Here is a 144,179-nt window from a genome sequence, read left to right as displayed (position 1 = left end):
CATTTATTTTTCAAAACATGAATACTAATAGCATATTTGTTCCGTTTATGAAAGCTTGTTTTATGCAGATGCAGCTTCTGTGGTGGTCTTTGACACCTAGACACTAAATGTGTTAGAGGAAGTGGAAGGTATTCTTGCAGTTTTGTCTCTCATTCTGAGTAGGTTATTTTAAGTAGGACATATAAAAGAGCATGTTTCAGACTATAATCTTATAAGACTGGAATGCTGTGAGTTGAAGAATCTTGAAAGGATCAAACTTTGTGAGGGCAGAAATGCTTGAATACTTCACCACTTGTTAATTATTAATTAATTATGGTTTCTGAATTGTATATATTATACTTTATATTAACCCTTCCTACGCCGTAGACAGATATATTGGAGTGGTATTCTTGACCAAAACGCCAAATACCAAGTTAATGGATTTATAACGTGTGGCGTGCAAAGGGTTAAAATTAAAGTTATTTTAAATTTATTACAAAAACTATTTTGGTAGCTTTAATTTCAATATAAGGTACCATTTAAATGTGTTTTGTATTTTCTCTCCATAAATACATTATTTATGTTTGTAAATTATGCTAAAGTGGTGATAAATTTTTTTTAGGTAGTGAAAGTAGCCTATTATCATAATACAGAGTGATCAAAAAAATTGTACCAATATGTTTCTTAGCAAATGGAAATATTTGGATTGATTGTAAAATTATCATCAATTTGGATATTCGGTAAAGGTGATATTCTGATATGATGATACTTGTATGTATGTATAGCAATTTTTCTTTATATTTAGGTAAACGTTTTTGAGACTTAAAAAAAAACATTTTTACTGCTTGAGATTTAGGTACTTTGACTGTCTTTAAAAGAAAAATAATGTATTACTTTATATAATATAAAAAATTTAATGTTTTTTTTTATGTAAATTTCAGAAGTAAGCTTGTGAATTGTATTGAAAACAGTGCATGTTTTAGAATTTTGTTTAAATGGTCTCAGGGTCATACATTAAAAATATTATGCATGAAAACCAGTTTTATATTGTTTTTATACTGCAAATGGGTGAATAAATTGACAGAACCTGGTACACTAGTTTGTGGTGGCAAAATGCCAGATAACGTTCACATGCATTTTGTGACTTGTGCGTAATAACGTAGTATCACACTGATAGTGTTATCTTGCCAGTGGGACGAACCTCATATTGTGACTTGTGTCATCTGTTAGTTAACATTACATTGTTTTAACTTATTAAGCTTTTTTCTCTTTAACCTTATTCCAGTCATTTCTTATACCTTCTGCAGGAAACTTTAGGGCAAGAAAAATTATAAATATTAAACCATTTACTGCATAAATGCTAGTCATAAGAGTTTTCTGAGATGTTGGAGCAATTTAAATATATTGTGTTTATACCCAACTCTATTCTGTTTCTTTGATGTTATTACTGTTAATTTGCAAATACTCAAATTTGTAATGTTACAAAGTTAGGATTCAATGTTACAAATATATGTAAATCGTACCTTTCAAATGTGCCATGTTGCAAAACTCTGTGACCAAAAAAGGTATAAAGTTTGTGATTATTTTGACACAGTTCTGATGTAAAAGTGTTCCCATTCATAAAATATTTGAACCTCCATTATTTGTAAAATCAAACTGAAGTTCAATTTTAGGCTTGAATTAAGCTAAAAGTGGTTTATAAATCCTTGCAATTCAAAATGTTACAATTTTTAATAAAGCTACAAAGAGGGTATTCATTACAACTTTTTCTGTCTCTCTTAAAATTAATTATGGATTTAAATTACTTGTGATACAAAACTTCAGTCTAAACTTTGTTAAAATTGATTTGAAATTGTTTCAGGAATACTTGTAAGTCAAACAAGTAAGTGCAGTGCAGTGATATTAACAATTATTTTGCTCCATTTGTAAATTCAAAATTTCACCAGACAATAGCCTTTGTTTCTTTGAAATTAGCGGTTATGGAAAAAAGAAACGTAGTTTTATAATTCTGTTATTTGTATATATATTTTTTATTTTAATTTATTTCTAAAACTAGAGGTAATGGAATAAAACTCCTCAGGTTTTAAAGGTGAGGAATCATTTTCAAACAAAAGGGAGGTCCAGAAACCTTCCCCCTGGAAAATTTGAAAATGTAAGGTTCCAAAATAGTGTTATTCTTTTGCGCACTTCTTAGGTATAGCGGAAGAATTTCTTATTTTTGTCAAACAGGGGTACTGGAATGTGTTGATTCTCATTCAACCTCAAATCGTGGACAGTATTTATATTACAAGTGTTGTTTAAAAAAAATAAAGCAGAGTCGAACATGCTTCAGGACTAATCCCATGATCATTGAATTTAAAAATTAATGTTTTTCAAGGCTGTTTTTTCTTATTAAAAATCATTTGTAGTATACCTTTAACATGGCATATGGTGAGTTTACAATCATTTATTACAATTATATAAATCAAATTGCTGCTATTAATTGTTTTACAAATCAATGCAGCTACTTAAAACTTCAAAAGATTGAGAACAAGTAAATTACACTGACTATTTTCTACTGTTACTTATTAAATTAGTATAATTAACTATATACTTCCCTCCAGTTAATTGCTATGGTATTTTATTAGCCTAGTGTGTAGTTTATTGAATACACATATAACTTCCTTGCTTACAGTTTTTATATTACTAGTCGCTATTATCATTTATCGATTTTAAAGCAAATGATTTATTGTAGTTCCTTAAAAGGTGATATGTTTTGAGTAGTGGGAAATTAACTGGATAAATATATTTGTACTGTGTAGTGCCAGTCATGCCTCTTGTAAAGTAAAACTTTACTTTAAAATGTGACTGAATTTAACCCTCTCCCGCATGCAGGACTTCAATCGACTTGTACGCCAGCGTGAAACACACCACTCAAATCGATTGTTTTGCCATTAGGGTACTCTTGCTATTTCGTATACTTTTCTGTAATAACGATTTTGTTGTAAATTTTGGTTAGTTGAGTCTAAAACTTGGCCGGTTTGAAAGCGTGTGTGCTTCGCGACTGTGAAATTGATTTTAAAATTGGTGTGGTGATGATTCTATTGATGTGATATTGTCGACTATTTCATTCTGAGTGATGTTGGTAGTGATGGTAGTGGCGGAGAGTCTGGCGTAAATGACCTTGAGACTTCTGCCTAACGAACTGCTCTGGCTCGGCACCACCATACACTGGCCACCCCAACCGTCTGCCTTCTCCCTGTTATTTATTTTTATTTGAATATTTACATTATTAAGGTTGAACAATAAAACAATATCGAAAAACTGCGGGATTCGTGGACGCCGCGAAATAATACACTTGGGTAGTACGTGAACGCCTGGAATTATTATTATGAGCGAGAGAGGGTTAAAAGAGTCTGCGTGATATAGTGCCAAACTTTTTAATAGATTTTTAAGATTATTCTTCTACAAAGATTTTGTAATGTATGTGTTCTTAAACACTATTGAATAAGTGGTTGATTAACTTGCTTGAAATAGTTCACAAAACCGTTTGAGATTGACTGACAAATATTGAGTGTTATATGGTTTCATATAAGATTCTGCATATAAAATAATATCCCTAGAATATGTTTCAAATTCATATTTTTTGCTCAGTGTATTAGAAATTAATATCTGACAACTTACTCTTTGGGACTTTTAAGTGTCTGTATGAAATTAGGTATTTTGTTATTTTTTATAAATGTAACTGTGATACAAATATAATATGAATACATCAAACATTTTTAGGATGGATTTCAATAACATTCAAGCGAAATTGCATATATTTAATTTATAAATCTTTTGGCAAGTACTATACCACAGATTTTATTAAGCTAAATTATTTGACTAAACAAAGCAGATTCATGCTTAATCGTGGATATTAGTTGTAAAATTATATTTTTATAAATTACCATGAAGATTTAGACTATATAAATATTATTTGTTTGGGAAATTATAATGTGATGTGTTGATTATAAAATATATATTTGTAATATTTTGTGTGTAATTATTATATGACCATAATCTACTTAATACTTTAAGCTTTTAACCATAGAACTTAATTTAATTGTAGTATATTATGTCATTGAAATTATTTAAAGATAATTTCTGGAGAATTTGTACACATACAATTATGCATTATTATCGTTTTAACAACATCCGGAAGATGGTCACATTATCAAATGAGGAGCAAAGAGGGAGAAAGAGAGTGGCAATACAAAATCCCTTCTGCCCACCTCCATTTCTGGTTTAATAATAGACAATTATATGTCTGTCTTCTTTATATGTGACATTGTTTCTTTCTGTCAGTATTTTCTTCTCCTTTTTACACTTGTACCTAAATCCTCCACATCTATTTATCTTCTCTGTCGCCTGTAGCCATGAAGGGTATTGGTTCTTATTTTTTCTCTGGTCTCTGTTTTCTAGTTTAAAATTCAATAGAACACTCTATACTCTGTAGTCAATCCATTAATTTGATCTTTTCATGGCTCTTGCATGTTACGCTGGTCATCCCTTCAGTCCAGCATGAGACAGATCTGCTTGACCTCCTTTTTTACAGTTGCACAGGGTATGTACTCTCTTAAATTCTTATTCTTGCTCTCATCGTACTCATATTCTTTCACAAGATGTTAACAGCTGGGGTTTGCTTTATTGCAATACTTTGCAAAATACCAGAATCTTTTCACTTGTAGCATCTTGCCAGATTCACGTAAATCTTGACTCTACAACTTTTCCATTTGATGTGCAACAAATCTTCACTAAGCATCTTAGCCTGATCAGAAAGTCTACTACTACATTTAATTTTCTTCCTCTAGCATTTCATCCTCTTTTTTTCAATCTCTTTTATCCTCGCCAATTTTATCCTCCCTGTTAAATTCCTTCTATGCAATTCAAGTTTCCTCATCCATGAGTCCTACAGTTCAGTGCTTACATCATAGGTCGTTATGGAAAGTTTCTTCCTATGGTGCAGTGATTTGCAACAGCATTTCTATCCCTTCTTCAATTTCTGCCTCAAGTATAACTTCATTCCTCATGCCATTGATCCTCGGTATTTCTAGTTCCAATTCTGCTATTTGGAATATTCCAGGTCTTTCTTGAAATACACATTTTTTTTTCTTCTCATCTCATCATAACTTCGTCCAGTACCTATCTTTATGTAACTTTTGATACTCTACTAAACCTTCCGTCTATAACACTTTCTCTAGGTACTACACTTTTCTGATTTTTGCCTAATTTTGGCCCTCACAGTCACTTTTAGTACTACTTCCACTAAATCGTTTTATTCCTCTGCCCTGGTTTTGTGCCAGAATCTTTTCTCTCTTGTCCTGACTATTTCTTTCCTGATTGGGACATAAGCCTCTCTAGGGATCCCATCTTGGGATTCTAAATCTTTTGCTACCCATTTTGAACGTCCCCCAGGGAGTACTTTCCTAGTGTCTTTCCCTCTTTTAAATCCACAATATTCGTCTCCACCTGCTGACCTTTTAACTCTCTCGTCTTGCTTTCACCCTTCTTTCCACTTGGTCTGAAGAATCCCCTAAACATCTCATAAAGGCAGAAATATGATGTGAGAATCATGAGTTTAATTCACCTGCTTCCTTTCTCTGCCATAAGCCAAAATTCTTTTAGGTTTTATTATAACTTTGTCCAAAGGTATTCTCTCTTTTACTTCAATATTCCTCTTGAAGCCTTATTAACTCTTGCCATTACCTTAATTTAGTTATTGTCCTCAGCGTTACAAATTCAGAAATTTTAAATAACCATATTTTTAATGGCAAACTATCTACACTCTTTCTTTTTGCAAAGACCTGAAAACTCCAAATGGTTAATCTTTGGTCTCCATTCATGGTACCCTTCAGCCGATAACTCAAGACACCTTGTTCTGGTCTATAATTAGAGGTAAAATCGTCTTGATTACCTGCAGACCCACTTAGCACAGTTGCAGAAATGGGAATATGACCATGATTCTTCAACCAGGTTCCTACGATTTTAACTACTGCTTTCATTATAGTACAGCTTATTAACAGTGATCTCTTCTGGAGTCAATCAGTCACTGAGCATCATTTAGTATCAGCCATCAAGTTGGGTTCTTAATCTGCATGCAGTGTCCCCAACTAAGACAATCCAAAGCATCTTGACCTGAGTACAGGAAGTCTCAAACATCTGTGGCAAAGGGGCTGGACTTGTATTGAGTGCCTTTTCCATTGATGAACCGTATAGATCCCACCTGCCTCTGAGAGTTTAAACAATGACTTGGCAAACATTAAATTATAGCGGATTGCTAATTGAGTGTAAATTTAAGCCCATGAAATCTGGCTCCTTGCGTGGTGATCAGCTTATAAAATGAAGTTATCTTTGTTTCTTTATTTTTGAAGAATTTTTGTTAAATAACAAACAGATCTGATAGGAGAGAGTTGTCTTATCAGTGAACTAAAACCATTATAGTTTCTTGTGGAAGAAAAGATGGTTTATCACAATTCAAATGAGGAACTTAGGTTGAAAATTCTTTTGCAGGTCAAAAGTCACTTTATAGCAACATTAGAATTTCCAGCTAACCACCTGTGTTAGCTTCACAGATTCATCAAACCAATCGCTCAATGAAACAGAAAATTCATTAATACTGTAGAGATCCTGTATGTCGCAAGGACTAACAATATATGTTCCAAAAGAAATTGATATCATATATCATCAGAAAATGGATAAAAATAAGAATTATTTTATGGAACAAGGCCAGAAAATTTTACCGTTCAAAGAAAGTTGGCTAGCAGCAACATTGGTAACAAATAAAACGCTTGGCGAGGATGTGCATTCAGATGAAGATGTGCGATGTAGTTTTAACAAATAACTATTCATTATTTTCAATTATGACAATCAAAATGAGTATCGTAATAAGAAAGAATTTCGTTAGTAACGTGGTAAAAAATATCACTAAATAAATCTGTCAAAAGATCAAATGCTACAAAAAAAAAAATTAAAATCCATACCATATATAATTATTTAACCAAAAATGTGTTTTCAAAAATTTAAATGCCTGGTTCCAGAATTACATAAATACCTGATGCTTAACCTAATATTTTATAGATACAATCAAATTTAAAAAAATCTGGATTATAATTAAAGAACAGTAGTCTCCTTCAAAAGGTGACTGGCATCTCTACAAGCTTTTTCTTAGCTGACAAGTGAAGGAAATTACGAGAAGAAAATAGTAGTGTATCAAACACCCATCACCCTTCGACAAGTTATGGCAAATAAAAGAAACACAATAACGAGTTCAAGGTAGATTTGAATTTAAGAAACTTGGAAGTCGTTGCAAATGAAAATAGTCCTGGTTTAGTCGGAAGGAGTAGGTAAATTTTATGACAGCTGAAATATTATTAATTTATTCTCATGACATTTGTTTGTACTCAATATCTCAAAAACCCTTCAAGGTAAAAACATGTTTTTAAAAAAAGTTTAGAAAATATATGAATTCCAGAACAGTTTGTTTTTTTCTCTAGCTTCAAATATTATATTTGTAACAACGATGGCAAACGTCTGAAAATCTATCCTCTTTTAAAAACCTTTCTCGACAATAACAACCTTTAAACAAGGAACTTTAGATTTATCGCGGACTTTGAGCGTAAAACCCACTCACGTTTTAACACTTTTACCGTATCACCGGTCTGTGAGACCGGAGGGGAATTTCTGAAATTGGCACTACTGGTGTTCGGTTGCCTCCTCCACGCTCAGTAGCTGTCAACTGGTCTCTCCTGAGCCGTTTTTGATTGGTTTTAGTTTGTCTAGGGCGTTTGACCTTGAATCAGTCTAGTTATTTTGTGAGCGCTACGGTCTACTGTACCGGACGATACGGTTACTGTAACTATTCTACCGGTCTGTCATACCGGGTGATACGGTTAAAGTCTGAATAGTTATTACGTGTTTGTATATATAGTTTATATGTTTTATTATAACTTGTTATTATCATGAGTGAGTCGGAAATTTTAAGAGTGAACGATGGAAGATTTAAAGAGCGACTTTTACAACTCCTACATAACGTTGAAGGGGATGATAGTGACGATAAACCTGTTGACGATTCGGATGAAGATCCAAACTATGTAGTGTCTGATAACGAACTAAATCAAAGTGAAAGTGATGATAGTTTTTGCTGTTGATGAAACCCAACTGGAAGTTGAAGATGATCCACTATAGTGTAGAAAATTATTTGGTTCATGAATCTGATGATGACTTTTTTGGGGAAAGATGGTAGCGTATGGTGCAGAACCACCCAAGCAGCGCAGAACTGCTGCACCATTACCCGGGCCTACTGCAAGAGTAAGAGCCTTAGGTAACAATCCACTCATTACAAGATTTGAACTCATAAAACGTCTGACCTTAAAACTTATAAAGCCTCACATGACAAGACGCCTAAAAATTCAAAATTTGCCAAGAGACATTAGACGCGTCATCACGGAGTACGTTGGAGAAACAGAAGCTGCAAATCCTAATGAATGTGTTCCTAGTGACAAACTGGAAAAACGGAAGACATGTTCCAAGTGCCCAGCTGCTAAGGAAAGAAAAAGCAATTACAAATGTATCAAATGCGGACAACCCATCTGTTTTGGAGTGCAGCAGAAAGTTGTGCATTTCATGTGTTTAGAATATTTAAAATCTGTGGATACTTTTTTTGTATGTACTTATGCCTTTTTTAAGTTTTAATTGCTTTGGTAAAATTGTATGTGTATTTCTGATACTTGTAAATACAGATTTATACTATACCAGTATTCTAGAATATAATTTACCATCCTAAATTCCCCAAATTATTAAATTTTATAATTCTTTTGTAATTATAAAAATTTAAAAAATATAAATTGTAGTTTTGTTATCAACAGGGAATAATTGTAAATATATTTTGTGTTTAAATCTGAACTAAAAAACAAGAATAGCCCAAAAACAGCAAAAAACCTCCCTCAGGTCTGTGAGACCGGATGATACTGTAAGTGATTGTAATTTCATGATACGGTAAAAGTGTTAAATGTTAGGTGTGTCTTATTTAACGGTACCATTTGTGTCATCAGTCAGTCCAACAGTATGGTGTTGTAGGATTAAACATAACTTTTACGACAACCGGGACGGACATCACGTCTCCTGTTGTACAAACCGCGTCACCCTCGGTGCAGTCGTGTTTCGCCGGCCTTTTTTTTGCCTCGCGGACTCCGTCCTCACCGCCGCGTGACATGATATAAAACTTTCTCGCTGACAACTTTCCTGACCAACTTGAAAACATCCTCGCAGTTTGAAATTTCATTGATAGCTTGTAGTAAGCTATCTAAACTTTTGACCAATTCCTTTTTTCTCTTTGAAAAAACAAATATAGGTACTATATATTTTTAAAATCTTCTGAGTATAACAGACGCTGCCGAACTTGAGGACATAAAAAATACAAATTAATACCGAATGAAGTGTGTGAAATTAACTAAATAAATATTATTATTTTATACACATTCATAACTGCTCACAAAGCAAGATATTAAAATTAATTCATATAGATCTGTATTGAAAATTAACTGCCATCGTATGAATCAATAGTTTAATGAGTAAACTGATGACCAAGGCACGTTTCATCACGTGGTCTGTCTTACAAAACAAATTGGTGCTAGGCAGTACGCCATAATGTGATATTGATGAAATGCGTCATATCCAAATTGAGGTTATGTTGTTCTTTCTCCACACAATTTTCTTCTAAAAACAACTTCCAATAAAGGAATTTTTCGTTATGCTTTACATCGTGGATAGCATACGCTTGCTTTACTTGGCAGTTATCAAAACCAACGTCTTGCTTCACGAATCCCTTGATGTTGACAAGGTCAATTTTGAGCGACCTGGCAAATATTCCTGTGAAAAGCACGTCCTCCAGTTTGAAAAAAGCTGAGTTCAAGGCGTGGTTATACAATTCACTGATGACATCGGATGTCATCAGGTAGGCTGGACCACACACAAACTGTGGAAACTCGGCTAGTGGAAAGTCACCTAGGGAGAGGTAGTACTTGCTGGAAGTATCTCGTACTGGGGTCAAGTTGTTTGATAGACTGCCCATTATAGACCTGTGGATGTCTAAATCTTTAGCAATCAGATTTAATAATAACGGCACATTTATGAACATGTCGTCGTCAGTTTTTAGTAAAAACTTCACTCGCGAACAGTATCTATTTGCCCACTCCAAAATCGACAAGGTCTTCAGTGACAAATGGTTGTAAATGTCTATAAAGTTACCTTGGATGATATCTCCGTACGTGTATTCTTCTTCTAGAATCTTCCTTGAGGTGTAGAAAGAATTAGTTTGTCCTACAAAAAATGCTATGGCGACGTTCATTTGTTTCCCGAGTTGGCCCCACGTGCGGCGGATGTCTAAGCGGTCCCCGAAGTGATAAGGAGCGGATGTAACCACTATCAGCAGACTCAAGTTTGCTCCTTGGTCCTTACAAATGTGAGAGGCATTCAATTTGTGTCCTGGCGTGTATTTACTTCTCATTGTCCTTAACCCTCTTTTTCTTAAACCAACTTCTAATCCAACTTTCGTTGTAGCGGGTGTTTTTCGAAGTCCAAAAAGGAATTCATAAACATATTCAGCTTCGTCTTCCTGGTACTCTTCAGTATGGCTCGGATTTCCAATGTTCAATGGATTTAAGAAATACATGATACACGTGCACCAGATAATACATACTATAATTATAGAGTAACATACTACATTCCGGTTAACCCTCATACCGAATACAAAGGAATGATCAAACGTCATCTGATAAATAAAGCAACGAACATTGTTTACAGAACGGGACGGCCACGGGTTGTTTTTAATAAAAATCACGTGTTTCATTAAAAATTATAAAGAGCAAAGAAGATAAAATTGAAGCTGATTTCATCCACAATGTTTTAGCAAGGCAGCGATCTAAGTGTGAATATAGATGATCAAATCAAATCAAATCATATTTTATTGCATTTTTACAATTTTACATTGCAGTGCAAATGTCAGTAAATAATTTTGTAAGTGGTTTTCACACATGCCAAAGTTAAAGCATTCACACATGCACCCAAACCTACACTTCCACACATTCACTCAAGCACACTCTCACTGACTCCAGATCCTATGCCTCTCATAAATTCCAGCGGCTCATGATAACTTTTATGTAAAACAATGTACGTTATACATTTTCATATCGCATACTCGTCACACCCGAAATGACGAAGGTGAAGCAATAAATAATTTAGTAACACCTTAAAAAACTGCATTAAGTCCAGAGGCTGACAAATTACATCTATTTGTTTTGTTATAGCAAGATAAAACAATTTGACGCTTATCATGAGAAGGAGTTTTATTTGGGTACCCACAAGGCTCTGATTGGCAAACTATGACAAGTAATTTTGAATAGGTAGATCACCTAACGTCTGGTCAATCGCGACAAGGAGTTTTAATTGGACAGACATTTTTAGCTAGTTTCAGTATTATATTCGGATTACAGTAAGAATAGTTTGTTTGAAATGCTCTTAAGCAGTGACTGGTGGCAAAGCACAACGTTCTATTACGTTTATACAGACTGCCTAGATTCTAACTCGCGATTCTTAACCTACGTTCTGCTAGGTACAAATCTCTGACTGATGAATGATATCAACAATTTTTGTTCTTCTCTTTTCTTTAGATTCTGAGCTGTGAATCACGACATGGAAGTTTATTTAGGCAGATTTGCTAGCAGACCAATCTTGACACTTGTTTTGTAAGAGTAGCACTCCAATGTTCGGACAGATAAATCACGTTAGATTGGGCAGATCACGTACTTGTCTGATTGTGCAATCATAAGGAGTTTTGTACGGCCAGGCCATCTAGTCTCTGAATGGTCAATCATGAAAAGGAGTTAGTTAGGTGTCCCCCAGCCCCTGACTTATTCGCCAGCACAACAAAGACTTTTGTAACGGTAGGCGTTATGGCGTCTGATTTGCGAATCAAGGCAAGGAGGTTTTTGATAGCAACAGTTGATAGCTAGTTCCGATTGATTGAGTTTAAGTTTTGAACTGGTAATACTCATGTTACAGATTTATAGTAACAAAAATATCTGTGTCCTATTAAGTAAATAAAACTACTGAAGTCCTATTCCTAATTACAATCAACATGTAAATGGAAATGTACTACCGGTACCTTATTACGATAAAGTTAAGAACTTGGGAATGACAGTAAATTGTACTCTTAGCTGGACTGATGAAGTGACCGAGACTTGTAAGAAGGTTTCTGCATCAATACATTCACTGAAAAAAACTGCAGAGGTTTTTGCCGCTTCACATAAAACTGTTGTTGGTTAAAGTACTCATGCTGCCTCATTTTTTCTTACTGTAACAGTGTGATGAACGACATGACTGTGACTTTGGGTGAAAAACTCCAGAGAACCCAAAATTATTGTATGATAATTTTGATCATCTGATCTCAGCAGAGATGAGCATATAATAATTATATTAATTCAAAGATCTTGAAGTTGAATGACCTCAGATCAATAAAAATCTTAACATTGGTCCATTCAATTTTAAATTCTGGCTTTTCAAATTATTTCTTAAACTATTTCCAATTTGCCGTTGCACATAACTGCTGTATATGACAAGTCTTTTTTAGTAACGGCATGTCGTCTGTGGAATTCCCTTCCTCGTAGTATAACATCCTTGGAGAGTCGTCCTCGGTTTGTGGTGTCGCTGAGGGAGCACTATCCGGGGCAGATGGTTGGGGCGGGGTCGGCATAGGTCTCTTCGACGTGGTTACACTGCCATGCGTAGAGTGTTTAAGGGTACTGTGTTTCTAATATTCATTATGTACAAATAAGTGTTATTATTTTGTATGAGTATGTGTTTATAAACCTTTTTATCATTATACATTTTTTGAGTTTATATTCTTCAATAAAGTTGTACTTTTTGTCGTTAATATTAAAGATGTTTACAGTAAAATATTTAGTTTCATCATTAATTTAAAATAAGAATAATTTGTCTAGCTTCTATATGAGGTTAAATGTAAGAAAGGGCCATGAGGCCTCATTCCTCACTCCTACGGGAGACATTCAACAATTGTATGGTAGGTATACGTATCCTATGAAATATCATTGTGCTTTTTGCAGATGCATACCGTATTATCAAATTATTGAAAGTTAAAAAAAAAGAAACAATCCTATAGTACATGTGATGTGAACGTTCCCTGGAAACGGACCCTATTTGCTGCGGCTAAGAGTGGCAGCTAGCAATCCAAGTGAATTATTTTATTTAATTACAAGCGTTTACAACGTTCCGAGTTCTCAAAGGGTTGGCATTGACTCGGATATTTCCTGGTTCTGGAGGCTTTACTTTAGCTCCAGCCGTTGGTCACGGCCTTGCTCCAGTAATTGCCAAGAAGTCAACCGGAGCGCGTTCGCCATCTTCCGGACTAGACGTGAAAGGTGACGCGACGTCTTTCCCTACCTACTACATTCGCTTTCTGCACAGTTCGCAAAGCTGATAGAGTCAACGTATGGTGCAAAGTTTCTTTCTTTGCACAGTTGAAATTACATTTTGTCGTTTTTACTCGTACAAGGTATAAGTGAACTCTGAAAGACCTGAACTGATTCGTTGTTTGAGTCATTTGGTTTGAATAGTTCCGTTCTTATACAAAAATATTTTTAGCTGATAAACATTAACTGCAAATATAGTTTGTGTAACTTTCAATAATTTAATGGGCTATGACTAGAAGGTGTTTAATCAAAATCGCAAGGGTTAAAAATCTAAAAGGAGTGTAAAGTTGAATTGAGAACACAAAAAATACAAGCTGTCCCGTAACTCTCTGGACAAAGGTATATCACATTATTGCTCAGGTCAAGGACAAACATATTTCACCATATGAACATGGGTCTCCGATGCTGGGTTTCCCATCTGTCTGTCTGTATGCGTTTTTTATAAAGAAATTAATATCTTAAAAACTAATAAATTAAATTATACCAAATTTGGCACAAACGTTTATAATAACAAAGCCAGTTACTGAAATATGTACCACGAAATTATCTTCAGTATTTTCAAAATGGCGCCATTAAAACTTTTTAATTTTGAATATCTTAAGAACCTGCAAGTTTTCTCAAGAATTAAAAGATAACAGTTTCTAGAGGAGTTTTATCACAAACCTAATGACATAATCTAATAACAAAATTATTTAAATAAAATAATAAATAGCTGATTTAGAGCAGATTTACTGTGACAAGACATGGCCCAGACTTGAGAGCTGCTGTGTATTTAGTTTTTGCAATGTTGGCTATTCACTGAGAACCTCAATTCAGAAAGCTCGCAAAATTTATCTTTTGAAAATTTAAAGTTACTCAATCCCCTTCTACCTGCCTTTGAAAAGGGGGACTTTTAATCCTTTAAGTATTAAAGTATTTTAATAAGTATAGTGAAGATTTTATATCGAATCTCAATACATTTGGAATATATCCAGGCGTATCAGTACTTAATTTACACTCTGTATAACTGAAAAGCGTTGAAAAACGAAACGTATTAATGTTTACAATTGTATCGGCCGAGCTTTAGCGAATCTTATCACTTAGGGGGTTGGGGGGGGGTTTAATTTCTGTTTGCCAATCCACACAATAACTCGAAAACGAACTGACCTTTAGGCTTGAAATTGTGTCTTGACGCTTCATGTTTATTTAAGCTGTGTATTAATAGCTGAGTTGGATTATGGTCCCTCCATATAATTTGGCTGAGCGTTAGTGTATTTTACATTGGTCTTATGAGTAACCATTATAGCAACGAGAAAATGGCAGAACAAATAAGTTTGTATACAAACTCAGTATATTAATCAGAGATTTTAAAGATTTGACATGTTAAAACATGTAGCCTAACTATCGTAACACAAACAACATAATTGTACGGCGATTTTGTGTGTAGACACATTATATTTTAAACACTGATATGAAACTCAATGTGGCAAGATATCTCGAGAAAGATTTCATCGTGATTTTATGAAACTTCATTTCTACATAGAAAGGAATGAACTGATGATGCATGTCCAACCATGTAATTTGGCTGAGTGTCGTTGAAGTTTATCACCGAGAGGTCGTGTAAACATTTATTTTCCGTATGATTGTCTGTCGTTAAATCTGCCAATAACGATATTGCCTGTAGACTTTAAATTTTGCATTGAACCTTAGCGAGACCTCTTGCGCGACACCTACTCGCAGCTTTATTGTATCACGTAATGATCGGCAAAGCTCAATCCACTCTCCCTTTGCCAATGGCGTTGTAGCGGGTACAACGGTTATCGCAAGATAACCAGATCAAGCAACGTCGAGCGTGGCTGCTGCTTGGATGGATGACCGCTGAGCGATCCTGTCCTTGCAGCAGCCCGTCTGCCCGGCCATTGGTGGTGGTTCGGGAGTCACCTTTAAGCCGTTGGTCCCCAGGTTAAGTGTTACAGAGGGTTTCTTAAGGGCAGTCTGACATGAAAAAAAATTTTTTTTTGGGGAATTTTGGTTTTTTATTTATTAATATTCTTTTAGAATTTTCTCTTTAAATGGTATATAATATACCTTATTACTATAATATTAACCTTATATAAAAAATATATATATAAAGGCTTGCAACTGTTGTTTGGCGTTGAGCACCACTCCTTATAGTAAACAACAATCTATAAAATAGATATTAATTGGTTTTGTTATGTTGGTACTGTTTTTGCTTTTAGTCTGGTTTTAGCTGATATCACACACTGTCAGCAATATGACAGATGTCATCTGTTGTTATTATTTTATGTTGGGAGGTTATTGTGAAGTTTTGAAATACTGTGTTTTGTGATTTGCAAGTTTCCCTGTTGTTTTTTATTTGTAAAGGAGTTTATTGTAATTGAATGTAGATTAAAATGGGTAATAAGAAGAGAGTAGGGAACTAAGAAACTATGTTACAAGAAGAAGACTGTTGTTTCGTAGCAAGAAAACAGTAGTAACTTCAGGTAATGAAGAGGATAGGCCTAGAACACCCAAAGTTGTTTCCACATCCAATGAGAAATTGAGCCCTAACCTAGCCTGCTATGATTAATTCAACTGATACCTTACAGTATGACATAGTAAACATTGTACAGCTAGAATCAGTTTTGAAAGATGTTGCAGTGTGTAGGGTTTGTCATGGCAACCTATCATTTAGTCGAAAACCATTAGCAGGGCTCGCAGTACAATTTCCGTCTCCTGTAGCTGTGGCATGACAAAAGCTTTTGACAACTGTCCCAAAGCAACAGATATTAGGCCTAGGCCTATTGAGGCACCAAGCAAAAGTTCACAATGCTACTATGACTTGAACCTAAGGTTAGTATACGGCTTGCGTGTAATAGGAAAGGGCTATACTGCTGCCCAAACTCTTTGCGGCATGATGAATTTACCGCTCCGCCCAGCAAGTTCAATCAACATGAAACAGTTTTTTTGTCCAGCCATGTAGAAAGTGTGTGTGAAAAACTCTATGAAGAGAGCAGTGACAGAAGCAGTTATTGAAAATGGAAATTCTAATGACTTATGTGTTGCGGTTGACGGAAGCTGGCAAAAGCGAGGCCACACCTCGCTAAAATGGCGTTGTCACAATTACTTCAGCAGATACGGGTAAAGTAATAGATATTTATTCAATGTCAAAATACTGTAACTGCCCTCAGAGAACAAGCAACCAACACTTAGAAATATGCAAGGCAAATTATGTAAGGTAGCAGTGGAGGTATGGAAGCTGAAGGTGCGACTGCAATGTTCAAAAGATCCGAGACTAAATACGGTGTTCGCTATGTGGAGTACCTTGGAGATGGTGACTCCAATGGCTATGCAGCTGTTGTGGCAGAAGCACCATATGGCCCAGATGTGTCCCATTCAGAAGTTGGAATGTGTAGGACACGTCCAGAAGAGGATGGGGACAAGAATAAGGGACTTTATCATGAAAAATAAAGGCTTGAAGCTTTCTGACGGAAAATCTCTTTCTGGGAAAGGTAGGCTAACAGGGGAAGGCGATCCAACAAATCCAAATATACTATGGACTAGCCATCCGTAGGAATACACACAGCGTGGAAGCCATGAGGCGAGCAGTTTGGGGCGTTGTACTGTCATGTTCAGTCTACTTACATATTTTATGCCCAGACACCGAAGACACATGGTGTAAGTATAACAAAAGCCGCCAAAGAAAAAACTAAATATGACCACAGCCAGCATTTTCACCTCTCACCTGTTCTAATGAAAGCAATCAAACCTATTTTTAAATCTTTGTGCAGCCTAGAACTACTCAGAAAATGTCTCAAAGGAAAATCTCAAAATCCTAATGAGTCTATGAATAATGTCATTTGGGCTCGGCTCCCTAAACGCACCTTTGTTACACTAGGTGCTCTTAGGCTAGGTGTCTATGAGGCAGTCCTATCATTCAATGATGGGTACAGCTCCAAAGTGAAAGTTTTAGAGCACATTGGGCTAGAGAACCAGGACTGAATATGCGGTTAGCTTTTAAAACGTCTCGACACCCAGCGGATTCGCAAAGCAGATAAAGCGGCTACCGACATTGAAAAAAAAATCAGGCAATCAAGGACTTTAGCCAAAAGGAAGCTGGAGGATCTGTATCAAGAAGCAGAGGATCCAGACAACCCTTCCTACAGTGCAGGCCATCATTAAACCAAGGTATGAGTTCCAAAATATGCTACCTTCTTGCTTTTTCTTGATTTGCCGAAACTTGTTATTTTTTTTAACTTTGGGGCCCTATAACTCAAAAACTACTAGGCCTACCCCAGTCAAATTTTTATACAGTATTCTACTTACTATTGCCTAGTTCCCTCATGGGAATTTATAAATATCTCTCTTGTCAATGAGGCACAGTAAACATTTTTACTTATAAAAAAGTTAGTTAAAAACAATAAATTATAAAAAAATTATAACTTTTTAATTTTTTTTTCAAATTTAAAAACTCATGATAAGAACCTAGATTATAAGCTATTTAATAAGTAAAATAAAAATCAGGACTCTATCTATAACCATTACAGAGATATAGGTTCCCAAGTTAACATTATGTTCTTATGGAGGTCGGACTGCCCTTAAACTCTAACTTCGCCTGGTAAAATAAGACATCTCTACTTTACACCTGGTCTATTATTGTAACTCTGGCTTTGTTTCACGGGGGAGAGCTTAGCTGGATTTCACCTGTACTATAATATGTCTTTGATCGCTGAGAATACATTTCTGGGGTCGTTATATTCCCCTCACCCCTTCCCTCTTAGTTACGCCACTGAGATCTTTTTATCATGTACCTTGATGGGGAGGGGTAGGTCTTCACACAGTGTGTGCACACTGCACAGTCCTAAGTAGTGGGTACAGTTGGAGGAATTTAGCTGTGCTCGTAGGGCCCAGATACTACCCTTTCAACAAACAAACGCTATCTGTGTGGTGGGTTGCGTTTACGTGCTAGCCGCTGAGATGAAGGCGCAACAATCTCTTTAACGACTTTAAACTCACGATTTTGATTTACAGAAATACGTTATTTTCAAAAACACGTTAGACAGCACTATAACAACTGAAAAACAAGGATAAGTCCTATTATTCCTATTATTTTGTTTTCTCTTATTATTTAATTCCACCACAATCAGCACTTTTACAAAACAGACTGATTTTAGCGAGTGTGATGAGTTATTCGGGCCAATACGATTCCTGAAAGGAGGGTTTTACCCATAAGTCACAGGAAATGTTTTCGGGACGCAGCGCATAATGCTACCCCGCTACCCCTCCCGCCTATCACCACACACTCAAGGACACGCGCACAGCTAAAGTCCTCGAACTGTACCCATGGGGATATTCACGCTACTCACTCACAGCTGGTAACACCGCATATCGTCTAATGCGAGAATAAATGTAAGCTATCGATTCAATGGAAAAGATATAGTTTAAAAATTGTGGTTTAATTTAATTGTGGTTTCTGTACTCAGATGGAGATGTGTTAGTAATCCACACATCAGCTGATACGAATCGCATCGATTAGTTTACAATGGAAATATCTCCTCAGGCCATTTGACCAATTCAAATTTTTCGTTTCTCAGAGAAGTTGGAATATCAACTCTCTCAACAGAATTTTATTCCTTAATCAATGGATAACATCAACTATTGTTTTTGGAATGTTTTATACCACTAAGAATCTGTCCAGGAAAAGATTTTCCGACATAACTCTTGTTAGTATCTCGACATGGGATATTTGCGTGGCCGACTTTTCACCTTCAAAATCGGGTGAATTAAAGACTCTTTAATGTGTGTCTATGTGTGTTTTTTTACAAGCCGATTCTCTTTCAAGCCTTATTCTGCCCTTCCTCAGTGGCTAGACCTGTGCAAGGAAAACACTCTAAAGGAGAGAGTCGACAAATTACAAGGTTGATTGATGGTACAGATAAAAAGTGCAAGGGTAACATACAGGATTCGAACCTGCGCTATCTCTTCTAACTCAGACTCAAATTCCGACGTCTTAGACCGCTCGGCCATCAGCACTTCCATGCTGGTCTCCGACATTTGACAAAATAAGTATTAGTAGCGTTAGTAGGGAACAGTGCTGTGTTCTTTAGTTTTTCTAAATCTTAGCAAAAATCCCCAAGATACGAACAGCATATCGTAAGATATGGTCACTAGTGGAACTATGTGCCAAAGATAAGAATGGGTGATTGATTATTAGAATCAGGATTAGAAGTATTTTATTTTACGTAATAAAAACGTCACATACTAAAATAAGAACAATAAAATAAGGTCACTAAAGTTCAATTTATTGATTTACATATTGGTACTATCTGATAGGAATTCTTGTACAGATTATGAATATGAATATCTCTAGCAAATTGGTTTTAACTTTCTTTTAGAAAATGTTTTGAGCTGGAAAAGGTTTTTTTAGGTGCCGAGGCAGCACTTTATAGAGCCTTAAGGCTGAGAGCTGCAAGCCATTTTCAAAAAGTGTTAATCTATGGATCGGGCAGACCATTTTATCCTTGTAGCGGGTATTGAACTGATATTAAAGTTATATTCTGCAAAAATATGGGGGTTATTTTAAAAGAGAGTTAAAACTTCAAGGAAGTAGATACATGAAAGAGTGAGGATATTCATTTGCTGGAAAAGGGCTTACGATGTGCACGATCACCAGATCCTGACACAATATGAACTTGGAGTCTAAATACTCTTAAAATGCACTCCACGCCCCAGAATCCAATGGCATACAAGCATAGTAAATTTGAAGGATAGTTTCTTTACCAACTACAAGCATTAATACTTGAAAAGCGAAAATGCATCGGGTATCAATATGCTTAAACCAGTTGGATTTATTATCCAATACTGACTTAAGATCAATAAGAGGTGCAGACCTTGATGGGATGAAACCATTTATGCTGAAAAATGTATTCGTTACAGATTCGGCTATTTAATTTACCTGGAAAATATTCCTTAGCTTTTCAGAAGCAGCATATTGTTGTAAGCAATTTCTTCACCTTGGCTGTGTCAAATACAGATTCTTAGTTGAAAAACTGTAACTCAAAACAAAACGAAGAATTCAGCAAACTGGATGAATAACATTTCGCTTAATCTAAAGGACATTAAAACAACTTTTAAAATTGCGAAGTACTGTGGGTAAGACCCTCATAGTTTACAGTATAACTTTAACAACCGAGGCCAAGGGTATAGTCTATTCTCCTTCCTATTACTGTGGTATTTTAATTGGAGCCATATGTTGACCATTTATGTAAGAAGCTATGCACGGGGATCTTTTTATAATTTGAATACTCTTAGTGCAAATAAGCACTTCATATGTAACTAAAACAGCCTTGTAAAGGCAACCTTTGCTTCTGACGTTTGCCATCAGGTGGTACAAAAAATAAGTAACTCTACGTTTAGAGATAGGAATTTGATCTGAGATATAAATAATGTGACACACATAAGTACAATATAGAAACACGTCATTGCCAAGCGTTGTAACACACAAAAATGAAGAATCACTAAAATAGTCCTGAGTGTCAACTCGATCAACTCGATGCTCAATATCTCTGTCATACATTTAATAAAACAAAGACTAAATTTAATAATTGAACTGGAGAATACGGGCAACAATAGGTATGTACGCGATAACCAACCATTGACTCACCTCTACTAAGTCTGACAATCCTACTAACCTAAGTAATCCACCTGAGGAAGAGATTTGATCGCAGATCTCGAAACGTTCTGTTTCCAATTTTTTACATCACAAGCATATGTTTGAGAATTGTTTCCTACCTCCTCAATCCTTCCACAATCGTCAAAAAAGAATGTAATTGCTTCTCCTTCCTTGAACGTCTTTTAAGTTACGGAATTGTTCCCTGGGAATTGTGTTCCACAAAGATTTCTCTTTTTGGAAAAAGAACTTACAGGTATTGAATTCCGAGAGAGATCGTTGAACTTACAATTCCTAGAGAAAACGAGAATACTTATTCACCTAGATTACACTATATTTTGTAGTCTAGGTGTATTTGATGTAGAAACAGTTTAAGGAGTTCATTTTGAGCTTCTAAATCGTCGACTTCTTTTGGGTCTCTTCAGATGATAATGACTCCAGATTCCAGGAGTCAAGTCTGTGGCAGTGTCAGATGCCAGACGCTACACTAAAACGGGTGAACTAAGCTAAACTCAACATTCACATAGTAGCAAGTTATATCCAAGAGGAAACTGTCAATGCAGTTCCACGATTTAAACAAGGCAATCTAAATAATTACCATTACAGTACATCACAGTTTTCCCTAACACTATTTTAGTTAGAAGGCAACAAACAAAAGTTGGAGCAAATTGCCAGAGAAGCTAAAAAAGTGCCGCTGTACATTTTAAGAAGAGACTCACTGGCTGATTGCTTGAAGAACACTTGAAGAACAAAACCTGAACGGAACGCAACTGGTTTCTACTGAAAACTGTACATGTTGCAATTTTTTTTCAGGACGAATATATTTAATCATGACGCAACTACTAACCTCTATGAATAAGCAAAAAATTGTCTACTGTCGTTAATTTCGAATTAATGTTATCTGGGTAATTCTCTACAGTTACTGTATTAAGTTCTTTAATTTTTAAATATATTACAAGGTTAACGTTTTTAATACCACTTCAGACGATTACAGGTGACTGAATCTATTACTTAGTACTGAACATTAGGTATTGACCAATGTATATATCTGCTCCTAACGAGGTAACGCTTGTAGCAAAAAAACCATAATTAACAACCTGATATTCAGACGTAGTTTTATTTAAATGCCTTGACGAAGCAATAACGCGATAAAACCTTGAATGAATTAATTGCAAATCACTTACTTGTAATTGTGGTATTTGCGATTAAATCAAATACATTAATGATTTATGATAAATGAATACGTGGAAAAGTTGACAGAGAAGTGTCCTTGTAGAGTATCCCACTCCTTCTTTTCCTTCATCGCCCCCTCCCTGCCTAGGAAGGACTGTTAATTAGATTTAAGCAAAACTTATTCCAATAGGACGGTGGTAAAGACGAATGTTGCAGATTATCGCACACGACCTAATAGGTTGGTAAGAAAATATAGCTGTAACTTAATCTTTTTTAAATAAATACTCATAGTTAACAATATTATCTAAATTATCTTCTATCTTTTCAGGAGACGGTTCTTCGTGGCGAGCCCCTGAACTGACCTTAAGGACACCTTTGACTACCATACCACATCAAAAGGATCGAAAAACTTACCAAAGTGACTCAGAAAATGGAAAGTGTTTTCTGACTTTTCCGGTAAACCATTTTCTCCAAATTACACCACAATGCTATGTAACGATACCTTTTTTGTTCTCTTAGGACAAGAAGCTGAGAAATTGCCCATGGTCCTAAAAGGACCTTTGCGCTGTTTCCGGAGTGGCAGGATATTTTGGATGGGTAAAGTTTGGATAGGTGCTGCCTCCTGTTGAGATCCACGAGGGGTTTTGAGCATTAATCTTAGTAATGTCTTCTGGAAGAAGGGGAAGCCAGCTCTGTACCAGCATCTGCAGCCAAAGCAGGCAAGGAGTGGCACGCCCTCATGTCTATGTTAACAACATCCTTTAATACTTAGGGAGCCCCACCAACTTCAACAGTCATCTCCCGCAGTAGACTAGACCTATCGATCTAACCTTGCACTCCAATATCTTGACATTTGCCGTTAGTGATGTGCCGCTACTGGACATCCATATTTAAGTGACACATCGGTTTTGCTGTACCCAGTGTGGGTTCAACTGGAAGGTTTAAACCAGCCAGAAGTAACTTCCTGTGGTGTAAAGATGCTTCAATGGATTAAATGAGAATAACACTTGATGTTTAAACATGGTTTATTTATGGTTACTGGTCCAATAAAAAAACTTTCCAAACTGTCCATTGCTAATGAGCATTGAAAGGGCATAATTTCAAAATAATTATACTGTAGCCCTTTTAAACTGATGATATTTAGAACAAACAAATCTTAATTTATTTGAAACTTGCGGTTGAATCTGAAACTTTTGGCCTCTTCTATTTTAGGCTCCATGTCGTCCACCCTAGTACAAATCGGTTTCTGTGAACATTGAAAAAGCCATCCCGTAATCTCAAACAAGGTAATACAATACCATTATCTATATATATAAATGCGAATGTTTGTTTGTATGTTCCGTTATAACTCTGGAACCAATGCACGAAACATCGTGAAATTTTGTACAATGATTCTACACGTTCCTGGAAGTAACATAGGCATACATACTAGAGTAAATTTGGTCCAATTTAAATAGTTTATTTAATTAATTTTTTAATTATAAATCGTTGTTGATGTTAGAGTGTTTTATACTGGATCCGACAGACTGCGCTACGACACATAATGCAAAGCGAACTGATACTTAACAGCTGTTAATACTTTCAGCTGAAGTTCATCAAAGAGGCAGAAACATTTGTTTACATTTAAAATTTAGAAAATTGGGGGGGGGGGGGGGTGGGGGGGGGGGGGGGTGGGGGGGGGGGGGGGTGGGGGGGGGGGGGGGTGGGGGGGGGGGGGGGTGGGGGGGGGGGGGGGTGGGTTTTTAGAAGAAAATTGTGTGGGAAGAAAGAACCAAACATAACCTCAATGTGGATATTGACGCATTTCTTCATCCAATATCCACATTATGGCGTACTCGCCTAGCACCAATTTGTTTTGTGAAGAACAGACCACGTGAATGAAAACGTGCCTTGGTCCATTCAGATTTACTCATTAAACTATTGATTCATGACGATGGCAGTTAATTTTTCAATACAAGATTCTATATGAATTAATTTTAATAATCTTGCTTTGTGAGCAGTTATGAATGTGTATAAAATAATAATAAAGTTTATATTTAGTTTATGATTTCACACACTTCATTCGGTATTAATTTGTATTTTTGATGTTCCTTCTCAAGTTTCGGCAGCGTCTTATATACCTCCGAAGATTTTAAAAAATATATAGTAACCTATATTTTTTTTTTTTTCAAAGAGAAAAAAAGGAATTGGGTTCAAAAGTTTAGATAGCTTAACTACAAGCTATCAAATTGAAATTTCAAACTGCGAGGCATTGTTTTTCAAGTTGGTCCAGGAAAAGTTGTCCAGCGAGAAAGTTTTATATCATGAATTAAACAAAAAGTTATGTTTAAATCCTACAACACCAATAACTGTATGGATCTGACTGATGACAAACAAATGGTACCGTTAAATAAGACACACTCCTAACATTTAAACGTGAGTGGGTTTTACGCTCAAAGTCCGCGATAAATCTAAAGTTCCTTGTTTAAAGGTTGTTATTGTCGAGAAAGGTTTTTAAAAGAGGATAGATTTTCAGACGTTTGCCATCGTTGTTACAAATATAATATTTGAAGCTAGAGAAAAAACAAACTGTTCTGGAATTCATATATTTTCTAAACTTTTTTTAAAAACATGTTTTTACCTTGAAGGGTTTTTGAGATATTGAGTACAAACAAATGTCATGAGAATAAATTAATAATATTTCAGCTGTCATAAAATTTACCTACTCCTTCCGACTAAACCAGGACTATTTTCATTTGCAACGACTTCCAAGTTTCTTAAATTCAAATCTACCTTGAACTCGTTATTGTGTTTCTTTTATTTGCCATAACTTGTCGAAGGGTGATGGGTGTTTGATACACTACTATTTTCTTCTCGTAATTTCCTTCACTTGTCAGCTAAGAAAAAGCTTGTAGAGATGCCAGTCACCTTTTGAAGGAGACTACTGTTCTTTAATTATAATCCAGATTTTTTTAAATTTGATTGTATCTATAAAATATTAGGTTAAGCATCAGGTATTTATGTAATTCTGGAACCAGGCATTTAAATTTTTGAAAACACATTTTTGGTTAAATAATTATATATGGTATGGATTTTAATTTTTTTTTTTGTAGCATTTGATCTTTTGACAGATTTATTTAGTGATATTTTTTACCACGTTACTAACGAAATTCTTTCTTATTACGATACTCATTTTGATTGTCATAATTGAAAATAATGAATAGTTATTTGTTAAAACTACATCGCACATCTTCATCTGAATGCACATCCTCGCCAAGCGTTTTATTTGTTACCAATGTTGCTGCTAGCCAACTTTCTTTGAACGGTAAAATTTTCTGGCCTTGTTCCATAAAATAATTCTTATTTTTATCCATTTTCTGATGATATATGATATCAATTTCTTTTGGAACATATATTGTTAGTCCTTGCGACATACAGGATCTCTACAGTATTAATGAATTTTCTGTTTCATTGAGCGATTGGTTTGATGAATCTGTGAAGCTAACACAGGTGGTTAGCTGGAAATTCTAATGTTGCTATAAAGTGACTTTTGACCTGCAAAAGAATTTTCAACCTAAGTTCCTCATTTGAATTGTGATAAACCATCTTTTCTTCCACAAGAAACTATAATGGTTTTAGTTCACTGATAAGACAACTCTCTCCTATCAGATCTGTTTGTTATTTAACAAAAATTCTTCAAAAATAAAGAAACAAAGATAACTTCATTTTATAAGCTGATCACCACGCAAGGAGCCAGATTTCATGGGCTTAAATTTACACTCAATTAGCAATCCGCTATAATTTAATGTTTGCCAAGTCATTGTTTAAACTCTCAGAGGCAGGTGGGATCTATACGGTTCATCAATGGAAAAGGCACTCAATACAAGTCCAGCCCCTTTGCCACAGATGTTTGAGACTTCCTGTACTCAGGTCAAGATGCTTTGGATTGTCTTAGTTGGGGACACTGCATGCAGATTAAGAACCCAACTTGATGGCTGATACTAAATGATGCTCAGTGACTGATTGACTCCAGAAGAGATCACTGTTAATAAGCTGTACTATAATGAAAGCAGTAGTTAAAATCGTAGGAACCTGGTTGAAGAATCATGGTCATATTCCCATTTCTGCAACTGTGCTAAGTGGGTCTGCAGGTAATCAAGACGATTTTACCTCTAATTATAGACCAGAACAAGGTGTCTTGAGTTATCGGCTGAAGGGTACCATGAATGGAGACCAAAGATTAACCATTTGGAGTTTTCAGGTCTTTGCAAAAAGAAAGAGTGTAGATAGTTTGCCATTAAAAATATGGTTATTTAAAATTTCTGAATTTGTAACGCTGAGGACAATAACTAAATTAAGGTAATGGCAAGAGTTAATAAGGCTTCAAGAGGAATATTGAAGTAAAAGAGAGAATACCTTTGGACAAAGTTATAATAAAACCTAAAAGAATTTTGGCTTATGGCAGAGAAAGGAAGCAGGTGAATTAAACTCATGATTCTCACATCATATTTCTGCCTTTATGAGATGTTTAGGGGATTCTTCAGACCAAGTGGAAAGAAGGGTGAAAGCAAGACGAGAGAGTTAAAAGGTCAGCAGGTGGAGACGAATATTGTGGATTTAAAAGAGGGAAAGACACTAGGAAAGTACTCCCTGGGGGACGTTCAAAATGGGTAGCAAAAGATTTAGAATCCCAAGATGGGATCCCTAGAGAGGCTTATGTCCCAATCAGGAAAGAAATAGTCAGGACAAGAGAGAAAAGATTCTGGCACAAAACCAGGGCAGAGGAATAAAACGATTTAGTGGAAGTAGTACTAAAAGTGACTGTGAGGGCCAAAATTAGGCAAAAATCAGAAAAGTGTAGTACCTAGAGAAAGTGTTATAGACGGAAGGTTTAGTAGAGTATCAAAAGTTACATAAAGATAGGTACTGGACGAAGTTATGATGAGATGAGAAGAAAAAAAAATGTGTATTTCAAGAAAGACCTGGAATATTCCAAATAGCAGAATTGGAACTAGAAATACCGAGGATCAATGGCATGAGGAATGAAGTTATACTTGAGGCAGAAATTGAAGAAGGGATAGAAATGCTGTTGCAAATCACTGCACCATAGGAAGAAACTTTCCATAACGACCTATGATGTAAGCACTGAACTGTAGGACTCATGGATGAGGAAACTTGAATTGCATAGAAGGAATTTAACAGGGAGGATAAAATTGGCGAGGATAAAAGAGATTGAAAAAAAGAGGATGAAATGCTAGAGGAAGAAAATTAAATGTAGTAGTAGACTTTCTGATCAGGCTAAGATGCTTAGTGAAGATTTGTTGCACATCAAATGGAAAAGTTGTAGAGTCAAGATTTACGTGAATCTGGCAAGATGCTACAAGTGAAAAGATTCTGGTATTTTGCAAAGTATTGCAATAAAGCAAACCCCAGCTGTTAACATCTTGTGAAAGAATATGAGTACGATGAGAGCAAGAATAAGAATTTAAGAGAGTACATACCCTGTGCAACTGTAAAAAAGGAGGTCAAGCAGATCTGTCTCATGCTGGACTGAAGGGATGACCAGCGTAACATGCAAGAGCCATGAAAAGATCAAATTAATGGATTGACTACAGAGTATAGAGTGTTCTATTGAATTTTAAACTAGAAAACAGAGACCAGAGAAAAAATAAGAACCAATACCCTTCATGGCTACAGGCGACAGAGAAGATAAATAGATGTGGAGGATTTAGGTACAAGTGTAAAAAGGAGAAGAAAATACTGACAGAAAGAAACAATGTCACATATAAAGAAGACAGACATATAATTGTCTATTATTAAACCAGAAATGGAGGTGGGCAGAAGGGATTTTGTATTGCCACTCTCTTTCTCCCTCTTTGCTCCTCATTTGATAATGTGACCATCTTCCGGATGTTGTTAAAACGATAATAATGCATAATTGTATGTGTACAAATTCTCCAGAAATTATCTTTAAATAATTTCAATGACATAATATACTACAATTAAATTAAGTTCTATGGTTAAAAGCTTAAAGTATTAAGTAGATTATGGTCATATAATAATTACACACAAAATATTACAAATATATATTTTATAATCAACACATCACATTATAATTTCCCAAACAAATAATATTTATATAGTCTAAATCTTCATGGTAATTTATAAAAATATAATTTACAACTAATATCCACGATTAAGCATGAATCTGCTTTGTTTAGTCAAATAATTTAGCTTAATAAAATCTGTGGTATAGTACTTGCCAAAAGATTTATAAATTAAATATATGCAATTTCGCTTGAATGTTATTGAAATCCATCCTAAAAATGTTTGATGTATTCATATTATATTTGTATCACAGTTACATTTATAAAAAATAACAAAATACCTAATTTCATACAGACACTTAAAAGTCCCAAAGAGTAAGTTGTCAGATATTAATTTCTAATACACTGAGCAAAAAATATGAATTTGAAACATATTCTAGGGATATTATTTTATATGCAGAATCTTATATGAAACCATATAACACTCAATATTTGTCAGTCAATCTCAAACGGTTTGTGAACTATTTCAAGCAAGTTAATCAACCACTTATTCAATAGTGTTTAAGAACACATACATTACAAAATCTTTGTAGAAGAATAATCTTAAAAATCTATTAAAAAGTTTGGCACTATATCACGCAGACTCTTTTAACCCTCTCTCGCTCATAATAATAATTCCAGGCGTTCACGTACTACCCAAGTGTATTATTTCGCGGCGTCCACGAATCCCGCAGTTTTCGATATTGTTTATTGTTCAACCTTAATAATGTAAATATTCAAATAAAAATAAATAACAGGGAGAAGGCAGACGGTTGGGGTGGCCAGTGTATGGTGGTGCCGAGCCAGAGCAGTTCGTTAGGCAGAAGTCTCAAGGTCATTTACGCCAGACTCTCCGCCACTACCATCACTACCAACATCACTCAGAATGAAATAGTCGACAATATCACATCAATAGAATCATCACCACACCAATTTTAAAATCAATTTCACAGTCGCGAAGCACACACGCTTTCAACCGGCCAAGTTTTAGACTCAACTAACCAAAATTTACAACAAAATCGTTATTACAGAAAAGTATACGAAATAGCAAGAGTACCCTAATGGCAAAACAATCGATTTGAGTGGTGTGTTTCACGCTGGCGTACAAGTCGATTGAAGTCCTGCATGCGGGAGAGGGTTAAATTCAGTCACATTTTAAAGTAAAGTTTTACTTTACAAGAGGCATGACTGGCACTACACAGTACAAATATATTTATCCAGTTAATTTCCCACTACTCAAAACATATCACCTTTTAAGGAACTACAATAAATCATTTGCTTTAAAATCGATAAATGATAATAGCGACTAGTAATATAAAACTGTAAGCAAGGAAGTTATATGTGTATTCAATAAACTACACACTAGGCTAATAAAATACCATAGCAATTAACTGGAGGGAAGTATATAGTTAATTATACTAATTTAATAAGTAACAGTAGAAAATAGTCAGTGTAATTTACTTGTTCTCAATCTTTTGAAGTTTTAAGTAGCTGCATTGATTTGTAAAACAATTAATAGCAGCAATTTGATTTATATAATTGTAATAAATGATTGTAAACTCACCATATGCCATGTTAAAGGTATACTACAAATGATTTTTAATAAGAAAAAACAGCCTTGAAAAACATTAATTTTTAAATTCAATGATCATGGGATTAGTCCTGAAGCATGTTCGACTCTGCTTTATTTTTTTTAAACAACACTTGTAATATAAATACTGTCCACGATTTGAGGTTGAATGAGAATCAACACATTCCAGTACCCCTGTTTGACAAAAATAAGAAATCTTCCGCTATACCTAAGAAGTGCGCAAAAGAATAACACTATTTTGGAACCTTACATTTTCAAATTTTCCAGGGGGAAGGTTTCTGGACCTCCCTTTTGTTTGAAAATGATTCCTCACCTTTAAAACCTGAGGAGTTTTATTCCATTACCTCTAGTTTTAGAAATAAATTAAAATAAAAAATATATATACAAATAACAGAATTATAAAACTACGTTTCTTTTTTCCATAACCGCTAATTTCAAAGAAACAAAGGCTATTGTCTGGTGAAATTTTGAATTTACAAATGGAGCAAAATAATTGTTAATATCACTGCACTGCACTTACTTGTTTGACTTACAAGTATTCCTGAAACAATTTCAAATCAATTTTAACAAAGTTTAGACTGAAGTTTTGTATCACAAGTAATTTAAATCCATAATTAATTTTAAGAGAGACAGAAAAAGTTGTAATGAATACCCTCTTTGTAGCTTTATTAAAAATTGTAACATTTTGAATTGCAAGGATTTATAAACCACTTTTAGCTTAATTCAAGCCTAAAATTGAACTTCAGTTTGATTTTACAAATAATGGAGGTTCAAATATTTTATGAATGGGAACACTTTTACATCAGAACTGTGTCAAAATAATCACAAACTTTATACCTTTTTTGGTCACAGAGTTTTGCAACATGGCACATTTGAAAGGTACGATTTACATATATTTGTAACATTGAATCCTAACTTTGTAACATTACAAATTTGAGTATTTGCAAATTAACAGTAATAACATCAAAGAAACAGAATAGAGTTGGGTATAAACACAATATATTTAAATTGCTCCAACATCTCAGAAAACTCTTATGACTAGCATTTATGCAGTAAATGGTTTAATATTTATAATTTTTCTTGCCCTAAAGTTTCCTGCAGAAGGTATAAGAAATGACTGGAATAAGGTTAAAGAGAAAAAAGCTTAATAAGTTAAAACAATGTAATGTTAACTAACAGATGACACAAGTCACAATATGAGGTTCGTCCCACTGGCAAGATAACACTATCAGTGTGATACTACGTTATTACGCACAAGTCACAAAATGCATGTGAACGTTATCTGGCATTTTGCCACCACAAACTAGTGTACCAGGTTCTGTCAATTTATTCACCCCATTTGCAGTATAAAAACAATATAAAACTGGTTTTCATGCATAATATTTTTAATGTATGACCCTGAGACCATTTAAACAAAATTCTAAAACATGCACTGTTTTCAATACAATTCACAAGCTTACTTCTGAAATTTACATAAAAAAACATTAAATTTTTTATATTATATAAAGTAATACATTATTTTTCTTTTAAAGACAGTCAAAGTACCTAAATCTCAAGCAGTAAAAATGTTTTTTTTTAAGTCTCAAAAACGTTTACCTAAATATAAAGAAAATTGCTATACATACATACATACAAGTATCATCATATCAGAATATCACCTTTACCGAATATCCAAATTGATGATAATTTTACAATCAATCCAAATATTTCCATTTGCTAAGAAACATATTGGTACAATTTTTTTGATCACTCTGTATGATAATAGGCTACTTTCACTACCTAAAAAAATTTATCACCACTTTAGCATAATTTACAAACATAAATAATGTATTTATGGAGAGAAAATACAAAACACATTTAAATGGTACCTTATATTGAAATTAAAGCTACCAAAATAGTTTTTGTAATAAATTTAAAATTATAAAATAACTTTAATTTTAACCCTTTGCACGCCACACGTTATAAATCCATTAACTTGGTATTTGGCGTTTTGGTCAAGAATACCACTCCAATATATCTGTCTACGGCGTAGGAAGGGTTAATATAAAGTATAGTATAATATATACAATTCAGAAACCATAATTAATTAATAATTAAACAAGTGGTGAAGTATTCAAGCATTTCTGCCCTCACAAAGTTTGATCCTTTCAAGATTCTTCAACTCACAGCATTCCAGTCTTATAAGATTATAGTCTGAAACATGCTCTTTTATATGTCCTACTTAAAATAACCTACTCAGAATGAGAGACAAAACTGCAAGAATACCTTCCACTTCCTCTAACACATTTAGTGTCTAGGTGTCAAAGACCACCACAGAAGCTGCATCTGCATAAAACAAGCTTTCATAAACGGAACAAATATGCTATTAGTATTCATGTTTTGAAAAATAAATGAAAAAAATACTGTAACATTTCATACTGTAACTTGGAAATGTATTGCAGTATCTAGGTAATGATGAAAAAGTAAATTTCATCCTTTAGTACTAATACTTCGTCCAGAATTTGTAAAATCTAATTAGTAAATTACATTGCTACTTTGTTTACTAATTAAATAGTTCCCTGCAAATTCTTCTTACACAATAGATGATTACAAGCTTTAAATAGAGGCATAACCAACTCTACTATTTTATATGGTGCTAGTAAACGTGCATACAGCACCAAAATATAAAATAAAATTGGACTTTTACACAATACATCAAAAACATACAAAAAAATGCTGCGGTGAAACTGTATTTCTGTAATATTTATCATTGCTGCCACTAAAACACTGCGTTGAAAGTTAAATTGAAACCAAGTGGTTTACTTTAGGTCGTTTCCCAATAAAAATATAAAAACAGATCTTTGTAAAATCTCCAGCTTATTATTAAAAACCCTAAAAAATATAGTCAGAAACCATTAAGTAAATGTTGCATGAGCATGCACTGAATAGCCTAGGAATGATTTTTCTCCAAATGGAATCATTTGTATAAAAGAAGTTAAGGCACAAGATACACAGACTAAAGACTACAGATCCTATGGGAAGCCCCTGAGAGGTGTAATCGGCCGTGTCTCAGTTTAACCGAAGTACGCTCCGCAGTTGGTGCAGCGCTTGTCCTTGAGAGCAAGACAACACAGAATGCCAATTGGGAAGAAAAAAATAGCACAGCATATTCCGAGACAGGTGAAGTCATCTTCCAACACACCGACCTGCACACATAACAAAAACGTACAAAATCAGTACAAATGGCCAACAAAGAATTACGACATAATATGTAATAATAACACCATTAATTTTCACATAACATAGCTATCATGGGAAGGGTTAAATCAAAGTGAATGTTGTGTTTAGCTCCAGATCACCTTCGTCTTATTGCAGAGTCTGAAATATGACACTGTCACACACTTGACTTCTGGAATCGGGGAGTCAGGTTCATCTGAAGAGATTAAAAAAAATTCAGCATCAATTCTGACCTGTTGAGACAATGAGAATACCTGTTCACCTAGATTGCACCATATTACAAATACAAAAACCACAATTTCTGATCCAGCTTAAATTTTGGTTACAAGATTCTAATGCTGTGTTTGCGTCCATTTTTCTTACCTATGTCTACGTCTAGTTTTATATATACAGGGTGATTCATGAAGTTCTCCCTCCACTTCTACAGCACATTGTACTAGTAAAAATAATGAAAAAATGTTATATAAACATAGGTCCGAAAACGCTTCGTTAGCGAGTTACAGCTAGCGAGAGATTTCGCCTGAATTCCTGGGTAAAGAGTAAAATAAAGCCATACTGAACTTTTGGAAAGGTTAATTAAGTAAGAAATATCGTGGATTCTTATGTATTTTTACCTGATAAAGCTAATAAAATAGGTTTCAGAACTGTACCTGTAGTAGTTTTTGAGGGATTCAGGGTTAAATGCAAAAAATTGGGGCACGAAACAATGTTTTTTTTAAGTTTGATATACAATAACTTTGTTAAATTGGTAATAAATACATAAAATCAACAAACATTAATTGTAGAGAATTTAATTCTGAGAAAATTGATATAATCAAAGTCTAAAATAAAACAGAAATAAGTACCAAAAAATCGATTTTATTCAGTATAATACATTACTAGCTGTAAAGAAATACCGTACGGTATTTAGTTTAAAATAAAACAACAAAACAAAATGTTTGTTCCTTAATGATGAGATAAATTGAGAAAACAAGATTAACTGTTAAATAAATTTCTTTGTAAATAAAAATATCATGTTTTATTACGTTGTATTTTTTTTTAAATAAAAATTTACATCAAATGTTCGAAAATAAATGAAGCAAACATTTTCCCATTATTGTTTACTAATCATCGAAATGCAGTTTTTTGTTTTATTAATTTCTAAGTTGGTAACGCACGAATAACAGCTGATCAACAATGGTATTCTGTACTGTTACGTTAGAACTGTGTATTAGTGGTGTTTTGCAAGCTACAGCAAGAGATCGGGTTCTGTGAATCGTGTTATTAAATGCAATTTTTCTGTGAGTTATAATTCGATTGTTTATTCAGCGAAAAAATGCCTTACTTATTTACATCAGAGGAATACGCTGATATGGTTTTTATTTTGGGTTACTGTAATGGTAATGCTAGAGCTGCTGTAGAAGAATATGAACTACGTTACCCTAATAGGAGGATGCCAGATACCAAAACAATTTCAGGAACTTTTCGTACTCTTCGGGAAACAGGATCACTACCAAGTACTAGAACCAATTATGAACGAGCTGTCCAACTTGATGATGATATTGTTATTAATGCTGTTCATCGCAGTCCAGGTGTAAGTACACGACGTATTTCTAGGCGGATAGGAGTTTCGCAGTCAACGGTGTGGAGGTCACTTAATCAAAACAAATTTTATCCGTTTCATAAACAAAAGGTTCAACATCTACAGCTAGGGGATGGTCCGCTTCGCTTGGAGTTTTGCAACTTTTTGAATATTAATAATCAACTCTACAAGCGTATTTTGTTTACGGATGAGGCACAATTCACTCGGGATGGTGTCAATAACTTGCGCAATGAACACTCATGGGCAGAAGAAAATCCACATGAGGTAGTGGAACAGAACTTTCAACACCGATTTAGCGTCAATGTCTGGTGTGGCCTTTTGCACAATCGGCTGATTGGACCTTTCATATTACCTGGACGCCTAAATGCTGAGTTCTATTTGCATTTCCTTCAAGAAGAGTTGCCGCAGCTGTTAGAGAATGTTCCTTTACATCTCAGACAAAATTTGTACTTCCAGCATGACGGAGCACCTCCCCACTTTTCATGTGCCGTTTCTGCTTACTTAAATCATCAATTTCCTGGACACTAGATTGGTCGTGGAGGGCCTCACCCTTGGCCACCAAGATCACCAGATCTATCTCCATTGGATTATTGCATCTGGGGATGGATGAAAGACATTGTATACAAGACAAAAGTGAATTCTCGTGATGAATTAATTGCCCGTATTATGGATTCGGCTGTGCAGATACAGGGAAGTCCTGAAAAATTAAGAAACGCAACAAAAGCAATACACAAACGTGCTGCAAAATGTATTGATAATGATGGCCTCATTTTCGAACATCTATTATAAAAAGGTGCGTACGGTTGGCCCAACCTGATTAATTTTGCTTAAAACTAGTAATGTATTATACTGAATAAAATCGATTTTTTGGTACTTATTTCTGTTTTATTTTAGACTTTGATTATATCTTTTTGTAATTATAATCCTTGAAGGCAAACAAAATGCTAGGATTCATTTTTCGAATGTCTAGAGGGACGTTCGGTGACGAGACACTTCTGCTCTTGTATAAGGCTTTAGTTCGGCCTAATCTGGAATATTGTACTCTTGTTTGGTCCCCTCATTACGCATCTCATATTCACAAACTACAGAGTATTCAAAACAAATTTTGCAGACTTCAAGGAGTCCGGAGAGGTGCAGCCTATCAGGAGGTCTCTGTCCCCGCACTTGAGCAGGAATTTCTTCTGCCTACGCTGGAGTGCAGAAGGAGAATGTTTGATATTATTTTCCTGCACAAGCTTATCAATGGGGCGATCGATTCACCAGAGCTTCTGAGTAGGATATCCCTCTTGGTGCCTGCTGGAACCAGATCCAGGAATATGTTTTCAACCTGCCACCACTCAAACAATTACAGCTATCACGGTCCTATTGCTCGACTTCATAGGCGTGGAAACAGCATTCCTTCCGATGGTGATATGTTTTATGACAGCATCGCACACCTTAAAAAGAGACTGCAACAGTAATGAGTAATAGAGTTTTTTTCCCCTTAATATCAGTTGGAGATGATGTTTGTGATTTTTCACTATTGTAACATTATTTCACAAATCTTAATACTTATTTATTATTCCACTGCATAATCACTACTTTCTGTAATTTAATTAGTTGTTATTTATTTTGTTGATGTTATATTTAAGTTGCATGAAAATGTTGTGAAATTATTGTTCGAAATTATTGGCGGATGCCGTTGAAATAATAATAAATAAATAAATATCAATTTTCTCAGAATTAAATTCTCTACAATTAATGTTTGTTGATTTTATATATTTATTACCAATTTAACAAAGTTATTGTACATCAAACTTAAAAAAACATTGTTTCGTGCCCCAATTTTTTGCATTTAACCCTGAATCCCTCAAAAAATACTACAGGTACAGTTCTGAAACCTATTTTATTAGCTTTATCAGGTAAAAATACATAAGAATCCACGACATTTCTTACTTAATTAACCTTTCCAAAAGTTCAGTATGGCTTTATTTTACTCTTTACCCAGGAATTCAGGCGAAATCTTTCGCTAGCTGTAACTCGCTAACGAAGCGTTTTCGGACCTATGTTTATATAACATATTTTCATTATTTTTACTAGTACAATGTGCTGTAGAAGTGGGGGGAGAACTTCATGAATCACCCTGTATATATATATTTCTTTTAGACAGTTTTCCTCTCATATTGCTGTTTATTGAACAAAACTAGATTCATAAAGACTGATTACCTTTATTCTAGTAATAATATATAAATATTAATCAAGTTGTAAATATATGATTTTACTGTTGTTGTACTGTTTTACAGAAAAAGGGTCTAGAGAAGACAACAATCAACAGCCTTCCATTAAACATGACAGTATGTGCAATATAATTAACTTTAAATCTAAACTATTCAGGGAGCAGGCTAGGGTTTTAATCATCATAGCTAACTGAATGTCACAGCATTTAATTCGGTTATTGAAAGCAACGGATGTTTCAGCAGCAGAATTTCAACAGAAGATGAAGTGTATGCCCCATATAGGTGCTATGAGGGACAGCAAAGCGTGCAAATGAATAGGAGCTTTCAAGGACAGGCGGAAATATATCCATGACCAGCCTGAGCATCAGTATCACATAAGATTTGGTAAATGTCGTGGACAACAAGATTCTTGAAGATCAACATCATAATTTCAACTTCTTTGGGTCGTAAGAGGGATTCTAAGCATATTTAAAGGGAAAATTTTCAAAGGGGGTGAGAAGTGGTTTCTCAGATGACCCCTGAGGTAGTGCCAGTCAATGGAATTAAAATGCACGATATCAAAAATCAAAATCAGGGTCATGCAGATCTAATCTTAACACACAATTTTAAGTTGATAACAACTTAGTTTTTGAGTTACTTGTATCACAGTGCTTTTTCATCAATACAACAATAGCATTAAATCTTGGTGTTTTATTGAAAGCTTAATTATTGACATATCAACATGATTTAATTTCCCTACAACCACAAGGAAGTTATAACTGATGAAAATTTAAAAATCTACGTGACTGATGACTTTGTTTTTATTCTAAACCCTAAGCCATCCTATATATATATATATATATATATATATATATATATATATATATATATATATATATATATATATATACAAATAAATCAATGCTTAAGCTATCAAAGCTGATAATCAGTCCTTTCATGAATAACAACAAAATATCTTAGGCATTAAAAGTGTTGTTATCTTTTACAGTATTACATCTTGACCTTCTACATGATTTAGACGAAACAAAATAGAATCTCTGAACTCACCCGACAAGCTGGACACCCTCCGACAATGATTATATCATTGGGCTGAGTGATGACAACTGTCGTGGCTCCATAGTTGGGAGGTGCAGGATATTGGGGTTGCTGCATTTGGGGTGGCACTGAAACAATAATAATAATAATCTTTATTGCGTCAACAATTACAAGATTGCATGCATGCATCAGGTACATTCATAATTACATACATTTGCATTAATTCTAATTGCAGTTATAGCTATTCAGTTGTATAACAGAACTGGGGTTTTTATTATATTCTTGTTTTCAATAATTTTCATCCCAGCAATTCAACATGAACTATTCAACGGAGTAAAACGCCTTTGACACCAGGAGGTGTATTAATCGAGATTTGAATCGTTTAGAATCACTGAGATGTTTAATTCCTTCAGGCAGCTTGTTTATCAGTTTCACACCAACTTGGGACGGCAAGTGTTCAAATGCTGTTGTTCTATGTTGTATAACACAAAAGTTGTCCCTGCCTCTTGTCTCGTATTGGTGGACGTCACTGCCTTGGACCAACTCGTATTTGAGTTGACAGTATAGAACAACGTCAAGAATATAGAGACAGGGTAAAGTTAACAATCCAAGCTCTCTAATGGCATCTTTGCATGACTCTCTGAAATTCAATTTGTAAAGAACTCCAACAGCTTTATTTTGAGCTCTACATACTCTTTCGAATTTGTATTTAGAGGAGCTGCCCCACAGTCTCAAGCCATAAGACAAATATGGATGTATCAGGCCAAAGTAAGCCATTTTTAATACATCATAGAACAGAATTTTGCAAGGTTATACAAAACATAAATGCTAGACGCAACCTTGGAGCAGATGCTGTCAATGTGAAAGTCCTATGTCAGCCCTCGGTCAAGATACATTCCAAGGAACTTAACGGATTCGACCTCTTTCAAAAGAACATCGTCCACCATTACCGCGGGACGATTGTTCTTGTCGATACCAAAGACAATAATTTATTGATTTTGAGCAGTTCGTTTTCAAATTGAGTCTTGAGAAATATTCAATGCATGAATTTAAATCGATAAATGATTTCATTTCAAGATCATTCTTAGATTTCGATTTACCATATTTACTAATAAGGTAAATTTTGGATCTGAAATATTGAAACAGAATAAAAAGCATTTATGTTTAACATTTTTCCCTGCAGAATCTATCATAAACATTTTTTTAATACTAAACGTAATTAAAGGTTTACACAAGAGATTTTTTTTATTAAACACATAATAAAAGCAGTAAAACAATTGAGTATCTATCAACCAAAATAGAATTAAGAACACCTATAATAAAGGACACTCAGTAAGTTTTGAGATATTGGCAGACAGTACATACTGCAATATTCTTATCTGATTGTCAATGTGCCTGACAGCAACTTGGGTTTATCAGTGTATTTATGTTGTCTGTTTGAAAAAATCGATTTTTTCCAGTCATGGGATCATAGAGAGAGCCCTTTCGGGTAATAATTTTCTGCGTTTCTAAAGTCAGTTTGTCTCAAGAGAAGTGCATCAAACGTCTCCAAATTGCCTTTGGTTTAGAAGCAACATACCATGCTACTGTTTTAGGAGATATTAGAAATTTCTAAGGGGTTATAATTCACTTTAAGGCAACAAACTTACAGGAAGACTGTATTCCGGTATCAGTCCAGAAAACATTGATAAGGTGTGCAATGATTCAAGATGACAGACACTGCACTAATTTAATGATTGGAGCTACTCTAGGGATTACATCCGCAGCAGTGTGAATAACATTACAGCACCTTTTAAAAGCCAGAAAAACTTTTCTCTGTGGGAATCTCACAATTTGAAAAACGAGCAAAGAGCTGAGTGCGTGAGGATCATGATCATCAGGGATTATTTCCAAAGTTGTCACTGGTAATAGGACATACATAACATTTTATAACATTTCCACTTGAGGAAAGAGAAGCATTTAGGTGTTTGAGGACACGCATCCCTCACAATGGTAAAAAACCAACGTGAATAAAATAATATACAATGTTTTCATCAAGAGTAAAAAAGGCTGGTAAAGGTTATTAAGCTGGACAGACAAAAGACACTGTGGAAACATCTACAGCAAGATGGTACAGTGAATAATGATTGCCAAAAGTTCTTTAGGACTTAAACATTATAAGTTTAATTTGGCTCCATGACGATGCCTCTTCTCAGAATGCTACAAAACAGAGTTTTTGGCAGAAAATGCAACAAAACAATGGAGCACCTCCCTTATTCACCTGATCTTGCTAAGTACGATTTTCAGTTATTCTTCAATCTGGACTACCAAAACATTCGTGTGGTCGTCACTTTTCTTTGGATGCCGAAATTGATGAGATTCATACATTTTTTTACTCAATTCCAAAACTTGAATGGCTGACTGCTTTCAACAAATGGAAAATCCAACTTCAAATGTGCATTAACGTTGAATTGGAATACTTTGATCATGCCTAACGTTTGATAAGTGTAGTACAAAAACTCTTCATATATCTCAAAACTTTCAGAGTCACCCTTAATATGAGGTGTATTCAAAATGTATCCGAAGTTTAAATGTAAATGAAGTTTTATGACCACTGATAAGGTTCATAGCACAATGGAACTCAAGAATAAAGAATCTTTTAATGTTATCCTACACACGATGTGTACTGAAAAAAATCAGGCTTCAACAGCATTCAAGTTAAAGCAAGTTTTCTTTTCATATTTGTATATTATACACAATTTAAAATTGATAATTCAAATATATATTTTAAATAGACTACACAAAACTGAAATCTAAACTTGTATATAGTTAAAAGACAGAGTCCTATTGAAATGCAGTCACTAACATCATATACGAGGGGATTTCTTCCACTGAATAGAATGATGTCTGTTTCAGCCTTTTTACCATACAATTTTATAAATTACTTAAGGTAGTGGTATTGGCGTCAGGTGGTGGTCTATTAAAAAGTGTTAAGCCTATGAATGTGTAACTGATCTGGGTTTTACTTAGCTTAAGATATATGAGGTTCTTTCCATTATAGCAATTAAGGTATACTTTGATCAAAGTTAAGCTTTGCAAGATAAAAATACATTTATGAACAAATACTGTACACCAAGGTTAACAAAAAAGTCTACAAAATCCTCTATTACTAATACATATAACCCATAGTGACTTTTTTGAATCTCAAAAACTAGACTTCCACAAACAGTACCCACAAAAAGGTACCATAGATAATCTGAACATAAAGCACAAAGTAGGCTTTATAACTAGATTTTTTTATATAAAATTTGAAACTTTATGAAAATTGGCTTCTACTTTGCAGATTTGCATCCACCGTACTTGTTCAACCTCACAAGTTCAATTTCTTACTGTTCATACTGCTGAAAACATTGATAAAGGAAAACATATTTGCAGATTTTGAGTTTGTCAACAATCATTGAAAGATATTTCACAAAATAATTTTCAAAAGTATCTGTATGAACAGTAAGGTAAGAGTGCTGTGACAGGATGACAGTATTTTGAAAGAACATATGTTTCAATAGTGTTTTCCTTTGCTTGATAAATATTTTGAACTATTCTGGGAAGTTTTACATAATTGTAAATTTGTCCTACAAAAATTAAAGTATACTATCATATGAAACCAAAATTTATTTTTGTATTGCTAAAAAGTAATTTATTTTACAATTCTTTTGTGAAAAGGGTAAAAGTTCTAGAACGTTATCTGAAGTCAGAAAAGTTGGACGGTTTGGGTGATGATCTGAAGTCAGGAAATACTTATCGGCAATGCCCCTTGCCATCAGTGCGAGCTTCAGTTGCGCTTTCGGCACTAACCCGTACTTCTGGTGAAGAAAGAAAAACATCCCTCAAGATAGTACCTAACTTCAAGCTCAAATCACATGAGCACTAGCACATATAGATTTAATCTCAGTTTACTTGCAACTTAGTAACGTCATTTCAGTAACAGCATGATGCTAATACTGAAATTGGATCATATGGTAACATGTTAACACAGTAACAGGTTACATGAACGTGATACCTCAACCCGTTATTTTGTAATAGGTTATTGTAATATGGGGACAATAGTTCCCATCTCTAGTGGCCATTACCATACACATGATTTAACTTTGTTTCAATTAATTTGTAACAATAATGTCAAACTGAATTACATTATAGACTTTTAAAATTGTAGTAAAGTTAAGCTATATTTTTATAAGTAAAAGAAATATATGAATTTTAGATTATAGAAAATAATACAACTTTATTTAAACTAAGTTTGAGCATCAGAGTACTTATAATTACTGTACAGAGTAAACACGTCTGACACCATTTAAATCGATTTAACCAATATTTGATTCATTCGAGGGCTCTTATCATACAGCTTTACAGTTTGGCAGCCTTACAGTTATTTAACTTAGCCTGACAAATAATCATTGCCAGCTCTTTTTAATACCTCTAACAAGAATATTGTTCGAAGTTAATACAAATTAAGGATGCAGTATGATAGAGGCCACCACCACAATAGAATCATATTTATGATTATCTAAACTATAGAAACAAAAATGTTGAAACGAATTACGTTATGTCAAAACTATCTATGTTATGTGTATCTGTAAAATGTAAAAAACAAAACAGTTTAACATTTAGTTACTTTTTACTATTTTTAAGGATATAATATGATTCTATTGTAGTGGTGGCCTCTTATTTACTGCAGCCCAAATTAAAATCATTTGTAAGGTATTCGAGAAAAAGCCACAACTACAATGGCGATGCACCCTGGTTCGATTGGGGTGGTGGCCGCTTACTATACTGCATCCACTTGTACTACACGCAGTGGTCATAGTAATGCTTCTTGTGCAATACTACAGCAGACAATAGAAGGGTAAGGTACAATAAGCGGACCCAGTTTTTTATATCGATATTGACAAACGATTTTACTCAATTATAACTTTTGATATAACTGACCAATACTGATTTTTGAACAATAACTTAACTTGTATCGACTATTAACACTTTTTCATATAATAAATGAATGTTCTTTTATAGATATTAACAAGACAGTCGAAAGCTCGTGGAGGACTGTGAAACGAAGTTTAAAAAGTGGCATATCAGCCGACCCACTTGTGGATTATCTCTGAGAATATTTGTGAAGAAGAGAAGTACGGTTTTCTAGAGAAGATGCTTCAACAACTTCTCGAAAACGGTTAATTGCTACACAGGAGAAAACATATAAATAATTATGCATATTTTGTATTTCCTGTTATAAATGTTTTTTTTATATATTGTTATCATTATTTCATTATTATTTATGAAATTTTTCCTATTTCCAGTTCAAATAATTTGTTGGATTGTTAGAGCTCATTTATTATCTATAAGTTTATCACTATGTGGTTGTATTAATTATTTTAATGTAAAATATGCTTGTGATTATGGCTATAGGTATGTTGAAATGATTTACAAATGCATATTCCACAAATGAATATTAAGTATGGTAATTGAACTAGGCCTAATCGATATAAAAAACCGGGTCCGCTTATCATACTCTACTCCAATACAATAAAACACGAACAATATAGTGATGTGTAATATATTACATCAGTAGCACACTTTTATGCAAGCCCAATGAATGTAATATTTTCAAAAACTGTGAAATGGTTAAACAGGGTTAATAGCACCAGAAATCTTCCACTTCAACTTGTCATGACTGACAAGTTTAGCTCTGGGATAAATGTTTTGTACACATATTTTTGAATTATAACTATTTCATAAGCCTATGTATTTTTATTTAATTAAGCTGAATCGGTAGTTTTATGAGTTATCCTTCATGTACCAATATTTGGAAGCTACTGATATTGTAATTATAAATTACGTAACAAATACTTAAGATACCGTATTTGCTTACCATTAACTTACTTGGATTATTTGGATTGAATGCATAATTTGGTGGATAACTTGGTGTATAAGGAGGTGGCGGTTGTGTGTGGACCTCTTTAGGCATAGACATTTTTGTTGACTGAAAGAGCCTAAATTTATTTGACTACTTCTAAACTTCAATAAAGAGATAACAGTTCACATAAATGAATCACTCTGGAATCAAAAACACCGCAGATGACAACTTGCCACTTTATTATTTCTTACATTGTTTTTCTAATAATGTTGTTGGACTTTGATGAAAAACCTCATCAAAGTCCAATATGTATATATATATATATATATATATATATATATATATATATATATATATATATATATATATATATATATATATAAGAAATACATAACTGTTTACCTGCATCTATTCATTTGTATTACTGTTAATACACTTTTTTGTAACAAGATCGTGAAAGTCAGTGACATTTTAAGTGCCCACAAGCTTTAGTTTTAATTCCAACAAATTTATTTGAAAAATGTATTCATCTTATAAAAACTCTATAAGACCTTTCTTTTTTTATCCAAAGGTCAGTTAAATGCTTGCTTGTCTAATGACCTCTACCCTTGATTAAAATCAAATCCAGTGTACTTACTTGATACTTGATACTTGATACTTGGTGATATCCCACTAGAAGCACTTCTGTGCCGTGGTCGTCATATTGAATGGGCCTCTTCACGATTCTAAGTATTCTTCTACAGAGTAGTATGGCCGTTCCAGCAGAAATTCTTTGAATCTAATCTTGAATTTTTCATAATTTTCAATTTTCTTGATTTCAGTTGGCACTTTGTTGTAAATTTTTCCACTCATGAACCTAGGGCTCTCCTTTCCTAAGCTGGATTTAACTTGATGAACATATATATTCTCTTTTTGTCTGGTAGCATACTTATGGATTTCTAAATTTTTCCGGAATATTTCAGGCTTTCTTCGAACTATAAGTGCAGATTCAAGAATTAATTGTGCCAGTACTGTAAGAACTTTTAATTCAGTAAACAAAGGGTTGCAGTGGGTCAGATATGGCACCTTACATATTGTTCTTATAATTCTCTTTTGAAGGAGGAATACCCGTTGGGATGATGGACTGTTTCCCCAGAATAAGATGCCATAGTTCACAGTGCTGTGGAAACATCCAAAGTAAACCTTCATTAGAATATCTTTTTCAACTAAGGGCTGGAGACGACGGACCATGAAGCATACAGCTGACAATTTAGTTGACATTTGCTCAATGTGGTGTTGCCATCTCAAGTCATCGGCAATAGTTATGCCCAGATATTTTATACTTCTGTCTATGCATATACTTGATCCTTCTAAACGAATTAAGGGGTCGCAGTCTAATTTTTTCGGTTGTGAAATGTTAATGCCTTGGTTTTTCCTCTGTTTAGTAACAGTTTGTTCTGCTTGCACCATTTACTTACTTCATTTAATCCATCCTGTGCTTTGTTTTGAAGAAGCCCCATGTCTCTATCATGTATCAAGTGACTGACGTCGTCTGCAAACATCCAGATTTCACCGGTGGCGACAGATTCTGGCAAGTCATTCACATAAAGGAGGAACAACACAGGGCCCAAATTTGAGCCCTGTGGCACCCCTGTGTTAATAGCAGGTGAGACAGCAGAGCGGAAGTGTCTCGTGAGTCCATCTTGACTTGAATGTCTAATATTTACAACCCGTCTTCTATCTTTCAGATATGAGATGATCCAATGTAGTGGTGCATAATTCCTTAATTCCTAATGTTACTAGCTTTTTAAACAGTGTAGGGTGTGACAGCAGGTCAAAGGCCTTGGTCATGTCATAAAATATGCACAGTTGTTCCCCAACCACATCTAGGTTGTCGTACAAGTTCACTACCAGGTCAAGGATTGCATCGATAGTAGATCTATTCTTCCTAAATCCATATTGGTTAGGGCTAAGCAAATTTCTACTGTTCAAGAATGGAATTAATCGTTTTAGGAAGACCAATTCGAAAATTTTTGAGATGGCACTTTGAACTGCAACTGGCCTATAGTTTTTTACTAGGTCTTTCTCACTATTTTTATGGATCGGTACAATTTTAGATGTTTTAATTCCCTTCGGAAATATACCTTCATCGAATGATTTGTTGATAATTTCAGTGAGAGGCTTTGCAATCGTGTCTTTACACGTTTTTAGTAAATTACATGGGATATCATCTACACCCGCACTGTTTTTAGAGCTAATCTTATTAATTATAAATCAAATCAAATATTTATTTGTTGTAAACATGTTCACATGTATAACAAAGTCAACTTAAAAGGTTACTTAACCTAACTTAAAGAGTTAACAACTTCGTAAAATTCTGTTACATCGTATAAGCAGGTTGCAACTAGAAAGTTCTTTAGTTTTTGTCTAAATCTAGTGAGTGGCAGCTCTTTAATACCTTCCGGCAAAACATTAAACATTTTTATGCCTTGGTATAGAAAACTCTTCTGAGTTGCAGAGTATCTGCATCGTTCACTTATAAGTTTATTTTTGTTTCTAGTTGCATAGTTATGGACCTCAGACATTGCAGGCAAAAGTGCCAAGTTCCTCTTAACAAACAAGAGTGTGCTAAATATATACATAGAAGGCAATGAAAGGACACCTAACCTAATGAAGAGCTCTTTACAGTGGGCCTGCCAGTGTGCATCACAAATCAGACGGATTGCTTTTTTTGCAGCACAAAAAGCTTCTGTACATATCCATGGTTTGCCCAGATTGAAGTTCCATAAGAGAGGTAGCTATGTATGTGGCCATAGTAAACACAGAGCAGAACACCAACAGAGACACTGCCTTTAAGTGCTCTGATCATGAAAATGCCTTTTGAAATTTTGTTCGCAAGACTGTCAATTTGCTGATGCCATTTAAGATTGCTCTGGACTGTGAACCCCAAGAATTTTGAGTGGGTTACTTCCCCCCGATTGCTAAGGCTGAAAGCAAGGTCCTGAGTTTTCCCGTCATTAAGGCTTAACTTATTTGCATTACACCAGTCATGAATGGTTTTAGTTTTGGCGTCGATTATGTAACCCACATTTTCTGCACTGTTACCCTGGACACACACTGCCAAATCGTCAGCAAATAGAAATGATTTTACTGAATGAGCATTTAGGTTGTACGGCAGGTCATTAACATAGAGTATGAAAAGCAAGGGTCCCAAAATGGACCCTTGTGGGACACCTTGTTTTACACTTAACTGTTTTGAGTAAGAGCCATTTAGGAATACGGATTGCCATCGATTGTTCAAATAAGATCTTAAGAACTGCACTACACTGTTGTCAATAGAATAAAAATACATATTATCCAGTAAAATATGATGCGACACTGTGTCAAAGGCCTTGGACATATCAAATGATCTGAAAAGAACGTTCAGGTTGTTCTCCAGTCCTTCAAAACAATTCAAGATCAAATCCTGAGTAGCTTCAACAGTGCTATGGTTAGGTCTAAAGCCGTACACAGAGAGATATATCCAAAACTTCTAGTTCATTAGTATGCTGGAGGTGAAAATCCTCCGCAGATGGACGGTAATCCACATCATCATGGAAAGATTCACAATATCTATCCTCAGTTAATTTTCTTATTTCCGAGATAAAATAGTCGTTAAAAATATTCGCCACCTTACTTGGGTTAGTAATGGGTTCGTCATTAACCTTAAGTGTAATATTACAGCTATTTACAATATCGTCACATGTTAAACTTTTTACAACATTCCAAGATTCCTTATTTATATTTTTGGCATTTTCGATTTTAGATTTAAAAAACTGTTTCTTAGCGTTGGTAAGCAAAGTACTATGCCGGCTCTTAGCGTTGTGATACTCACGCTTGGAATTTTCAGTCGCCTCATGACGCGTTCGCCAGTACATTTCTTTAAGGTTCTCTTGCGATTCAATAACCTCTTGGGTTATCCATTTAACATGTGAGTTGTCCTTACAGCTAAAAATTGCCTTAGGAAAACATACCTCAAACATATATATATATATATATATATATATATATATATATATATATATATATATATATATATATATATATATATAAAAGTGGAGTAGAAGTCATCAAATGCATCGTCAACACTTAAGTTTATATTATTACTATATACAGGCCAGCATTGCTTGGACATCAAATATTCAAATGTAGTTAGGTTAGGTTTTGTTACTTTCCTCTTCTCGATTTTCTTAATTATACTAGCAGAACTTAGATTTAGGCTAAAAACTATAATACTGTGGTCAGAAAGAAGTGGTGGCAGCACATCTACAGAATAAGAGCGACTTTTCAAATCTGTGATAAAGTAATCGAGTTGACTTTGTCTGTTCGAAACCTGATCAATTCTCGTAAGACTTTTGAAGGTAACATGAAGGTTACTCGATTGTAAGATATCAGCAAGATACTCTTTTTCTAGGTTATCCTCTAGATTATCGACATTTAGGTCACCACAGACCACAATTGGAAAATCACAGTAATCATTCTTAACCGTGTTGAACGTGTCTTCTAGGAGTTCCATGAACTGTACGTAATTAGCCTTGTAGGGTGGCCTATAAATAGATTACAATAAGACCAATAGATAGGACATCGGGTGCTCGCAGGTGAAGCCACTGCGGAGCGGCTAATACTCAACAATATGGCGGCGCGGGCGTGAGTCACCGTATTGAGGAGCGTCGCCTTGCACCCCCGCTCTTCACTTCGCCCATAATCGAGCTTACTGTAGCCACCTGCTATAAAAAGAATATGTACAGGCCAATGATTGTAAACTTATGTACTTTCCAGTTGACAAGATCACCTAGAAAGACTGTTCGGGTACATTCGTTCTCGTGGAGGCTTCAACAACAACCCATCATGCAGAGAGTTCACTGGTGCCTTTAAAAGAATTCTACTTCATAAAGAGCTACATGAGACGGAAACAGGAAACACATTGATTCTGAACAAAACATTGAGTTTGGTTAAATGTAAAAATAGGGGGGGGTTTAGTGGCAACCGTCAGAGGCTGTAGAAAAGCTCTGTTTAATTGCCGAGTATGTTGTTAAGTTTAATTTGAACAAAGGAGACATCACTTCAATCAAAAATTTAACTGAAAAAAATGAAGTCATCAGTAATGAAGAAAATGTATAGGAATGGATTTGTTTCCAGGGGACCATTTCCTTGACAATGGCCCCGAACAAAGCCATTTTGTACTTCTTATAAAGGCAATAGGTAAGAAATATTTTAAGTTGAGACTACACCATTTTTCAAAGAAAACTCAATGAATCAATACACAAAACCAAACTTAGAAATTATCTCTTGAAAACAGTTACTTTCATGGGGGCAATAGTTGGTTCATTGAATTTTAAAGTGTTCAAGTTTTTCAATTGTATTGCAATTTTTTGTCTTTTGTTTTGTTTGTCAATCATGGTTGAAATGGTCACCTAAAAACAAATCTATTTCTATATTTTCTTTCTTTTTAGCGCAATTTCAATTGAAAAAGGTCAATAAACTAACATTTATAATATATGACTTAAAAGTTCCTCCTCTTTCTCACTGAGTATTACAGATTAGTTTACAATTAACTGAGTTGTAAAGTTTGAAACTATATTTTTATTGTACGTTTAAGTAATTTTCCATACTTTTATTATAATTAATCTATAAATCTTACTTATTGCCTTACTAATTGTACAATAAATGTTTACAGACTTAACAAAATATTTTATTAAACTCTTATACACTTTGTTATAATATGTAAACATAAACTTTAGATATTGTTGTTTTGGGATATTTTGAGCTGAAGGATTATTAAGGTTTAAAGTCATGGTTTCCCTCATCTAATAATTTACCCGCATATACAAACTTTGCTCATATTATAGTAATATATGCCAAAAATAAATAGGAAATAAACTCTTAGTTATACTTGTTTAGAGTATTGACTCAGATTGAATTCCTTCATTAAATTACATAACTTAATGATTTTATTTAGTGATTTTATTTGAAGTAATTACTGTAAACAAGTACAAATAAAGCGTGTTCTACTCACTTTTTATAATATGCTATAATGTACGATACGAGGAAACAGATGGCCCGGCACGGACTGCACGGAGCGTTGAGCTCTAAGCGGTCGCGGCACTCGTAAACTAACGTCTCACAAACAATAACTTTTCTGGCCAAACCATAAGAGCTAATTAAAAAAGAAAAATATGTTCCGAAAACTTGAACTATTCAACAACATTTTCCACCGTTTTTAATCTTGCCTGACCAAAAAACGGCAAAAGTAGCAGCCGACTAACTTTTTTATGTCAAGTTTTTAAAATGTAAAACATAATTCTCGACTTTATTTAATTATTTAAATTGCAAAACTAAATTTTTTTGAACATTTGAATGATACCACAGGCATCCATAGCTTATTGACTTCACTCATACAAAGTTTCAAAGTATTTTCTTTATTCTAAGTAGGGTAGATCACGAGTTGATTTAAAAACGGGAGAACTGAATTTTTACACTAATCGGAGCGTAGTTTTGAGTTTCTATCCCACGACAACATGGCGGACCTGGCTTCACCTGCCCCAATGTTGGCAAGATAGGCATAGCCCATCTATTTGGTCTTATTGTAATCTATGGGCCTATATACATTTATTAAAACAAATTTAAAATTGTCACATGTTACGATAATTCCGCAACACTCAAATATATCCTCAACTGACAACGTATTAAGTTTATTTATGAGACTGGTCTTGAATGCGTACGTTTCTAGTTACGCATTTATGGGTGATCAGAACTTGGACTCTCACCATTGATGCTTGTGGCTATACTTCTTTTATCAAAAATATCTAAAACAAAAATTGGAGGTGGTCTGTATTTTATTGTGTATTATTTTTATGCTATTGGTGGACCAATTTCAATGCAGGGTTTCTAACGTGAAAGTTACGGTACTTATAAATATGAGTCCATTAAATAGGCTTTTAGAACTGTTGTCCACAGATTTTTGTTATCTCCTTCATAAACACTCCTTGCATAGTGTCAATATCACAAACCTGGTTACTTAAAAGGGGAAGTTCTGATAGCTAGAGAACGTCTGAAGGGCCTGTATATTTACTGTGTTGTTTTCATTCCGAACAACGTAGGATATTGAATAAGGTCAACAAGAAAAACTACCAGTTTCTAATTTTATCTCTTAAAAAATCTTAGGCCGAAAGCTGTCTGATTGAAAGTAAGAATGTTGCGGAAACCGTTTGGAAGATTGTGTCTGGAAAACAGATATCTATCAAATCTTACATTCAGTTGCTCCGAGATAATGGAGTTGTGGTTGCTGATCCACGTGAAATCGCTGAAATGTTCAATAGTTTTTTCATAAGTGCCCCCACTGGACAGATCTAGGAGTGGAACATATCGTTGCACTGACAGCTCTTCTAAAATATAAAAAAGTATATCAAGTTTCTTCATAGCGCCAACAACTTCTCTTGAAATGTATAAAAAAATTTCATCTTTGAAAACCAGTTCATCACCTGGCGTTTTTTTAAATGTCCACTTCAGTAATTAGACGGGTTGCTTTACTCCTAAGCGCTCGTTTAACTAAATTGTACATTAACTCAGTTCTTTAGGGAAAGTTTCCGATGGATATGAAGCTCTATAAAGAGCCACAAAGAACCTTCAAATTGAAAAAGAGGGCTTTTCGTCTAGTGTTTGGCCTTTGGAAGCAGGAAGAGCTTTTGGCAGGTGTTTTTGACGTGACAACGTCTTAAATTAGGTTGCGGCTCGGAGTCACTCATGAAAAAGTGTAACGCCCGGTAACGTTACGATGCCCGTCCAGTGGGTCCGCCGCCGCACGGGATAAAGCAGATAACTGTGGGTCCGCCGCACGGGATAAAGCAGATAACTATGTTTATTCGTGAAAATGTGGAGTGCTTAGATTCGTCATTTACAACAACTACAGCAATAAAGGTAAATAATTGTACACTGATATTTCATTATCGTAAACTATGATTGATTGATTAATTGTTAGATTGACACAAAAGTTGAGAAACTGAGTTTATAGGTTATGTCATACTATTGACAAATGTTGATAGTGTTAAGTAAATTATTAGTTTAAATCACTCTGCAATCAATCGTAATTCAGTCGATTGGGAAGAAACAGCGCGTATTGCTAGTCAAACATTTAAAATAACAAATTATAACCTCTAACCTGTCATAACACCAAACGACCAAACAAACGAACTAAACCGACCAATCACCACGCGCGGAGTTAGAATTTAACTGTGTTTAGCAAGAATTTCAAATTCCAATTTTAGTAAATGTTTTATTCAACTTTACCATTTACAATAACAAATTTTAATTAATTTCAAATTATGTACAATGTTTTAGTAAACAAAATATATTTCTATAGTTAAAATTTGTGCAATTCTTATTTTCATTGAATTCCTTGTTCCTATTGTGCAATTTAATAATATTCATATCAATAAATATTCTACCAGGAAAAAGACGTTGTCACGTAAAATCTTCGCCCGTAAAACCGACTTTACAGGCAACCATAATTTTTTCAGAGAACGTATCCTAAATTTGATCATTTCCTCTGTTTTATCTACTCTGTATCAGTTTACACTTTTTAACACATTAAAAGTTGTCCTATCTATCTATATATATATATATATATATATATATATATATATATATATATATATATATATATATATATATATATATTCTATCAGAAATCAAAACAGTTTGTTTGTACTCCATCATAATTTTATTTTATTTTATTTCCAACGGATCAACCATTACAAAAAAGCGAGCATAATAATTTATAATTATAGTAATAAGTTAGCAACAATGGCTAACACAAAACTAAAAAACTAAATCCAGGCAAGAAGGTACTTATGGGTATGGCCCCCTAAAGGCACCATCAAAAACCAAACACAAGCACAGGTGTGCGTGCGCGTCCGCGTTTGTGCGCGTGTGTGTTTTGAAATTCATAGTTGAGTGGTCAAGCACTGAGAGGCACATAGAGCTCTCTTGAAGGAAGCCAAGGAAGCGCAGAAAAAGTCCATGTGTTCTGGTAGCAAGCATCCAAGTCTCTGCATCCTAATCACAGGACTGTTGGCTGCATAGGAAGTTGTCATCGAAGTTCTTGCAAAAAGGACTATAGATCTTGTGCCAGTGGGTATTTGGAAATTTATTTTCTGTAGTAGGTCTGGGCAATCGATGATTCCGTTAACCAGCTTGGACAAGAAGAGAACGTCTTGGATGGAGCGTCTTGTTTCAAGTGAAGGTAAGTTAAGATAAGGCGAAATCTCTTGTACTGGGACATCCAGATACCTAAATCCAAGGCGCACTCCCGCAAGTCTCAGGAACCTTCTCTGCACCCTCTTAATGCTATCTCTCAAGTACAACTGGTGAGGGGACCACACCACGCAACAATATTCAAGGTGTGGTCTTATCAAGCAGCAATATAGCGTCCTCAAGACGCGCAGGACGGAGAAAGGCTTATAAACTCTGAAGAGAAGCAGAGCCGCATCATGGTTGGTAGAAATCTTCATGAATAATTTTATATCGTCGGCAAAGAGCAGGTGGTTGCATTTGAGGGCATTAACGACATCATTAATGTATAGGTTGAACATGATGGGGCCTAGGTGAGAACCCTGTGGGACGCCAGATGAAGCTGGAAAGCTGTGGGACAAGGTATTCTTGTATCTAACCTGAAGCATGCGCCCACGCAAGTAACTGTCAAACCAGTTGAGAAGAGGTCCTGTGAAGCCATAAGCCTCAAGTTTGCGGATCAAGATGGAGTGGCATACCATGTCGAAAGCCTTTGAGAAGTCCAGCTCTATTGAGTCCACCTGCTGTCTTTGTGCAAAAGCCTGTATGATGTAGGTTTGAAACTGTACAAGGTTAGTGGTTGTTGATTTGTTAGACAGGAACCCGTGTTGACTTGGATGTAGCATATTTATGACTTGGAAAATAATCTTATTCAGGACAAGTCACTCAAATACCTTTGCCAAGATTGGTAATATTGTTATGGGTCTATAATTTCTTATGTCACTGGAAGGGCCATTTTTGTGAATGGGCACTATATGACCTATTTTGAAGATCTCAGGGAAAACTCCGCCGGATAGAGATTTATTGTATAAATTGGTGAGAGGTTGAGCAAGCAGTTCTGCGCAGTGTTTAATTATGGATGGAGGAATTGAGTCTGAACCTGGGCCCTTGGTGACGTCGAGACTGTTTAGCACCTTCAATACATGCTCGGTATTAAAGTGGCAGGAGGATATCACGTCTTGGGAAAGTGTATTTGAGCATTCCATTTGTGATGTGTTATCATCAGGAGAATACACTGACGCAAAAAAGTCAGCAAACATATTTGCTATGACGTTATTGGATTGAGACGAGTTGCCATCAAGGTGCATGGTAGTCGCAGTGCAGGTGGTATTTACTTTCTTCAGATAACTCCAGAAAGCCTTTGGGTTTTCATTGATTGAGCTCTGCACCTTGTTGATGTATTGGTCAAAACAGGTTGCTGATAGGGTCTTGCATTGTGCTCTAACTATGGCGAACCGAGTATAACTAGACTGAGATAAAGAAGTTTTATACTGTTTATGTAGGACTTTCTTTTGAATGATAAGATGAATGAGCTCCTTGGAGAACCATGCTGGAAAGACTGATCCACCGGACTTTGTGATAGGAGAGTTTCTCAATACACTCTCCGATATGGTGTCAACAAACGCCTTGAAAGCTACATTTATGTCTTCATGGCAGGTGACGATTTCCCAGTCCAAGTCCTGTAGCTCTTGCAGGACCTTCACATTGTCACAGCATCTCACATTAGTGTGGTAAGTGACATTTGGACGAGAATACGTTGGCAGTGACGTTTTTAAAGACAGTGAAGACGTTTATAATAACAACATGTTCCGAAAATCAGAAAAATATCTAGGACCTACAGTTTGTAATAGATTGCCAGATTATTTATAAAAAAAAACAGCCATTCTCTTAAATCTTTTAATTTTTTTTTAACTTTCTTGTAAAATCTGTTTGAATTTATTCTCAATTTTTGGCCCCACCTACCCATACCAGTAAAACATATCTAGACTACTGACATTTTAATCTTGCTTAGTTTGAATTAGTCAGTCATATTTATTATTACACTGATAATATAGAACTAATTTTTCGATTACGTTTATCAATTAGTTATTGCTAATTGTATATATATATATATATATATATATATATATATATATATATATATATATATATATAGGAGTACTGACTATTCTTGATACATATAAATGTCCATGAGAAATAAATCATTTTGATTTTATTTGTAGTCTTGGTCAGAGTAATAACGAAATTTATGGCCTCATTTGTATTAGATTATTGTTTTGAACTAAAAGTATGAAGAATGTAATACTTTGTAAAGCCAAGAAGAAGTATGTAACATAGCCAAAAATGATAATAACTTATATTATTTACAAAGGTTTTTCTGTATTTTATATACGGAAACTATAATAAATATACGTAAAATATGGTATATTAGGAAGCAAAATAAACACAACTTTCTTCTTTCATTAACAATAATATTCCCTGCAAAAGATAAATGTTTATGATTCGCGTTTTACTTTTTTTTATTCATCCACTATCTAGCGCCTGCGACAGAACAGCTGTACTAAATAAATAGATTAACCCACAACAATTCAATTGACGAATATTGAGTCAGCTGACGGCAGAAGATAGATGACACTAGGTGTTATAACAAAAAATGTAATTTAATAATTACATTACCAATGCTGGCTTTGCTTGTGCTTTGTGTATCACTTCGTCATGATAGTTCTGGATTGTTGTCGAAATGGTACTCGTTGACAGATATTAATTTTAGGTTTGTTTTTTAAAAAAACAATTAAAATATATGTATAGAAAGTTAAGTTTTGCATATTTACTTATAGTCAAATTATAAGTACATGTTAGTGAGCCACATTACCTTACTGTTTAGAACCTGTTTATGTTTTTATATTCTGAGACAAGTGTTCCCTAAATACAATTTACTTAATAAAGGTGCAGGCAAAGGAACTTCAATATCAATCTGATTTTGTCTATGCCTAAATTTTAAATACTAGGTCAGTTTAGCTTAAGCCAATTTGTGCTAGAGCCAACTGTTCAATACACAATGTGGTGGCATAAATACTATCTTTGTATCAGGGTACTTGTTATTATCTGGAGGCTACTATTTTTGGAAAAGTTTTTCTCACCTGGGATGTAAAAGAACTAAATTACTAGAGAGAACAGATTTTTCTCGACTTACTGTGAACATTACATGTCATTAGGATCAGTTTTTGTTTTCTGCCTCCTAAAAGGAAGCGATGTTGGCCAAAAGAAGGGCTGCAATTTAGTAAGCGGCCACTACCATAATTGAATCATGGTACCATATTATCAATTATAAATACCTAAACTATCAAATACAAAAACCTCATAATTATAGTTATTTACAATTGATTATTGCTAACTCTTTTTAATGTATTGAATAACAATATATTTCCAAATTGTTAAATCATTTGCATGGTATTTGGGTAATGGCCATAAGTACAATGACATACATTGCCTACATGTGTTATTTGTGTCACAGGCTCTCACGCATGTATATCCTTAAAAATAGTTTAAAGCAACTAACTTGTTTGATACATTTTATATGTACAAATAGCCTATGTAGCTTTTTACTTATCATTACATTATTAGTCTTTTTTATATATATATTAAAACAGCTGAACTATACTAAAATCTACTATTTGTTATTAGTCTGTATAAGCAGGTTTAGATTGGGTTATCATAAATATGTTATTAGTACTACATCTATAATAACATCTATAATACAGTATAAATATGTATTATAGATTTAATCAAAAGTTTAGAGATCTCTTATCCCAACAGGAGGTCATCTTATCTTCATTATTGTCAGTTGTTTTCTTATTATCACAGTGGAGGGTAGCTCAACATTGTTAAAATAGGAAGTAACCAAATCCAGAGCATGTATAATACTTTTTAGATCCAAATTAGGACTATTTGTTCATTTATACTAGCAAAATGTTTAATGAATAGATTTACCTTAAATGAGGCTTTCTTGACCACACAATACACCACAAGTTCAGTCCTTTTTAACCTGCCTATATTATCAATTTTCCTTAGTTCATGGTTTACAATCTTCCGTGATGTTTGAGAAATATTTTTATAATTTATATTTGACAATATTGTTTAATAATTTGGCTTTTTGCATCTGTTTCTTAATGTAATTTTACTTATTTTTCCAAGGTGAGAAAAAATCTCTGATTTGTTACCATTAATTATTTCTGGTGTTAGTTAGGTAAAATTTTTACCAGGAGCATTAAAGGACTTTAGATCCTAACTGAAGTAGGAAAATTTTTAACCCGAAGAATTTGAGGTCCACTAGGAATTTTGTTACTAATGTTGAGTAAACTGATTACAGTTCCATATCTCAACAAAAAGGATGTTACTGATTAGTTAATTTTATCACCTTACAATAGAACGAAAATACCAGCATCTGTACATTATTGATTTACAGGTTTTTATTAATGAAGTTAAGAAACTTTCTTTCTTCGATTCTTGGATGCTGTTCTTTAACTCAACAGGGTGACATCATACATTCATACATACACATCTCACATTCTAAAGCACCGGAATGCACTACTTGATCCTCAGCTCACTGTCATTTCAATGAAAGTCTTATAAGTTTTCTCCTGGAGTTAAAAATTTAGTTAAGTTAAAATTTCAGTAATTCAGTGTAACAGTTCTTTTATTACTTATTCACACCATTTTTTTCTTACTCTCATTTTCTTATAGAAACAAATTATACTGCATCAAATATCCATTGTGTATTTTGTATGGTGATGAGATCATGTTTATACTTGAATGATCGTCGCCCACAATGCTAGTTAACCCAGCACAAATGATTAAGTGTTTCAGAAGTTATTATAAATTTGAGATAAATACATAAACAAAAGACTTTGCCCAACAGCACTGTCTTTAATCATACAGTTCTCACAATTAAATTACACTGGAAAATATACATTATATATGATCTAAATAAATGTTATTGTTCATAGCCGTGTTGTGTGTACTCGTTTTAAAAACCTACAATAATTATTCAAGCATTGATGCTTAAATATAAATCAGTTTCCTGTAGTTTATTTCCATATTAAATCCTAGAGTGGCAGTGAAACAATAATTTCCCACTTTTGTGTTACCAGCTGTTTTTGTTTATAGTTTGTCATTCATGATGGAAGGTTTGAAAGGATAATGTGATTTTGGACATTTGCCATCGTTATATATGCTACAAAATGTATGACACTACATTTTGATGATTTGAATCTATTCTCTTCCTCAGGTGAGAAGACAATTACACGTACTAAAAGATGCAACATATGGCAATAGACTGCCATTAAAAACAGAGGAAGCAAAAGTATCTCATTTTTTTAGCAATTCCACAAAAAATTTTTAACTTTGATTATATTATTACTAATAAAGTGCTCTTGGTTCTCAATGTGTTAAGTAATAAACACAGATTGTAATTTTATTCTGTATACTTAACAAATGCTCTGGGATGCCTGTAACTAATTACCATCAAATGTTTTTTTTTTCAGGGTAGGAAACACTGCTTTGAATATGCTGTAGAGATTAATTTTGACAGGATTGAAAATCAAAACCGCACTGAAGGCCAAGCAGAAAAGCCGTTGGCAAGGTAAGATAGATTTTCTTAAACTTGTCACTTATCCTTACTTTCACAAAATGCCAACGTACAACATAGTTTAGTGATATGACACCTAAACAAAAAATAGAATTCTCGAGATAGTGCTACTGAGGTTGGAGAACTTTATTATCCTATCAATATTGATATACAATAAACCTCTAAACTAGTACTCTCATTGGAAAACTACAAACCAATTTAACTAGTGTCCTTATTTTAAAATATTGTATAAAGAATCATAGTAAAGAGAGTAGGCCTTGCTCCAAGACAAAACTGCAACAAATCTGGTATCATCAGCCTGATAGAATACATCATAGATAAAATAGATCAAAACAATTTATTTCAAAAATTTACTTTTATTTGAGCAATTAACAAGAAATATTTAGGATATGAGCTTATTACTAGAAACTAAATACTTACAGTAAATAGTGTAGCCAAAAAGTTATCTTTCTGGACTATTTCAGTTAGTGGGACTCAAATCAAATGATCATTGTTACAAGTTCTTGGTGCTCCATTCCATTATGAGTAATAAGAGGAGTGCTACAAGGTTCTCTACTGTGTCCAGTCCTATTCATACTTTTTCTTAACAAATTTCCAGACTACATCCAACAGTAGCAATACTTCTTGCTCAATCTACATTGAAAATACCTCACTCCATATCCATAATACTATGAATAGCCTCTTCAAAAATGCATCAAATATCTTAAAAGCTGTTATCAAGTATTGTAGAGCTAATGACTTAACAGTAAATCCTTCCAAAACGGTCCATATAGACTTCAGTTAGAAAAAAGAAGAGATTACCAATGTGCCTAACATCTTCATGGACAACCAAGTAAAATTTCTAGGTGTGGCTCTAAAGTAAACTACGTAATGAACACTCAATCATCTGTGTTTGAAAGTAGGTGAGACGTGTTCGTTTTGAGATGTGTCAAATATAGTGGAAGTAAGTCTGAAGGAAGCTGTATGGGGTGAGTCATCAAAATTGGACTTTTTCTGCTGAAAAAGGTTGTATATATGCCTTTGCAGGTCTCCATCCATGTCAAAGCTACAGTAAAACTTTTTGACACTAGTATCTTCACAGAAACTGCTCTGTAAATACAAGAATCTATGGCATCATACCTAGTTCATTTTGTTATTTGTATGTGTTTAATTCTTGTTTTAATCCGTGATTGACACTACAACAGAACACCTATCTGTGTCAACCAATAAATGACGAAATCAACTCCAAAACTCTTAAGCTCATCACTTTATAACTTATTAGTAATTAAATTTGTATCATTCGGCAGAGCATGTTAAAAATATGTTTTATCCAAAGAAAAGCTGTGAGGACTGAGGGAGAGGATTGTTTCAGTCATCTGACAGATAGTCATTTCATACTGGATAGGTGTCGTGAGTTTCTATAACAAAAAATATATTTGAATGTTTCTGTAAGATTTCCAGAAATACAAATTGTAACAAGAATTAGCTACAGCAAGACTTTATATGCTAGAACCAAATATATTCCTTAGAATTCTTTCTACAGTTTGAAATCTGTGTGTTACTCAAACTGTTCTCAGATTGCTTCATTAAAGACAAAAAAGACTGTATCCATCTAAAAACAAAATTATTTAGACTTTCTGACTTTTAAGGCCTGGACACTGATCTTTAAACTTAGGTACTTCCAATAATTCAAAAGTGGATCAAGAAAGATATCTTCCAAGAATCATCATTTATCTCAGAGAAGGGTTAAGTAAGCCATTTTGAAAGGAGATGCTATGAACCCCTGTAACAGTACAAGGAATTGCATGCATAGCTGTAGGTAACAGCTTGTAGAAAACATAATCAAGCACAAATTTACAACTTTGAAAATTACACAAATAGCGTTAAAAGACAATAACAAATTAATTTAATCGTAATCAAGTTCATTTAGAAAAGCACATTACGATTTATTGAGCGGTGTGTTTTCAGCCATGTTGATGGCCCCAATATTGTCGGAGAGCAATGTTCCATCGAACCGATTGCCATACAACAGCCGCCAGAGACTACCCAGCACTGACAGTGACGACAGCAGCAGCGAGGACAACGCTCCAATGGAGGGTCCAGGTGCAGATGAGTACACTTTCACTGAGAACAGTCATTCCAGCATGGTGAGTCGTCTTCATTACATTGTACACTCCTGCAATAGACCAATCGTTTTTTTAACCCTCCGACAGCACAAATGTCCATCAATACCACTTGTGAACTGATAAAGATGACACAGCCTTCAGTCAACTTTCCACTATTATTACGCAAAAACCATTTAAGTTATAAAGACATAAGTCTTTCCAGTTGAATCCTCTACCCATAAATACCAATTTATTCTATATAGTTTATATTCGGAATATTACTCGTTGTCAGCTGATATTGATTAAAATGCTGTACGGCATACAGCTGTAGGATTATGCAGCTGGTGACATGCTGCACGGCCTTGACGTTCTTTGATGCTAGGTTATTATGTAGGTTAGTTGTTATTTAATTTATTATTATTAATTTATTATAGTTATTATAATTGATTATTATGTTGTGGAATGAGCGATCCTCGTTGTTCAAATGATATACGTGAACTATTGGATGATGAAAATAGTTCTGATGATAAAAGTTTACATTTCGGCAAATGAAGTGCATGATGATATTTCTTTGTCAGATTTGTTGTAAGGTAGTCTGGATAGTTATAAACCGGTGTTGTGAACAAATCAATTGTGACAGTGACAACAATTCATCATTATTTGATATTCCCCTTGCACAAAGAATTCATCACCAATAATATGGATGCGTTTTGCCAAAAAATGTAGTACATTTTATACATTTTTATGAAAAAACTTTTTTGTGGTGTAAATAAGTATATATTTGTTATAATCTTTTTGTTCAAAACAAAACTGTGTATATTTTGTACATTTACAAGTATCTTACTATCTCAAGTCATGTAAAAGTTACAAGGAGTGAAACTTAGAAAACAAAACATTTACAGTATACATTTTTCAAGTTATACATGTACAAATAGAAAAATACAAGTCTAGTAAGTGTATATTTTTATTAATTTAAACTTTTCCTTGGTTTCTAACAAAGATATTGATATATAACACCTATTACTTATCATTTAGCACATATTTTTTTTTTAAATATCTGAAAAATATGCTGCGCAAAGACAAAAACCAGTGTATCATTCTGGGAGTTTCTTATTATCAGTCGGAGGGTTAATACTTGGTCATTAAAAATAAATGTGAAAAGGTAAAAGTTTAAAAGTCATTCTTGCATTTAATTAGGTTTTAAAACAAATAAAATAGAACTGCTACCTTAGGAAAACCTGAATCTTCATAACTTTTTTGTAATATTTGGCTATTGCCTTCAGAGGCTTTTTCAGGTTAAATAAAAACAATTAATTCAAGTATTATTACTTTGGTTGGCTAAGTACTTTGGGAAGCTAAAATCTGTGTGTATATTAATAAATATACCAAAATGTGGTAGAAACTTTAATCTCATACCAGATAATTTATCTTATCATTACCATGCTCTTTCTGATTTCTGACACTACATGTCAATTTTAGAAGGTCTTGGTTCAAACATAGTTTATGTCACCATGGTACCAATTGCGTTTTTATTAGAAATTAAAATTACTGATTAAAAACATTAAAAATAATGTGTTTTCCAAAAAGAAATTTTATATAAATGTGTTGTTTATGCCGGTGTTAAGTTTTTAAATTAAATAAAAATACTAAAGCCTTTAAAAATTATTTACTTATTATATTAAAATATGGTTTTTTAAAAGCTAAATTCATAGGCAAATTGGGTGTATAGAAACTGAAAAGAAAATTTTAAAACTTAGAATATTCTGGAAATATTTTTTAGAATTAGAGTATCTATGCTAATGTTTATTGGTCAGATCACGTGTTTTCTCAATTTAAATTACATTGCATTAAAAATTACAATGCAGACATACAAAATGTCAACAAAATTTTATGATTTGTAGTATATTATCTAATTTATTTTATGTAAAACATATTGTTTGTACGTATGTCTATTGAAAAGCATAGGTTTAGGGTGAAAGCCATAAAAATAGAATATTTAGAAAAATGAACACACTGTATTAGGTTTTTCACTAGTAATTACTCTGTAGTTACAAATTTGGACAAAATTAATCTGTTTCTCATGGCCCTTATTTAAACCTTTGTCCTACATAACTGCCCAATGGGCGAAGCACTTATATTCAAATTTGGTGGGCTTCCACTATCCAGGGAACACACCTGATGAAACACTACCTACTAGTATAGGTACAATTACTGTTTTTGGAAGTGTGTTAGTTAATGTCCTTTTTCTTGTTAAGCCCAGACTACACTGTAATTCTGTAGTAAGCAGATCTGTCCAGGAGATTGAAGTTTTTAGGAGTAAATTAATGGAAGTTACTCTGGAAGTAAGCTTTAGACGATACATTAAAGCTTTTTATTATAGTATTGAGCAAGTGAGACATAGAACTCCTGTATTTTGCAGGTTCTGACAGGACTGAACGATCTACGCAAGGCTGGCCAGTTTTGTGATGTGACACTTTCCGTTGACGGAGTCAAATTCCCTGCTCATCGCAATGTTTTGAGTTCCTTTAGTCCTTATTTTAAGGTAATAATAAAACATTACAGCAGCTATTCACCATTGCTGGTCAGTTTGTCAAAGCAGTGCGGATTCTTATTGAACTTGTATTGCAACAAAGATGGTGAATCGGTTGTAACATTTGTATGTAGCACCGATTCATTAAAATAGTTTAGAATGAATTGTTTAAAATATTTTGTTAGTGCAAAACAAAGTGATCAATTTGAAATACAGTTTATAAATGTTGCCTGACTAGTGAAAGGTAATTGAAAAAAACAGCTTGGCAGTATTAAAAAAAATTGTCATTTGGAATCAGCCTGTTAATGGTTTTTATTTAACTAGATTAAGGGTAATACAAACATGTTTTAGATTACGTTTTGTTCAAATGAATGATATTTTCTGATCGTACTGATACTTAAATGTGGGAGATACAATTGGGTTCTAAATATGAATTTGTGTACTAAACAAAGACTTATTTCCTAATTCTCTGCATGAAATAACTAAGTTTTAAAATTATTACAGCCAAATGGACGTTTGTAGTTTCATATTTGCTGTATTACTCAAAGATTAGGTAACAGTGTATAATAACATTTTCTGTGCTAATTGAGTAAATAACGTCAATACGTAGTCGCTTGTTAGTGGTGTAGCGAGTGTGTCTGTCGCCCAGGCCATGTTCCTGAGCAAGTTGGCAGAGTCCAAGCAGAGTGTGGTGGCACTGAAGGGAATAGAAGTAGACATGATGTCGCTGCTGTTGGACTACGCCTACACCAGCTCACTGGTCATCACCCGCACTAATGTCCAGTGTCTGCTGTCTGCGGCGAACCTGCTGCAGGTGCTGCCCGTCATCGAGGCCGCCTGCCTGTTCCTGGAGAGGCACATGGATGCCAGCAACTGTCTCGGCATCCACTGCTTCGCCGAAGCACACGCCTGCACTGACCTGCAGAAGAAAGCCAAAGACTTCGCTTTACAGTGAGCGAATTTTCCAAACTTAACACATTGGCTACGGTACTGAGTGTTACATACAGTACATGTGTTGCGATTTGTGAAAAACCTGATCCACAAAATTACTTTTACTTTAGCCACAGACATAACCTTTTTGTCTCTGTATTTATATTGAGTTTAAACAATAATTTTTAAAGTTGGGTTTTAATTGATTTATTCAGTGAACAGTCGTGTTGTATTAGAGCGTAAGTAACGAACAGAGGAAAAGGGACTTTTATGATCCATCACTTGCAAGGTACTGCAAAACTACCGTTTTTGTAAACCAATGAAACATGTTCATACATTTTTTTGGGTTTTTTCCCCTGAGGGAAAGAAATGATTAGCCCCACATTTAGTCCTTAAAGGACCTTTGCGCCCCTCTTAGTTATATTTGTATCCTCAGAATCTGAGACTTTTACAGAAGCCGATCAGATTTGAGGGCTCCTGTTCTCTGATGTCCTTCGGGCTGAGGAGTGCCCCTAGGAATCTTTTCCAAATTTTAGATATGGCTATAGTACTAGACTTATAGAACTATAGAATGGGACATATCATTGCAAGCCTGGGTTGTGGCAAAAAAATTGTTGTTTAACCCTTATAACGTCAGTATATCTTTTCACGACTTCCAGCAAACGGCACAATATTAAAAAAAAAATTTTTTTAATGTGTAAAAGTTCATTTTTATTTTTACTTTCTATAATTCTGGTAAGTATAAAAAAGTAAAAATTTTAAAATTATAAAGTCACTGTACTCAGGATCGTCAATGTTACGAGACATGTTATTTATCACTAATAATGAACACGGTACTTTGGGATTATACCGACCACACCCAGACATGAATCGTTATTTGACATTTTGCTTCTACTGATTACTAGATTAGCGTAGAACAATATTTCGTCAATATAAAACAGGAATTGTCTTATCGCAAACCCCTCCCCATCCTCAGACAGAGGTCAAAGTCGAGCGGGTCTAGTAGATAACGTGATTGCAGAGTCTCGCCGCCCGTTCAGCTGGTGCGTCGCTTTGTTGTACTTCCGTGTTTTACCTCTACATTTCTCCAAACACAAAAATTCAATAAAAACAAACATGATCAAACTAAAACTAAACTCTTTATTGAAAATACACTCAAAACTTGTTTTTATTCTTGATCATACTCCGCCACCCATGCCTTCTCACTGATGTCAACGAAAGAAAAACATCCCTCGAGATAGTACCTATCAGTAAAATATCAAATTCTAGAGGATCTGATCAGAAATATAAATTGAATTGTAATGGAAAGGCAATTATGTACCGCGCAAATCATGTGATGCCGCGTGGCCTGTCGTAATCGGGATTCTCGAGAAAGATAAGATAACAGCGACAACAATACCGATCACAATGCCTGGAAATGCTTGTAAGTTTGTAATTTTGTAATTAAAGAGTTGTTTTTTTTCGTTCTATCATGTTTGTTTAGCTATAAATTTATATTTTTGTGTTCTTCATACTGGTGTGGTCGGTATAATCCCAAAGTACCTGAACACTAAAAGGTGACACTAAACACTAAAATGACACTAAGAACACTAAACGAATACTAAAACTAAGATATCAATACTTTTAACAAATAAATAAAAACCATATAAACAGAAAACACGACGAAGGAAACCGACTCAGCGATGGTTAGACACGCACTACCTGAAGCCAAACTGCAAACAAAAGCGCGCGCGCTGTACGGCGTCTGTGCCGTGTGGCGTGGAGAGTGTCTAGACACTGCGTCTATTGTTTCAAACAATGTAACGCGACAGCTATATTTTGACGCTTGACATAGGTCAATAACCCACACACATAGTTGACGCATACCGTTAGTGACATTGATCGGATTTAAAAGGAACTTAAATTTGCTATAGACGCAGTTTTGTGTCGATGCGCCGTACCGCGTCTTTGCCGTTTGGAGATAGTTTGTCTATGCGCCATACGGCGTCTGTGACGTTATAAGGGTTAATACACTTACGCAAGAAATTTACTGTTAGCACTTTGCGTAAGTATAGAAGATCAGTTTCTCACGTATTAATATTATTGAGATCTCTTTACATTATTAATAAATAATAAAGCCAAACAACCAAGCTTGAAATGATATGTCTTGCACTATAACAATGAACATGTCACATGTATGTAATGATGATGCAGACTGTCGCTTACACGTTTCTACCAGACTTCAGCAAAATTACATCAAAGTAGAATTACTGTTATATAAAGTAGGAATAAATCAGAATTAGTTATTCACCGAGAAGTGGTTCTGTCCTCTGACCTCAATCACAATGATATTTGGCCAAAAAAATCCCAATAGGATGAGCCAGATATCTGTTTTTAAATCCAATGCCATCATTATGTTGTGGTTGTATTAAGTGATTATCAGTTTCATTTACAACTTAACCTCATGTTATTATAACTTTTAAAGGAGTATTATTTAATTATGATAAAATTCTCATGGTTGCAAAGAGGATAATCACTCTTATCATAACCTTGTACATTTTAGTTCATCCAAATGTGACTGTATTTGAGCAAACATAGATTTGTCCATCTTACAAGTGCCTCCAGAAAACTTTCTCTTTAGTACCAATTTTTCTATGAATTTTATCATGTAGTGTTGTATCTGTTGTTGTGATAAAAGAACAATCTCCGCCATATGGTGTAAAAACATGACAATAAATGACAGTGTGGGATTATTTGCAGAAACTTCTGGGAGGTGTGTCACCAGGAAGAGTTTCTGACACTGACGGCACCCAAACTAGTGGAACTGACGTCCAGCGACGAGTTGGAGGTGGAGAAGGAGGAGACGGTGTTCAAGGCGGTGGCTCGCTGGTACAACCACAAGCCGGACGCCAGAAAACCTGAGTTTTGCAAGGTATAGAGCAAGTACCTCGCAGAGTATAGTGCGAGTACCTCGCAGGGTATAGTGCAAGTACCTCGCAGGGTATAGTGCAAGTATCTCGCAAGGTATTAATAGTGCAAGTATTTTGCAAGGTATAGTGCGAGTATCTCGCAAGGTATAGTGCGAGTACCTTGCAGGGTATAGTGCAAGTACCTCGCAAGGTATTAATAGTGCAAGTATTTTGCAAGGTATAGCGCGAGTATCCCGCAAGGTATAGTGCGAGTACCTCGCAGGGTATAGTGCGAGTACCTCGCAGGGTATAGTGCAAGTATCTCGCAAGGTATTAATAGTGCAAGTATTTTGCAAGGTATAGTGCGAGTATCTCGCAAGGTATAGTGCGAGTACCTTGCAGGGTATAGTGCAAGTACCTCGCAAGGTATTAATAGTGCGAGTATTTTGCAAGGTATAGCGCGAGTATCTCCCAAAGTATAGTGCGAGTATCTCCCAAGGTATAGTACGAGTATCTCGTAAGCTATGTTACATATGTTGCTGTGAATTTGAATCAAATTGAATTGGATATGAACTATGATTTAGCATCTCTAAAATGGTGGTTTACTGAAAACAAATTGCTACTAAGCCCTGAGAAAACTGTGTATATAAATTTCTCTCTAGTAGGAGCAAATTCAGATTGTTGTAGTATAACTTACTCTTGCATTGATTGTTTGGGTATTTCAAGTAAATGAAACAAAAACTGTGTAAACATTGTTGATTGTGAGTATATTAAATATTTGGGGTTATATGTAGACAGAAGATTAAATTGGAGTATACAAATTAAAAATTTGAAAAATAAGCTAAATAATGTTATAAGAACTACGTGTATTTTGAGAAATCTCTGTCCTCCAGATATTTTAAGATCTGTTTACTTCTCATTAGCACAAAGTAGGTTAGAGTATGCATTGGTATGCTGGGGTGGAACTTATATCAGCAACCTTATGCCACTGATAATCCAGCAAAGATATCTAATTAGAGGTATGACAAGAAAAAAAGTTTCTGACCACTCATGGCCATTGTACCTTAGCTTGAGAATTCTATCATTGACACATCTTTTTGTTTTTAAAGTTATGGCAGCATTCTACAGACAGAGTGGTAATTTCCCTAGAAATATGAATATGTTTAGAAATAAATTAAGAAGTAGGGAAAATATTTATGTCCCTAGACCATTCATAACCTTTTATAAAAATAATTATAAGTTTATTGCAACAAAAATGTACAACTTGCTACCATATGATTTAAAAAATGTAAGCAGTTTTTATAAATTTAGGAAGGGCATTTTAAAATGGCTGTTTACCATAAGCAACATAGAAGATCTGCTGAATTAAATATAACTTCTTGGGTGATAAAAGTATTATTTATTGTTTTTTTGGTCATTATATCTGTTATATAAATTGTTTGTATTGTATGTGTTGTAAATTGTCATATATCTATTTGTGTCTAGTTTGAGTTTTACAAAGACAAATTGTTATTTAAGACTGCACTGATTATATCTAAAAAGTATAGTACCATTATTTAATTCTGGTGACAGCAGGTTATATTATTAAATATGAAGGAACCTCATAACAGGCTTGCCTTTGAGGCCCTATAGTTTTCCCTTGTGTGTGTTAATTTGTAGCATAAATGGAATTATTGTAAGCAATGTATTGTTTATACCTACATTTGAAAAAAATAAATTATTCTTGATTCTTGAAGAGTATAAGAAGTATTAATAATTTTAAAGATAAGGTTGAAAAACTTTGTACTGAAGGGGTCTACTCTAGCATTAATGAGTTTATGTTTGATGTTATATGATTAAGCATTGGTTAATTCTGCATTGTAAATGTTCTGTTATTACAGTATTTATTATTAACGTTGATTAGGATAAGATGATGTATGTAGGCCAAAATGGAAAGCATATAATTATGTAGCTTATACATATTTTATTTTATTTTCTTACAATTGACAATGTTACCTGTTTTCCCAGCAGTGCTGGAAATTATGAAAATGTATATTTGTGACAATAAAGATTCTTGATATCCTGTTAGGTCTTGGAGACAGTAAGACTACCACTCCTGAGTCCGTACTTCCTACACGACTGCGTGGAGAGTCTGGCCGTGGTGCGACAGAGTCCCGAGTGTTACCGGTATGTGGAGGAGGCAAAGCTGTACCACTTACTGCCAGACAGACGGGCGGAACTGAGCTCGGAGCGGACCAAACCTCGCAACAGTGCTGCCACTATTGAGGTAACTCCTGGCTCACAATTTTAATATGTGAGGAAAAATAGCACTCATTGCTCAATCATTTAGGAGACTTTCAAGTTTGTAAAAAAAAATTTCCAAATGCATTTTGTAATTTTTTCAAATTTTCTACAGTTAAACTAGATTGTGTGTTCAATTTGTGTTGTATCTCTGTCCCAGGTTATAGTTGCAGTCGGAGGCGAAGATGAGAAAGTGGTGCTACGTTCAGTTGAATGTTACTGTGTCAAAAGCCGCATCTGGCGATCCATGGCGTGCTTGCCTTTCGCTGTCAGGTAATTTAGTGTCTTTGCTTTTCACTAACTGAGCCTTGCAGATACTCAAGAAATCAGTTGAGTAAGATTTCCTGCAATTTTCTCGATAATTTTACCTGGTAATTATTTTAATTCTCAGCTGTTAGGAGAATCACGAGTACAGGTTGCCCCTCAACTCTCCCCTATCAGTTGAGTCAATTAGTACTAGGTCCTACCTATTTTCTTATATAACAAAGTTCTTTTCTTACTGGTATTAGGTTATGCCTGAAAGTAGACTGGGTGTTGAGAACAAATTTGGAAATTTCTAGAAGTATAAAAGTTTTGTATAGAAGATATTTCCCTAAGAAAAGAAGTAATCATCAGTTGCACTTTCAATAGGGATTGAAATGGGAGGGTAACGGAAGGGTTAGAAATGTCAACTGATAAATTTGTTTACAGGTCACATTATTTGGTTTTACGCTCTTAAAGCAAACCTTTAGATGTGCAAATAACAGTCATATTGGCATCAGCCATTGATCTAGAGATTAGAAACAGCAGTCATTGTCATTTTTACTATTTCTTATCGTGTTGGTAGAATTAAGATACATAAATGTGTTGCATTTCATTTTTTAATTGTCAATAGGTTTGTAATGAAACTAGAAAAATATATGTGTTTGTAGTTTTCTTGTAACTTTGCTGATTTAAAGTTTCTTCTCCACTTCAACATTTTAAGGGAATAGCATGAATTTTAAAATTATTTTACTGATATTTTTTTATTAATTTAACATACTTGTATATTCAATTCTACCAAAAAGTAATATAAGCTTTAAAATATCAGTGAACAACTAAGAATTATAAACACTGTTGTTATTGGCACATCCTGTATGCTAAGAAAACGATTTGTTTTATGCTACATAAATATATAAACAATAACTCTGTACCATCCTATCTTTGATGGTGCAATTGTATCCAATGCAAAGTATTCCAGAAATTTTGTTGTTCTCATTAAGTTATTGGCATTTTCAATATATTCTTGACCTAGATTTTATCGCAAATCACTATTTTATATATAAAGGTCATTTTCCTATGATAGGGATCAATTTAAAAGGCTTTGGAAAATTTCTTTTCTGACTATCTAAAAAGAACCCATGGAATTCATAACAAACAAGTTTTATGCAATACCAAATCTGTGACAATAGAATGCATATTATCACAAGTTAATTTTGTATTTAGATTTTATCATCGTTTATTTGCCACTAAATAAAAAATAAAACTTTCTAAAATGTTACTATTAGAATCTTTTACTAGTTCACACCCATTCTAGTGAGATTTTTTGGGATTGATCACTTTATTTGCTAAAAACAAGACATTGATTCAATGTGCAGAGATTAAACCTTCAGTGGCAGAGCAGATACCCATCTATCTGCTAGGGCGCTGAGAAAAAGAAGGGGAATTTTAGTTTTTTTTTTATAAAATTGGCTTTTTAAACAATACTGTTTTATTTGAGGTGTTTGAAACACTTCATAACAATATGCTTTCAAAAATTATAAGTTTAAAAAAGTGTTACTAAAAAACTTTAAAATTGTAAGAACTTAGATTTATCTTTTAATATTTTTCAGCCAAGAAATATTTTACCGTCACCACCTATGTAATTAGATTTCAAAGTTAACTAAAGCCATAGTCAAGTAGTGGCTGCCTCCTTCATACACACCCTTTATAAAAATTAAATTCTTATTTATGTTCGGCTCACTTTAGCACAATACCAGCTGTTCTACACCATTAATCAGTTATGCTAAACTCACAACAGGTTTGTTTGCAAAAACTTTCACTCTGCTACATGTTGCAGCAAGCACGGACTGGTCGCCAGTGGCAAAAATACATTGTACCTGGCCGGTGGGGAGTTCCCGGACGGCTCTGCCTCTCGGTCCGTCTGGCGTTACGATCCAGCACTTGACATGTGGCTTGAGATGTGCTCGATGCTTGTGCCTCGATCTGAACTCGGTATGTGAGTTCATTTGTAGTGTTACAGAGTGCAATTAAGCCCATAATTAATCAACAATCAGTAGCCTAAATACATTTTGTCGCCTGAAACCATTAATTGAAATGTATTAGGCATGAATAAAAAAAAGTTAATTAGTGCTAAACATGTATAAGAATGTTTTAGTAAGAAATTCGAATCCTCTTACACTTTACTAAACCCTCCGACTGATTATCAGAAACTCTCAAAATGATACACTGGTTTTTGTCTTTGAGCAGCATATTTTTTTTTAAATATGTGCTTAATGCTAAGTAGTAAGTGTTATATATCAATTTTTTGTTAGAAAACAGAATATTTTAAAATAATAAAAATATGCACTTACTAGAGTATTGTTTTTTATTTGTACATAAATTCAAAAATGCGTATTGTAAATTTTTTGTTTTGAGACAAATTCATTGTACAAACATTCAGTGTAAATTATCACTTTGTGTGTATCAAATTATCAATTTGTTCACAACCCAACTCACATTAGACCGGTTCATAATCATCGAGACTACCTGACAACAAATCTGACAAAGAAATATCATCATGCACTTCATTTACCAATATGTTACTTTCATCATCCAATAGTTCACGTACATCATTTGAACGAGGATCGCCCATTTCACAACATAACAATAAATTATAAATAATTAGCGTACATAATAGCCTAGTGACAGTAGTAACAAAGATCGTCAAGGCTGTGCAGCGCGTCACCAGCTGCATAGTCCATCAACTGTATGCCGTACAGCATTTAGATCGATTTTTTAAATATAGCGAAATATTACGAATATAACCTATGTAAAATAAAATATTATTTATGAGTATAGAATTCAACTGGTGCAAGTTATGTCTTTATAACTTAAACGGTTTTCGCATAATGATATCGGAAAGTTGACCAACGGCTGTGCTGTCTTTATCAGTTCACAAGCGGTATCGATGAACGTCTGTGCTGTTGGTTATCAGTTGGAGGGTTAAAAGATTTCTGCAGTCATACTCATGGTTGTTCCTCAATTAATTTTCTTTCAATTAAATAGTCATTTAAGCAAGCTGCCAGCATGCTGAGTTTGTTAAAAAAAATTTCAACTTCGAAGCATAGTTTTCTTGTATTAATTTGCAGTTTTGTTTGTGAGAAATCTACAAATTGTAAAGATATATCTTGCAGGATAAATAAAAGCGTTTTATACCAACATCGTAGTGGGTCTGAAATGAGCTCATGGGTTGCCTAGGGTTGGCGATGCTGGACGGCTGTGTGTACGCAGTGGGAGGCTGGGAAGGCTCGTACCGGCTTGACTCAGTAGAGAGATACGATCCGAGCACCAACAGCTGGAGTCTGATCGAGCCTATGAAGATGGCTGTGACGAGTCCTGCCGTCATCGCTCACGAAGGCATGCTCTATGTCACAGGTGACGTCTAAATTACTACTAGGTTTGTTTGTCAAATAAGTCAAATAGTGTTAAATAATTAAAATTTGTATTATAAGTACGGTACAGTACACATAACGTAATGGTGGGAAGGGTTGATTCAATGTGAATGTTGAGTTTAGCTCCAGTTCACCTTTCTCTTAGTGCAGCGCCTGGAATCTAGAATCATGTTTGTCTGAAGAGATCCAAAAATATCGGCAACAAAGAAGCTCAAAACGGACAAAGCTCAGAGACACCTAGACTACAAAATATAAACATATAGTGTAATCTAAGTGAGGAGGACATTCTCATTGTCTCACCAAGTACACATATTGTTCAGCACAGTTTCATTTATTAGACCTAAACAGGGTGGGTGTAAGTCATTTAGGTGAATTTTTAGGGTGATAGGGAAATTTCATTCACAGTATCAACAATTGTATTTCATAAAAAAAAATAACATGGACGTATAATACAAGCTGCAAATAATAATTTTTTATTGAGTAGTCTATATTACTTAAAAAATGCTATACAAAAATATTTAACTTAAAACTTAAAATCCAAACTCTATTTTACACCTTGTTTTAGTTTTAACTAGGCTTTGGTTTAGAAAATATTTTGTAATAAAATACCTCTCATTATAATAGTGTCACACAATAAAATGTAAGTTTGAGCTATTTAAAACAAAACAAATCTCCATTTCAGGTACAAACAACACAACACAAACTACCAAACAAAGATAGAACTGTACTGTATATTAGAGGTCTCTAAGTACCAAACACTGCTTTTATACATGGCAATAATAAAAAAAATAAAATTTTATATCAATTATGTTTTTTATATTTTTAACAAATTACAGTTTTAAGTTTGGATAAAGTAACTAAATGTAGGGAGACTAATATCAGCTGAATTCAATTGTTTGTCCATTACAAAGCTTCTTTCAAAAATATATATTTTTCCGTTTCCTATAATACTTTGCAATATGTTTTGGATTATTTAAATTATTTATTACAACTTTACAATAAATCATGTTAATTCATTATTATACAGTTATTGTCATGATTGACTTAAATGTTTTCTATTTCATACTGTATCCAACACAATCATAGTTTGGAGGTATTTTTACCTCTCCACGAGGAACCATCATCAGTTAAATTGAAACTCCTTTGTTTAAGATCTCAACAAAATTTAGACTAGTGAGACAGAAATATGTAAAGATTCTAATTGTTAAACCCTTTGAGTGCCACAGCGTCGCCAATTTTGACGTTTCGTATTTCGATAATATTTTATGTAGTACAAGATTATTTTGGCCCAAATAACCAGACAGCTGTATTATTAATAGGTTCCAAACTATCAATAAATACGAGTTTTGTGTTGTTTCTGTACTATTTTGTCTGTGTGAAGCTTATGTTGTTTAGATACTTATCAAGAAACCACTATTTTTGGACGATTTGGAGATAGGAAGTATGACTCATCGAGTATATTTTGATTCATTATGGGAAGAAGGAACTTATAAATGAAGTTTATTTTGATCTCTGATAAGGAAAACTCGTCCAAAAAATAGTGGGCTGTGATAATACCGAAGTACCTGTGCGATGATTTCTGTCTTCCAGTCACGCGACGTAGCGGATGAGTACTGCCTTGCGTAACGGCCTTCCTTGTTGTTTATAAACCAAGCATTTGAGTAAATAAAAAATAAAATAGTAACTTATACAGTATTTAACTGTATTTCTTTACAAAAGTAATGTAGTGATTTGAGTTGTGTCGAAGCGAAAAACGTGGAATTTTCAGTGTAAATATTATTAGGGTTATTATTTAGGTAAATGTAAAACTTTTATGTAAATATGTTAGCAAGTATTTTTTCTACATTTACTAATCATATTTATTTGTGTTATATTGATGTTTTATTAGATTTATTGGGGAAAACTACATCATTACTAAGTAATATCTAAATTCTGATAAATGAAGTACAGTTTATAAAATGTCGGTACCGGGCAGCACTTTGTTAATTACATATAATGCCATGTTTTTAAAATTCTATAATAAGATATTACACATGGGTTTTATTTAGAATTAGAATAGGAATATGATTTATTTTTGAAATTATATGGCCTTTAACCCTCCGAGTGGTGAAAGACGCTGCCAGCGTCTATTAAATCTCGTTCGCGAGTGGCAAAGACGCTCTAGCGTCTATTAACGCAAGCCTCTCTTTTCCGGTATTTCTGATGTTATGCCGCGACTTAAACGCTATATATTAGGTATGGTTAGAAAGACCAGATTCTAAACTTTAATTTAATATAGTATTTAGATATGCTGGTTACTAATGGAACTCTTACAAACGGTTCAATCCACCTACTGTACTACCTCCTGGACCAAGTGTAGGTCTTCTTCACGGGATTGCTTATTTACCAGACTTTGTGCAGTGTGTGTACACACCAAAAAAAGGGGGTAAAAGTCACTTCTGGTGCCCAACTTGTAATTTTGGGGTTCATAGGGAGTGTTTCCCTTACCTGGAAGCATTATTGGAGGCCTCTCAAACCAGGAAGAATGATGAGGAATGAGGTTGGCTCTGATACTGACTAAAATGCAGTAAAAAACGTTGTACATAAAAGTTTCGATCAGCAAATAGTGCGTTGTTTTTAGGAATAATACATATAACGGATACATATTTTTGTTTCAGAATTAAATTTTAAACAAAAATGGCTATTTTGGATTTGTGTTAAAAATTAAGTTTAGGAACATTTTACTCAGCCTAATATAAAACAAAAAAATTTGAATTTTTATTTTTGGAATTCAACCCATTGGTTTTTTTACACCAATCCAAGGTAAGTGTTTCATATTATTACCATTCTACTCTGTGTGTTATAAAGTTTAAATCGATGTATGATATGTCATACTTATATAATATTCAGGATTTTATATAAATTTTCTTTTGCGAACATACAAAATCAGTAAAAATGTCCCGCCACTTAGAGAAAAAAGTTACCGCCACTCGGCAGGGTTAAACATGGTATAAAGAAAAATAATCTTAAACATAGCGTATACACTCAAATTAGGTTGAAACTTAACTTTTTTTATACAAAAGTAAAAAACTTTTCTTGAAATTTTTATATTTTTTATAAATCAACTTTTATTTGTAACTATGTGTATCATATTCTGCATTTAATAAGAAAAAAAACAACAACAAAATGATGGAAATCCGTTTGGTAGTTATTTTCCCAAAAGCTTACAAATATGCGAAAAATAGCGTGGCACTTTATGCATATGCCTTTGGAAAATACCCGTGGCACTCAAAGGGTTTAAGCAATACTTTTATATGAAAAGTAATAAGATACGTAGTCAATATAGAAATTATAAATATTATAAAATTATATATATATAATTTCAATAAACATTGAATCACAAAAAGTACTTGCTCCGCCGGGAGTCGAACCCGGATATATATATATATTTATTTATTTTGTTCTACTAATCTTTTGTAAAAAAGGTAGTGTTGTTATGTGTTTTTGGGCTAGCAACAGGGTTATTATAATTGGAGTAGAAAGAATACTATAAATGTTACAGAATTAGGTCAACATAATATTTAAATCAATTTATTGATCAATCCATCAACTATTTGTAAGACTGTGTGTATTCCAACACATGATGTGGTCCTTATAGGTGGAGCTGTGTTGGAGGACGGGGATGGTATAGAGTTGGTGCAGAGGTACGATCCTCGCAATGATACCTGGACAGAACTGGCTCCCATGTTGATACCTCGGAGCGGTGCTGCAATCTGTGTTCTAGGTTCTTGTATATATGTTGTAGGTGAGTTGCTGGTATTTTCGCTTTGCATGATCCTATATATACATAATAAAGAAGTCTTTTTGTCAAGCAATTTTCCATCTACAGCTAAAAAATATCAAAGTTATATCCAAATATGAGGTTGGAAACAAAATAAAAGTCAATAATAACAGACCAATATCAGTAATCTCAACAATATCCAAACTACAGTAAAGAGGCCTTAAAGATTATTGGACCACTGTAATGAAAATGAGTTGATTACCCTTGAATTGCATAGTTTTTTTCAAACAAATCCATAACAACAGCCTTAATATATCTGGTTGAGGAAGATATTGTGCTAGACTACAGTAAGGCCTTTGATTGCCTTAGCCATAATCTTACTATCCTCACCAAGTTATAATCCTTTGCCGTGGTGCCAAAAGCAGCAGGAATGATAGTTAAATTATATATCCAACAGAAATTGTGGAGCTTATATGTCAGGAAAATTCCCTCAGTGTCTATTAGAAAAGAGGAGTACCCAAAGGTTCTGTTCTGGGTCCAGTTTTCTTCATTTTTTCACAGTAAATGACTTATTAGCCTACCTAGGAGAATATTGCACAGCCATCATGTATACCAATGATACCATCCTGGTTTTGGGCAATGAAAAACCTTGAACTACTTCAAATGAGTACTTTTTTATTGCTACAAATCCAGCCACTCACTATCATCACGAATAAAACTTCATTATAAACACACATAAAAACAAAGCAACGTATTTTTGCAGAAGAGTAAGAGTGGTGGTAGCTTTGTAAGAGTAGGAGGGGAGGGGATAATGTTGAAGAGAGTACATGTTTACTCCATTATTAGTTGCTTCACATTGTTTGTATATACAGGGAATTGAACACTAGGTTGTACTTAATACAAATGTTACAAATTGGCACACCTAAAATAGTTTATCATGCTTTTTTTGAAACTTGTATTATCATTATGACATTATTATATAGGATGGTTCTTCTAAGAAAATCATGGACAGGATATTAACACAACAAAACAGAACAGTAAGAACTGTAGTAGGCTTATATTATACAGAGAGCTATCTTGAGCACTCGAAAAATCTTCATACCTTGACACTCATTATACGAGGGTCTTCCAGAAAGTAAAGAACGTTTTGTTATAAGTCAATAAAAACAAAAGATAAGTGCATGAAAATTTATTTATAAATACTTATAAACTTACTCTATTTTTCTACAAAATCGCCGGAACTGTCAAGGCACTTGTAGCGTGGCACCAGTTTTTCTATACCGACGTTATACTGTTCTGCCGCCAAGGAATGAAGCCACGTTTTTTACTCCTTCTTTGAGGTCTTCGTCACCCAAAAAGTTTTTTCTGCCTAAAAACACTTTCAACTTTGGAAACAAGTGATAGTCACTCGGAGCCAGATCTGGACTATACGGAGGGTGTCCGAAGATTTGCCATTTGAAAGAATTGAGTTCTGCTTTGGTTCGTGCACTGCAATGAGGCCGAGCATTGTCGTGGATCAGCACCACTTTCGACGACAGCATTCCGCGTCGTTTGTTCTGAATAGCGCGGCGAAGCCGATGCAAGGTCTCGATGTAGGCCTCTGAGTTGATTGTTTCGCCTCTCGGCATGAACTCCACATGGATTAGGCCTTTTCGGTCCCAAAAAACTGTTGCCATCAATTTCCTGGTGTTCAAATTTGGTTTTTCTTTCCTGTTTTTTGTTGGTGAATTCGAGTGATGCCATTCCATTGACTGGAGCTTTGTTTCCGGGATTCGATAGGAAACCCAAGTTTCGTCACCCGTTACGATGCGGTCAAGAAACGCATCACCTTCTTCGTCATACTGAGTCAAAAACTCAAGAGCTGCTCCCATCCGTTTAGTCTTGTGGACATCAGTAAGAATCTTAGGCACCCAACGAGCACACATTTTCTGATAACCAAGACGTTCAGTCACTATTTCGTGCAAAAGCGACCTTGAAATTAGTGGAAAAAATTCCACTAGACTACTCAAAGTGAAACGACGGTTTTGTTGAATTTTTCCATCAACTTTCGCTGCCAACTCGTCAGTAACGAGTGACGGCCTTCCACTTCGTTCCTCGTCGTGCACATTAGTTCGACCTTCCTTAAATTGAATGCACCATTTTCTCACTGATGACTCGTTCATCGCATTGTCACCGTAAACTGCCTTAATTTGCCTATAAATTTCAATAGGTCGAACATTCTGTGCATTCAGAAACCGTATCACACTACGCAGCAGTTCACACTTGGCGGGATTTTCAATTAACGCCGCCATTTTAAACTTTCACAGGAGACGCAAACGTGACCTCACGGTAACCGCTACTCAGCTCACACTGAGGCAGAAGGTGTGGCTAACGAACAAGCTATCTACCGCGGTGGTGGGGGAACTGCGCCGCCCGTGATGCGCAATCGTTCTTTACTTTCTGGAAGACCCTCGTACATTTGCGAGTGGTACCCTACACCTCTGTGAAACAACCTGCTCAAAGAACCGCCCTACACAATTATAATACAAGACATTTCAACCGGTTCATCCTATCTGGCTGTCAAACTTTTCTATTTGCAAGAAAACCAATAAATCTCAGTATAAAAGCCCCCAATGATCTACCTCAAGACCAAAGAAGAAACTGTTGTTGCACTAAACAACAAACTGAAGTATTTCTTGATGGCCAATCTATTCTTTGGATGAATTTTTCAAATGACATGTACCTAATGCTATTATATCTTAATTTTTATTGTGTTAGTTTTATTTTGTATTTTTTTATAATTTTGAATAAATTATCAAAAAGATTATTCTGGCTTCTGACATGTTTGCAATATCTAAGAAAGTAAACGTTCGTACTATCAACTCTTAATTATCCATTACTGTATTAATTATTGTTGTGTTTATTGTGGTGTTACAGTAAAATACAAATGCAAATTCTCAAAGTTGTACCTGATACCAGAGATAAAAATACAGTTAAATCTAAAGAGAGGTTTTGATTTTGTATTAAAGAGTAGTAATAATTGTTGTCTTGGAATAAAAGCAGGTATATTTTGTTCTCTTTTTTTCTCTCCCTGCTATCTTAACTATAAGAAAAAAATATGACTTGATCTTTAAATACCATAATCTTCTTCCAGTGATAATCGAGAATCAAAAATTGTTTGCTTTCTGTGTTCTGATTTTTTCATGTTGGGTTTTATTTTTCAGGCATTCTTTTTGTTCTAAAGTAACACTAACCAAAATTAATATCCAAAGTATGATGTTTGTTTTAAATACCTATTTTGATCAAACAACTAATATCCATTGTGAACTTACTACTAGGGACCATGTTTCTGTACATTTCACATTGTAATTCTGCCACGTGCAGTACCAAGCAGCTGAAGCATGTGCATATATTACAGGTGGCTGGCATGCTTCAACAGAGAACACCAACAGAGTGGAATGCTACAACGTCCAGACTGATTCATGGACATACAAGGCTCCCATGTGTGAAAGACGCTATAGACCAGGTAGTAAAGAGTTCTTTGTATTACACTCAATAGCTTTTTATGCAAATGAGATTACTTGTAGTAGCCCAGGAGAGATTTAAAAGGAAATGCTTGTTGAGCGGTTAATTAATTATTCATTTTTAGTATTTGTTGGCTTAATGAGACGTAGTTTTGTAGCAAATGATGTTACTTTTGGTAACCCAGCAGAGATTTCAAAGGAAATCCTAGTTGAGCAGTTAATTAATTATTATTTTTTAGTATTTGTTAGCTTAATGAGACATAGTTTTGTAGCAAATGAGATTAACTTTTGGTAGCCCTGGAGAGACGTTAAAGGAAATCCTTGTTGGACGGTTAATTAATTATTCATTTTTAGTATTTGTTTGATTAATGAGACGTAGTTTTGTAATTTATTTTTATTGTAATTTATAACAACAAAATACAATTATTTGCCTATGTTCCAACTTTGGTAAAGTAGGTTTGTTGAAATGTGTAAATGATGGTCCTTTTGTATTCCTATGAGGACTTAACTTGAAGAAAACTTGAGTACGGTATGTGAAAAATTGGTGGAAAAAATATTGAAAAATGTCTAAGGATGTCTAGAAGTATTGCCATGATATTTCTATTGAAATACTGTATATGAGAAGTAATCCTGTTTGGATGTACAACAAGAGAAACTTTTATATTTTATATGTTCAACAAAAAAAGTTGACAAATGTGTTGGGATCAATGAAAGAAAGTTTATTTGGTAGTATTAAATTATTAAAGAGGAGCTAAATGCAGCTTTGCTGCAACTTCTATTTACCATAGGACAAAACATGAAATTACTTTTATACTTTTAAGGGTATGTACATAGGGTGATGTATTTTCATACACCTTCTTTAATCTATAAACTGCTTGCCTAATAGGTGTTTGAGCTCTAGGATATTGTTATTTGAATGCTGCAATCACATCAATTAAATTTTGATAAAATTGCCACCACTTTTTCAAAAGGAAAACCAGTTGATCAGAGAAAGCTTTCGATTCATGATTGTAATCACTAAAGTACATCGAAGTAGATATCGTAAAACACACAGTTTCAAATTTTTAGGATACAACTCACGAGAGACATCAACTTACGTTTGCCAGCGTAGACTTACCAAGTAATTGTACATCAAAATAAATCCAGTCTACACTTAAGCTTAGATAAGCATCAACACTGAGAGTTAAATAATGTTGTTGACCAACCTGAAGTGGTTAACTGACTGTTGCCGCATCCGTTATTAAGCGAAATTATTACTGAATGGAAAATAAAATAACAATTTGATTTATAAGGAAAGTCACAAGTGAATTCTCTTGCTGAAGATTCTCTGTTCTCTAGCTGCAGAGAACACTACTACATTACTATTACATTACTATTTAAAGTGGCCAAGTATTTATTTGATTCTCTATGCATTTTTTCCAAAATAAAAGTTTTTCGTTTGTTTAAAACAATGAATTTAAGGAAACAAACTACAGTAGAGTCCCGTTAATCCGACCTAATTGGGACCGAGCCCTGTTCGGATATGTGATTGTTCGGATTAGCCAGAATTACAGAAAAATACGGTTTTTAAACTCGAGAATGGCTCTATTTTGTTGTAGAATTATCAACATTGTTTATTAAAACATGTTTTCTGACTGTTGCATTGTATTTCTTGACAAATAAACATGTTTGCGAATACTAAGTACATTTACCGTATTTAGTGTAAGAGTTCTATTGCAATGTGCAATGTGAGTGTACTGGATATTGTACGGTTCCACGCGTTCAATAGTTGAACGAAACTACGCGTCATCCAATAGACTCTCTTCAATGCGACAGAAGACAATAACTGAATTTAGGTCTTTTAAAAATTAATATTGTACTCAATAATAATATCAGTACTGTACGTACAATGTTTGTTTGATTTCACTTCTTAATACAGTAATTTAACTCATACTTAACCTATAAGTTTCAATTTGGTACTGTATTTAACTTCATTATTTATGTACTGTACCGTACACAATTTGTCTTAATAAAATACTGTATGTCTATTTAATTAAAGTTTTCTTTGATTATGTACGAAATGATGCACCCATTTTCATTTTTTATGTAATTAGTTCCTATAACTGTTCATTATCGTTATAAATAATTCCTCCTGGACCTGTTCGGATTAACCGACGTTCGGATTACACGTGTTCGGATTAGCGGGACTCCACTGTAATTGGTTTAATGACGATATCAATAAACTGCTTTATTATTCGTTCCTTTCTCTGAAAGCTCTCATTTTACCGATGTTAACTGCCCATTAGCCTCATAGGACAATTTTATTATATGTGTGTTTGTGATAGGTATATCGGTGATGGACGGCAAGATCTATGTGCTGGGAGGTGAGGAGGGCTGGGATCGCTACCACAATTCCATCGAATGTTACGACCCGACCTCAGACTCTTGGCACATTTGCGGAGAGATGATCACTTCCCGGTCCTGGCTCAGCTGTGTACCCCTGCAGGTAGCTAAACAACATAGGATATCTCTCTGTAAGTCTTGAGTTGACGTTTTGTACTCTTTGTTCTTCAACGGTACTAAAAATATCAATATAGAGATTTATTTTACACTGGGATTTTGGACTATTTACAACACAATATTTTAAAGCTAGAATATAGAGAAGGTGATGTTTAGATACAGATGTTTGATATTGAATGAAATATTAAGGCACGGATTGTTGAATGAGGTACCCATTGAGATTGCTTCTATTCTTCGTACCTAATATAATCTTCAACTATCTATAAATAAACTGTCCAATATGGCCTAATTTAGTGCTATCGAAAACACAGTAACATAGCATGAATCTACATTAATATAGTATAATCCTCGGTACTAAAAGATCTTAAAACTCACATAAACAATATTTAGAAACATTAGTTTGTTATTTAATATAGGTATATTTGAGTAACAATCATTCATTAGAGTTAAACATTGAAACTTTTTATATCTTAATAAGTTACAAATTCGATTTTAACCCATTGTGGATCGTACTGTTTTTGCGCGCAGGCACGAATTAATTTACGGTCAGCGGCCGCACGAACAGCAATGGTGCGCAACATTGTATCGCTCGCTATTGTATACTAGAAAAATTCAGCTGTGAAGGTATTCGTTCAGATGGAACATGGGCCTGCTGGGGTATCCATGATGTAGGAACAATAACACGCGAGCAAGGTTCCGGGGTGGCAGGAATGATGTCTGAATCATAGTCTAAATAAAGCGGCTCGGGCGAAGCGATTACAACATCCGGGCCATTGTCTAGACTAAACCCACCAACATGTACGTCTGCGTCATTTAGTTCTGTGTCACTAACCTCAAAAGTATTATAATAACAACTGAGGAAAACACCCAATCAGAAGCGAAACAGAGAGTAAACTCATATGAATGATTTTTCAACTTCAACACACAACTACTGCGATCTGTAGGATATTTATAAAACTTTTGAAAACTCTAAACGTAGACCGTTGTTAAACACTCTTAGTTGACAAGTGAAGACGATCACCCGATCTATCAGACATTAATAAAACTATTTGGAGGGAAACTTAAAAGCAGACCGCTTTTGCAACCTGAGCTTGTCATCGTGTCGTTAGGCCCGGCTGCTGCGTGACGAGCCCAGCTCGTCAGTGATCCGTAATGGGTTAAGCAACACAAAATTTAACAAAACGAACATGTAAGAAAACAACAAACAATTTAGGCATGCTCAAAAACATCTCTAGATTGTCAGTTGTGAAAAATATAGGGCATAAAATAAAAAAGTCATGTATTGTATAACATGTAATATCTAATTGGTCTTATAACATTGACCCTGATTACATTTGTGTCTTCCTTCTTGAAAATAAAAACAAAAATGTATGCTTTAAAAACAGCATTTTTACTCAAAAACTGTGAAAAAACACAAATCTCATAAGGATTCTATAGAACAGTTTCTTAAAACTAACAGCAGTATTAAAATAACTCTTTAGGAACTCATGTTAAACTAAGCCTATGAATAATATATGTTAGCTAGGGCATCAATAAATATTTGAAATATTCTGGAGATGATGGTGGTTTTATTCCAGTTCATGTTAAGTTGAGCCTTTCTTGAGATGAGAAGCTCTTTAGAGTCATGTATTCAATAAGCACCTATAGTAGTTTATTTAAAGGAATTATATTAGATGTGAATTATGTATCGGTAAGTAGTTGGTCGTGATTTATGCAGCAACTTAATTTGGAAAGCTGCACATAAACAATGTAAAGGTAAAGGCATGTTCTTACCTTACAGGTGTGCTGATGGTTGAAAATTTAATTTGACTTCACTGAATTTGATTAATGATTAATTATTTACATCATAAAGCGTTTTCACACTATTGGACACATCAACAGCACAGTAACAGCAAGGTCAAATCAAATCATATTTTTATTGCCGGAACAATCTACAACGCATGGCAAAAGTAAACTTTTTACTTGCTAAAATTTTGTCATACACCCCACAATAGATCTCATTCAAACATACAATTTGCAAATTTACATACTTCCATTCATTTTCCAATGGTTCCCACTTCCAGCGACGGTTTCAGTCAATCTTTTTAATTGGTGGTCTCCCAATCATATCCTAAAAACTCGTCTACACTATAAAATCGGTAGTTATCTCTGCCTCTAGTCTCATACGCATGTATGTCTCGGCCATTCGTCATGGCACATTTATACATACAAAACCGAGTTGTTTCCAAGATGTAGAGACTGGGCAGCGTCAACAGTTGTAAAGTGTTAAAGGCTTCCTTGCACGACTCTCTAAATTTCAACTGAGCGATAATGCGGATCGCTTGTTTTTGCAGCTTGAACACTCATAGATTGTTAGAGTGTTAGGGTGGCTATAAGGTGTTCTTACACACCTGATAGCAACAGTACCAGTCTTTAGTTTTCATCTTGTGTAAAAGAGCACTTTGCACAGTTAATAGAGACCAGGACTGAACTGTGACTGGTTCTGGTCAACGGTCAACGGCATGTCGCGACATGTCACCGACACAGCACAAGTGTGAACGCCGTTGCAGTGCTGTTGATGTGTTGTGTAGTGAGGCGTGCCTCAAATTCAAGCTTGCTCAAACTGTGCAAATATCAGTCAAGACAACACTTGTAAACTCCCATCTTATCCTATAACAAACCTGTCATATAAATGTGTAATATTCAAATAAAAAGCCCCTTTCCCCTCCAAAACAAGCCCTTTTTGTTAGTTAACTTTCAATGAACACATTCCCTAACATGTACTATTGTTGCAGGTTAAGAAAAAGATGCCACAAATTGAAGTGGCTGGAAGGGACAAGTCCTGACAGACACAACCACCCCTTATATGGACCCTTGTCTAGGGCTCGGGCTGCTCCTGCCTTTGTGCCATCCAGTATTTCTTCTTCCTCTTATCGATTTTAATACTCTTGCTGTTCCTCGGCCGGTCCCTTGCTTGCCGTCCGAGCGTTGTCTCATGTCAGCATACTTTCGTTTGTTACTTGTTTTGTATCTATATATAAAGTTTATGTTTTCGTTGGATCTTTTGTAGTTTTTTCAACCTGTGATTAATTATTACTTTTGTATACTGTTAGCTGTCCGAAGTCTGCGGTATAATGTTTGTGTATGATTTTTGTTATCATTGTCCAAAATAATCACTTGTGAAGAACAATATTTATTTTCAACTAAGACAGTTTATTTTTGATTGAAGTGTAATAAAGTTATACATTTGTCAAAACTGGTTTTGGTTCTTCATACACCCTTATTACGTCTTATTGTGTAGTTTGTACAATTACCGTTTCCTAGACAATAGGTTTCTTGGTAAATATCTTTTTGTTTTATAAAATAAAGATAGACGCATTTTAAAGGAATGTAACAGAATATATGCTGTATTATACGGTTCTTTGTCAACGTACATTAATAAAATAATAAATAAAATCTACAGCTGAGTGTGTTGGTGTCAACTGTTACAAAAGAAACATACAGTACACATAATGTATTACCTAACAGTTAAAGAACAAACTCCAATCCTATAATCCAACAAAGAACTTTGCTATGGAGTTCCTCCATCTCTCCTGAAAACAGCCAAGCAATACAAGAACTCAGAATATGCTCCATTATCTGCGGCTGTTCATCACAATGCAGACTTTGACTTCAGACTGTCACATTTTAACCTTGCAACAATTACAATAACCCATCTCAGTGCGGAAACAGTTCAACAAAGACCAGTCCTTACAGAGTAGATCCATTCGGCCTAATGGTCAAGTAGAATCAGACACTAAAGATTTTTTTTGTCCCTCAAAAATATCTCACTTGGATGTTGAGCTGGCGTGGACAAATATTTTGTGTAACTAAAACTTGTGCTAATTGAAAGAGACATATCAATATTAAAGTCCCCAACGACAATAGTTCTCTGGTTTAGTTTCGCAAATGACTCCAGACATTTACTAAAAGATTCAATAAATATACCCACACTATCAACAGAGTTGTATGAAGGTTTGTAGACGGCAAGAAGAAAATATGCAATAACTCTCAAACTATAACTAATAGCTGACATTTCATATGCCCTCAGAACAAAATTTGACTACATCAATAGTATGTTACGCTAAGCCATCTTCAATTAAAATGCATACACCTCCTTTAGAAATAGAAGTGCAACAAAACTCCGTAGTTGTTGTGAACCCAGGAAGACTAAACACTTTTAATTCGGATTCACTAAGGAAATGGTCGCACAAACAGAGAATATCAGGTGAAACGAGCTCAGTAAATACTTCTAGAATACTGAGCTTAGCTAGAACGCCTTTACCATTCTGAAATGGAATTCTTAATGCATTGGGTGTAATGTTCCCAGAAATTTCATTCAAAATTGCCTGCGCCTCGTCCTGAGCTTGTTCCTAAAAATTACTCTGGACGTGTGTTTTATGATATCTGGTGTTTATTATATGCATGCTGAAGAGGTGTACCATTGTAAGATGTGGAAATGTAAACTGGATTATGTTGTATAAGCTCGGAATCAGACAGGGGCTCGAAGGAATCAAAGAACATATATCAACGATCCACCTCTGCCCGGACATTTTATGTGTAGGCCATGCCTTGTACAGAAGTATTGCTGAACGACTGATTCCAGAGACATAAACTACCATTGCTTACAGGTAACACGTCTCGCAAAATGGCCAATTTTACATTTCTTTGTTCTGACTTTACATCATTCTTTTCCCCTTCTACGAATAGAACATCATTAGTGTCCAGGTCTTTCGAAAAATATTCCAAATTATCAATAACCTGTTCAAATCTAGCCTTAGCTCTAACAATAAAAAAGACGTCCAATTCAGGATGTTTACGGACTATAATGTTCTAAAAGTGCCGAATATCAGACAGAAGTATTACTTTACTTTTCATGTTTTGTACAACATTTACATCCTTATCACTATCCTATTTACATTAACACTGTCACTGATCTTAAAAGTAACCTTATTCTTTATAGAATGTTTTGAGCCATGATCAACTACTTTAGTCTCTTTAGACTTCTTACTGTAACGTCTATCTCGATTCATTCCTTTGTTCTAAACTTATAATTATTTACAGATGTAGAGTCCTTACAAGGATCCTTGATCAACAATCATTACTATGTGTCGCAACATCATTAACTATATCCTCACACTGACTAAGAACCTTATATATTGCTAGGTGTATTGGGAGCAGGAACAGTTGAACTTGCATTATTATGAGATTTAGATTTGACAACAGTCCATTTGTTGTCCTTACATTTTTTTATTTTGGAGAAATGTTGACCTCTTTAGCATCAAGAGTGGCATAGTACATGTATTTAGCCAATCTAAGAACTGAGTTTTACCCTTATTAACTAAATAATAATATTATAGTACATGTTTGTCGTTAACTAAAACATTGATACCGCATTCATAAGAGAGTATGCTGATAGCATGGAGGTTCAAAAACACAACTAAATTACACGGAACTTGAGTGGCTGATTTGATGTGTGTTCCAAAGCAGGAATAAAAGTGGTAAGCCATGTTTGATCGCCTGTCACAGAACAGAAAACTTCAATGGATACCACTATCATCTTTATAAGGGTGCTATACTATTGTTTACACAACTCAGTAAAAACCTGCTTTTGCCAAAAGAAGCTATATTTAGATGTTTTACAACTGCGTCAGCATCATTAAATTTAACCAATTGTGTAACAGATAGGTTTAGCACAACATCAGTACCAGATGTATCGTTTGACATTGTGTTAAAATATGTGTTTAAGACATTATCATCTATCCACTTAGACTTAGCCCAAGTAGCATAACTTATTTGACACTATGAAAGATCATTTATTAAGGTATTGATGTTGTGCTCAAGACTACTATTGACATAATTTAATCTTACAATTTTAATATTCAAAGATGAATTGTCAGACAGTAGTTTTCCTAATTTATTTTCACGATTTTTGTGTTCTTTCACGGAGTTGCGTCCATGTCGGAACCATAAAAAATAATAGACAATCTGAAGATAAAGGATTCTAATTCTACAGGGCTCGACGAGATATCTTCGAGAATAGTTAAGCATTGCAAGGAGGAGCTCTTACTACCGCTTCTACACATAACAAATCTATCCGTCCAACTAGGAAGTTTCCCGTGAAGGATGAAAACTTAGAAGATGTTTCCTCTTCACAAACGTGGCAAAAAAGACATCATGGACAACTACAAGCCAATCTCACTGGTACCAACCTTCTCGAAAATTGTCGAGAGAGTCATCCTTAAGAGGCTGCTCCAATTCTTAAATGCCAATAAGCTAACAACAGAGTATCAACACTGGTTCAAAAAAGGCAAGTCGACCATCACAGCTCTTGTAGACCTTATCGAAGATATCAATAACCTCGAAAAGGGTTACAATGCCACCGGAATCTTCATTGACATGTGCAAAGCATTCGACTACTATTGCTTAAGCCACGAAAAATTATAATGTTGGAGATAAGACTATCGAAACTACCATCACGATGTACAGATGACAAACTATTAATCTCTAGGGACAAATTATAGATTGACTCCTCCAGCTCATTACCAAATGCGTAAAAAAGGTTTGTTTCCCTACTTTCGTATCCCTAGATTTTACACCGTGGCTAATATAGGGGTAAATTAGCCTATAATACGCTGCTAAGAGATCTTTGATGTCCAGAATTGAACAGTGTTTTCAAAACGAAAAGTCCAGAACTTAGCTTTTTGTATACCGATTCAATAAATCGTTGTAGTTGTAAATTCCAATAAAATTCATGAAAGGAGACGGATTGCTAAGTGAATCACCAACGAAACAAAAAATGGACGAGCATGATCTGTATTATTTATATGAAATTATATTAATTTGTTGTTAAGAAAACCATTGAAGTAAAATATATGCACTTTTATTCGTTGTAAATGTTTGAAAGCATTTGAAAACTTGCCGAATCAAACGAGAAATTAATATGAAACTAGATTAACAAGACACAAGTGGCTTTGGCACTAAAATCACAGACTTGCCTCAGTATATATGACGAAATGTCATGGGAGTATGGATAATCCAGGCTGCTGAAGAAAATTAAAGAAGAAGTTTTAAGGTTATGTAAGAAATTTTAAGGTTATGGTTCAAGCCATAGCTTATTATTGATGAACCTAATAATATAATTATGATAGATATTTTATGCAGACAAAGTTACTTAGTACAAGTCTGGATTTTGAATTAGGCATTGCATGAATTTGTGTGGTTGTGACTATCAATTTACTATAAGAACCTCTTTATCAATTGATACCTTTTTTTATAAAATTTATACAAATTAGCGATTAGGCTATCATTTACTCTTTTGTAATAATGGGTGATGAAAATCCAATATATTTAAATGACTCAGCTATCAAGAAATTGTTATCCTGGGATACTCTCATTCCTACTGTGGAAAATGTCTTGAGTGCAATAAGTAACAAGGATGAAAGTGAGTCCATTCAACCGCCAAGATTATTGATGCCAATTCCATCGAGACATGGGTAAGTTTTATCAGAATCTTGATTTCACCATTATTTTTGTAAGTGCAATGTTATGTCTGCGGAAAAATAGGCTCTCACACCTAGGATGTTATATGGAAATTTATGTATCGATTACCACAACATTAACTTCATATTTTTTGTGTGGTGTGCATATTATTGAGTCAAAATTGATTTATTGCCATGAACACTGGACGAAGTGATGAAAATTGTCTAAATACTGGGGGAAGTGATGTCAAGAGAATAGTATTTTAAGTTTTACATGGATTTATTGGTAGGTCTAGGCTAATTAAGAGCAATTATTAAGACACCTTCTATTTCTTTCATATTCTAGTATGACCTCAGGAAGTAGGCTACATGAAAATGAAGTCGTCATTGCCAGGTTCATTGTCCTCCCACCTTTTCTGCGTTCAATCTGAAAAGGGATATTTGGAGTACTCGAATGATCTGAGGTTAATTTTTAGATACTATCTTGAGGGATGTTTCTGTTTTTCTGCCAGCAGTGTCAAAAGGTGTCACCAAAGTCTGCACTGATAGCCATAGAAATTTAAGGATGTGGCACAAGTAAGTACTGATCACAAATGCTCCTGGCTGGCCATTAGTGTGAGCTTTGGTGGCGCCAACCCGCACTACTGGCAGTAACAGAAAAACATCCCCCAAGAGCTCAGACCATGTTTCGCTCCAATCACAATGGTTGTTGCATCAATGAATTAATTAAGGTAAGGGTAAATTTACATTTTTAAACATCTACAATATTTAAATTACAGACTTATCGTCATGCAAAGGACTGATTTGATTGTTTCATGTATGGCAGTGATAATGCTTGGACTCTGATCATCTTAATATTCGGCAAAGTCAACAGTGGCTTTTCGTCACTTAAGTTCATGTTTCTTACATTGTAAGGACTGCTTCCAGGTTGTTATATTAAAATAGTATGAAAAATAATTGAAGTTGAAAAATTGGGGGCACTAGGGTATGGGCAGAATACTTCATGCATGTTATGTGTTCTAATATATTTCAAGATTTCTGAACATATAAACATTATTTTGAAAGTTAGGAGGATTTTTTTGTACGGATAGCTCGATTTTGGTCCTTGAAGCCACTTGATTATGACAATGTCGCCTGGAATATGGTCTGGAGTTATACAAAGGTGCGGCTATTGAGGTTTTGCATTAAGGAACTACTTTTTGTGGTTAGGTAAGAAATTTCAGAGCTGGTTGGAGTAAACTCACAGAAGAAGATATACGAGTATATTCTTGCTCCTTCAACACATTATGCTTGATTGTAATATATTGACAGCAAATAAAAGTCTAAGAGTTAGGGTATACTTCTGTGAGAGTCTTGCTTTTATCTATTTGGAGAGTGAAATGAAATGAAAATTACCTTTATATTAATTTATAATTGCCTTTAGGTAGAGTTTGGTAATAACTAGTCAAAAGTGCTCTGTCCATAAATGTGATTAGAACTTTCGATAACTTATCTAATTCTTAACACTTTTGATTAGTTAACATTTTAACATCTTAAAATCTTGCGATCACTGCCTGTCCTATTTGAGATTTTTATTGTCATCTTCTACGGTTTTTTTTTTTTTTTTTTTTAGTTGCCTTCTTTACACATTTACTTACGTAATCACAAGTGGGTTTGCAGAGTGGAACATTCAAGGTCAGTAGTTAGTAGTGGAGTCCAGCTCGGAATTTACATGGTTGAAGGTGCAGTTTGGGATCAGTACTCTGTCTTAAATTCAAGAGAGTAGTTGATGTAGCAAATTAAAAGGTGCATGAGAATTTTTAGAAAATTCTAGTTATCATCGATGCCCAAGTTCAAGCAAGTTTCATTGATGATAATGTGTATAGTTTGTGACCTTAAATCGGGTAATCATTATCTTACCGTTCATGAAATCATCAAAGAGCATCTTTGCTGCTGAAAAGTATGTGCTCAATATCCCACAAAATTGTTGACCGAAAATTAAAAAAATACTCAAGTTTGCAAAGCAGGAAGAGACTTTTGACTCAAATTCAGCAGAAGGGGATAGTTTTTTTTGAATGCGTACTGATAAGAGATAGAAGTGGGTCCATCATTGTACTCATGAAATTAAAATGTTGAATAAGGAATGGTGAAAGATAGATGAAGCCTGCCTTGTAAAGGCCAAAACCAATCTCACAACTGGAAAGGTTTTAGTAACAATTGTTTCTAACTAGATGGGAGTTTATTAAAAACTCATGAAGTTAAGTCATACCCTACAAGTTCTGTGTTTTACAGTGATAAACAATTGTGGATCGGTAATTTGTTCTAATTTCTGATTTATTTATTTATATTTTGCTTTGTTTTATTTCTTCCCCAAATTTTTCTATTGACGGTTATATTCTGTTGATTTTTCCAGTGTGATGTTATGCATGCCCTCATTCTGCGGCTCACAAAATATATTTGGCTTTAAAGTTGTATCTTCTTTCCCGAAGAACATAGAAAGAGGTTTGCCATCCATAAATGGTCTAATTACTCTTTTGGATTCTGAAACAGGCAGAGTGAAAATGGTAAGTTAAAATTCTTCGTATCATATTTAGTTCCTTTTTTTGTTTGTGTTACTTACCGCAAATTTTTCTGCTCGGTAGATGCTGGAGGCTAATGAAATCACAGCTTGGAGAACTGCCGCGGCATCTGCTGTGGCCACCAAACACATGTACAAGGGTGAGAAGAAGGTGTTGGCAATCCTGGGAGCTGGGGTGCAAGGAAAAAGCCACGCCTTAGCTATGCAACATTTATTTCAATTTTCAGAGGTAAAATTGTGTGTTTAACTTATTGTTGTTATTCCATTCTTTACTAACAGATGTAGCAGTGAAACCATCCTAAGGCTAGTTGCACACACACCGATTTTGGACGACCGATATTTTACCGGTAACCGTCCAAATTCCAGTAATGAACCGAATGAAGATAGTTGCACACACACCAATTTTTGACGGTCGGTAAAAAATCGAAGCGATGGTTTCAAGATAATCTTTAGTAAATTCAGGTATACACGCTTTCTTCATAACTAACCAGATGGCTTAGCATACTTCTTTTATTATTTTCCTTGCAGTGGAAATCCCAACTCTGAAGGAATAATGTAGGTCGTTAAAGGTGCACCCGCTTGCTAGATACCTGAAATAATAGTTTAGTAGGAGTATGGTGATTTATGAATATTATACCGGTGCATTTGGACATTAACCTGGGCAATGAAACAACAGCTGGAATTTGGTGATTTTCAACCAAACGAAACGGATTTGTTGGTGAAGATGGCGGAGCGTGAGCCGTGAGGACGGTAAACAATCGGTGCGTGTGCCAGCATGTGTTTAGTCACGTGCGCCACTGTTGTCACCGGCAACGGCGGTACGCAGTGGCAGTGGCCGGCTGCTCACCGGCGCCGATCGGCTGTCGGCGTGTGTGCCAGGTTCCGTTCCCTCATTCAGTTCACTATTGGAATTTGGACGGCCGGTAAAAATTCGGTTGTCAAAAATCGGTGTGTGTGTGCAACTAGCCTAAGATAACATCTTATACCAGCTATAGTGCACAATGTTAACCATGTTTACTGGCAGTTCTACTCCTACTGCTTAACTGTTATACAAATATTTCACCCCACTTTTCTTTCAAAGGGAGGTAGAGGGGGGTCACTTTAAATTTTCAATTTGCAACCCCTATCTTGTGACATGTCATTTGAAAGGTAAATTCAAAATAAACACAATGATATGAAAAAGACATCTCTACGACGATCCTAGCAAAAGTTATGGGCAAACAATCCCTTATCTCTAATGTTGTACATTAAGTCCTTATACGCCTGGATATATTCCAAAGGGATTGAGATATCAATGCACAACCTTCACCATACTTATTAAATTACTTTTTTGGATTTTTTTAGGGTAAGAAAAATTAAACCTCCTTTTCAAAGGGAGGTAGAAGGGGGTAACTTAATATTTTCAAACTGAAACCCATATCTTGTGACATGTTATATTAAAGGTTTATTCAATAGAAACACAGTGACACTAAGAAAACACCTCTACACCGTTTCTAGTTAAAGTTATGGGCAACTAACGCCAAAAAATAATCTGTAGGAACAATGCCAATTTGCGCATATTAACACAGTGTATGTGTGATATCGTTTAGTAAGATTTTGCGGGACCCAGCGTATCCCTTTACATAGTATGTAATGTTTCTGGTGTTTATAGTTTTGGTAAGAGGTGTCTTTTTCTACGTGGCATTACAATGTAAGGGATTATTTGCCTTTAACTTTTGCTAGGATCTTAGTAGATGTTTTGTCATGTCATTGTGTTTCTTTTGAAGTCACCTTTCAAATAATATGTCACAAGATAGGGCATTTGAAAATGCAAAGTTACCCCCATTTGAAAAAGGGGGGGGTGAATCATTCTTATCCTTCAAAAAGTCCAAAGAAGTATTTTAATAGGTATGGTGAAGTTTGTACATCGATATCTCAATCCGTTTGGAATACATCCAGGCATATTAGGACTGAATTTACACCCTGTATGGTGTAGCAGGAATAGGCCAGAAATAATTCAAGAATAATTTATAGGTGCTGCTTCTTCGTATAGTAGTACAACACAGTTGTTAGATTCAAAATCATCTATAGCCCTGGTGTAGAACATATTACTACTAATTTGCCAAATATCAATATAGAGAGGTTAAATCTCAAATAGAGGTTATCAAAGTAATTACTGTAGAGAGATAGTAATTCTGATATAAAACAACAGGGCAGTTAATAATCTGAACTTTATTCCTGCAAAAAATGCATGTACTAATATAACTGTTAACTATTTCTTTAGATTCAAAAATATAAACTCACATAGCCAGGCAAGAAATCCAACATAGCATTTTACAAGAGGGAAGGACGAATTAGACAAACCACAGCACAGTCTCGCTTTGACTGAACATTCTGAGTTAGGTCTATTAATACATGACTCTCCTCTTAGTTTTGAAACTAAGATAAAACATACATAATTGGCAGCTGTACAGAATATTCTTTATTTTCTTGATGGATTTTGTTATATCCGAGTACACATTCACTTCTAATGTAATATGGGCATTGTCTATTTTACGTTCTTTGACTAATAGCAATAAATATTCATTATAATTATACATTAAATATTGTATTTCACCGTTTTCAACGTTCTAGAAAGTTCTGGAAGATCTACGTTGGGTTCCTATAGTTTCAATTGTATTTAACGATAATTCAAAATTAAATATTTTGTTAAACCCTTTAAGGACTAGGGCCAATCCATCGCCATTTCAAGTTTTTCTCTTCAGCATTGCTGGGCTGATCTTGCGGACTTGATTATTTGTGCAAAAAAGACCACAAACCTAATTTCTGCCCATTTTATTATTCAAAATTTATACAAATCATCCGTATTGATGAAACTTGAACCCATTTGTCATTCAAATATGTGAAGAATCGTCCTAGTGTACCTGAACACAATCAAATGTTTTTCTTCATTTGTGATCACAAGTTAGCAAATCTGTCCCTCTAATGAAGAACAGAGAGTACACAGATTATTTCACAGTGAAACATTATTCAATACACTCTTGTTTCCTTATGGACTTTTCCGCATAATCTGGCAACGTATAACTGAAACATTACTTCAGTATATGTTTAGTTAAACAACAAATAAACATTTTATTTAATTCAGATAAGTTTAATTTAAAGGATATAATTAAGGGGTGAATAACTGTAAAGATGTGGAAAGAACCGTGACGTAGTAAATCATAGCTGAAGGATTATGACTGTGACAGTTGTAATTTAGAAGGTAAAATTTGAAAGGGCCATCATATATTTAGATGGTCATTCAATTTGGGCAGTGAAAAACTGGCTAACAAAAGTAGCTATAATATTTTTGCTAAGAATAAGAAAACTAGTTTCTTTAAATTATGCTTAGAATCCATTGAAAGAGAATTGTTTAGATCGAAGAGTGGTAGTTTGATTATTTTAATTAAAGATTTTATAATAGAATAGTCAAGTGTGTTATAGAATATCAAACAAAAGTAAGTCATTTAGATTTAAATATTTAATAAGTATTAAATATTATTTTGATAATAAGTTAAAACTATAAGAATTGGAATAGATTTAATTAATACCTAACATCTTTATGTACCTTTACTTTGGTATCGACATCAAGATTCAACATCAAGCACAAAACTTGATTACTGAACCCACAACACACATTACCAAAGTACTAAATTTGTGTAATTTAAATTCAGAATATAACATTTCTATACAGGGCATATTAAAAAAAAACCAAACAAAATAAAAGCTGGATCTCTCATCGATTACAGTTAAATTTGGCTCAAGCTACAAATGACATCGGCGTATATAAGACTAGAGCTCAGGGGGCTCAATTCCTCCCCAAAATTTTGAAAGACAAACATTATAATTGAACCCAGTAGTTTTTTTTTCAATTTCTGGGGGAAGATTCCCAAGCCCCTGTTTTTGGAGAGTACACCTTAAAAATTACACAGCATGTCAACCCCTTTGAAATAATTTTATATATATGCTACTGACAAATTAGTATAGACATTGCAGGTTATAACCTGTTTAGTAACAACTTGAAAAACTTATTATAAGAAAGTACAAAATTCATCTAAAGTGCTTTACAATTATATCAAAATATCATTGGTACAATTCAAGAGTATACATATATGTAGTATATTCTACTAATAACCTTAAAATTGGGTGGTAGACAATTCAACGGTTACGGATAAAAAATTACAATCAATTCATTCATGCATTTCATTCTGAACATTTTTTCCTATTTTTTAAATAATTTTCCTATTGTTGATAGGTGAGAATTTGGAACCGAACATTTGAGCGAGCTAAAGTGCTGTGTGCGGAACTGGGAAACTGGGCCAAGCCGTTTGAGAGCATTGAGCTGTGTGTGCAAGGAGCTAATGTCATTGTAACCACGACATATGCTTCGGAATCCATTATTGACATGGCATGGCTACAAACCGGTGCTCACATCAATGGTGAGACGATGGTATTGCAATAACCAGCTGACAGTTAGTGGTATTCAGTGATACGAGGGTAAATCAAATATTATCGGTAATTTTGCTTTAATTCTTAGAGTGCAGGTCCTAACTAGATAATGCTGTGTGGAGTAGATTTTTGGTTTATGAGGATTGGGGGAACCGTTCTGGTTGGTGTCCAGTTCGGCATTGCCGTCAATACAGCCATGACCGAACAAAAAGTGTCTTCATTCGTTGTGCAACGGATTATCATAAGGTTTTTAACCAATAAAGGCGTTAAACCGACTGAAATTTTAACTCGTTTGATGGCACAGTTTAGGGACAGTACTGTACACTGTCTCAGAATTGTGTGTTTACATGGCCAAGAGAATTTAAGGGTGGACAAGAACGGGTTGAAAACGAAAATCATGATCAACGCCCAAGGACAAGCCTTACAGACAACAATATTCATGCCGATCGAATTCTGCTTGGATAAGTCCTTGCAATGATTTTTTTTGGACTATAGGAGAATTTTGTTTGTTGATTTTCTGCATGAATCAATGCGGCTTACTACTGTCAGTTGTTATGGCCGGCGAAAGCCGCCTATCGAAACAAAAGAAAAGACATGCCCATCAGAGATGTCATTCTCCTCCATGACAACGTCATGCCCCATACCACGGCTTTGACAAAGGTAACATTGGAAGAAATGGACTGGAAAACACTTGAGCACCCTCCTTATACCCCTGACTTTTCCCCTTGTGGTTAATTTTAGTTCGTCCCTATGAAGGAATCACTGGGAGAAAAACAATTTGAGAGCAATAAAGAAGTCAAGAAGCACGTGCACAATTAGATTACGAGTCGTTCTCAAACTTTCTATGATCAGGGAATACTTAAACTTCTAAATCGGTGGCAAAAGTGTGTAGATCACGCAGGAGAGTATATTGAAAAATGTTAAAAATAAGTGTATAAGGTTCCCAAATAAAGGTAAAAAAATAAATTACCATTTATATTTGATTTACCCTCGTAATTGTCTGAAATAATTATTGTTTATTACAAGGAAATTGTTAAAATGTTGTGTCGTGCAATAGAGAAGAAAAACAAGTATGCCATATTTGGTTGTCAAGTTTTTAATTGTCTAGCAAAATGTATGAAATGTAACAATATTAGCTGAAGTCAAGCAGCCTTCCTTTCATATAAGTAAATTTTATTTAAAATTGTGTTTATTAAAATAAAATGGCTTTAACATTTTATTACTGACTAGCTTTGGAAAACTGAGGCAATGATTACAATATATTAATCTCAAATATAATAACAAATACAATGAACAATTGATAGAAAGTTAAATAAATATGTTGAGTCTAAAATAAACAGGCATAATTACGTATTTCTCCAAATTACACATAAATGTAAACAATTGTAATCTTAGAACTTTTTGCCAAATCTTGCTGAATTACAAAGTTATCTACGACATATAAGTAGGATCATACCATATTTAATTAAGAATTATTATTATAGTAACTAGTTTGAATATAATAGGTCCCTAAAAAGTAACAAATAAAATAAATAACCTGGTGAAAAAGTATATTTTAATGATATTTTGAAGAGGATAAATCAAGATGATGACACTATGATTTGAACAGCTGTTGGAGCTAATCGGAACCACTACAGCGAGCTACCCCTGGATGTGTACAAACATTCCACAGTCGTAGTGGACGCGTGGGACAGCGCGAGGAATGAGCTACGTGGACTAATAGACAGTGGAATAGAGCTATTTTGTGAGCTGGGGGAATTAATCCGAGAAGTTAAAAGGTTACCTGGCACCAGCAAGTTCACCATTTTCCAGTCTCTAGGTAAGTTCAAAGGTGGTATTAGTATAAGTGATCTCGCCATTTTGTTAATAAGTGTACCCCAAAGGAATTGTGAACTTAATATTAACCCTAGAAGTGGCATGCAGCGCATTAACATACTTTCATTGAGTAACTTTTGAAGAGGTAAATATTATCTAATCGCGATAAAGTTGTTATGGGTGCAAATAGGAAGAACCAAATATCTCAAATATCAGGTTTTTAACAATTTGATTATGAATATTGTAATTTTACAGAATTCCAAAACTCTGAAAAATGTTGATCATGTAATTTATGTATTCAATGTTTTTAATTTTAGTGTATAATGCAATCGCTAATTTTGTGTTGTAATTACGTTTACTTCTATATAATGTTAGTAACACACATCCACACTCCTCACTGCGCATGCTCTATTGCATCAGCTTGTTTACAAACAACACTGGAGACTTGTATGGTTTTTTTTTAAATTTTAATCCATCCAGATGTCCAAATTTAAAAAAGTAATGTACAGTATGTATTATTAGGGTATGTATAATATTTATACATGTTTGCATTTCTGAAAAGAGTTTAAAATTTGGGGTCAAATGTATATTTATGGTATTTTTCTTTTATGTACTGGTACTCCAAGTTAGGTATAAAACAAAGTTTTAGGGTGAATAAGAAATTCACAAAGTTTTTTAAGAATTAAAATCATGTCCAAAGTAAAAAAGATTAACAAAACATGTTTCTATGTTCAGAGAAAAACTACATGTACAGTACATTGTATTTGAAGCATGGATTGTAGTTAAAATAAGCTTTATAAAAATACATTCACAGGTACCCTGACATACTGTGTCACTACATTAACAATTTGTGTTTTAGGCATGTCTCTTGAAGATATCGCTACTGCCAAACTTATCTACAACCAAGTGTCAAAAGCAAAGTGAAGAACAACTTCTGACAGTTGGTATATCAATGCTAAATATTTAAGATTTTTGTTACTATTGGTGGGTGTTGGTTTATTTTATTTATTAGAGTAATTCAATGGGATCATCTCTAAAACAACTAGTATTTTCTGTAGGTAAAAATTCTAACCCTCTGTAGCAAGTCGTTTTACAAAACCAAACTGTTTACAAGTTATAAACCCTAGTAAAACATTGTTTTATGTATTATTACATTTTCCATTAGTGGAAGATGAATACAAATTTTTAAATCTTATATCTCAATTAAAAAAAAAAAAAAAATAGATTCCCGAATGTCAAATCTTAACCCTTTGGATGCCAAGCAAATTTCAAAATTCGTTTTGAGTAATGCCATGCATGTGAGCTGTGGGTGTTTCCTGAGTTGCCAGTGGTAAATGGCCTATAACAGCCAAGTGTGCCAAGCACAAAACAGCTATTTTGATTATGTTAAGCGGCCCATACACTAGACGTGCATTGCATGCCGTGCAAGTTTTTTATACTGGCACGCCGTGCTTGGCATGGCACTTTGTGCCCCACACACTGACAGTTTAGTCAGTCCCGTGACGTGCTACAAGTTGGTTGTGGTATTGTGTAGTATTGTCGTGCTGTGATATTTTACTACTATGCCTCTTATATTTTACTACTAAACATAAAGCGTTAACAGTATTGTTTGATTGGTGCGATTCATGACGATAGCAAAGTGAAGAAGAGAGAAGAAGACAATTATGGACGAAAAATTGGTTAAAAGAGAGATAAATGTATTCTTATATGAGACTACTGAAAGACTTACGTGAAAAATCATAAAAATGATTACAGGATCTACTTGCGAATGGATGACGAAACATTTAGTTATGTGTTAAAAAGGTTAGGCCACGCATCGAAAGACAAGACACTAATCTGAGAAAAGCTATAACGGCGGAACAACGGTTAGTTGCCACGAAAAAATTTTTGTGTCAGCAGTCGACGTGATAAATATAGGAGAGTATTTGCCGCGAGAGAACGAAAAATAACCTCAAAAGACACTCCACTCTCAGCACGTAGCGCGGGACTGGTCCACACACTTGCAGGATGGCACGGCGGCAGGTGGCACGGCACGCCGAAAATCAAACCGATCTTGATTGCCATCGTGCCATGCAATGCACGGGCGTGCTTAGCACGGAGACCTCCACACACTGGCACGTTTTGTCCAATTTTGGCACGTCGTGCTTGCACGGCGTGCATTGCACGTTTAGTGTATGGGCCGCTTTAGACTAAAAATTGTATAACTCCTATCCTAATACTGATAAATGGACAATTTTTGTTTTGTTTTGTAGGTTATGAAACATACTGTTGTGTAATAACAAAGTTTTATGATAATATCCAAAAATATAAATAAGTAAACTAAAAAAAAAAAAAAATTTTTTTTTTTTTTTTTTCAATTAGAAAACTTATATTGTTTTACTATTTATGTAAACATATGTTACATTTTACATTAGTATGTATAATTATGAAGCAATATAGAAAATTTCAGAAAGAAGTATTGAGAAATAAAAGTTTTATAAGATTTTTAATAAAACTTTACATTTGGACTAAAATGCTAAAATATTGACAATGTAATGTAAGGACATGTTATTGTAAGGACTTTTCTAAACAAAACTATATTTATTAAACTAGCATTGAGATGGTTGAAAAACATTGGTTAGGACCCTAATGCATGTTCACAAAAAATAAAATCATGACAAATAGCCTATTTTTTTTATATTATTTGCTTTTACTCACCCTCAGCTATTGAAAGGCAGAAAAAGTCCAATCTTCAATCACTCACTATTTTTAGTGCCTATAGTCTATAGCATAGGCCTATTGAAAAATGTCACTAAGTCTATAAAAAAACTATGGAAAGAAAATGTCTCTATATAAAATATATACATTGTTACATAAACGTTCAGTCTATTTACACTCGTCGCGGGGGAGACAGTCAAGGTGGCAACCCCGGGTGCACTTGACACATACTGTCCTGGACCTTATACTATAACAAATTATATATCAATTTGTTAAGTAACTCTTTCCCCTTTCGTTTGATGTATCTGTTATGAAGATTCGCTTACTATATGATTTTTAAAAAATAATATAATCGCAAAGCCGAAAATATCGGCTCTCGGCACACTTCGGTTAAATGTAAAGGGCCGAAAATATCGGCTCTCGGCACGCTTTGGTTAAATATAGTGAGCCGATAATATCGGCCCTTGGCACCCAAAGGGTTAATAACTCTTTTTAATACTAAATATGATTTAAACAAAATCATCACTAATCCAGTTTCTACCATTCATTGGAGACTATCCAATAATATTTAAAAATCCAGGAATATCTCTCTATTTTAAAGGGATTTTCATAGGTTCAAAGAAATAGTTATGTATAAGAACTAACACATACCATATCCCCTATCTTCTACTTGAGTATAATAATTTGATAGATTATAATACAAGGTTTCATAATATATGTTTTTAATTGCAAGAAATATGACGTATAAATACAAACATAAATTAGAAATATAAACATAATATATTTTATATATGAAATATTTATACAAATAGGTGCAGCAGAGATGTGGCATATCGCAACCAACAAACTTGCTAAAGGTTTTTTTATGAAGGCGCGATAATTTGGCAATAAACCCAGGGGTTCTCATAAGCAAATACAAAAACACGTTTTAGCAATCGATAATATGCGTACTGCCATTCAGTGGTTGTCCACAAATAAACACGGCAACCTCACGGCGATGCACAAACATTAGTATAGAAAATACTAACTGCAAGTAAAATATGATTTCTAAATTACAGTAATTTACTACTTCTTTTTCATCTTCTTCTTGTATGGGGCGGCCTATTGCCATGCACTTAAGCCTCAAGGGCCTTTTGTGCACCCAGGAAGCACACCATGAGGCCTATCAGTCTATGATTTCAGCACTTTATCTATTTACGGATCGTCAAACACAATGTACGACAAATACTCATTTTAGTAATCGGTTGTTTGGTACTGCTGAATATAAGCAGCAGACTAGCAGTGATGGATGTATTTAAATACAAGACTGCAAGCAAAATATTATTTATACGATAATTTGTTAATTATGTAACCTATCTACGAGTTTTCATACACAAAATCACGTTCTCTCGCGATCGTCATTTATATAATGCCATTCAGCTGCTGTCCGCGAATAATCGCAGCAGACTTGCGGTGCTACATAAAAGTAAATACTCGTACTAATTGCAAGCAAAATATTATTTAAAAAAGTACTATAATTTGTCAATTTACTTATGTATTTATGTTTTACATAAAGTACAGCAAAAACACATTTTAGCAATCGTTAACTCATGTAGTGCAAATCAGTTTGATTGTCGAATCACTTTGATGAATTCTGGAATTCGAATCTTTCTTGAATATTCGTGACTCGGCTTTGATCCATCACTATTTTCAGTGTTTTTTTTTTGAGAAAAATAATGTTTTGGGTACAGATCTAGACATAGACCCCCTCTTCTTCACACTGTACAGGTTTCATATGAATTACTGTAGTCTGTAGCATCAATTAGTCACAGTCCTGTATAACGGGATTTTAGATAAACCAGTATAACCCTGATAGCAAGTCTACACATCTCTTGACAGTGTGATCATAATTTATTTGCATTTACATACAGTCCTTTATCCATTTGCTGAGAAATGTTCATAACTTTTGAGTGTAGTCAGTCTGCACTACTCTGAGTCTTTTTCCAAAATATTGGAACTTCCTTTCCCACTGCAATGAGTGAAAATAATGTTCTAAAGAATCGTCAAGTTTATGCATGCGTTTAGTTTGTGTTAAATATTTTTTTTATTATTGAACTGACTAAAACAATTAATTACTTAATTCAATTGAAATTTGTGTTTTAGTTTGTCAATGTTGGTTAAAATCATGTATTAAGTATATTTAATCTCATTGATTTTGATTTTGTAATCAGCTGTATGATACTATACAATTTTGCTGGCTTTACCAGTAGCATTCCTTTCCCCTAACTCTTAAGAACAAGTTTCCTACTAGACTAAGTGCATTGGCCAAACTCGCCTATCAAGCAAATATTTATTTTAAACCATGATTAGAACCGTGAGGATTCTTAAATACTTGAAAAACCAAAACTTAATCTTCACTTTACTTAGAGTTTGACGCTGCTTGTAACTGAGCACTCAATGTTACACATTATCATACAATAGTGTCATTGTCCATGCAGTGTTCAACTTCACTATCCAGAGCTGTCATTTTTACAACTAATCACAACACCAAGTTCAAATATTACAACCCTTAAAATTTTTCCACAGAACTACGTCCACAAAATGTAAAACGTCAACAAATACGTTTCGGTAATCAAGCTTGACAATTCGTTCACTCATACTGCCAACATAACTGACAATAGTCTGTTGAATATTATCAGTATTCAGCAAAATAAAAGAAATAAAAACAGAACAGCAATATATTTCTCGTTCTTGACAATCTTTTCTTGTGATTTCTTGTTTGTAATTCCTTAGAATTGTTGTATTGATGATCAGACTAAACACAACTACAGCTGCAAAACTCCATAGTCGAACAGGTACTGACAGGTTATCAACTATGAACTTTGCTTTATATGTATAAACTTTGCTGTATAGTGCTGTGAACATTTGATGTCTTAAATTTATTTTGCTCTGTATTCTCTGATTGAAATCATTCCTCTTTCTTCATTGAAACAAATCTTTGTGATGTTAAATAACTATAGAATTATATAATATTCCTGTCTCAAAGGCAACTTTTGTAATCGTGTAATACTCTTATGTTTTCTTTTTAAATCTTCTTATACTGTTATTATGTCTTTTTAAATCTTGTTATACTGTTATGACAAATTGTTAAAATATTGATGATATATTTTTCTAAAAATATTTGTAATAAACGTTTGGAATATACTGTAAATGTAGTATTTTTTTGAAAACCTTAACGATTATCATAAAAATATCACGTTATCATTCTTATGAGAGTACTTATCACTCAGTAAAGAACAGCAGTGAAAGTGTTAACTACATGTATTATAGCTAAATAGTACTCCACAAACTGTTTTGATAGCTGTTCATGAGATAAGATGAGTCAGGGATAAATTATTAACGAGAATTGATTAGAAAATAAACTTTATTTACGCTTTATCACAATGTAATAACATGGATTTTGCAACACATTTCCGTACCATAAGAAAACTCTATACAATAAACAAGGTTGTTCATTAAAATGGACAAATTATAACAAAAATTATAAAAACTGAATTACAAATTACATTCATCCCCCCCCCCCATTATTGAGCATACTTGTAAGTTTGTTCCTACAGATGGAAGGACGAAAAAAAATTGGTGAACAATCGCAAAGTATTGAGAACTTCCAGGACTTTTTCCTATCCCACTATAAAATAAATACAATAGAAACATAATTATTTGTAACTACATTTACATTAGTATTCACAACAGTCAGTTATATAACAAGAGTTAGATTTGATATGAGATAAAACTCATTCAATCTGATAAATTCTGCAATATATATTTTACAAGGAAATTAAATAAAAATAGCAAATAATGTGTTTTGCAAACAAATTTTCATACAATCCCCCTTGAGTTATTATTATATAATTGTGTCTATAGTAAATTATTTTATCCCAAATTCAGAACATGGCTAAGTAGAAATGAGTAAAACATAATAAAATACAGTATGCTGTTTTGTAAACAGTAAATTGATTTATAATCATAAAATGAAACCTAGCTTTTGATAATTAATTAAATTTGTCGTATGAAAATGTAGCTTAAAAAAGAGTTTCTAAATCAAAATGAATCAAAAATTTTAACTCCCAAACTATACAAAAACCCTGAGTAAGACGAATATCTTAAAAAACAAAGTGTTTTGTAGCCCTAAAATGTCCTTGTGAGAGTTTAGATCAGCGAGCTTGCTGTGCTGCAGTGGTTGCATGTGAAACTACTTGTAGTAGCATTTCTACGCAATCTATCAACAGCAGTTGACACTATTACAAGCAGTTATTTTCCTTATTATGTAGAGAAAACAATCATTTCATCTTTTTGTCAATACTACGCCTTATTCATCTATTTTTTTTGTTAACGTATTCGCTGCAGATTAAGTGAGGCACAATGAGGATTTAAAGTGGCTAAAAATGTTGAAGAATTATTTTTAGTGTTTCACAACGGCCCCAATCGAGGCCGTCAGTACCACACGTGCATGGTCAGCTGGCATTTGATATGAATTCCCCCCCCCCCTACTTTAACCTACTGAAATGTGTAATAAAAACTGAATAGTGTATGAACACCATATATAAATATATTATAACAGTAGTTATATGCTGATTCTGTAATTAAACGTAAATAGAAACTTACATAAAAGCATTTAAGCATTCTACTGAATGCATTATATTGAATACTGAATCCTTTGACATTTTACAGGACTTCAAATATATAACAATGTACAAAAGATGCAATATCTCGCAGCTCACTGGCGTTTCTTGAGCTCCTCAAATCTGCGAGCGAGATCATCAAAATCGATGTCATCAGATGTCTCGTGGTGAGACGAGCCACCGGCAATTATGTCACTTGGGACGGATGGCAGCTCTGGCAGATTGTCCGAAGGAGACAGCTTGGCTCTTGGCAACGGCTTGGGAACCTGGTTGCTCTGGAGGAAGTTACACTTACATTAACAACTTAATTATGTCATTTGGGACTGATGGCAGCTCCGATAGATTGTCCGAAAGAGACAGCTTGGCAACGGCTTGGGGACCTGGTTGCTGTGGAGGAAGTTTACACTTACATAATACATTAATTATGTCACTTGGGACTGACAGAAGCTCCAGCAGATTGTCAGAAGGAGACTGCTTGGCTCTTGGCAACAGCTTGGGGACCTGGTTGCTCTGGAGGAAGTTACACTTACATTAACACCTTGATTATGCAACTTGGGACTGATGGCAGCTCCGGTAGATTGTCCAAAGGAGACAGCTTGGGGACCTGGTTGCTCTGGAGGAAGTTACACTTACATTAACAACTTAATTATGTCACTTGGGACTGACAGCAGCTCCAGCAGATTGTCAGAAGGAGACTGCTTGGCTCTTGGCAACAACTTGAGGACCTGGTTGCTGTGGAGGAAGTTTACACTTACATTAATACATTAATTATGTCACTTGGGACTGACAGAAGCTCCAGCAGATTGTCAGAAGGAGACTGCTTGGCTCTTGGCAACAGTTTGGGGACCTGGTTGCTCTGGAGGAAGTTACACTTACATTAACAACTTAATTATGTCACTTGGGACTGATGGCAGCTCTAGCAGATTGTCAGAAGGAGACTGCTTGGCTCTTGGCAACAACTTGGGGACCTGGTTGCTGTGGAGGAAGTTTACACTTACATAATACATTAATTATGTCACTTGGGACTGACAGAAGCTCCAGCAGATTGTCAGAAGGAGACTGCTTGGCTCTTGGCAACAACTTGGGGACCTGGTTGCTGTGGAGGAAGTTTACACTTACATAATACATTAATTATGTCACTTGGGACTGACAGAAGCTCCAGCAGATTGTCAGAAGGAGACTGCTTGGCTCTTGGCAACAGTTTGGGGACCTGGTTGCTCTGGAGGAAGTTTACACTTACATTAACAACTTAATTATGTCACTTGGGACTGATGGCAGCTCTAGCAGATTGTTGAAAGGAGACAGCTTAACTCTCGGCAACGGCTTGTGAACCTGGTTGCTCTGGAGGAAGTTTACACTTTGAGATGTCATATTTTAAAAGCAATAGATAAAACACTTTTGACTACTTTATACTATTCATTAAGTTGTATTCCAATTTATTTATACATAAAAAGAATAAACAAAAGTTCATTGTTCTTTACCCGCCACACCCAAGATATATCGTGCAACTCTAGTTGTGTGAACAAACGTCATACCCCGGATATACTCGTGTTCATATTATTAGCTGTTATTTTGTGTTACTTGGTGTTCTATTATGTTAGAGATGTCTAGAAGATAGCTATCCAGTTGGTGGTGCAATCTTGTTGGACATTACTCAAATTACTTGGACGTCACGTGCTTTGTATCGTACAAAATTTCAGGAATGGTTACGTTCATATTTTACAAGGCGTTTTCTGATGTTTATTCGTAGATAGTTGCGTGATAGTGAGAATATGTTGTCATTATTTGACATTATTTAAGAAGTTTGTAAACATTGTTAATCGTTTACTCTATTTAATAAACTTTAAATAACGTGTTAAGTCAAAAAGTAAAAATGGGAAAAAATATTCGGCTCTGGGGAGTTTTAGTATGCAACCAAACCCGTGTCGGGTGTCGCCACAAATCCAGGAACGCACTTAAAGGATTAAGTGTATAAAACCGATAAGATTTCAACCCTCGAAATGTAGTGTTCTACTTTTTGTAACATTTAACGAAGGCAAATGTCCGAAATCCTACTATCCTTTCAATACACAAGTATTGAGCTGTTCTGAACGTTAACGTAAATAGTACTAAAATATGGCATAATCCTTATCCTTTCCCATGCCAAACACTGTATTCCACACTTCCAGAGAATTCTGTTACGTCAGGTTGGGAACTTATTTGGGTCCAAAACATTTTCAATCGTATTTTTACAGGAAATGAAAATTAAATATTTATAACATCTGACCAACAATTTTTAAGAAAATGCAGCTTATGCTATTTTGCTAAGCATTTAATTGGCTATAAATATAATCTTAACAAAAATTGTACAAGCAGTTTATGAATTTGTATTTATTAAAATGAACAAATGAATATATATATATATATATATATCTATATTCATATTCATATTCACCAACACCAGCATACTTAATTAAATCAAAATCTATCAGTTAGTTGTAACCATGCAATAAATATATGTATATACATATATCATAATAAAACTGTCAAAATGTTGAAATAACTAATTAAATGTATGCATAAGAGTTCAACAGACAAGAAATCAAATTTATTATTAAAATATATTGTTATTATGATTCTTACTGATTCTATACATGAAGTAATTTCAAATGTCGGATTTAGAAATTATAAAAGTGTTAATATGAACACCAATGAGTAAATAAGGAAGTAAAGTTACATAAATATATTACTTTACATGAATAATTGTGAAAGATTTCATCAAATACTAAGAATAAGGTAGACAGATCAAAAATTGTACTAGAAGAAAGAAAACAATGAAAAAAGGGCATTGTAAATAAAAGAAAAATTAAGAGTAAGATAGAAAGATGTAGCTGATTACGCTTCCTCTTTCCATCACTGACATCATAAGTTTGCGTTTATTATCCACTTATAGTTTACCTGCTTGTTCCGGTCTGTTGTATGTAGGTTATTTGGCACATTAGGTAGATTGTTCTGAAACAAGTAATTCAGTACTGTAATATAGTTCCAGAATTTTAAAATATACTTAACATAATTCCTGAAAAATTATAATATAGTTTACTTCCAATAATTATGTTTAGTAATTAAGTGTATAAACAATCTTGGTTGATCAGAAACTATAAGTGATCCTAATAGCTTTGACAATAATATCTGCCTTTGACTAATTAAATTCATTATTGACTCATTTAATCACTAACGGTTTTATTTATGCACGCCCATGCGCGCACGCACACACACACACACACACACACACACAAACTCTACAAACATTTATCTGTAAAAAACAGCAAATTCAGAAAAGCAACATAATTTTAGGTACCTAAAAAACTCGTTAAGTAATTGAGTCAATAATGAGTTTAATTAGTCAAAGTCAGATATTGTCAAAGATAATGGCGTTACTCATAATTTTGGGATCACTTAAAATTATATGTATATATTATTATGTGATATATATATATATATATATATATATATATATATACATATACACACACACACACATACATACATACACATAAAAGAAGAACAATTTAATTGTATATTTATTCAAAATGTATTTAAACATTATAAAGGATAAAACTTTATTACCTTATTATTTCTATTGCCTTTAATACTTTTTTGGCTTTAAAACTGTACATTCTTTTTTTAGAATTTTGACAAAGTATAATAATATTTTAAAACATACGTATATGCTAAGTGCTACTTCACATTAAATTTTAGTGCACACAAAGCAGCGTTTGATTAATGATTATTTTTTATAATAATCAATCTGTCACTAGGAGTCAGAACCCTACAACATCAATGATCAATGAATTACAAGAACTGTGAATAGCATATAAATGGACTTGTCACGAGAAAATTACAGGATATTGGCGGCAAAGCTATGTTATATGTATGTACTGTCGAGCTAGGAGCTGGCACATTACAGCAATAATTACTTTGAACATTTCACAGTCAAAATAGTAGTGAAGAACGCCACTATAGAACGTAAAAAGACTTTTTGTAAAAGCCCATGATGGATGGTTAAACCATCATTACTCATTTAGGATAAAATGACTATAACCGTCAGTATACTTTCAGCTACATTAAAGAAAACTGTGCACCAACCTAATCCAATATCTTATTATTATTAGCATCTCAGCTACACTGGCGCACTAACAATATATTGTGGATTCAATACAACATTTTATGTTCTCCACAATATTGTTGCAATTCAGAGATCCTTCCTACAAGAATATTTATTTTATTTTAAAGGCCTATGACCCATTATCACGGATCTGAGATAGTAGCCATTAAAAATCCATTCTTCAACTTTCACTGGCTCTCATTTGTCTATTGATTTCATAATTGGCTTTGCTTCCCAACGAGTACTACATCTCTTGCTCTCATCTGATGTTCTGCTAGTGAATAAAAATTATCGATAACCTCTAAAGTTTGGTACAAGCTCCTTCAGTTGTTTCTTCATTTCTACAGCGTGCGGGTGGAGATCCACAACACAATTCCGCAGTTACGGTATTTATCACTGTTTTAAGGTACAAAATATAACAATAACTAAACTAAAAACGTACAAAAAAAAAAAAAAAGGAAATAATCAAATTTACTGATTACCTGATGGGGAGGTTGAGGCATTGCAGGTCCTGGCTGATTCATTGGTGAAAAGTCCTACAAAAAGCATTATTTTGAGATTTAGATTAGAAGACATGCTTATTTAACTAGTGTTATAATACTTAGGTAAACTAGAAATTCTTAATGACTTTTTTAAAAAACATTAACTACCATTAAAAACCCAAAAAATACTATTATTATTCTGTCTGAAACGAATAATTAGAAAACTAAATAATAATGTGCAATTCACGAATCACAGCGGGGAAAGTAGATGCATGGTTTCTTGGTCTGAAGATGGAAGAGATAAGAGGATCCTCATAGTCTTTTGCTACTTCTTCTAAGGGTCAACCTATTGCCATGCACTTAAGTCTCAAGGACCTTTTGCGCACCCCAGAGGCCAGCCAGTTTAATGTTTCAGCAGTTCTACAAACCACCCAAAACAACTGATCAGGTCCTCCTGGAGAAATTTACCACCCTTGTCCCGACTACAAGAGCTAGTATTCAAGCAGTTTCTACAGAGCGGATCCTTCTGGAAATTGCCAACTCTATGAAGATGGTTCCTCTACATCTTTTGATAGTACCAAATTATTAACAAAGATAACATTCTAAATTTTTGTCGTTACTTCCTCATAGTGTGTTAAAGAGATAAAAGTTAAAACAAAAGGTAGGTTACTAAAATATATGTTCAAATAACTTATTATATAGCCATAAAGTTGATGGTCACCTGAGAATTGTCACCTCTGTATGGACTGGGAAGATCTTGAGGGTGATTAGAAGGGAAATTCTGAAATAAAATAACATTATTCTGTAGAAAAAGCAAGCTTGTATTTAATAAAAATTTAAAAACTATAGCCATACCTCACAAGTACCCTATCCCAGGTTACTAACAGACTGGAAGAATAGATTTATTATTTCTATTACATTACATTTATTCATTTTATATTATTATATTGTAAATGGCACTACTAACTAACATATAAATCTTTCTTTTATTATAATAGTTTCCTATATCTTGAAAATAAAATTATCGGTTTACCTCAGCAAGTGACATAAAGCTGGTAAGTTTTTAGTGGTAATTTTATTTAGTAAACTTAGAACTCGGCCACAACTCACAACCTCAAACTGGGTCAGTATAAATTCCAATCTAGCAGATAGACTGAGTGACTTTGATTTTAATTAGCTCCCAGTAAAATGGGCCTCTATTAATATGGACTACCTATTGTCCCTTCCTCCCTAAATAGGCTATTTGTGGACCTATAAATCAGTAAGAGGTAACACTTAGGGCATGATGAAGAAGTGATCCATAGCCATAACAAAGCTGAGAAGAGTAATGATGGAAAAAAGGAAATCAACACAAATCTTCTGATGTTTATTTGCTTTTTTTTGTTAAGATTCTGATTCTGATAAATGGAATGTTTACTCCCATTTATCATTGATGTATAATTAGTCATTTTTTAAACTTCAAGTTTAGTGCTTCTAATAGATGGGAAGTCCAATCTGGAAATTAAAGGCCTGTTCAATATTTTTTGTACTTTTAAATGGGTTTTTATGTTATATGGATTTTTCAAAATCATTATGTATGTTTAACATACATATATTGGTAGCAACATTCTACAGTAGACTCCCTTTAATTCGGCGACCTCAGGACTGGACCCTCGACTGGATTAAAAAGCGGTTGGACTAACTGGCAATATTTTTTTAATAACTTCAGAATCAAACTAGAACCAAATATGAACTGTAAGATGGTTTTTATAATGAAGTATAAGTACATTCACCCAAACAGTAGTGTTGTTATACTGGCATTAACTTTTACCCACATTTAACTCCCTACAAATGCTTTTCACTGATTCACCTTTACCCAGGCGTTGTAAAATATTAAGCCTATCAGCATTTTCACTGTTGTGTGATTACATTTATTACTCATTTTCCAAATATGTTTTCCTGCAGACACTTAACACAGTTTAAACACAAATCATATTAGACATGTAACAAACGAAATCAATTCTCAACTGAAATGAGATGACCTGGTTACATTTTTTTCCAAGAAGACAACCGGTTTATCTGGTGGCTGAATCAACCGGGGCCAAACCAGAGGTAGACTGCTGTATAGGCTAATAATTTCTAACAAAATTATACACACCAAAGAATCAAATTTGAATTGCACAACCTAAAAGGTTTTCTGTTTCATTTCAATCTCTATGCATGTTTTTTTCTCAAATTTCTTTCTGGATAAAAAATCACAAGAACTAGCATTTTGACAGTATTAATTCCAACTCCAATGACGTGTTGTATGAACTCCAATGACGTTTTACTTAGAATGTACGTACTCAACAAGTCTCTCCTGTGTACCTGAGGTAAGTTGGTAGGTTTGATGGCAGAGTCGTAACTCGGCAGTAAATCGTCCGGAGGAGGGATATTGTACGAGAACGCAGCAGGAGGAAGAAATGGTTGCATCGGCGGCAGATTCACTGATTTTTCTGGCAGATTCTGTAACAATTTTAGTTCAATTATTATAGTACTTCTGGGTATGGGTCCTACTTTATTGACAGTAACTTTTCTGAGATAGCAGGATTTCAGACATTTACCATTGTCATATTTTATTTAAAAAAAAAATAGAACACTACATTTGTAAGATTGGAATTTTTCTCCATCTTCAGATGAAAAAAAACCTTAAGCTAAAAACTGTTTAAAACTAAAGAAAATAAAGTCAGAAGCTCATAACAGTATAATTGATAACATAAAAAGTGGTATGTAAAAAAAAAACTATTGTATCTTACATCAACCCCGAGGTCAGCATAAGCCTGGAAGTTGTCGCTGACCAGAGGAGGAGAAGGAAAGTCCACCTTGGTTGTTATCTCAACTCTATGACAAGTATGTACTTACCGGGTACGCGAAAGCCTGAAGTTGTTGGGGACCAGAGGAGGAGGGAGGTAGTCCTTGAAGCCAGGAGGACGACGGAAAGAGTGTTACTGCCTAGGTTACTATCTCAACTCTACGACAAGTACTTACCGGGTATGCGAAAGGCTGGAAGTTGTTGGGGACCAGAGGAGGAGGGGGGTAGTCCTTGAAGCCAGGAGGACGAGGGCCAAGAGTGTCACCGCCAAGGTTGTTATCACCATTTCCAAACAGCAAAGCATCCACCCCCTTAGCTTGGTCTGCTTCCTTTCATCACCTTTCAGGCAATACACAAGCTTTAGATACTTTCACAGATTTGATATTATTTCCGAACTAAAATTTAATATCGTCTAGTATAATTTGTAAATACAATTAAAATGGTATAGATTTATTCACTTTATTTAAAGGAACAAAAATATTACAGAGTAGTACATACACATGATTTCACTACTGGGTACTGCAATCGAGTGGTTCCAAAACAGATATTTCAATCCTACTTTGTTAATTTAACAGAAACACATGCCCTTTTGGTTATGTCGTATTTGCTCACCCAAGAAAGCACTTCAGTGCAAATCCAAGGTCTTCATCTTTATTAGTTTCCTTTATATATAAAATCAAAATTTTAATTTCTTACGATAAAAAATGTAAAGTCCTTGTTTAAACGTTTAGGAAAAGGTACTGTTAAGATCAAAATACAGCATGAAAATTAAGGTTTTATGTCTTTTATAGAATACTACAATTGTAAATTGTAAAGAAAAAAACTAGTTACTGAATTTCACAAACAATATTTCCCTTCATAACTTAAATATTTTAAATAAATATGCCAAAAAGGAAGTACCATTTTCCTAGAAATGTTTGTTTCCTCTTCTATTGGGTGTCACATAAAAAGTTAGGGGGTTAATTTGGTACTCTATACGGAGGGCATTCTTTCCGTATCTACTACTTGTTTGTATGCGATATAAGTAGGTTTAGATTAGGCTATCATAAATATGTTACTACTGAGCTTGAATTTGGGTACTATCTAGAGGGATGATTTTCTTTTTTCACCAGAAAAGCGGGCTTCAATGACAACTCCGGCGCCTACCCACATTTCTGGCGAAAGAAGAAAAACATCCCCCGAGATAGTACCAAAATTCAAATTCAGATCATGTGAGCACTCCCAAAAGTTAACTTTACCAATTTTTATGTATAATACATACATATTTATTTACCTACTTATATCACGTAATGACAAGTAGTAGAAAGAGACAAAGTGGCCTCCATAAAATAATAAAGTACCGTTAATTATGATCAATCTGTGTACATATTTAACAACATTGAAAATGTGTAGCCTAGAGAATAACGTACTTATCTCTAATTGTTACCTGAGGATCAGGAGTATAAGGCACATTGTAGATCTTTGCTATCTCAATCAAATAGTTCTCTACCAGTATCTTGGGCGGAGCTTGAACACTCATTTTGTGTTTTAACTTTTCTGATATGGTTTCAACAGCATCCAGACGGCATGCCTGCAACATGATTACATTTCTGCTCAGGTCTATTATAATAGTTACACATTATTCATAGGAATATTGAAGAATGTTTAGCATATAAACATTAGTTAGTTCACATTTTATGACAATTAATTATGCAACTGTCACAATACGAACACAACCATAGATGTGATAATATTATTCAAGATTGTCCGTATCTTAATTGGACATGATTTTAATATTTAGTTATACATAAAGAGTAGACTCTTAACTTTAAAGTTGAAATCATAATTGACAAAATCAACTTGAAATTATTGTCCTAATTTACCAATACCAATGTTGTGTTTGGACATTGAATAAATATTTTCATAACATAATAAAATGTATTAGGTGACATTAAAAAAAAAATTATCTGTGTTGTGCCTTACAAACTTAGCCCCATCAACAAACCTCAATAAAATTAAAGATTTGTGAGATATATTGGTCGCCGGGAAGTTATTGATTATTTTGAGGTTCCAGTTGATTAAATACTTCCGGGAACTTTTTGCACTTTTGGATTGGTAGGAGAATGACATCAAAAGTGACTATTTTTCTTGCACCAGCAGTTCCACAGTATAACTGATGTCCATCTTTGCTAGAACTGATAATTTTCCAGACCCCTACCAACACCAGGTTGCAGTCAGATTTCAGCAACTCGCAGCACAGTTACCTTAAGGAACAGCTCCATCCTAAGGTTCCTTCATCTTGGTTATGGCATCTGTCCTGGATTCAACTTCTATGTCTATAACCTGGGTGAGGCTAGACAGTCAGCTTCTATATTTCTGGATTTTCTCTGGCATTAGTTTAGTTTTGTTTTTAAAATGTACCTGTGCATATTTTAAGGTAACATTCATGCTTTTCTTTTTCTTCATCTTTTGTTGATAGAGATTTATCCTTATTATTTACTTGTTCATATTTAAGTGTTTGTTACTGCTTTATTCATTATATATATATATATTCATATCCATATTTTCAAAATTGTATTATCACCATGAGTTTATTATATTTAATAATACATGAGTTTAAAATAATAAAGAATTAATTAAGGTAGAGTACGGACACGTCCTTTACATCGCTTAATATAATCATCCATATTTATTTTTATCAACAGATAACAATGTATGCTAATTTTAATACAAAAAACATAGTCATAAAATATGGAACCACAATAACTAAAAGAAAAATGGGAAATAAGATGTTTTTAAGGTTCAAAGCCCTTTAGACGCTCTCTCGAATAGCAATGCGCAACTAATTTTAAAAAGTAGTTGAAAGGGTTGTACCCACATAACTCTTATTTCCTCTATTTTATATAGGTACTGTGTTTTTGGCATACAGCCCATTATTTTTAAAGCCAGGAAAAACACAGTTTATTATCTTTTAAACTATTCAATAGTTTTCTGACATTCAACGTCATTGTTTTAAGACGAAAATCACTTTTAGAATACAAAAATATTACTTTTACAGACTGAATTTGTGGTTACAACTGATACATATGATATAATATAAGCTACTTGTGATATTTAATTATTTAAACCATAGATTATATCGACAATTCTAAAAAAAAAATTAATTATTTGTCAATATTGATAAAAAATGGGTCTGTCATAATGAACTCCACCTGTAAATTATGCACTAACAGTTAATCTAAAGTAAGGATTGTTATGTACATAGTATAAATAACTAGCACAGATGCCTACCTCTGTGTATTTCTTGCCATATTTTATCGTAAGCTGATCACTGATGGTCTTCATCTCTGACACATCGCTGGCAAGATGTGGTGCCACCCACAAAAGGCTAGATATCGCTTCAGCTAGACTGGGCTCTATCCCTCTGTAACAGGTAATATGAACAGTGCAAAAATATAATACAAACTCTCTGTTTTTACACTACATAGGTATATATAAGGGGGCTCAAGTTCCCCCAAAATTTTGAGACATACATTAGAATTGAACCAAGTAACTAGTTTGTTTTAGTTAGAATACATTTATGAGGTCTTACAGCTCAACAATTTCCCAAGAGAAGATTCCCGAGGCCCTACATTTGAAGGTTATTTTATACTTCCTAAACCACTCAGTGTTTCAGACCATCCAAAATAATTTTCTATATACACACTAGACATTGTATTTCACTACAAAAAAGTGCTAAAAATTCTCTAAAGTATGTAACCATTCATTTCAGCTACATGTCTGTCACTAAATCAAAATTAAATACAGTAGGCTATGTGTCAGGCTATATAAAAAAATGTTCGTCCAAATATAAGTGGTTTGGGTACTGTATACAGCATGTTGTCATCTTAAAAATTTTTATAATGAGACTTGATTCCTTGACTGTACTACAAACAAAAGAAAAATATATTTTAGATCAAAAAGAAAACAATGGATGAATAAGTTTCTTCAGAAGTTCTACTATCACCTGTATCCAAAAATGAGGAAAGCACTTGAAGTCTCTTTTTTCCATAATAAAAGCAACCTATTGACTTACATAAACTGCTACCTATTCATGGTCAGACTCCCTATAATTTTTATGTATTAGACTGTTTGATTGTAGGCTACACTATCTCAAAGGACAGTTTCATTCATCAGCAGTACAGGGGACCGAGCATTAAGTTCACATCATTCCTGAAACAGTTGACAGTAACTCTTATGAAGACGACTTTTAAGACAAAATAAGACTATTCATAATTCAGTAACCCCCAATCTCTAGCATTAAATGTTTCAATGCCTATTAAAAAAATGTTTTTCCCAACTTACTTTGTGAGGGGCATTAGAAAACTCCAACTTTTCTTTTAGGCATCAAAAATATTGTTTTGTATAATTATAACATATCACATTATCACCATTCCCAGGGATTCCTTTATGACCAGGAACCCAACAAACAGTCACATTGTTGATTCTGGCAAGGGAACAAACGACTTGATAGCAACAATCCCAGACAAGTTTGGATTTGAACACACAAGGGTCCAACGCCATCAGTGCTGCCTGACTATCCGTGAAAATATTGATCATCTTACTCCTATATCACAGTCGAAGATTCTTACGAGAACATTCCATAATGGCTGTAACCTCCACCTGAGAATCTGTAGGATAAGGACCAATAGGAACCACCAGCTCCCTGCATGGTCTCACCCCCTCAATTCCAGCACATGTGCCGCTTTTTGTATTAGGGCCCTCTGTAAACCATTCAAGCTCCGCTGGTGTAAGAAGTTTCCTTCCCTCCGACCAATCGTCCCTAGGAGGTATCACAATCCTAAAGGGTTTGTCAAAGGAAAACTTTTGTGGCATCTGATCAGAGATCATGTGCAGAGCATCCTCCTGAATCAGGATAACCTACATAGCAATGAAGCAAATCAACTTTGTCAAAAATGCGTCAGATGTTATCTTGGACCTCGTTTTTTCAACGGATACTTCCATGACTGTGACAGAATCATTGGATCCTCTTACGGTGGTGGACCCTCATCACCCACCTTTGCACTTGGCTTGGTCACATCTTAGTTCTATGGTAAAAAGTGACCAACACAATGTGCCAAATTACAGAACCTGGGTAAAGTGCGGGGACATTTGTACAACTCTGATATACTTCAGTTAAGGGAAACAAAGATCCAGGATGTAAATGGCTGTTTTGATCTATTTATCACGAATCTTGCTGGGGTAATAAACCGGCACACACCCTTTAAAAAGTCGGGAACCCTACATTCCCCAGGTGGTTTTCAAATGATCTAAATAACCTGGTTATACAGAAGAAAATTCTTCACAAAAAGTATAAAACCACTTTCAAAAGAATTAAGTATTATAATTTTGCTTCATAACGAAATCGGTGTAAGACTTTGTCCGTTAAATGTTATCAGCGCTACCTCAGACAAGTCAAGGAAGCTATTCCAAAGAACATGCGGGCTTTCTGGAGCTTTGCGAAATCAAGTAAATCTTCTACCAACACCACCAGATCTATACACTTGGATAGAGTTGCTGAGGTCCCTTCTGAGAAATGTGCTCTTCTTGCAAGATTTTTTTCATCGGTCTATGCTCCACCATCCTTGACTGCACAGAGACATTTTTACTATACTATTAAATCTAGTGCTGTTTCAGGAACACATATAAGAAGCTTTCGCTAGGGCTAACCAGGTTGACGCTATCTACATTGACTTTTCAAAGGCAATCGACAGGGTAGACCACACAGTTCTCCTAAACAAACAGCTACAGACTGGAAGGGAATCTTTTGGAATGGTATTCCTCGTACCAAAACTACAGGAAGCTCTTTGTTGGCTACGATTCGGCTCTTTCGGACGAATTCATTCCTTTTTCTGGAGTACCTCAGGGCTCCCATTTGGGGCCTTAAATCCATTTAACGTCTACACATCCAATTTTGGTTGAGTACTTGTCCTCCAAGGTCCTACTTTTTGCAGACGACGAAGATATTTCTAGAGATCAAAAATGAGTAGGACTGTGTTGCTCTTCAGGAGGACATTAATAAGTTAGTTGCATGGTGCCAGGATAACTCTATGACGGTAAATGCCAGTAAGAGCTTCGTTTTATCTTACAACAGAAGGAGGTCTACTCAGGAGTTCCAATACAGTCTACTGGGAAACAGGATCGAAAGAGTGGTTGCCATTCAGGATCTGGGGGTGCTTTTATCAACGGACCTATCGCAAGAAGCTCAAATCAACTCTGTTTTGAACCATGCTAATCGTCTTCTGGGTTTTGTGAACAGATGCACAAAAGGCATAACCATTTTTATATATTGCTCCCTCGTCGTGTTGAAGTTTGCGACGATTGTGTGGTCACCCTTTCAATTGGCTACATCAGGGCTCTTCAACAAATTCAAGACAAGTTTGTGAGAATTGTGGGAGTGAGGCACAACCTTCATTAAAGAGATGTGCCGGCCAAAGAAATAGCATCGGACATTGGCTTGGTATCACTTGAAGGTAGAAGAAAGATCCAGGATGCCATGATCCTATACAATCTTTTAAATGCTCTCATCGACTGTCCCCAACTGCTCGAAAGAATTAACCTAAGAGTGCCTTCAAAAACTAGGTCTCAGGAGATTTTTGTGAGGCTGCAGCTGCATACGCTCTTCAGACAAAACAGCGCAATTCCTAGGATACAGAGAATCCTAATATATCCAGACGTAGACTCCTTCAGGTTGGCTGCTGCGGAGTCGATCTTGGTGCGATATAAAAGCGAATAGTGATACCAATTGCTCAAACTGCAGTTTTTACTTGAAGTATATTATTGTTATTGGAGTATATAGTCTATTCTTGTTATTTTCTTTTTGTATAATTTATTAAGTTGTTACAGTATTTTTCAGAGTTTACTTTAGTGTTATTGTTGTTATTTTTCTAAATTCTGCTTCAAAACTGTGATACTTACATAATATCTTTTTGTTCGTTTTACCTTTTTTGGGCCTGTACATTACACATAAACATATTATAGTTACACTTTTCATTATATAATTTGGACAAAATTATATAGTATCTGTTATTATAGTTTGTAAGACAGTGAATGTTGTGTGAAGAATGCATGAACTTTAAACCTAGCAATCTTGTAAGTTTTTTTTCTCACATTGTAAAATGGTATACCGTTGGAAATTAAATAAATAAAATCATGATTATCGAATCATTGATATTCATGACTATCGAATCTTTAATATTCATGAATATCTAAAAATACAGTTCATCTATGTGAGTATTTATACAAAAGAGATGTACGATTTTCTAGATGCTTTCAACAACTTCTTAAAAGTGGTTACCTCAAAGAAAACACTAATAGTGTTGCATCAAATATTTCGTATTTTCTGTTATACACGTTTATTATGTTGTTATCATTTATTATTATTTATGAGTTTTTCTTATTTCTAATAATAATTGTGTGATTGTTTTAACTCCTTTGTTATTTAAGAGATTGTCACTATGAGTATTATATTAACTATCTTACTTTCAAATATAAATGTTATTATGAGTATGAATATGTTGATTAACTATAGAGATTCATAGACTCATATTCAATATATGAATATTAAATATTGATGGTTATACTAATCGATATAAAGACCAAGTCAGCTTATCGTACTATATCCCCTACCCATTATGTATGGTAAATGAAATAAAAACAGCAGGTAGGGTATGATAAGCGGACCCGGTTTTTTATATCGAAGAATGTAATCATCGATACCTAATATTCGCATCTCAAATCCTAGACTATCAATCGATATAAAAGTACCTATAGTTCTCAATAACAATCATGTTTTAAATTTAAATATGAATTTAATATATACAATGATCAAACAAATTATTATAATCAAAATTATGAAAACTGAAGACGACAATATTTGCTCCTCTCACAGTTACAGTTGTTGTTTTCCCACAAATTTCACATCATGGGTTATTCGGTACTAGTCCAATATGTTGAAGCCACTAAAAACACGTCTTGTCATCTTTCAAAGCAATGTCGTGTAGTTTTCTAAAATTGACTGCCATTTTTAACCCTAGAACTGGCGGTCATTTCATCCTGTAGTGTCGGGCTGTTTTGGAGCTTCGCGCAAGGTTTTTTTAAAAAAATTATTAAAAATATAAAATAAAAGCAATATAAATAAGAGTATATATTTTTGTGTTCAGAATTAAACGTAGAATTGCACTATATTGTAAAATTAACCATCAAAAATTTTCTAATAAACACTTTTTTTTAATCAAATATAAAATTTACGAAAAATATTTCTTAAATTTGGGGGGGACCATACCTAGCAAATGAAGTTATAGTGAGAAATATTTATAAGTGAAATAGCCATTCTGTGTCAAATTTTATCTAGTTTCAGAAAAACATAAACATTATACACATTTATGAAAGCATCATAAAGCTATAGAACAAAAAGCAGCGATGCGTATAAATTCTGAAAATCGGGTGTACACGTAAGACTTTGGTAAAACAAGTTTTTCAAATACATTTATCTATGAATACATGTTATTTTGCATATTTTATTACTTAGAATAAAATAGAATATACAGTATTAATGAAATAATTACCATAAATTATTTTTTGAAAAGTAAAAAAAGTTAAATTTTGCCATTATTCAAAAATTTTGCGAAAAATTTTCATTCAGCAAAATATAAAATAGTTTCTAAAGCTTGTACTATATCAAAATTTATAAATTTATGGTTTATAAGTAATAGGAAATATTATGTAGTTAGAAAAACTATAAATATAACTAAAGATATTAAAAAAATAGAGAATAACCCAAACAGTTATTATATATAACCAAAGAAATTACAGGAAATATATATTTTATTGTGAAAACTATCTATTTACCAAAAATAAATAGTTACTTCAGAGCTAAAAGAGTGCTATAAATAACGTTTAGTACGTGAAAACAATAACAAACTATGTGAAATAAATTTTAGCCAAGTCATTTTGCCATAGCCTACACAAAGCCGGTAATTTCTCAAACATATTTCAGTAAATAGAAATTGATTTATTCTAAAATATATATGTTTACACTACTACGACATCAAACAACACACTACACATTAAATACGACACTAAAACTCGCGTAAAACTATTAAAACTTACAAATATCCACAGCTCGGCACGAAAGTGATACAGAACGGCAGCGGCAATATGGCGGTCACAACAAACGGCGTCGCGTTTTCTTTTACGTTCAAAATAACAAGCTTGCTACGTCATAACCATAATACAAAGAGGAATAAAACTCATCTGTTCCTTAGCATTTTTCTTCCCGAATCCAATGGTGCATGAATTATATCGATACGTTACCGGAGTATATTATAAAAAGTAATTATAGGAGGGAATGTTTGATCGACAAAATTTTGACGGTTAACACCACAAAAGCGGCATTAACCGACATAATTATGTCGATTAACAGTTCTAGGGTTAATAATAAATGTTACTTATGTCAAATTGAAATTACTGTAGTCTATGTGTATTATTTGAAAGTGTTTACAGCTGTTGATATAGATTTTTTAAGTTAATTGTTCAAAATAATTAATCAGTATTGATTGATTATATCAATGGTTGTGATTAAGTAATATCGTTTGCCAATTTCGATATAAAAAACCGGGTCCGCTTATCGTACCCTACCCAAAACAGCTGGCAATGATTAACTATGATTTATAGGTCAATTGTTGTATTCAACAGTTTTGATTATTTCTAATTGATAATCATGATTCCAATGTGGTGGTGGTCGCTCAAAAACTTAATTTTACTGCAGCTAGTTTTGAAATTAAATTATGAGAGATTTTTAGTTTAAATTAGTAATTTTTATACTAATACTTACTTGTTTTGGGTGATAAGTCCAAAGCGGGAAAGAAGAATGTCACAATACATTTCTAGGAGTTCAAGAGCTTCTACCATGTAGTCTTCTCTTATAATATACTCAACCCTAATCTTTGCCCTTTCAGTTTTCCCAGCAGCAATGTAATCTGCTATTTCTTTTCTTGCCTTTTGAGCTAATTCCGTCTTCTTTTTACCTAACAACTTTAACCTTTCTATAGCCAACCTCAAATTAGTTTTTAATTTAGCATAATTCGTATCAATTTGAAACATTGTATGAATAAATTTAAACTCTTTGAAATGAAAATTCAATAAAAAATGTTATTATTTAATTATAAGGTCCAATTATGTTAACTTCAAAAGACTAATAACAGCACTATGCAATTTGTCAACTAAAATTCAGACATCACATTAGTCATTTCATTTCAACGTTAGGCCTTGACACTCTTGACAGAAATATTTTATTTCTTTCTCATAGATAACCAATAAATAACAACGCACCTGACAGATGACGTTAGTCAACTGGATGACTCATTCCATTCTCAAAGACTACAGAATAACACCAGGAAGGGATTAATATAAGAAAGCCTCCACGCTGCCAAATTTTAAGTTAAAGAAATTTGTAACAAACTTTAATAGTATTTGCAGTTTCGTTAACCATTTATAAATAAAAATGTTTATTATAAGCTACATATAAATAAATATATTTTTCAATTAATTAAAAGAGACAGGAGCTGGTCTACTCAGCGATCAACAACTGGGCAGTTAAAATGTAATTCAATTAATCATTGCTAAATTAGACGTCAGCGTGATCTTGGATGGTAATTTTATATTTAATATCATCTGCGTGAATGCAATTCTTCGGAATGTGCTCTTACAGTATGCAAATTGCTTAAATTTAAATAAAATATAATAGAACGTGGGATTTCAATGTAAAGATGATTGTATTTAAGATCAAATGCTCGCACTGCGCTCAACACGTGAATCGGCCGAGTGTAGGTGCGGGCCCACACACACACACACACACACACACACACACACACACACACACACACACACACACACGTGTGTGTGTATTAATATATATATGTGTGTGTGTGTGTGTGTGTGTGTATGCTTGTTATTTTCAAATAAACAAAAACATTTATATTTTACATAATTATAATTTAGTTATTCTTAATTCACTATATATAGAACTAAGGTGTATACATGTTAATAATACATAAAACTACATCCCACCTAATGTGTTTTGTAGTAGGTTTAGCACAAACTGTATACGAATGTCCTTCAAATTTTTAGGAAACCCACCCATAGCCACCACAATAAATTGACTGACTATATCAACATACATATATCTATATAAACATTAAAAAAATTTAAAGAAACAATTAAAAAAGTAACTTATAGTTGTGCCTCAAAATGCACAAATAGCTACAAACAAAACAACATACAATGTAACACCATGATTACCTTCATAATTATAAAATTAAAAACCCTTAACATGCACTAGTTAACCTTCTAATGATGCGCCCATAGGGTAAAAAGCACCTGCTAATTCTAAACACAGTAAGAAGTGTTGCATCTTAATTGACACCTGGCATTTTGAAGCATATAAGCTATCGTGGGAAGGTTCGATTCAGTGTGAATGTTGAGTTTAGAACCAGTGAAGGATCTGGAATCTGACTCACAAAACTAAGTTATGTGAAGAAATCTCGGTTGCTTATATGTGCTTAGAGATCGTATTTAAACACCGTAGTGCACTCAATTGTGCACCTGATGAGACAATAAGAATTATTCTTCACCTAGATTTCACTATCTTTTTACATTAGGCAGTCTAGGTGTCTCTGATTTTGAGTTAATTTTGAGCATCTTTGTCGCCGACTTTTTTGTGATGTCTTCAGAAAAACGCCACATGGCATATCATTGTAAATTTGAAAGTTCATTCAATGTATTACTTTTAGTAGCTAAAATGTTTTAATTTCGGATCCCAAGTAAACAACCTTTCCACGACCCTTCCACGGCTCAGCCGGCGTACGCAGAATGGTAGATTAAATCTAAATATTCACTGTCCAACCTTTCTAACTTTTCTTTAAGTTGTTGTTGGTTAAGTGCATTACTTAAAATGTAGTTTACAGAGCTTACAAATTCCAATTCATTACATTTTCCCACTTTAAAAGTGTGTTGCAAAGGTCGTCTTAGTGGATGACATAATGAAAGAAAAGCGGAGCACTTAAAACTTCATTCATTTTCACAACAAGCCCCCTTTGTTCTCAACCATACTCCTATCACCATTAGTGATCACGCTTTTTAATCTATTGTAGATTACAAATGCAATTTTATGTTTCCCATTTTTTCTGTTAGAATAAAAATTAAAATTAAGTTAATTGTCCGAGATGCTTCACTTTGTACAAGTTTTTTTTATATAATTAGAACATATTGAGTAGGAAATACTCGTACACTATTGTTTATCTCCTCTGTCACTTTTTCAACAATAGCAGCATATGTCAATATGTGTGCTCCTACAGGTCCAGCAAAAGTATGGGTTTTGAATATATATTTCACGGTAAATCAACCATATACTATCTCCTATAGTGACTCTTTACTACTTTCTGCTATTATGCAAGCAATACAGCCCAATACGGTAATAATACGTGAAAACCACCCAATCTTACAATAATATTTTATAAGTCTAATGATTGTCTACAGCCACCAACCCTTTCCATTTCTTTTAGAATAAGTGATTGTTTGAAATTTACACTTCTTATACTCATAATTTTTTTATATTAAAATTCTATGATTAAATCGGACAGTAGGAACTAGAATAGAACCAAAAAACAGAACAAGGATTGTGGAATTGGAATCGACGGAAACTGAAACTGAATGGAAAGGGAAGGTCGGAAACAAATGAAAACCTACATTATATCATTGAGTCATGTCGTTGTGTTATTATGAAAATATCTAATCGAGAAATTTTATTTTAGTGTGTAAAATTAACCATCAATAATTTTAAATATTAGTGTCTTCATACCTTCATCAACAAACTGTGAAAAAGTAAGTGTTTTATGAACTATAGAAACAAAATTTTTCATGTCAAGCGCCATTGTTGAACTTATTACATCAAGCGAAAATGGAGGCGTTTTATAATAAACACTGTAAAATATGACAGTACGGTAATACCGGTGAATTTATAAGTACACTATCTTTATGGTGCACTAAAATAATAATGTACCATTTTTGAATTTGCGAAGGAGAGTTGGTTTCACTTTTGCCAACGTTTTAAGTACTTAGTTTCTGACTCTTAAGGTCTACATGGTTAACATAGGCTATTTACTATATTTTTTTAGCCAACCAATGGGACTAAACAACTTCATTTGTACTGGAGTATTTATAAACCTTCCATGTTTGTCATGTAACTCTCCCAGAAAAGGGGAGACTTTAATAAGTGGCATACATTTGTTATAGACTATTCAATTGTTATAGAACTATTGATATATTATGCAAATTCAATATCAGGCTAGGCCTATATGTTAATCATACAAAACAAGAATTATAAACATTACAATTTTTTATAATATAAATTTAACAATAACATTACAAAATTATAATTTCAGTTATGGCATAGACCTACATATCAGAAATACATTTCAGATTTTCATGTTGCGTGGATAGCAGTGAGCGACCGCTTTTGTGAAGGCAGTAGCCAAACCCACATGTATATCTACAAATTTGTGACATAATTTCCTCATACATTGTCATTTTCAAATCATTAAAAAATAAGTTACTTCTTGCTGTTTATTGTTTACATGACAAATGGGTGTAACTAATAAGTAGAATTCATATGTTTTGCTAAATCAATTGTAATATCTTGAATTATTTATTCGGATAAACACAAACAAACCATTCAATCAAAACAACCGAATAAAGAGCCTAGACAGAACACCTGAACTTATAATATTCAAAAAGCTCACTGGTTTAACCTTCAATAGGCTATAATATATATACATTATACATTATGAAGGCTGCAGTGTAAGTGGCCACCATGATGATTGAATCTTCGATATATCTTATTATCCAACAATAAAAATCTAAAGTGATGAACAGATTACGCCTACATCCTAGGTATTTTATATTATGGTTTTTTCAGCTCTGTGTATCTAAAAATAATAATTTAACTCTAGAACTGCGTGTTAAATTTACTTTAATTAATTTGATTTAATCACAAAGTTTGCGTGTGTACTAGAGAGTGAAGATGGCAGATTGCACAGAAAAACTATGAAAACGGCAGAAAATCAGGAATTGGAACACTGCAGTTTACATGTGGTTTATGCAGGTAAGAGGCCAAGGCCAAACCATACGTGGTCCTTTGATTTGCGAAAAAGCATTGGAAATGAACAACAAAATAGGAGGTAGTAACAATTTTAAAGCTTCTACTGGTTGGCTGAAGCGATTTAAATCTAGGCATGGGATTAGAGAGATAGACATTCAGGGGGGAAAACTGTCAGCTGACACTGATGCTGCTGAAAAGTTGAAAGTGTTCGCTTGTAGACGAGGGATATAAGGACAGTAACGTCTACAATGGAGACGAAACTGGGTTATATTGGAAGAAAATGCTAACCAAATACCTTGTATCTAAAAAAGAAATGGCAGCGCCTAGATTTAAAGCCAGCAAGTCCTGCATAACAGCTATGGTATGTGGAAACAACATGGGCGCACATAGGCTACCTTTGCTGCTCATTGGAAAATCTGTGAATCCACGATGCTTTAAAGGAATAAAATAACTTCCTGTCATCTATACAAACCAAAAAACTCGTGGATGGATACTAAAATATTTATTGAGTGGTATGACAGTGTATCCATCCCATAGGTACACATCACATGAAAACTGGGGATACTGGAAATGTGCTATTGGTAACGCCCCGACTCATCCCTCAAACCTTTCACTTAAGAGAGAAGACGGAAAGTTTAAGGTGATTTTTTGCCACCAAATGTTACCTCAATCCTTCAACCCATGGACCAGGGAGTGATTGAGACCTTCAAGCGTTACTACAGAAAAGCATTGCTTCTTAGTGTACTAATTGACCAAGAAGGAAATAAAACAATCCTTGGAACCTACAAAGATATTAACTTACAGGATGCTGTTTACATGGCTGCAGAAGCGTGGGCTAATGTCAAAGAGACTGCCCTAAAAAAAGCCTGGAACAAGCTTTGCCTAACATTTGACTATGAAACTAGACCTACACCTGAAAAACCAAGAAATTAAACCTTTTTTCAGAAGTGGTTGAGCTGTTGAAAGAGTCTTCAGGATTTAAAGAATGTGACCAAAAAACATTAATGAGTGGCTAGAGTGTGATGCGGATAATCCTGGCTATCAACTGTTGACAGATGATGACATCAGCGCAGGTACAAGATCCTAAAGATGACATTGATGAAGACGATGATCAAGATGATGACATCTCGGTTGTTGTCTTTAAAACGCCTACAAGACTTAGCGGCAAAAAAACTAATGTCAAAGCTTAAGCAAACAAACATGTCCAGCTTTTTCTTTTAGGTTAACTTTGTACTGTTTTATCATATGTATCTAATTTTGGGTTTATTTTGTACTGTTTCTATTTTATCTTATTTTAAGTAAATTTTTTACTGTTTCTACGATATCTAAGTCACTGAGCCAAAATTGTATTTACTGTATGTGCAATCCCTACTTTATTTGTTACCTTCACATAATTTTTGTATACTTTCTTATGATATTAAAAGTTGCTATTGTTTGTTCTATTTTAAATTGTGTTTCTTTTTGCTGTCCCACCCATTCCCAATACCCTCAAAAAAAACTAGACGTTTTATACAGCAATTTTCGATGATCTGAAAAATCAATCATCCGAAAACCCGTTGCCACAATTGTTTCGGATAATCTACGCTCTACTGTAGATTAATGGTTGAAGGATAATATTTTTTACTCCATTGACAAATTTTTGGCGTCTTATATCAGTACATTAAGTCTTTAACGTCTGAGTTTTAGTTATGTGATTGTCACATTTTAATAGGTATTATATGTCTTTGTTGTTATTGTAAATTTGATGTTAGTATTAATATTAATCTGAAATCAAATTTTTGTCTTTTCTGTTATTTCTGAATCTCATTTTATTGTTAATTTGTGATTATATTGTCTGATAAAAAATATATAATTGTAACTGGTAGTAAGTATGAACAACAAAATTATAAGCCTATGGCTTTGTCAATAACACTGGTTGTGTTTAAAGACAATCAAAGATTCTTGATTCTTTCTTGAGGCATAAGCTGCATATTTATTACCATATTTTTGAATTGTCTGAGTGTGACCAAGTGGTGTCACAAGTTTAAAAACTTTGGGAATGATAATCAGAGGAGTGGGACCTTCAATTGTTACTGAAATGCTGGAAATGTAGATTATTTGCCCTGGGTTTTCACGTGTAGTCTATATCTTCCAATCTGTTCTGTAAAACAAAATCTATTCATCGTTTTTTGAGGTAAAATATTTTCATGGCCGGGAATATAGCAGGGGTAGACTTTAATAAGCGGCCTACACTCGTTATTCGATTGCTATTATCGAATGGTTCGATTGTTTTTATCCGAAGGATAATTCGATATTACAATTGATTTAACCTATCATGATTACAACTCATTATTATAGTAATTTTAATGTAAACAATAAACAACAAGAAGTAACTAATATTCTGAGACTTTGAAAATGGCGATGAATATGAGGAAAATGTGTAAGATATTTCTCACAAGTGACGAGATTTGTTTACGTAGCTTCAACTTGTGTGTTTGGCTCCTGGTAAAACATGCGAAGAATTCTTGCCTTCATTTCACACAAAAGCGGTTATTTATTGATATCAAACTGGACAAGTTATAAATATTGTAGGGTTTCTTTGATATTTAAGTCCAGGCGATAGTTGGTTTTGTAATATTATTGTATAATTTGTGTATTATAATTGTTAATGTACGAGATTCTTCTTGTTATAGTAATTTATTATAACTCTTGTTTGAATGTATGAACTGTTTGATAATAGCAATCGGATAACGAGTGTAGGCCTCTTATTAAAGTCTCTTCTATAGCAATTCACTACTATCCTTGAAACAATATAGAATGCTACTTTAGTCCAATATTTTACTGATCTTTTATTTAAGTATGCATGTCACCCATTGTTTATTATACAGGGTGATTCATGAAGTTCACCCCCCACTTCTACAGCACATTGTACTAGTAAAAATAATGAAAAAATGTTATATAAACATAGGTCCGAAAACGCTTCGTTAGCGAGTTACAGCTAGCGAAAGATTTCGCCTGAATTCCTGGGTAAAGAGTAAAATAAAGCCATACTGAACTTTTGGAAAGGTTAATTAAGTAAGAAATATCGTGGATTCTTATGTATTTTTACCTGATAAAGCTAATAAAATAGGTTTCAGAACTGTACCTGTAGTAGTTTTTGAGGTATTCAGGGTTAAATGCAAAAAATTGGGGCACGAAACAATGTTTTTTTAAGTTTGATGTACAATAACTTTGTTAAATTGGTAATAAATACATAAAATCAACAAACATTAATTGTAGAGAATTTAATTCTGAGAAAATTGATATAATCAAAGTCTAAAATAAAACAGAAATAAGTACCAAAAAATCGATTTTATTCAGTATAATACATTACTAGCTGTAAAGAAATACCGTACGGTATTTAGTTAAAATAAAACAAAAACAAAATGTTTGTTCCTTAATGATGAGATAAATTGAGAAAACAAGATTAACTGTTAAATAAATTTGTTTGTAAATAAAAATATCATGTTTTATTACGTTGTATTTTTTTTTTTTTATAATTTTTTTTTAATTTTTAATAAAAATTTACATCAAATGTTCGAAAATAAATGAAGCAAACATTTTCCCATTATTGTTTACTAATCATCGAAATGCAGTTTTTTGTTTTATTAATTTCTAAGTTGGTAACGCACGAATAACAGCTGATCAACAATGGTATTCTGTACTGTTACGTTAGAACTGTGTATTAGTGGTGTTTTGCAAGCTACAGCAGGAGATCGGGTTCTGTGAATCGTGTTATTAAATGCAATTTTTCTGTGAGTTATAATTCGATTGTTTATTCAGCGAAAAAATGCCTTACTTATTGACATCAGAGGAATACGCTGATATGGTTTTTATTTTGGGTTACTGTAATGGTAATGCTAGAGCTGCTGTAGAAGAATATGAACTACGTTACCCTAATAGGAGGATTCCAGATACCAAAACAATTTCAGGAACTTTTCGTACTCTTCGGGAAACAGGATCACTACCAAGTACTAGAACCAATTATGAACGAGCTGTCCAACTTGTTGATGATATTGTTATTAATGCTGTTCATCGCAGTCCAGGTGTAAGTACACGACGTATTTCTAGGCGGATAGGAGTTTCGCAGTCAACGGTGTGGAGGTCACTTAATCGAAACAAATGTTATCCGTTTCATAAACAAAAGGTTCAACATCTACAGCTAGGGGATGGTCCGCTTCGCTTGGAGTTTTGCAACTTTTTGAATATTAATAATCAACTCTACAAGCGTATTTTGTTTACGGATGAGGCACAATTCACTCGGGATGGTGTCAATAACTTGCACAATGAACACTCATGGGCAGAAGAAAATCCACATGAGGTAGTGGAACAGAACTTTCAACACCGATTTAGCGTCAATGTCTGGTGTGGCCTTTTGCACAATCGGCTGATTGGACCTTTCATATTACCTGGACGCCTAAATGCTGAGTTCTATTTGTATTTCCTTCAAGAAGAGTTGCCGCAGCTGTTAGAGAATGTTCCTTTACATCTCAGACAAAATTTGTACTTCCAGCATGACGGAGCACCTCCCCACTTTTCACGTGCTGTTTCTGCTTACTTAAATCATCAATTTCCTGGACTCTGGATTGGTCGTGGAGGGCCTCACCCTTGGCCACCAAGATCACCAGATCTATCTCCATTGGATTATTGCATCTGGGGATGGATGAAAGACATTGTATACAAGACAAAAGTGAATTCTCGTGATGAATTAATTGCCCGTATTATGGATTCGGCTGTGCAGAAACAGGGAAGTCCTGAAAAATTAAGAAACGCAACAAAAGCAATACACAAACGTGCTGCAAAATGTATTGATAATGATGGCCTCATTTTCGAACATCTATTATAAAAAGGTGCGTACGGTTGGCCCAACCTGATTAATTTTGCTTAAAACTAGTAATGTATTATACTGAATAAAATCGATTTTTTGGTACTTATTTCTGTTTTATTTTAGACTTTGATTATATCAATTTTCTCAGAATTAAATTATCTACAATTAATGTTTGTTGATTTTATGTATTTATTACCAATTTAACAAAGTTATTGTACATCAAACTTAAAAAAACATTGTTTCGTGCCCCAATTTTTTGCATTTAACCCTGAATACCTCAAAAACTACTACAGGTACAGTTCTGAAACCTATTTTATTAGCTTTATCAGGTAAAAATACATAAGAATCCACGATATTTCTTACTTAATTAACCTTTCCAAAAGTTCAGTATGGCTTTATTTTACTCTTTACCCAGGAATTCAGGCGAAATCTTTCGCTAGCTGTAACTCGCTAACGAAGCGTTTTCGGACCTATGTTTATATAACATTTTTTTATTATTTTTACTAGTACAATGTGCTGTAGAAGTGGGGGGAGAACTTCATGAATCACCCTGTAGTTAAGAATAACATCAAGTTTTGTGACAATTTTTCCTGATCATCTTTTTACTTCTGAGGTTATTGGCTTTTTCCATCAGAGGACAATATAGAAGCGTCTGATTTTTCTTTCATAATTCATTAGGTATGCTATTTTTTTTTTTTATCATGCGGTTCCAACAGGATATCATGATTTCATCACCAGAGGAGGTACTTGCGGTTCATCCTTATTGTTAATGTATGTTCCTAATGTGTGTAGAAATGCTTTATAGCTTATGGTGGTAATAAACACTTTCCTTTCTGCCTCAGATAATGGCAGCCATTATTCATTTAGTAGTGAATTTTCACCTTATGTTTGGATAAACGATGTTCTGCATAACAATTGGTCTCAGAAGCCAAAAGCCTAAAAAAGTTTGCAGTAAAAAATGGTGAAAAATTAAGCAAGTGCTGAGGAATCGAGGGGTTATCATATGTTTCGGTCCTACTTGTTGCATTGGAGGAGGTGGGAAAATATCGCCGCTTTTTACATCAAACCTCAACTCCTCCTTATCCTCATTGGACAATGACGAATGTTCTTCAGAAGACAAATTTGGATAAAGTTCCATTTCACTCTCAAAGATCGGTCCAAATTTTTTCAATAGCTTCTACGTCAAGTGATAACATTAGGTTTATTTTTTGTTTTAAGTGGAGTAGAGGAAACAGGTTCCTTTATACCTTGCCCCTACCTTTTCCTCTTAAGTTTACCATACATTTGTTTTTTTTGATTTATCGGACACGTCAGTTGTTGCCGCAGTATCTGAAGAGGGTAAATAATCCTTATCTACATCAGAATCATCCACTGGCTCACTGTATGGTTTTTCTTGCAGACCTAACCTATACATGAGTAGCAGGGCTAGGCCTATGAATAATACTACAGGTGTGCCAGGCTGTTCCGGAACGACGGTTCCAGACTCCGAACTAATTCCGTGAGATAGTTCCAGTTCCATGCATTCCGTTCCGACAGTGCTTGTCTACTTATTTAAGTTTCTGGCCGATTTTGTTCCTGCTGTACAATGTAATACTACGTTCCAATGTTTGAACTTTAAACACAAAGTCTATTTACTCAAGTTGTTTTCGTGCATCATAGATACACAGTTCCATAAAAATTTAACTTTGTGAATGCTTATATTCGTAAATATCAGTTTATTTCTAAATCTACTCATCTACCTGTCATTATAGGTGTTCAAAGTAAACTAAACAATTTTATTCAAACAACAATAAACACAATGAGAAATATTTCTGAAATGGATTGAAATTGACATATTTTAAAATAATTATATAAATTACAATGAATGAAATTAAAACATGATTATATATTTAGAAGGCTACCTTAAAATAGTAGAATAAATAGTGTAAAAAAAACTTCCATTATTTAAATACTAAAACTTTACTACTCAATTACTACTGTTGTTCCCAAATTAAAAACGTTAGTTTAAAATTAAAGAAATATTTTTATTGTTAGAGAGAGCCCTAAACTATAGCTGTGCGAAAATACAATTTGGTGAAGTTTATTCGTTAAGGCCACTAAAGGTTATTATGAATTATTAGTTGTTAACGTATAAATTAATAATGATTTGAATAAATATCAATAACAATAATTAAGTACAGGTTGCCGCAAGAAATTATTGTGGTTGCCTGGAATTCAGAGCGGAACTGGAACATTTACCAGCCTAGTCGTTCTGCTTAACACAGCCGGAATGCCCGGAACCATTTTGGCACGTTTAGTAAACCGTTCCGGCAGAACATGGCGTTCCGAAGAAGTGAACTGTTCCAGGTCCAGTCCGATTCTGGAACGTTCCAATAGAACTGTTCCAGTTCTTTTGGCACATCTCTAAATAATACCACTTCTTGATCACTTGTCTGTACAACACTAGGAGGTGGGGTTTTTCTACATCACAATCTTGCTCTAACATGGATTCACTTTGTGAGTGTTCAACTAAAGTAATACTGCCATCTTGTAACAGTTTTCTAATTTTACTTTCATCCATTTTTAACAACTCTCCACAAGATTCAAGGGACCAAACTGTAAGAGCCCGTTCCAGGCTTCGCAGCACCCGAAGGAACTTCTTTATATTTTCATGCAGTTTTATCGTAATCTTTAATATTTTTTTTCCATTTACTGTATATACTAAATCCCTGATGTCAATAATACTACATTTCGAGATCTGCAATCTGATCTCTTCTTCAGGTAAATAACTAACCTAACACATAATTACAAACTAGTTTAAAATAAACAAATCATACCAGAGCGTTGTGACACGCCTATTCAGGAATCACAACCACCAAGTTGTCTAAATCATGCACTTAATAAAAAACTAGTTTTTTATTAAGTGCATATTTTAGAGTTAGTGAAGTTGACACACAACGCTTAAGAAGATATCAGATTGCAGATCCCGAAACGTAGTGTTACTGATTTTTTGTTTCACTGAACGATGGCAAATGTCCGAAAATCCTGTTTCCTTCACTGGAATATGATTGATCTTTTTATTTTATATATTTATTAAATAAATTTAAATTTCAAACCTTTTGTAGTATAAATATTGGATAACCAAACCTTAATTGTCATAACTTTAATAATATAGCAAAAATGGAGTTCCTAGCGCATTTTAAGAAGAAACAATAAAATTGGTTTTTTTGTCAATCGTTTTACATGTCTGGTTCTTGGTTCTTTTTACAAGCCTCCTTCCTCTCTAGCTACCTCTGGATTAAATGCCTAACTGGATTATAATTTGGCCAGATAAAACAATGTGCTCCGAAACGCATTATAACAGTTTCCCAAATGCTAAATTATATTACATTATTTCAGTTTTTGGGTGTACAGGAAATGCTTTACAAATAAAAATATGTATTCAACAACAAGTTCCTTTGTAGGAAAAATTTACTAATTTCAAATATCAACAAACAAAAAGAATTTATTCAAGATTTTACTGGAGTAAGACAAAATTATTCATGTTCCAATAGGTCCATTGTCTGTGTGGTAATTTGAAACATCGCTGTTGTTCATTTCTGGCCAATCATGATAGGTTAAAACATTGTCTTATTTTATACAGTGGCCGATTTAAAGGATGGCAATGTTTTGAAACTAGAGGCTGTTCATAGCATTGGTCGGTTGAGTGGAAGGCTACTATTAGTATACTACACACAACTACTATTACTATTATTACTATTATTGTGTTTTACTATTAGTAGTATAAACACAATTTTTGTTTATATTAGTATATAAACAAAAATTGTGTTTGCAGTACAGCCAAAAAAACGGGCCAAAGGTGTCATAATCAAGACCCGTTTAGGATTTAGGTAAAGCAGGACAATGGTAAAAAATTGAATTAATGAAAATTTAGTAGATGCAATGAGAATTTAGATTATCACAACTTTAGATTTACGATTTTAAATGTAGACATAAATTGAAATTGTCTATTCCACTTAAAACTGTTATGAATTTCCATTGAGTGAATAAATTACAATATATTTTGTTGTTTCAGGGGTTTTGCAGAGGTCTTGCAATTCAATTAATTCAAACTGGAAAACATGGAGGCCATGGATACTGGAGATGCAGAGAACCTGAGTTTAAATTTTGGGGATGATGTAGGTGATGAACTGAAGCTGGAAGATGTTGAATACGATACAAGAAGTGAAGTTACTTCTTCTTCTAGTGGCTCAGAATCTTCTCAGCCAAGCATTAGTTCCGTGAGTTCTGGTTCATCCTTGGATCACAAGGGGAGAGGGGCCCGACACAAGCGCAGCCGCACTAGAGAAAAGAAAAGTCCAACGCCTGAACTAAAAAGACCCAAGTCACGAGAGAAGGCTTCAAAATCATATGATTATTTCACAAAGATTAACTACTTATTTAGAGATGCTCGTTTCTTTGTTATAAAAAGTAATAATGCTGAAAACATAGCATTGTCGAAAGCTAAGGGAGTTTGGTCAACACTTCCCCAAAACGAGTCAAAATTAAATACAGCATTCAAAGAATCAAGAAATGTTGTGTTGGTATTTTCTGTTAAGGAGAGTGGCAAGTTTGCAGGTTTCGCAAGGCTATACTCTGAGTCAAGAAGAGATGTTGGTCCAATATCTTGGGTGTTACCCCCAGGTCTGTCTGCTAAAGCTCTGGGTGGTGTCTTCAAAGTAGACTGGATTTGCAGAAAAGAATTACCTTTCACTTCTACTATGCATTTGTATAATCCGTGGAATGAAGGAAAACCAGTTAAGATAGGCAGAGATGGTCAAGAAATAGAACCTAGGGTGGGAGAAGAACTGTGCAGACTGTTCCCAGAAGACGAAGGCATCGAACTGACTCCGATATTACGCAAGTCTAAAGAAGCTGCGAAACACATTCGACCTCGCAGTTCTCGATACAGAAGAGATGGTTATAGCAGACCAAGCCCTCGCTTTTCTCCACGTGCCCCACCGTTTCCCAGCTGGAGAGGAAGAGGAAGTTCCTTCAGTCGAGGCCCTCGAGGAAAGTATTTTACTTCCGGTCGAAGTCGTCTGAGCAGTAGTGGTGGAGTGTACAAGCCCACATCATCGACCCGCCATAGAGAACGACTGTCCCTGTGGTTCGGGAGCTCCAGAGAAGACAGAGGACGGCCGTTCAATGCGGCAGCAGCAGCTGAGGCCTACGTCGCCGATTATATGAGGAGTCTGCACCATCAGCTGCCACCCATGCCCTATGCCCCGCCCCCAGGGGTATTTACCTCATCCAGTTATGACGGTATCCCTCCCCCACCCCGCTACTATGATGGGCTGCCTCTTCCCCCTGAGTATCCACCTCCACCGAGAAGCAACGGCTACTCTGATAAGAGGTCATACGATCGCTCGGTCGATGAGTTTCTGTGGAGGACCAGTGAGCGCTCCAGGGATCGGGACCGAGAACATCACCGCTACCGAGAACGACGGTGAAGAAGACTGACAGTGTTTTAGACATCCATACTATAAATCCACATGTTTTATACATGACTCAACAGATTGTGTAAATGTGTTTTCTTCATTCCATAGAATTAATTACAAAATCAATTCTGGTGCAGTATTACTGTTATGTTGAACATTGTTTTCAAATCTAATAGCCAAATAGAAGTAGTAGCAAGTACATTAGGTCTACATGTCATACGTGTATGTTTCAAAGGACATTATTTTCTTTCAAGTATGTTCAAAGAGAAAATATATGTTTGATTCACAAGTTTGGAAGGACTTTATTCAATTGTAAAATCTGGTGTATTCTACGTTTTGTGCCTCTATGGACTGTTGTCTGTGTCATGAGTGCAGGACTTAGATGTAAAGTGTAAATTCCTCCATCGTACAAACTTTATTATTTTATTTATGCTGCAAGCTTTTGCTTCAGTGATGATCTCGTATTCGTAACAAATGAACTGTGATATTTGTTGTATATAATATTATTTATATTTATAACCATAATGTTAGCCACAAATACCATACTCGGGCCGTGTTGCTCTTATAGACTGATTTGGTAATAGTGCAAATATATTTTTACAGTAATAACTACGGGTACAGAATAACTTTGAAAATCATTTTAGTGATGAGTGATCTCTGTGGGACAGATCTCAGAACGTTTTATATTTTATCAACCAAGTGATCTTGTACTTTGTAGAATGTTTATACATTTTATATTTTTTACAGGTTGTATTAAAAATGCTCAAGGGATTTCCTTTATTCGTGAAAGGGATTTGGGGGGGAAAAAACTGTTAAATTGATTTTTTAATAAAATTTGTTTTCCAAAATTTCGGACTGATAATTTAGATTCTATTAGAATCACATATGTTTCGTGCAGAATTTGTATAATTGGCCACCTGAAGATGTTGGAAAATCTTTTGACTTTTGTGTATGTGTATATTTTAAATCGATAGAACATTATTACATTAGTTGAATGTAGTATGTTGTAATAATGTTTCCTCAAGTTGTATTTTTGTATTAACTACTGCATTTACAGATTTAACTTGAGCTTGAAAACAGAATCTATTAAAGTAAAGAATTTCTAGCATTATTATAATATATAAAGTGAACAAAAATTTGCACATCGTCCATTCAAAATAAGTTAATTTCCATCTTTTCAATTTAAAAAAACAGTCTGTATTAAAATACACATATTAACAATGAAATAAAAATTCACTTCCCTATAAAAAGTTGCATGCAGAACATTTCATTAAGTAATTGAAACTATAAAAACAGATCTGATTAAACCAAGATTTTGAGTAGTTTCAAAATTATTGTCTCTATAATAGTTCAAACTGTTAAACAAACAAAAATTACCGAAGTTTCCAAATATTAGGGTAAAATTTTTAAAGTTTACACACACTTTGTTTAGCATGTTTTTACGCCTTTGTGTATAAACTTATTCGAAGGTTGAAGAATTAGATGTGAGTATAACAAAAAAAGTATGAATATTGTTTGGTGATCTGATACATTTATCAGATCGTCTACAATTTTAGTTCTGTTCACATTCAAAGTGCTATGTGGAGAGTTCTGTAAGGAAAAATCATTAATACTGAATATAAGAAATTCTTCTTTGTAATTTTGAAGATGGTGATAAGTGCCAGATCCAATGTTATGAAATCTATGGAAATTATGTCATTATGGGGGTAAATCAGTTTTATTGTAATGAAATACTTTATCTAGAATGTTCATTTTTCCCCAGTTCATATTTTTGAAGTTACAGCACAGTATAAAGAATGAAGAAAAATGTTATTAAATTTTCAAATAACAATTAGGAATGGTAATTTTTATCAGGTAAATTAATATACTTTTTGTTTGGTTCATCATCATCATCATCATCATCATCATACTTTATTGTCACAATGAACGCAAAGAAATACAGCAATAGCTGTAAAACCTGGTGACATTGTCATAGTATACAATTAAACAGTTTTACAAAAATTATCAGTGAATATTCAACTTAAAATACATCATCATCCTTATAAAGAAAAATATATACATATTCTAGAGTAAATTTTTGACCTATACAAAAACACATCTAAACCATAATACATTTTTTTCTAGTAGGTAATCAACAAGACTGTCTTTGAATGTGTTGGTGTTTATTTTACTCTTTAGGTCAGAAGGTAGTTTGTTAAAAAATTTATCCCCATGTACATTGGTATTTCCTCCAATAACTTTAGTCTGTGTCTTGGGTATTGTAAATATCTCTTAAATCTTGTGCTATACCCATGAATAACATTGTTACTTACCAATTTTGGTAGTTAGATTGATTAAGCATGAAACAAAATAAAATGTTAGAGAAATAGAGTTAGAATCTTTATGACTGGTTACAGCAGGCCTTGTTTTATTCTATTAATATTTATTATTTTATCTACGACTGTTTTGTTTGTAAAAACAGACTATGAAGATCTCAGTTGTGCATTAACCCTGGTGCAACTGTTATTCCTGTCATGCACAAACTGCCAGGTAGTATTCTATAAATTTACAAGCATTTGAGAAAAGCTGTTGTACACAAACTGTAAGAGTGATTTTAAAAATTGTAAGTTTTACATTGTTTGGCAATATAGTGAAGAATAGAACACATATGCTATAATTTTTTAAATATAAATTTAGAAAAAAAGTATGTTGTGTAGTAAAAACTTTAAATGTTTTAAGTTTGGACCAATTTTTGGTTTATCAAATATTTTTAAAGAGTTTTCAATTATAAAAATTTCATAAAGTAATAAAAGAAATTCTAAAATGAAATATAGTGTAGTAACCCACCTAAAAAAGTAATTTATTTCAAAATACTAAGTTTAGAAAACATTTTATAGGTAAATAAATATTCAATTAGATTTCTTTTGTAATTTTACTGAGAATAGATTGTAGATTATATTTTATATGTTGTAAACAATTTTGTTTTTAACTAGGCAGACAAGAATTTCTATATAAAACTTGTTTTCACAGTTTCATATTTGTTATGTTTTGTTACATATATTATTTTCAAGATTTATTATTGCTATATATCCTAAGATATCTAAAAAAATCTGAATAACATTTTCATACAATACGTGTTGAGATATAAAATAGTATATATGGTGTTATAATAAATATATGCTAACTAAAACCAGAGCGACTGTCGGCATCGTTACTGCCTGACCAACTGACAATGAAAGATGTAGAACAAACACTGCAGTAATTTTAAACACTAAACTCAAATACTTCAAGTAAAAAAATTACAGATGTCTTTAATGCGACAAAAAATGTAAACCATATTCCTACAAAACCGTTATCTCTTAGCAGCAGCCATACTAAAATGTTATATGTTTTTACTTCAGAGAAAACTAATAAAATTGTATTCCACAAAATCGTTAACATAGTAATAATATATTATTTTAATGCTTATTTGCATGTAAACAAAAAAATGTCGCCAAATGTGCAACATTACAAAACCACCATTTTAGATGAAATAGGTCAAAATTAACACGTGGAAATCACTCTCTTTTTCTGGAGGAGAGAAATAGCGTGATAGCAACTTGTTCACACTTGCCTTTATAACATTTTTATTTTACATCAGTGAAAAATGTTCTAGAACAAAATGCCCCTACGATTTTGAACAACAGTGTTTGACAATAAATCTTTTAACAATCATATTACATTCTCTCTATACAAAATGTGTACTTATGTTTCATGATCCAACAGAGTTGTCCCAAATTGGGCTTCTGGTTGTCAAACCTGCTCTATTAGGAGGGACAAGGGTCCCAACTGAGGAGGGGGAGAGAAAATATCTCACTCTTTACAATAATACAAAAAATTCCAGGCTACAAAACATTCATCAATTAAAAAATATCTTCTGTTCATGCTTTTATTTTTGTTGCAATTTATAGTTCTTAGATTATAGGGTAGTGCTTAAAATATTTTTAAGTCTGAGACATTTAAGTTTTTCCAAAAAAATTGTTACATTACCACTGTACTGTACAATTTTAAATTAAAAAATTCAGGTTGAAAAAGTAGATAGTTTTAAATACTCAGTAATAATTACATTAAATATAGAATAATTGGAATTGTATCAAACAGACTGAATCTAACCAACAGATGGCTGTCATAGAATAATGTTGTCAAAGTCCCTGTCACACAAAACAAAAATATTCCCAGTTTTGTTTTATTGATCTGAAACTTGGAAAGTAAATAAGAAAGAGGGAAAATAACAGTCTTTGAGAATAAATTACTACAGAAAATATGTGGAATATGAGCAATAGAGAAGAAAGCACAACAGTGAGATAGGAACCTACTAGATTAGTGACATAAAGATCAGAAGAAACAGGTGGACTAGGCACATTCTCAGAAGAGGAAAGTGATGTCGACTAAAACAGATAATGAGAAGAATCCCTGGAGGAAGGCGACCCCAAGAAAGGCCAAGATGGAGATGTTGGAGCCAAGTAAAAATCTGATAAGGATGTAATTGGATCTACAGAGGAAGATGTAGAATCTTGGTCAAGATGAAGGAAATGTGTTGATGCAGCTAAAATATCAATTCCAATATACTTATTCCCTTGGGAGTAAGTATTTACTTAGTTTAATAAGTACCAGCTAAGCAGATAAATAACAGATTAAAATATTTATAAAAATTATTTTTAAATAATTCACTTATAAAAAACTATCACACTGACTTATATGACACACCAAACATTTCTTATTTATTTAATGACCGTCTGATAACAGCTGATGCATAGTTATCTCTGTACTAGACTGTGTTATTATAATAGATGCTTGGTATTGTAAAATAAATTGTTTTCTAGAGGGTTTCTATATTGCATAAGCTGTTATTTAAGATGGGAGAATGTGTAGTGTTAAATATTCCAGGAGGTGATCAGATTGGACCATAGGCTTTTTTGTACTGAAAATCAAAGCTTGTTTAATTGGCTCTTGTATCATTTCAAATCACATGTCTAATCAGTGTTTGTGATTCTTAAAAGTCAAATCACTTCCATTATATGTCACACTAAATGTGGGACTAGTACAAATTCTTCCAAAATGACACAACAATTTTCAAGATACAAAAAATTATAGACATATGTTAAAACCTCATTTGTTATGATCAGATGATGAAGGAAAGGTATTTATGAAGAGATAGACTAGTTGTAAGTCTATCAATTCGTTTTAGCCATGATGGTTAAGTAGTTGAGTTTAGTCTTATACAGTGGCTAGGATGGTACTTGAAGAGTGTGCGAGTACAATGTACTCAGTTAAAGATTGTGCGGCAGAATGTTGCATTCGCACACTTCGGATGGGAGTACCGTCCTATCCAGTGTACTCGACTACTAAAGGTATTGTTACCACTCTCATGAAATGTCTCATGACAGTCAATAAGAGGATTGCACGAGAGTAGAAAACATGCATTTAATCCGTTATTTATTATACATTTATGACAAATGAGACATTAACATTTTTGTCTTTTCATATGCTATCTGTAGTCATTTTTTCTCTTCCAATCACTTTTAATGAAAATTTTCATTTATATTTTAAATATACCACCATTTAGAATGTATTAACATAGATTTTTTTCAACAGATAGTACCATTCTAATAAGGTACGCAAACATGCAAAATTACAATTCTTAATGGAAACCATTTTTGAGTTATGATTTTTTAATTGAAAATATAAACAGATGCTAAACAAAGTGTTAGACTATGGTGTTAAAGGAACGTTTTTATCCATATTCTAAAATAAT

At 34.0% G+C, this 144,179-nt stretch overlaps 6 protein-coding genes across 8 annotated transcripts; 3 read left to right on the top strand and 3 right to left on the bottom strand.

The window, feature by feature from the left end:
• Positions 1–9,435: 9,435 nt before the first annotated feature.
• On the bottom strand, positions 9,436–10,775 carry LOC124356219 (beta-1,3-galactosyltransferase 5-like). The gene has a single exon (XM_046807403.1). It carries the CDS (start codon positions 10,766–10,768, stop codon positions 9,629–9,631), a length of 1,140 nt encoding a protein of 379 aa, XP_046663359.1. The 5' UTR covers positions 10,769–10,775; the 3' UTR covers positions 9,436–9,628.
• Positions 10,776–32,798: 22,023 nt separating this feature from the next.
• LOC124353698 (brain protein I3) lies at positions 32,799–44,148 on the bottom strand. The gene is made up of 3 exons (XM_046803667.1): positions 43,921–44,148; positions 38,023–38,138; positions 32,799–33,146 (listed from the first exon to the last, which is right to left on the bottom strand). The coding sequence occupies exons 1-3, from the start codon at positions 44,009–44,011 to the stop codon at positions 33,015–33,017; spliced, it is 339 nt and encodes a 112-aa protein (XP_046659623.1). The 5' UTR covers positions 44,012–44,148; the 3' UTR covers positions 32,799–33,014.
• An 11,435-nt stretch (positions 44,149–55,583) lies between these two features.
• On the top strand, positions 55,584–85,812 carry LOC124353697 (kelch-like protein 12). 3 transcript variants are annotated; one of them, XM_046803664.1, is made up of 14 exons: positions 55,584–55,724; positions 58,525–58,622; positions 60,576–60,754; positions 63,132–63,254; positions 63,892–64,193; positions 66,912–67,083; positions 69,129–69,326; positions 69,501–69,613; positions 71,418–71,572; positions 72,818–72,994; positions 76,649–76,795; positions 80,169–80,276; positions 82,599–82,759; positions 85,548–85,812. In XM_046803664.1, the coding sequence occupies exons 3-14, from the start codon at positions 60,578–60,580 to the stop codon at positions 85,596–85,598; spliced, it is 1,884 nt and encodes a 627-aa protein (XP_046659620.1). In that variant the 5' UTR covers positions 55,584–55,724; positions 58,525–58,622; positions 60,576–60,577; the 3' UTR covers positions 85,599–85,812. The 3 variants fall into 3 exon arrangements, with proteins under 3 accessions (XP_046659620.1, XP_046659619.1, XP_046659622.1); XM_046803663.1 differs by having other exon boundaries at positions 55,594–55,751; XM_046803666.1 differs by having other exon boundaries at positions 55,594–55,751; positions 82,599–82,787.
• A 3,819-nt stretch (positions 85,813–89,631) lies between these two features.
• Positions 89,632–100,738, top strand: LOC124353696 (ketimine reductase mu-crystallin-like). Its single transcript, XM_046803662.1, has 6 exons — positions 89,632–90,287; positions 92,665–92,815; positions 92,894–93,058; positions 97,103–97,286; positions 98,906–99,115; positions 99,971–100,738. Exons 1-6 carry the CDS (start codon positions 90,118–90,120, stop codon positions 100,033–100,035), a joined length of 945 nt encoding a protein of 314 aa, XP_046659618.1. The 5' UTR covers positions 89,632–90,117; the 3' UTR covers positions 100,036–100,738.
• A 4,455-nt stretch (positions 100,739–105,193) lies between these two features.
• On the bottom strand, positions 105,194–124,276 carry LOC124355558 (IST1 homolog). The gene is given in 13 exon segments (XM_046806721.1): positions 105,194–106,744; positions 107,000–107,082; positions 107,125–107,201; positions 107,258–107,325; positions 107,530–107,688; positions 109,407–109,460; positions 111,096–111,149; positions 111,817–111,876; positions 113,442–113,579; positions 114,102–114,264; positions 115,335–115,495; positions 117,196–117,328; positions 123,779–124,276. Coding segments are annotated over 13 exon segments (1,599 nt in total). The 5' UTR covers positions 124,048–124,276; the 3' UTR covers positions 105,194–106,564.
• Positions 124,277–126,644: 2,368 nt separating this feature from the next.
• LOC124353694 (YTH domain-containing protein 1) lies at positions 126,645–138,695 on the top strand. Its single transcript, XM_046803661.1, has 2 exons — positions 126,645–126,825; positions 137,002–138,695. The coding sequence occupies exon 2, from the start codon at positions 137,048–137,050 to the stop codon at positions 138,416–138,418; it is 1,371 nt and encodes a 456-aa protein (XP_046659617.1). The 5' UTR covers positions 126,645–126,825; positions 137,002–137,047; the 3' UTR covers positions 138,419–138,695.
• Positions 138,696–144,179: the final 5,484 nt, after the last annotated feature.

Source organism: Homalodisca vitripennis, chromosome 2 (genome assembly GCF_021130785.1).
Source record: "Homalodisca vitripennis isolate AUS2020 chromosome 2, UT_GWSS_2.1, whole genome shotgun sequence".
Lineage (NCBI taxonomy): Eukaryota > Metazoa > Arthropoda > Insecta > Hemiptera > Cicadellidae > Homalodisca > Homalodisca vitripennis.
This window is presented reverse-complemented; position numbering and strand designations above follow the sequence as displayed.

Bases quoted from the DNA above. Each gene is read 5' to 3' on its own strand.
- LOC124353694 (XM_046803661.1), top strand. From the start codon at position 137,048: ATGGAGGCCATGGATACTGGAGATGCAGAGAACCTGAGTTTAAATTTT.
- LOC124353697 (XM_046803664.1), top strand. From the start codon at position 60,578: ATGTTGATGGCCCCAATATTGTCGGAGAGCAATGTTCCATCGAACCGA. The intron at 63,255-63,891 runs GTAATAATAAAA...TCTGTCGCCCAG, and splicing joins CCTTTAGTCCTTATTTTAAG to GCCATGTTCCTGAGCAAGTT. The intron at 64,194-66,911 runs GTGAGCGAATTT...GATTATTTGCAG, and splicing joins GCCAAAGACTTCGCTTTACA to AAACTTCTGGGAGGTGTGTC.
- LOC124356219 (XM_046807403.1), bottom strand. From the start codon at position 10,768: ATGACGTTTGATCATTCCTTTGTATTCGGTATGAGGGTTAACCGGAAT.
- LOC124353698 (XM_046803667.1), bottom strand. From the start codon at position 44,011: ATGTCTATGCCTAAAGAGGTCCACACACAACCGCCACCTCCTTATACA. The intron at 38,139-43,920 runs GTAAGTTAATGG...TTATTGTTTCAG, and splicing joins ATTCAATCCAAATAATCCAA to TGCCACCCCAAATGCAGCAA. The intron at 33,147-38,022 runs GTGAGTTCAGAG...TTATGTGTGCAG, and splicing joins GAGGGTGTCCAGCTTGTCGG to GTCGGTGTGTTGGAAGATGA.
- LOC124353696 (XM_046803662.1), top strand. From the start codon at position 90,118: ATGGGTGATGAAAATCCAATATATTTAAATGACTCAGCTATCAAGAAA. The intron at 93,059-97,102 runs GTAAAATTGTGT...TATTGTTGATAG, and splicing joins ATTTATTTCAATTTTCAGAG to GTGAGAATTTGGAACCGAAC. The intron at 99,116-99,970 runs GTAAGTTCAAAG...TTTGTGTTTTAG, and splicing joins CACCATTTTCCAGTCTCTAG to GCATGTCTCTTGAAGATATC.